The sequence below is a fragment of the Centroberyx affinis genome, unplaced genomic scaffold (genome assembly GCF_046629955.1).
Source record: "Centroberyx affinis isolate AG114_WGS23_722 - 3 ecotype Tasmania unplaced genomic scaffold, CSIRO-AGI_Caff_v1 ptg001532l_1, whole genome shotgun sequence".
Taxonomy (NCBI): Eukaryota; Metazoa; Chordata; class Actinopteri; order Beryciformes; family Berycidae; genus Centroberyx; species Centroberyx affinis.
Genome location: NW_027279991.1, coordinates 1 through 111,811, shown reverse-complemented (window position 1 = coordinate 111,811; position 111,811 = coordinate 1). Strand labels below are relative to the sequence as shown.

At 41.9% G+C, this 111,811-nt stretch overlaps 6 protein-coding genes across 6 annotated transcripts; 5 read left to right on the top strand and 1 right to left on the bottom strand.

Annotated features, from left to right (window-relative positions):
* Positions 1–1,857: 1,857 nt before the first annotated feature.
* On the bottom strand, positions 1,858–22,221 carry LOC139650696 (interferon-induced protein with tetratricopeptide repeats 5-like). Its single transcript, XM_071527441.1, has 10 exons — positions 22,075–22,221; positions 20,882–21,061; positions 14,891–15,080; positions 9,784–9,975; positions 9,373–9,600; positions 7,218–7,359; positions 3,583–3,703; positions 3,095–3,239; positions 2,903–2,950; positions 1,858–2,249 (listed from the first exon to the last, which is right to left on the bottom strand). Exons 1-10 carry the CDS (start codon positions 22,077–22,079, stop codon positions 2,052–2,054), a joined length of 1,449 nt encoding a protein of 482 aa, XP_071383542.1. The 5' UTR covers positions 22,080–22,221; the 3' UTR covers positions 1,858–2,051.
* Positions 22,222–23,858: 1,637 nt separating this feature from the next.
* Positions 23,859–38,352, top strand: LOC139650700 (interferon-induced protein with tetratricopeptide repeats 5-like). Its single transcript, XM_071527444.1, has 10 exons — positions 23,859–23,863; positions 25,525–25,704; positions 26,239–26,428; positions 27,592–27,783; positions 27,939–28,166; positions 29,251–29,392; positions 32,010–32,133; positions 32,379–32,520; positions 32,679–32,726; positions 36,304–38,352. Exons 1-10 carry the CDS (start codon positions 23,859–23,861, stop codon positions 36,499–36,501), a joined length of 1,449 nt encoding a protein of 482 aa, XP_071383545.1. The 3' UTR covers positions 36,502–38,352.
* Positions 38,353–41,092: 2,740 nt separating this feature from the next.
* On the top strand, positions 41,093–57,942 carry LOC139650695 (interferon-induced protein with tetratricopeptide repeats 5-like). Its single transcript, XM_071527440.1, has 11 exons — positions 41,093–41,230; positions 46,065–46,232; positions 48,635–48,824; positions 48,985–49,176; positions 49,455–49,682; positions 50,477–50,618; positions 50,952–51,002; positions 52,034–52,163; positions 52,402–52,543; positions 52,711–52,758; positions 55,926–57,942. Exons 1-11 carry the CDS (start codon positions 41,226–41,228, stop codon positions 56,121–56,123), a joined length of 1,494 nt encoding a protein of 497 aa, XP_071383541.1. The 5' UTR covers positions 41,093–41,225; the 3' UTR covers positions 56,124–57,942.
* A 3,078-nt stretch (positions 57,943–61,020) lies between these two features.
* LOC139650694 (interferon-induced protein with tetratricopeptide repeats 1-like) lies at positions 61,021–78,168 on the top strand. The gene is made up of 10 exons (XM_071527439.1): positions 61,021–61,283; positions 64,803–64,982; positions 66,015–66,204; positions 66,584–66,775; positions 67,394–67,630; positions 68,408–68,546; positions 74,998–75,121; positions 75,607–75,748; positions 76,435–76,482; positions 77,577–78,168. The coding sequence occupies exons 1-10, from the start codon at positions 61,279–61,281 to the stop codon at positions 77,772–77,774; spliced, it is 1,455 nt and encodes a 484-aa protein (XP_071383540.1). The 5' UTR covers positions 61,021–61,278; the 3' UTR covers positions 77,775–78,168.
* A 2,427-nt stretch (positions 78,169–80,595) lies between these two features.
* LOC139650699 (interferon-induced protein with tetratricopeptide repeats 5-like) lies at positions 80,596–95,546 on the top strand. Its single transcript, XM_071527443.1, has 10 exons — positions 80,596–80,601; positions 81,835–81,884; positions 83,327–83,491; positions 84,565–84,754; positions 85,375–85,566; positions 87,215–87,442; positions 91,667–91,808; positions 92,837–92,960; positions 93,122–93,263; positions 95,349–95,546. The coding sequence occupies exons 1-10, from the start codon at positions 80,596–80,598 to the stop codon at positions 95,544–95,546; spliced, it is 1,437 nt and encodes a 478-aa protein (XP_071383544.1).
* Positions 95,547–98,956: 3,410 nt separating this feature from the next.
* LOC139650698 (interferon-induced protein with tetratricopeptide repeats 5-like) lies at positions 98,957–110,104 on the top strand. The gene is made up of 9 exons (XM_071527442.1): positions 98,957–99,172; positions 101,065–101,244; positions 105,553–105,742; positions 107,060–107,251; positions 107,649–107,876; positions 108,755–108,896; positions 109,094–109,217; positions 109,599–109,737; positions 110,022–110,104. Exons 1-9 carry the CDS (start codon positions 99,168–99,170, stop codon positions 110,085–110,087), a joined length of 1,266 nt encoding a protein of 421 aa, XP_071383543.1. The 5' UTR covers positions 98,957–99,167; the 3' UTR covers positions 110,088–110,104.
* Positions 110,105–111,811: the final 1,707 nt, after the last annotated feature.

The following is a 111,811-nucleotide window of genomic DNA, read 5'->3' as shown; positions in this document are numbered from 1 at the left end:
GCCTCAGGAAGTGTGTTATGTTGTCCACCTGGAACATAGACACAGTACATATTTGAACATCAGTAATTACATGTAATACTGTAGTACTGTATTGAGACAAACTCAGGATTTGCTTGTCAATGTTAGCTTTATTCATTCAATAGTTGTGTAATCTAATAAGAACAGTCTGATCCAAATCAGCGTGTCTATCAATATCAAATATGTTTGTGATTGGGTTTGTGTAAGAGTACAAAGACAAGGAAAACATATACCCAGAAAAGATAGTTTAATCAAGAGATGCATTAATCAGGGTTCCCACGGGCGTTAAAAAAATAAAATAAGGCCTTAAAAGAAGCCCCACACTATATTTTTTAAAATATAGCCCCCAAATTCCTCAGTATGCTTCGGCTCTCTGGATCAACACTTCCATCCCGAGGAAAACCCTGGGATGGAGATCTGAAAGTTTAAAATGAAGGATTTCACCATGAGGCTCTAAGATCTCTAAGACCAGTCTTACCCCAAAACATGCCAATTTGGAGTCCTTGACTTTCACCAAACAAGACCTAGAAAGTCATTCAAAAGTCCTTGAAATTGAGTCCAAGTGAGTGGGGGAACCCCGAGTAATTGCAATTCTACCGCACATCAAATAAAAAAGTAGAACTAATATCTAAGACGATCTTAAACCATATACATATATTGCATATACAGTAAATATTTGTCAGGTTTCACCCCACATTAAGGGAAAATGTAGAGTCATTCATGAATATGTGATATAAAGAGTAAAGAGCATTCAGAATCATAGCTTGTTAAATATGTAATAGGTGTTAGTGTTCTCTGTTCTTGCTTCAACTGTACTTTACAATTAATTAAGATTATGAACCACAATAACTTTGAGTCATGCATCAGTACAAAAGTAGAAAGTGAAGTAGACAGAGTGTACAGCCATTATAAAGATTCAAAACCCTTTGAAACCAAATACAAAAACCTAATAGCAAATACCAAACAAGCCGAGCCTCTCGTCATTGCTGAGTTCCTTTCTAGAACTTTCCTGATCTATGAATGGAATGAAGCAAGTGATGATGTTTATTGATCAGCAAACAGGAACTATTTTAACAAAAATATTAAATTGAATCCCAAAGTTTTCTTTGTCCAATCGTTGTCCAGTGTTTGATATTATTGTAAAAGTGTTTAAATGTTTTATTAAAGCAACACCCGCAACATCATGGTGCCAATAACCTGCATGCAGCAGAACGTCCAGTATGTCACTGTCCTGAATTTCCTCAAGGGGATTAATAAAGTCTTATCTTATCTTATCTTATCTTATCTTACTGCTGAAAGGTTCCATATTATTTAGTTTTCATGATTTTGTTTTCAAATCTACTATGGCTGACAATCCTAATAATGTTCTTCATGATGTTTTGCTAGTAAATGTCGTTTAATTAAAAGTTGAACTAAATGAGTTAAACTGAATGAATGTGAAGACTGAGTCGTCACAATCCTGGCTCCTGATTGGCCGACAGCAGTGGCTCCTCTAATTCAAATGAGCTAAACCTGCTGAGTGGACGCTTTCCAGTTCAGATGCTGCAGACTGGACCCTGATTGGAAGGATTTCAGGAATTCTGTAGTGAGGGAGCCAATCAGGACAGAGTCCAGTTGTGATGCGTTTACTGGAGTTAGAAACTACCTGGAAATAAACACGGATTTTGGAAAATGCAGTAACTTTAAATTTGTATTTTTTTTTTTTTTGTGATTACACTTTTTTTTATTGCTTTTTCAACATTTGACCATACATTATAAATTTACAAACAATATTCAAATTTAAAGAAAAGAGAAAAAAAAGAAAAAAAAAGAAGATTCACATTCCTCTTGACAGTGTGTAACACAGGCTATCATACAACAATATTACATCTCATATTCATTCACTAAGCATAGACAATTAGACTTTAAATTTAACCAATCAAACAAAATAAAATTGTAACAATGTTTCCATTAATCATCTTGGATCGTATACGTATATGAATAGAGGGGAATTTGAATCCCTATAATATGTGATCTTTAAAGACGTTCTCAGGTCACTGCAGCTCCATGCGCAGCTCACACAGAGCAGACAGGTACTGGCCGTTGTTCAGGTCACAGGCCAGAGCTTTCTCATAGTACTCCACAGCTCTCCTCCGGTCTCCCTCGGCTCTGCAGACCAGACCCAGCAGGCCGAGCGCCTCGCTGTCGTCGGCGTCTTTCGAGAGACGAAGCTTTGCGATCTGCTTCAGCCTCTGGAGGAGAGAGGAGGAACAATATCTGAAGTTAAATTCCTGTTTATTGAAGATTAGATTAGATTAGATTAGATTAGCCTATATTACGTTACGTTACGTTACGTTACGTTATTAGCTTGGACCAGCAGCTAGTCAGTCTGTCAGTCTATGCTATGGCTAACTAGCTCAAAGCACAAAACTCCATCTAAAAAAATCCTCCAAATAAAGGCACCCGCACCCATGATGTCATGGCCACACGGCACGCACCCTAGACCGCTGAGCAACCAGGAAGCCCCCTCTTTCCTGATTGGCTGTATCTATTGATTCCTATTGATCTATTGACATGTGATAGGAGCAGGTTGAATTGTTTTGAGTAACCAGTAGGCTGTATTAGGCTTTTGTATTTGGTTTCATAGAGCCAAATACGTCATAGTTTTTCACAAATGATGTGCTTGTATCAGATTCAATTCAATTCAATTCAATTCAATAAACCTTTACACAGCTTTTAAACAAAACTTTAAACGATACAGTGAGAAACCTGTGGGGACATTGGGTCGTTGCAGCAGTAAACAGTAAAAGGACAGAGCAAAAAAAAAAGTGTAGAACATAAATTAGAGTAAATGGAGGTTTTTAACATGGCACAACTAACAGATATAAACATCCTGCATGCTGACCTGAGCACATTGCTTCCCGTCTGCCGTCTCCACTGTAAACAGCAGACCCTGTTGAATAGAACAGAACAGAGTAGAATAGAATATAATAAAGAAAAGGTATAAGGTATAAGTAATTTTGTGCTGTCAATCATTTTGCTAAACTTCTTCATACACATTATTCATGTATTAGCAAACACACACACACAGCCCTACCTTGGTGTAGTGTGCGATGGCCTGGTCTTCCTGTTTGGTGTGGTACTGGTGGAACTGACCGTAGCGCAGATAGACAAACTGACAAGCGCTGTCCTTATTCTCCTCTAATGCCATCACCAAGGCTTTCTGTAACAACTCCTCAGCTCTGGGGGGGGGGGGGGGGGGGGGGGGAAGAGAGAGAGAGAGAGAGAGAGAGAGAGAGAGAGAGAGAGAGAGAGAGAGAGAGAGAGAGAGAGAGAGAGAGAGAGAGAGAGAGAGAGAGAGAGAGAGAGAGAGAGAGAGAGAATATGAGTTCATACTCACTAATAGATGAATGACTGGATGGATGTTGTAATGGATAGACAGGTGGATGGATGTTTATAATAAAATGGTTGGTGCTCTAAAACTTGGTTAAAGGAGAGGACCAGACAGAAACAGCCAATAGGCAGACAGACAGACAGGCAGGCAGACAGGCAGGCAGACAGACAGACAGACAGACAGACAGGTACCTGCTCATATCCTTGTCCTCATACAGCAGTGCCAGGTCAGCCATAGCGTAGATGAAGGAAGGCTTTAACCTGACAGCTTCCTCCAGGTGATGAATACCAAGACGCCTCAACTGCTGCATCTCTAGTATAGAATAGTATAGGATAGTACCATAGTGATCCTAATAATAATAATAATAATAATAATAATAATAATAATGATAATAATAGTAACAACTTTATTTATATATCACTTTTCTTAACATGGTTTCAAAGTGCTTATACAATGACATGGAGACAATGTAAAATAACTGATAAAATAGGTAAAAATAAAATGAAAGATAAAATAAAGATATAAAAAGATATAAAAAATTTGAATGTAATAAATATGAATCATAGGCTTGTTTAAAAATGTGTTTTTAGTTTTAGTTGACGTTTAAATACAGGATAGTATAGTATATTATACTATAGTATAATACAGTGCAGTATAGTGCTATACAGGATAGTATAGTATAGTACAGAATATTGTGGTGTTGTCTATTATAGGAATCCACATAAAAAGGCAGTGGAAAAATCAGTTCCCAATGGGTCAGAGAAACATAAAGTAGAAAAAGTGGGAAAATGTATAACATACAAAACAGAAAGTTTATCTGCTACAAATACACAACCACTTCAAAGCAATAAATGAACACAAATATAGGCTTGGGTTCAGCTACTCAGTTGCAACGCGTTTCAAGCTTGGCACTCTTCCTCAGGCAGCAGCGTAGTCTATTACAGCACAGGATAGGACAGTACAATATTGTACTGTGTAATATAGTATGGTACAGGCTGGTATTGTCACAACCTCAGATGTCTCCTGTGCTCATCCTGACTTCACACCTGGCCCTGCGTCAGTTTCCCTTGACTCCCCCACCCCTGTCCCAGTGATCCACATGAGCTTTCCCAGTTATTTTATGTTATTAGTTAATTTACTAGCTGAGTATTTCAGTTGTGCTTGCTTGTTTGTTAGTCTAGACATATGGTCTGTATATACTGCCTCCTAAGTTCTTCAGTAAAGCCTTTGTTGATTTGTCAAGCCTGTCTCCTGCCTCGTGGCTCTGCATTTCGGTTCACCTACAGTACAGTACAGTACAGTACAGTACAGTACAGTACAGTATAGTATAGTATAATATAGTACAGTACAGGGGTTCACCTGGTAGAGTACGTTCCATTGAGGCTAAGTCCTAATTACAGCGGCATGGGTTTGAATCTGGCCCGATCCCTGTGCTGCGTGTCATCACTTATCTCTGCCATGTCACTATCCAATAAAGCTGAAATGCCCCCCCCCCTCCCCAATGAATAATCTAACAAGCAAAAATGTTAATCCTGATTATTTTGCTGAATATTGTGTGAAAAATAGTGAAATAGTGAACTCTGTGGTGATGGGACAGTTCAAATCACTGTGGGGAGTCCGGTTAGAACTCTGGGGTTATCATCAAGTAGGGGTTCCAATAACCAGGCCTTTTGCAGTAAAGGGTTCCTTTATTTATACTTGTAGGACAATTAACTTAAGATAGTTAAACCAGTGGTAGTGAAACTTGTGGTTTCTGTAAACAAACAGAATACAAAATATAGAATTAAGTATACAGACAATACGGTAAATATCAAATATACATCCTCTATAATAAACCTAGAATAAACCTAGAATGCTGGGCTAAGGTTAGGACTGTCTTAGGGGTAACCTACAGATATCTTCTGGCTACTCTTTACTTAGGTGCATGCTGTCTAGTTACTGTCCATGAGGCTAAAGCACGCCCCTTCACGTGTAAGGCACATGGGCATTAGTGCGCCTGCGCCAGTGGCAAAATAAGTCAATTTCCCCAAACCACATAAACATTACATATCTTAATACACTGCTCTCTGACAGAAAGGCGATCTAGACTGAGTAAACATCTTATATATGCCTAATGCAATATTCATGCCGTCTTACAATTACCACTTCAAACGGTAAACCGGCTGACATATAGATTACATTCTCTTAATGCTTAGTTACAGAACTACACGGTTAATGCCAAGGAAACGCAGGAAACTACTCACGGTTTTCATGGACGCACAAATCCCACCGTAACTAATGAACGCCAAACTGCGGTATTTAAACCATTTAACTAACAGTTATTGATGACTCGCAATTCCCCATAGCCGCGAGCTGGTCTACATCCTTGTAGTTCTACGTGCGAGATTTTGGAGGCACGTACCGTCTTAAAGGGACAGACGGCCTTTTTAACATTGTGATCACAATTATTAATCATGATTATGAGTGTCAGTTTCAGGAAACAAAATTATTTTATTGCACTTTTGCACCTTAACATTTATTTATTTTCAACTTTTCACTTTTTTCAGTGCAGTACATTCTAGCAACAGCTAGAATGTCTTGTTTTCACTGTTATTGTGTCCTTATTTACTAAATTCAAAACATTTAAGACCCTATAGACAACTTTTTTGCTTTAACTTATCATTATGAAGTAAATGTTGATTGCACAGTGTAATGTCTATAGAATAATGACACCATCAGCATTTAGATTGGTTCCTATAAGCCTCGCTTTCACTATGCAATTCTGTCTGCCACCGGGTACGATCTCCTGGGAGAATGAAGGCTCCATTTACGGCACAAAGGAAGTGAGTCATCCATTGTGCAACCAACAACAGGTTTTCCCTGGTAGCTATCGGTAGTGGTAGAGTTAGCCATGTTGCTAACGCTACTGCTAGCAGCCAGAAAACAAACCAGGAGCTACAAGGAAGCCAGGACCAGCCAGAAACAAACAAAAGAAAACAAACATCTAGCTAACTATGTTTGTTTCTGGCTGCTATTGCTAGCTAGCGTCGCTAGCATTCGCAACATTAGCCATGTTGTTAACGCTAGCTACGCTAGGTAACGCTAACGCTAACAGCCAGAAACAAACAAATTATCTATTCTCCGTTTGATAATCTAAACAAAGAACAGGTTTTCTTGTAGTGGCCTTTCTAAAATGAGCAGTGGTGAAAGTTACTATATTGTGTTTTGATCAAGGAGTTGATAAGCAGACAGATGGTTTGTTCTGTTGCACAGAGCTAGGCTCTAACAGAAAGAGATCCGGTTGTCTTTGCAACAGCAGCACAAACAACAACAATACCACTTGGAAACACTAGGGGGGGACAACGGGGGAAAGTTGAAAAGTTGTCTGTATCCACTTTAATAATTTCTACTTTATTACTTTGGATTCAGCTATAACCTGAGGACAAACTGCCCAGATCTGTGATCTAGTTTCAAACCAAAGTGTCTCCAGATGAGACGACGATCCACTTTTAGAAAATAAAACAACATTTTCAGGATTTTCCTCTCTTATGTCGGGACGATCCGTTCTTTTCCACAGATGCTCTATGTAAGGTTTCTCTACTGCTTCTCCATCTGAACTTGGGTTTGGTGGCATGTACTATACTAGTACAGTATAGTACAGTACTACATACTAAAGTATAATATAGTCTAGTACAGAACAGTACAGTACATTGTATATAGTAGTATATAGTATGGTATAATACCATGAAGTATATTATAGTGCAGTAGTGCAGTATAGTATAGTATAGTAGTAGTATAGTAGTAGTGTAGTAGGAGATCAATGGTGTGTGTGTGTGTGTGTGTGTACCTTGGTTGCAGTAGGGCTTTTTGTTGAACAGAGCCATCTTCTTGGTCTTATAGCAGAGAGCCAGCTGATGGTGGATGAAGGCCGACTGGCTGCTCCTCTGCAGCACTCGCTTCAGCAGATCAATAGACCGATCCACCTGACCCTGGAACAGTGACACACTTATTCTTTCATAAACATGTTATGGGATAATTTCTGCATTTTTTTATTTTGAGATTGTTCAGTAAAAACAAACCATCCCTCCATTTTCTACTATAGTTGCTTATCCAGGTTATGGTTGCGGGGCAACAGGACAGTAGAGCAGCCCAGATTACCTTTTCCCTAGCAACTCCCTCCAGCTCCTCCTGGGGGTTCTAAGGGTTCCCAGGGATGCTGGGAGGTGTAGTCCCACCAGTGTATCCTGGGTCTATATCTGGGTCTTCTCCCAGTCGGTTGTTGCCAATACACCTCCAAAGGGAAGCAACCGGGTGGCATCCTTACCAGGAGCCTGAACCTCCTCAACTGGCTCCTCTCATTGTGGAGGAGCAGCAGCTCAACACTGAGGTCCTTCTGGATCACTGAGCTCCTCACCCTGTCACTGAGGAGAAACCTCATGTCACCCTGACAGCTGGAGTCCACCGTGGGCGGCTGCATCGCGTTCCGGCTGTGACGCAGTATTGTTCTGTCCTCTGCACAGCTTCAAACCACACCGGGAGCGTTTTGTCTGGCCGATTTGTTTGACTTGCTGATCTGGTCATTTTCCCTTGATTTTTGTGCTTCTACCAGTAGGCTATGTAGTTAAATGGTTTCTTTTTTTGTCTGTTTTAATTGTGTTTATTGTTGTTATTTCCTACATTGTTGTGCTGTAGCCTACAGACAAAGTTAATACGGTTAAGTCCAATTATGAATGACATGGATCAAAGATTCGTGGCTGTGTTTTAGTTGTTAAAAATACATTCATCCTCATAATTATTTCGTATCTATATTTCACATACAGTGCCTGTTAGCAGGAGAACACTTGCATTTCTTCTCCTTTTCTCCTCGGTTATAACGTTGCTGATGTGACATCGGGAGTCTGCACAGGGTGTTTTATTTTGAAAATTGACCAGATGCTCTACCGTTCCTGTGTCTGACTTCCTGCCCAGCTCGATCTGCTCTGTGCAGCTTGACGCGGCTTCCGTCAAAAATAGACTAGGCGCGTATTTTTTGCGGAGCAGAGCGGAGAGCCGCCTCTGGGACGCTTCTGAAACGCGCTGCGGCGTCTGGTGGAATTACGAGCATTGTCTAGAGTGGCCACGATCAGCTCATAGAGCTGTGTGTCATCAGCATAACAGTGAAACTTGACATTGTATTTACGGATGATGTCACCAAGAGGGAGCATATAGATGGAGAATAAAATGGGACCCAGAATTGATCCCTGGGGGACACCATAGTGTATGTTCGTGGGGGATGAAACTGAGCTAGCCATAGACACAGAGAAACATCTATTAAATAGATAGGACCTAAACCAGTTTAAGGCCACATCAGTGATTCCCGCCCACCTCTCTAGTCTGTCAATGAGCATGTTATGATCAACTGTGTCGAAAGCAGCGCTGAGATAACACACTGACACACAGTATGATTATACTGTGTGTGTCGTGTTTTGAAAAACAACATTTATTTATTTATTTTTTCACCTTTATTTATTCAGGGGGAGTTTCACTGAGAGCAATGCTCTCTTTTTCAGGAACGCCCTGATCACATTCACACACACATTCACACCTGGAAGCTGACCAGTACAACCACAGTCTGATCTGCTGGCCACTGAGCAGCTCCACTGGAGCGGTTGGGGTTAAGGGCCTTGCTCAAGGGCACCTCAGTGGTGGTAATGAGGGAGGGGCAAACGCTGCTTTTTACTTTCCCCACCCAGATTTATCCTGCCAGTCCGGGGGATTGAACCGACAAGCTCGCTTCTCTAACCTTTACGCCACCACTGCCCAATCATAGTTTTCAAGACTGTTGTGTATGCAGTAGAGTGGGAGGGGCTGCCCGGTGTTACCGGACGGGCGGAGCAGGCGGCTAGCAAAGTTCTGGTTTCCACTAATAGGGATCATGACGGAAAACATGTTATTTGGGCCCAGGGTTCAAAATACCAAACTATTTTAATAAATACAGAGTCAGACAGACAGTTCAATGCTACCTGTTTGCGGAAATATCTGGCTATGTAGCGGGTGACATGAGGGCAGTCAGGACCGATCTCCAGCACTCTCTCCATCAGAGATTCAGCTTCTTGGTGTTTCTTGTAGGAGGAGAGCTTCAGAGCCAGCAGCGCCAGCAGAACGGCGTCATCAGGGTCGATCTCCACGGCTCGGCGAAGCTGCTTGATGGCTGGAGAATCCTCGGCTTCAAGAAGTGTTTCTGGATCAATCTGGAAATCAGACTTCAGTCAGCTTGCTGTGGAGAATCCCTGGACTAAACATCTACACTTCAACTTCCATGTCAGAGAAAATCTTTTGTTATTCAAATTGACCAAATCCTAAGCATTACATCTGACCAACTGATTGACTGACTGATTGATCAAATGACTTATCCATCAATTAACTGAATGTACCCATTCGGTGCGGTAGAGGGCGATAGCGTAGCCGGCGTTCCACTCTCTGTCGTCAGGCTGCAACTTCAAGGCTTTAAGGAAGCAGTTGATGGCTTTGGGGTAGTAGAGGATCGAAAACTTGAGGTAGGTCCAGGCCTTCTCTCCATACACCTCTGGATGGAGAACTGTAGGAGAACCGGTAGGGTACTTCACCTGGACAGATAGACGGAGGAGGGAGAGAGAAAGAGAGATTCCAAATGGTCTTTATTATCACCATTTAAAAGCATACACTATTCCACAGAAAGACCTTCCGTTTGATAAAAAGAGGATGTGAGGGATCGGCCAGAATTTGCTTAGCTTTATCCCTGTTTCAGACCACATATATCTCAGTCAATTGTGTCTGTGGCTGCCCTATAATGTCACTGGCCATGCTTACGATCCTTGCCAGTTTGCTCCTGTTCTTAACCCCAAGGTTGCCATACCAAGTTGAGATATTATAAGTCAAAACACTTACAGTGAGACTTCTATAGACCAACTCTAGAATGTTCCTGCTGTTCCAGCAAAACTATTTAAATTTCTCAAAAGATACAGACGCTGCATTGCCTTTTTAAAAATGTATACTGTGTTAGCTGAAAAGCTTAGAGTGTTATCCAGGAAAATACCTAAGTCTTTAAAGTTCTGTTATTTACACTTCTACCAACTGGACATTAATTTTAACCGGTTGGCTGGGGTGGAGCAGGCTACCGTTGCAGCTGATAACCAGCTCTTTGGTTTTATTAGTATTGATGACCAGTGCACTGTCTGAACACTAGCTGAACAGGTCACCATTAATAAATAAATGATTAAAATATAACATTTCCCTCTCAATATTACCCTCCTGCAGTAACCCAATCAGAGCCATATCATTGAGAATAGTATCGGTGGCAAGATGCACCCTTGGGGAGCACCTGTATTTAAAATAGTCTGCTCTGACAAAATGCCATTAACAGAGACTTTCTGTGAGGAAGGATATATAGTGAAATCTAGAGTGCAGTTCCAATCTGCTCCCGTTATGACAGTTTTATCCCTATCATACTGTTGTAGGGCCTGTCCCAAACGCTGAAAAAGCCCCATTCTGTCTCGTTCCTGGTTAGGCGCATAAACATTTATAAACAAAAATTTAAACTGGATCTCTGTCTGTTCCAAAAGGACCCAGCACTCCACAGTAGCCTCTACCTTGATCCCCAGTCCCGACTTAAACAGGATGGCTAGACCTGCACTTATTTTGGTGGGGCTTACTGACCCAGCCCTCAGTTTTTTCAGTTCTTATCTTGCCGATAGAACTTTCTCTGTTGAGATAGGAAATAGCGTTTCTTTTTCTGTTCCTTTTAAGTATGGTGTCCCTCAAGGATCAATCCTAGGCCCATTACCTTTCTCTATCATATGCTTCCTCTTGGCGATATCATCTGCAAATATAATATACATTTTCACTGTTATGCAGATACGCAGTTATATATTCCCCTAAATCCTAGTGATTCCACCAGTCTCAATATCCTTAATAACTGTCTTTCTGATGTTAAGTGCTGGATGTCTCAAAATGTCCTCCAACTCAATGACAGCAAATCAGAAATTGTTCTGTTTAGCCCTCAAATAGAATCCATCACAATAAACACGAAGGGCCCTATTTACACGATCCATGGCGCATGGTCTAAAGCGCATGGCGCAAGTGCATTCAGGGAGTCCAAATCCAAATTGCTAGTTAAACGACGCACAATGTGGGCGCAAAGTAAGGCGCAAGGCGCAAGGGGGTTGTACTGAGTCCCTTAATTAATCACTGGTGTGTTTTGGGCGTAACATGAACTCAACCAATCAGAATGTCATCTCCCATTCCCTTTAAGAGCCAGGTGTGCTTGCACCTTGGTGCATTGCTATTTAAATGGCAGATTCAGCAAGTTGGAGAAACGAACGGTTTTCTGCTGAGGAAATGGATCTGCTCATGCGCGGTGTGTGTGTGTGTGTGTGTGTGTGTGTGTGTGTGTGTGTGTGTGTGTGTGAGTGTGAGAGAGAGAGAGAGAGACATCTTACTATCTGAATAATGCGCTCTTTAAATAGCAGGAAAATGCTGCGGCAGACTTTAGACCAGGTTTTTGTTGGTCAATGGCGCAATTGCTTTCCACTGCCTCAAGATAGCAATGCGCCAACAATGCGCCTGACCACACCTAATTTTAAGACCAACACATCCATGGGCGCAAAGATGGCCGCAAGTACATTTGCTATTTAAACAACGTGGGCGCTGGGCGTGAAAATGACAACTGCGTCGGTCGGAAACTAGCAATGACACTTTTGCTGCGTTTGAGCTGGCTGTAAGATAGGGCCCGAAGCCTTCTATTGGTTTGTTCTGACTCTCTGGGTGCATTCCATTTGGCCAAAATGCGTCCTCTCCTCCGTCCTCGTCTCCTCGCTGACTCGGCATCCAAAAATGAGCCGCCATCATGAAGGACGTTCCAATTGGTCAAAAAACGCATGAAGGATCCTTCATGTCTCCTCGGGTGCATTGTATTGTGTCTCCTCCTCCGTCCTCGCGACCTCGTCTCCTCGCTGACCCGGCATCCAAAAATGAGCCGCCATCATTAAGGATGTTCCAGTTGGTTAAAAGACACATGAAGGATCCTTCAAGTCTCCTCGCCTCCGTCCTCCAATAAGGCGTGGTCGGAGGATACTCAGGTGTATCCTCGATGCGGAAATAATGAGTGAAGTCAATTAACTATTGGCACGTGCGGATATAAGCCCGCCTCCATACCATCAGAAAACGTGCGGACATTGGCAGAAAAAAAATCCACAGGTGTAAGTAGCTAACCTGACTTGCCAGATGATTCCGCGAATCCAGCTGCCTCGCAAGGTAAGTAAGTAGCACCAACTTGTTATATATTTTTCAAACAGAAATAGCAGAGGTTTTAAATGTTAGCCTAACATTTGTTAATGAAGGGGTATACTTAAATGTTCATATACTGACAGATCTGCTGTAGTTGTAGGATGTCAAACTTTTCCCAAATAGGCATCAGTAAATTATTTTAAGGCTCGAATGTGATATAGGGACAGAGGAGACGGCCAGCTGATCCTCCAGCGCATAGTGGGGTGAGTGGGGGGCAAGTAACGTGAATTTTATTTTATAGTTATTTATCATTAATATGAATGACATTCCATGATCTAATAAGCCTAAATGAAATCCGTTCATTAGGACATATAGAAATAGCCTATAAATGCACACATGCGTCTCTTTTACCATGCGCGTCTCTTTCTAACAGGACCTCAAGTCAGCAGCAACGGGCTCTGGGTCTGAGGATGGGGAGCAAACGGCTGCAGCCTGGCCCCGGTTCTCCCTCATGCATGAGGCTACCGGCGGGAGGCCGTCGGCGCTCCCTCCCGCTTTAACAGACTCATGTGGACCAGCAGCCGGAGTCAGCCGCTGTGCGCTCCCCATCCAGCCCCGATCCCAGTCCCCCTGACGAGCAACCGGGGCCATCAGATGCTGCTGCCCGCTCCCATGTGTGACCTCCGCGGCTTCCTCGGGTCCCCCGGCAGCCAAGAGGTGAAGAGCAGAGGGAGCTGCTGGGGTTTCTCTGGGAAGTGACCGAGGACGCACGGGCTGAGCAGCAGACGGAGCGATTTTCAACTATATTAGAGACAGTTTTATTTTATTTTTTTTAATGTCAAAAAATAAATAAAATTCAAATTTCTCTGCCTTTTAGGCGTAGCCTACCTCTGTTTCCATTCTCACCATATTCATAACCTTGGTCACGGTGCGTAATGACCGTTGCCATGACAGCACATATTTTCATCATAAAGGCCGGCATGTTTGTCTTTTGCTGGAATCACTTCTGTGTCTTCTCTGGATCACCAGCTGGTTTGCTGCGTTTGTTTGATGTGTCTCTCATTCAGTGTTCATCATGCTTATGAATTGTGTTTGTGTGTGTTGCCATGGAATTTCTCTTCTGGAGAATAAATTCTTACTAAACATTAACAGCATTTCCTTGTTTTAAATCGCACATTTTGCTCTTACAGCTAGATCTATGGTTATTTGGGAATTGTATTTATTTATTTAGGAATAAAAAGAAAGCACTTTGGTTCATTGCCAGTAAGTGTCAAACAGCCACATGATCGTTGTCTAATCCAAGTCGCATAAAGGATAAAAGTTGGACAATTTGTATCGCACCTTTCTTATCAGTGCTACAAGTGCTTCACAAAATTAAAATGTAGCATACAGCAGACAGAATAACACAAAAAAACTGAATAAAAACAGAAACGCTTTTTAGGCATTAGGGATTTTTTGTTCTACCTTTTTTGAGGTAGACAAGGCTCACTATAGGCTGGCATAATTTAGATGAATTAAACATTAATCTGAACTTTGTTAAACGTTTTTATGTGGATAAAACATGAGCCTTAGAATAATTTAGACAGCTGTCATCCTGTGTGGGAGGAGCCTCAACGCAGCGCTTCACAGGTCAGTTCAATACGGCGGTGTGAGGACGTTCCAATTGACAAGCCAGGTTCACTCGCCTCCTCGCATCTTCTCCTCGTTTCCTCCGTGACCTTTGACCGAGGAGTCGAGGAAGAGACGCGAGGCGAGGAGACGAGGAGAAATCGTTACCAAATGGAATGCACCCTCTGTTTTCTCCTCACTTCATTGTACCGAGTTGAGTGTTTTCATCTCAGCACTCCTTTACATTCCGCTGCTTCCTGTCAATCCTCCAGGAAATCCCTCAAAAACAAATCACCTTATAAACTTTACTGTTACATCCATGTCTTTTTAATTAGGGTGTCTTTGTTAGCTGGGACAACATTTCATTCCAAGCTTGGTTTGACACTGTAAAGTTTGGATTTAAAAAATGACAAAAATTTGTGAATATTAACAAAATGAATTACATACAGCATGCATTGCAAAATGATTGGGGGAAATGTAAACTAGACATACACAGAATAAATGGGCTTTAACCACCATTTTCCTAACACTGAAGGCCAGTGGATTTGGGGGTCTAAGAAAATGCCACCAAGCCATCAACTGAAGGGGATACACTTGTAACTAATATTTCTTGTTGTTTTGAAAATCTAACAACATTGTGTGCGTGTGTGTGTGTGTGTGTGTGTTTACCAGTATGTCCTCCACCCTGCGGCAGTATCTGTGTGATTGTGTGAAGTCTCCAGTGTGGTAGCTCAGCCAGGCCAGGTCTCCATACGTCACGATGAGCCGCAGCTCACTATCCTCACCAAAACACTGTCTGGTCTTCTCTTCTGATTGGCTAAGGAGAGACATCGCCTCCTCTGGTTTATCCTGATGATACCTGAAGACAGATGAGGATGGCAGATGTTGGTTGTGAAATGTTTAAATACCCCCCATTTGCTCTATTCCTATATTTTCTTTGATGTATCTTACTACTTTTTGTGGCTGCAACAACCCAGTTCCCTCATAGGGACAGAATTAAAGTTTCATCTTAGCTTACAAATTTCCCCTCAACATTAACCTTGCCAGTGTGCTCTTAAAGCCATTTTGCACTCTCAATTCTAACTTTAAAGGTGCTACGTGTTAGCCTGGTTCCAGACTCCTGAGAGTCTGGTGTTGCTCTATTCAAAGGCAATTTCTAGCTTGGAAAAATGATCAGGCCAATCAGCGCCTTTGTGTGCGGGACTAAAGTTTGAACCATTCGTGCAACGGTTTTTCACTGCTGTTTCGGCGGAATAATAGGCTATTTGTTGAAATCACCGCTTAACCAACATATTGTGCAAACATATTATTTTTGCAAAGACGATATTTTTGTCGAAAACAATCAACATTCTTGGTGAAGTTAGTAAATACGGCCAGCATCAGTGAGACTAAGGCGTCGTTCACACCAAACGTGAAGCGAACAAACATGAGTTTGCGCCGGGCGACGCGTATGATGTGAAAATTTGCGTGACGCTGTGTCGCGAAGGCCTATCGGTGTTGAGATTCTCCCAACGTCACTGAATCACAAAATGGAGGATAAGCTAATAGTAGCCATCTGTGGGCTCCTGGAGCTGTATGACACAAGTCCCCTGGCATACGGAGACCGTAACAAAAAGGAGGGAGCTTGGAGAAAAGTCAGCGAGGAAGTTGGACTACCTGGTAAGTTCTGAAAATATGTGTCTGTTACTTTATTCCAGCTATCGGTTGTACTTTACTATGAACCAAGTTAGCACAAGCATTAGCCAGGTAGCACAACCATTAGCACAGCTGGCTTTCCCGGCATAACGTTACTTGAATATTCGTGGGTTGTGAAAATCTGCTTCGCGTTTGGTGTGAACGCACCGTAAAAATAACATCAGTCACTAGTGACTGTTTCGGGGAAAATCAACAACCCCCACATACAGAAAACGGCATGGAGGGAATCTCAGACTGAATAATGGAGTGGTAATGAAATGACCATTCAGTCTGAATATCAGGCTAGCTACGTGTAGCATTTTAATATCAATTAATCATTAGCAATTTTTTTTTTTGCGACATTAGTACAATTATGGTAAACAGAAAATAGGCAGCCTCTACCGCATTTTGTAGTTGGTTGGAAATCTCCTTGTCACGGGGATGTGTGGTGAGGACCCAAACGCAGGACAGCGAGGCAGGTTGTGATCAAACCCCAAGACCGGGTGTTTAATTGAACAGATAGTGACACAGGAAATCCAAAAACAAGAGCTCTACACAAACCGACACAAACATAACACAAGTAACAGAACAATGAACCGACCAAGACTGACTGGGGAACGAGACTAATATACACATGGGGGGTGATTACAAATTAGACACAGCTGGGGCAGACAGGAAACAAGGTACACATAGAACTAAGAGAACTAGACAGGGAAACAGACAAAGAAATACAAAACATAGAAAGAAATACAAAACATAGACCAGCCAAAAAGTCACAACCATGACACTCCTAGATTGCTTTACAGCACAAAACAGGAAGAGGGCGCTGTTGTTCCAGAGCAAATGAAGTGAGTAACAATATCCTGTTTGTGACAAGAGCCTTCTACCACTGCACCAAGTTTTGGAAAAATTAGCAAGGCGGCTATGTCTAGACAGGAGGGGGTTATGTTCCATCTGTCTGTCTGCCTGTCTGTCTGTCTTCCTGTCTGTCTGTCTGTCTGTCTGTCTGTCTGTTAGCAGGATAACTCCAAGTTATGAACGGATTTGCATGAAACTTTGTGGAAAGTTTGGTCATGGGGCAAAGAAGAACTGATTAACCTTTCACACTGATTGGCCCAAAGGGGGCGTGGCTTCTCATAAAAAGGCATGTAACTTCCGTCCCATTGAGATGAAGATCGTTTTTTCAAGAGACAGAACAGTTGCAAGACATATACAAAAATAACAAACAAGCACAATCAATCACACGTTACAAACTCAGCATTCAGTGAACATACATGGACAATCCAATCCAATTCACCCTCACACCTACAGCATTTACATTTGTAATCTACTGTGTGTTACAGAATGTTTGTACTGATGCAGTAGGATAATGTTGTGTATATATATAGGAGATACATCCAGGGTTATTAGGATGTGTTTGGTTAGAGTGTTTTGCTCTAGTGATGACGGCTCTTTTACCCGGCAGCCTCCGTTTCGGTATGTGGGAATAAGTGACAGGCCTAAAAGAGAATTTGCTGCTCATAGAAAGAGAAAGAGCAGATAAAGCTCCCACTGCTGGTTCAGAGGAGGAATCAATTGGGATTGTATCAGCAGGTAATCTGTCAAATAAGTGGCCAGAGGAGATAAAATGATGATTAACATCTTCAGCCAAGTTTGTTTGTAATAGGACCGGTTTCACAGATAATCTGCGGTGGTAACCATACCTGCCAACACTCCCGATTTTCGCGGGAGTCTCCCTATTTTTAACCCTTTCTCCCGCTGTGCTCCCAATTGGTAATTTCTCCCGTTAATCTCCCGATTTCATAGTGATACAAATCAAATGGGTGTTTCTCAGTTTCTGTGTGGGATTTGTGTCGTGGAACCTGGCAACCCAGCCCAGAGGCAGAGGTGAGCGCGCTCAGACGAGCCGGCCTGACCTGCCTCACTCGTCACTGCGCTCGCTCAGGCCCTCCGCTCCGCTCAGTTTGGGCTGAAAATGGATGAAACAGATCCCAAGAAGAAGAAATATGCTTTCAAATGTCAGTCCACTTGGTGCGACACCTTCCCCTTTCTATCCGCGAGCCACATCAGCAAACTTGTAGATGTACTAGCTATTTACTCGCTATTTTGTATAAACCAAGTGACATAATCTTAAAATATCGACACTGACTGAATGCTTGCTTATCTGGTATAGAATATTTCTTAGTTACTGGAAAATGGAAATGGAAACTACCATGGTAAACCAACAAACTACTTTGGTAGGGCCCTATTTGATATTTTAAGTGCTTTTTTTACATTTGATACTGCATTTCATTCTGTTATTTCTAGATTGGATTATATAGGATATTAATCTCTGTGAGAGGTCACAAATGCAAGTATATTGTACAATAATGTACAATAAATTTACAAAACGCACCAGAAAATAGTTGTTAAAGGCAGATTTTAACCCCCCACCCCACCCCGACAATAGACAATCCATTAGTAAGAAAATCTCCCTCTTTTTCACAGCCTAATATTGGCAGGTATGGCGGTAACGAAGTTGAGAGATTGTTTTTTGTGATTTTACAGTTTTCCAGAAGGCAACTGTGTTTCCATTACAGTTTGACAGAGAGGACAGGTAGTAGTCAGATTTTGCTTTTCTAATTAGTCTAACACACTGGTTCCTGTGCTGCCTGCAGGTCTGCCAATCAGCCTGAGGATCTAGCGTTGGACCATGCTTTGTCTCAACAAATCACTTCTGATAGCTGAGGAGAGAACCAGGGGTTTGTTCTGTTTGTCCTATATGGAGCATGTCTATCTGCAATGTGAGTGAATATGTGAGAAAATGTATTAAGAGCTATGTCAGGGTCAGGAATGGAGCAAGTTCTTTCTATAGATGAGAGGTATAGATGCTCTGATACATACTATTGGACAGTGATCATTGATGTCCTGGGACAGAACCCCAGTGGCTGAGTATTTATGGGGTGTATTTGTCAGAATAATATCTATCAATGTGGAATTTGACGAATTCTTTAAATTAGGCCTTGGTTTAGAGATCAGCTGAGAGAGATTTAATTCATTCTTACAAGAGTTGTTAGAGAGCCAGTAAAGATTAAGATCACCCATGATAAGTACTTCATTGGAGGCGTAGGTTGACCACAGTTTACTAATGGCCACCAATGCCTCACTGTTAGCTGAGGGAAGATGATAAATGGCCATGATGGTCAGGTGGGAGTCACCTCCAAGACAGATGTCCAATACAACATAGTTATATCCTTTAGGTACTGAGGAAGAGGCACGTTTACATACAGAGAAATAGTTCTTTATAAGCACAATGTACAGTACCATTGTTATGCTGACGACACCCAGTTATATATCCTGTTACAACCCACTACTCATAGCAGCCCAACTTACCACCTGACATTCTGATATCAGTTGCTGGACTTCTCAAAATTTCCTCAAACTTAATGATGACAAAACGGATATTATTTTGTTTGCCACACCCAAGTCTTTCAGTCAGATAGCCTGCAATCTTGGAGCCCTTTCACAAACATTAAGCCAACTGCAAGAAATTTGGGTGTTTTATTTGATTCTGGCCTTTGTTTTGATGACCAGGTTAAGAAGGTTCTTCAATCGTGTTTCTTTCAACTTAAGTTAATTTTAAAAATTAGATCCTTCTTATCCTTTGAGGATTTACACAAGGTTGTCCATGCCTTTATTTTTTCTTGTTTAGATTTCTGTAATGCCCTCTACACAGGTATTATTAAGACTTACCTCTTTCATCTTCAATTGGTTCAAAATGCTGCTGCTAGGATTATTACTGGTTCAAGAAAACAAGATCATATAACTCCAATTCTGGCCTCCCTGCATTGGCTTCCCATTCATTTTCGCATTGATTTAAACATTTTACTGTTGACCTTCAAGGCTTTACATGACCAGGTCCCTAATTATATCAAAGATCTACTAACCCCTTATGTGCCTGGGCGGCCTCTAAGATCGGCTGATAGGCTTTCTGGTTATTCCCAGAGCCCGGCTGGTGACTAAGGCTATCGGGCTTTTGCAGTCCAGGCCCCAAACTCTGGAATGAGTTACCTGCTGAGATTAGAGCCCCGTTTCATTAGTCATTTAACCAGCCCTCCCTCACTTCCCCTCGGCACTTGGTAATACGTAGCACCATACGTAACGCGAGTGGCCACTTGCAGAGCGGGGGTGCAGGGTCCGAGGGGGAGCAGAATATTTGAAATGGAATGCACTTGCCCTTAAGCAGGCCTAATAATTAATAATAAGAATAAATAATAAAAATGACAAAGAACAATGAGTAATGAAATATTGCAGATGCGTTAATTTCATAAATATGTCTACATCCTCTAAATTTTGTTTGTTTACTTGCATTTATATTCATTGCCTGTTCATGTGCCGGAATTGACGGACGATCCCAATGCATCCTGGGAAATATGCGCTTGTGAAGTCTACATCGATGTTGACTCGCTCCCTCGGCCCTGAAGGGTCGATCTCAGAAAGTTCACTTGAGTTATCAGAGTAATGAAACGACACGTAAGTGCCGAGGGGAAGTCAACGAGGGCCGGTTGAAATGACTAATGAAACGGGGCTTCGGTTTGCTAAATCTGTCACTGCTTTTAAATCTCTTCTTAAAACATTCTTTTTTACAAAAGCTTTTATCTCTGTGTGAATTTTATTATTGTTTTTTTTTTTATTATTTCATTTTACACACACATATATTATTGTTTTATTGTAGCCTATTTTATTCTTTTGTGAAGCACTTTGTAACATTGTCAAGAAAAGTGCTATATAAATAAGGTTTATTATCATTATTATTATTATTATTATTATTATTATGTATATCCGGACTCCACCTCCTTTACTTTTCCTGTCACACCTGAAAGTTTTCTGGCTGCAGGCTTCGCTTCATTAATTAACTTAGCAAGCATTCTCTGTACAATAACATACATCTTTCTCCTAACTACTATACCTCGCCTAAAAAACTAATCTATCTGAAACATACTGTACCTGACATAAGCCAGGAAGCTGTAGGAGTTGATGATGGCACTCTGCTCTCCGAAACCCTTATCTATTTGTTCCTGCAGTCGTGTGCTGAGACCTTCCAGATCCAGGTCTTCCTTCTTCAGATCCCAGGTGAACCGACTCTCCAACCGCAGCAGCCTGGAGCGCAGAGCCTTGTCATCATCACTGAGAGAGAGAGAGAGAGAGAGAGAGAGAGAGGGAGAGAGAGAGAGAGACAGGGAGAGAGAGAGAGAAAAATTAAAGAAGAAAAGGAAAGGAGTGGATAGAGAAAGGGAGGGAGAGAAAGAAAGATGGGTGTGGTGGTAGAAAACAAAATAGATGGTTCAAACAGCTTTGAGAGAAAGAAAGCAGATCTGTAGAGAATGGCTGCTCTACTGATACAAACTTTAAAATCACCTTTAAGGGTCAGATCAATATTTCCCTGATATTCAGACTGAATGGCCATTTTGTTTCCACTCCATTATTCAGTCTGACATTGCATCCTCTTTATCCGTTTTCTGTGTGGGGGGGTTGTTGATTTCCCCCGAAACAGTCACTAGCGACTGACGTTATTTTTAGTCTCACTGATGCTGGAGGTATTATTTACTAACTTCACCTAGAATGTCGGCCGTTTTAGACAAAAATGTCATCTTTGCAGAGAGAACATGTTGGTTAAGGAGGTGAGTTCAACAAATATTCTTATGCCAAAACGCCAATCCCGCCCACAAAGGCTTTTGAAATCGCCGTTGAATGGAGCAACGACCAAATCTGAAGAATAGGCGGGTCGCGATTCAGGAGTCTGGAACCAGGCTCGATCAATATATCAGTTTGATGATATCGTTCTTTTATTAAATATCAGATATGGCCACAGCTACAGAAAAACAGGCAGGAAAACCTGATTTATGTATGTATTTATTTAATTGTAAAATTAGGCTGTGTTTTTGTAAATTAATTCTTAAAGGCAATAACATAAATCTGGGTTTCAGTGGAGAGTTTTAGTGTCCCGTGATGGTTTACATGGTTCAGAGGCCTTTCCACCCTAACAAGAAGAAAAGAGGAAACACTGAATACTTTAAAATATTGGATTGATAGGAATTATTTTACTTTTGCTGGGAGAATTTTATGAAATCCGTCTAAAATTTATCATAGGATTAATAAAGTTTGGTGTCCTATCAGCCGTTAAACAGAAGCAAACTTACCTCATTTTGAATTATTCACCGTTCAGGATCCGACCTGTTAAAAATTCTGATGCACAGTTTAGAGAAGCGAGAGCAACTATGATGAAGTCCACCGTTAGGCCACAGTCACGATGATGCTGCAGGTGCTTTTAACTGGGAGAACTGAAAGTGAAGTGCTGATATATTTTCTTGATAAACGAGAACCTGAACAGAAACTATGTGCAGACAACAGAGACAGAATGAAACTGATCTCGTATGATGCCTTCATGGTCACCTTGGTGAATTCAATGCTTTTTGTTGTGTTTGTGTGTTATAGTTTGGTTACCCGGCTGAGACAAAGCAGGGTCACACTGCAGCACGGTGGCAACTTGTGCTAAATAACTTATGCTGATAAAGCCCAATTACTTTTGTGTTGCGCCAAGTTACAGGTAACAGCCATCTAGCTAAGTGGACATATTTTGAAAGACATGAAACAGCACAATGATGAAATAAATGTATAGAATAGCAGCGTAATATAGTAATATATCATCATTACAGTGCGTGATATGTAGCAATATAGATTACATGTACAATGTGCAGCGGCAGGTTTATATATGATCTCAGGTGTAGTACACAGTAGCTTACATAACATGGTGCATCTTGACCTGCTGATACTAGCAATCAGGAAGCAACCTTCAGAATAAGTGCTTTTTACTTTTGATACTTATGTGCTTTTCAATACTAACACTTTGATATGAGAGTAGAATTTATAATAGTCATATTGTTATTCCTGCAGGGGTTTATAGTTTTGCTGTAATAGTATCTCTCTGAACTGTATCATAGGATTACTATAGTTCTTTTTCAGGATGTTTCGGTTGCATTTAAACAAAAACGAAAGTTAAGTCCAGTAGTCAAACATGTACAGAGGCTCCTGAAACAAACTGAACTCAATTCCTTCTGCAATTACCCAACATGGCCAGAGGGAGGCGCGCTCACCAAGACACTGCAGCAGGTTCATGAACTAAATTTACTAGAAGCCCACTCCCTGCAAATAAAGAGCGATGATATCTATAATATCTATATATATATATATATATATATATATATATATAGATATACACACACACTGTAAAATATACAGTACATAGTCTGTCTCCTGACTGAATGTTCTGTGTTTCATTCTGACAGTTTTCTGCTTAAATGTTTGAAATTAGTTTCTTAGTCAAATATAAATAGTGAAGTCGATCCTATGTATGAATTTCTTTCCAAAGCCTTTGTCTTTCCATCAAGGCAAATAATCTAAAATATAAGATAGTTTTGATTTGTTTAACACTTTTTTAGTTGCTGCATAATTCCATTTGTGTTATTTCATAGTTTTGAGTCTTTACTGTTATTCTAAATGTGGAAAATAATAAAATAAAGAAAAAATGTGGTGTGTCCAAACTTTTGACTGGTAGTGTAAATATGTAATGTAAACACATTCTACACATTTTAAAGAATAAGGCCGGTGTTTTTAATGCATTTCTTACCGTCATCAAATCCTATGAAAATAACAACATCAACAAAGTGTTTGCTCTCCTCCCGTTACTTTCTGACTTCCCACGTTCTGTTTTTAGCCGTCAACCCGGAAGTCATTGGCTCCAATTGTAAACTAAAAACCTTTAAAAGAAGCCCCACATGATTTTTTTTTAAATATAGCCCCCAGTGACTGTGCTGTTGGACTTCATTGTTGCTCTCGCTTCTCTTCGCTGCGCATCAGAAGTTTTTGGAGTCAGTCTTTTGTCTTCCAGCTCACAGGTCGGATCCTGAACGGTGAAGAATTCAAAATGAGGTGAGTTTGCTTCTGTTTGACAGCTGATATGAAAACAAACTAATCCTATCATCCATTTTAGAAGGATTCTATACAAACATCCTAGCAAGAGTAAAAAAAACAACAACAACAAAAAAAAAACAGATACCATAGGGGATCAAACAACTTAGTAGTCAGCCTATATATGCAATATGATATTTTTGTATTGAAGTTGCTGATGGCTGATACATACATACAGACATACATACATAGGCTACATACATACATACATGTATATATATATATATATATGTGTGTGGCAGGTGGCACTGAGTAGAAAAGGGGAGGTGCACCAATTAGCAGGGGGTAGATATAGGGCTACCTGCAGGAGGAACGCAGGTTGCAGCGGTTGGTTCAGGCCGGGGGAGTGAGGCAGGTGCACAGCTCAGTCCATGCTGGCCTGCAGGGAGGACAGGAGTGCAGGAACAACGGACCTGCTTCCCTTTGTTCGGGTGAAGGCGGCTGGTAGTCTGTTGGACATAGATCGATATACCAGAGCATCAGTGGTCCACTAGCTGCTCTTGCCGTTGGACTTTTTCGTTCGTTTCCAGTTTGTTTTGGGGGTTTCTTTTCCTGTCTAGTCCGCCCTGGCAAGTGTGCTGGTAGCGGGTAAAAATATATGGGTAGTGCCCATGGGGCGGACTAGTTTTCTTTTCCTTTTTTTGTTTTCGTTTGTATGTTTTGTTTTCTTCATCTGTTTACTTCCCCCACCAACAACTGTACTTAGCTTGACTCCCAGCCAGACGGTCAGGGCAGGCTTAAGAGGTGGCGTGGTTATTAATCGTTTGCCGTGAAATGAATCACGTGTGTAAACCCTGGAGTTGTTAACTAACCTAGCGTGCAAGACTTATTGCCTACGGTGTGCACTGGTGTGATGTGGTGGAACTCAGCCCTGCCCTGTTAGCGATAGCTGGGAATAACAGTGAGGAGGTTAAGGTGGGCGAACTTCATTTGTAAAGCCTGAACTTTTGCAAATAAAAAAGAATGTTTACTCTTTACCTCCGTGATTGTCATTCATTTTGCTAATGACTTGTAGCGGGTGTAACATATATATATATATATATAAATATATATAAAATATTCCTCCAGAGTTTTGTTCTTGTCAAGATGGAAAAGCCTCTGCAACATTTAGACCATGGAAAACTAAAATTCTCCACTGAAACCCAGATTGCCCTTAAGAATTAATTTACAAAAGCACATAATTGAACAATAGGTCTAAATTAATAAATAATTCAGGTTTTCCAGCCTGTTTTTTCTGTAGCTGTGGTCAGAGATGAACCAGCGGTTCAGAGGTGGATCATATCTGATGTTTAATAAAAGGACAAACTGGAATATTGATCTATCATTAAACTAATATATTGATCTGACCCTTAAAGGTGATTTTAAAGTTTGTATCAGTAGAGCAGCCATTCTCTACAGATCTGCTTTCTCTTTCTCTGTCTCTCAAACCGGTTTGAACCATCTATTTTGTTTTCTACCACCACCCCCATCTTTCTTTCTATACCTCTTTCTCTCTCCACCCTTTTACTTTAACACTTTACTTTTTATTCTTCCTCCTCCCTCCCCATCCTTTTCTCTCTTCCTCCCTCCCATTCTCTCCCTGCCCCCCCCCCCCCCCCCCCCCCCCTCTCTCTCTCTCTCAGTGATGATGACAAGGCTCTGCGCTCCAAGCTGCTGCAGTTGGAGAGTCGGTTCACCTGGGATCTGAAGAAGGAAGACCTGGATCTGGAAGGTCTCAGCACACAACTGCAGGAACAAATAGATCTGGGGTTTGGACAGCAGAGCGCTGTGGAGCACTCCTACAGCTTCCTGGCTTACATCAGGTTCAGTATATTTCAGATAGATTTGTTTTTTATCAGGCTACAGTGCTGTGGCGTAGAGGTCGGAGCTCAGCGCTCAGAGCTGAAGATCACATTCCCCATAAATCCTGTTGGTTCTTGTCGCAAACAGGATTTTGTTACTCGCTTCATTTGCTCTGGAAGAACAGCGCCCTCTCCCTGTTTTGTGCTGTAAAGAAATCCAGGGGATTTCCTGCCAAATTCGTCTGTAGTATGCAACAGGCTGGTTATCTTCTGTTTACCATAATTGTACTAATGTCTCAAAAAAACCTCACACATAAGTGTCAAACTTGAGAGTGCAAAATGGCTTTGAGAGCACACTGGCAAGGTAGATGTAGGGGGGAAATTTGTAAGCTAAGATGAAACTTGATTCACTCCCTATGAGGGAACTGGATCATTGCAGCTGTAAAAGTAATAAGGTACAATAAAGAAAATGTAGGATATAAATAAGAATAGAGCAAATAGAGTGTATTTAAACATTTCACAACCAATATCTGCCATCCTCATCTCTGTCTTCAGGTATCTTCAGGATAAACCAGAGGAGGCGATGTCTCTCCTCAGCCAATCAGAAGAGAAGACCAGAGAGTGTTTTGGTGAGGAGAGTGAGCGGCGGCTCATCGTGACGTATGGAGACCTGGCCTGGCTGAGCTACCACACTGGAGACTTCACACAATCAGACACATACTGCCTCAGGGTGGAGGACATACTGGTAAACACACACACACACACACACACACACACACACATACACATACAAACACAGAGTTTTAACACTAGAAAGGCCAAGACACTGTCAATTGATGGCTATTTTAAATTCTCAAATTGAAATCTCTCAACTTACAAAATGTCCTTCCATGACTTTTCCTAGACCCATTTTATGTACAAACTAAAGTTATTCGATTTTTATGGAGCCCCCCAGTTCCTGGTAAAAAACATTAATGATGTGGAAATCTGTACCCATGGATTAGTGATTAACAGATTAATAATCCATGCACTTGGATGTAGATTGTACGTCAAAGAGGGACACCACAGTGGTCCATACAGTTGCATATAACATTTATCGATGTATGTGTTAATGATATTCCGGTAACACTTTCTACAAAGGCCATGTCTATAATGCATTATAAGCACATTCATAACACGTTATAATGCTTTTATAAGGCAATATAAAACCTGTTAAGGTTTATAAAGTATTATAAGATGTGGGCACATGGTATTATGCCCACAATTTATAACCCCAATGCCAAAGTGACAACAATGTCTGAAAGAAGAATCTGAGACTCTAGAGACCTAGGGCCTTGTGGTGACAGACGAGGAACCACAGAAGAAGAGTCTGGATAGAGACTTAGGGCCTTGTGGTGGTGGCAGACGAGGAACCACAGAAGAAGAGTCTGGATAGAGACAGGGAGGGAGCGTAGACCTGAATGAGGGAGTTCAGGTCTACGCTTTGTAGGCGGACATCGAGGACTTGAACTTGATGCGGGCGGCAACTGGGAGCCAGAGGAGGGAGATGAACAGCGGAGTGACATGTGACACAGCTGTTCCTTGACTATATTCCCCTCTAGTGGACATACCCAGTATAACACTAGAAATACATTAATGTTACTGATTAAAAATATATATATATATATAATAAAATATCGATCAATATATGTATTTCATATTTAAATATTCAAATTGTAATTTTTGGTCAATGTCACAGCCCTAGTACTGACCTAAAAAAAACACACCAGGATTATTCCATGTCCCATGTTCTAAATGCTGTTTCAGAGAACTTTGAAAGGAGAGTTTTAGGGTCTCGTGGTCTAAATGCTCGCTCTCTCTCTCTCTCTCTCTCTCTCTCTCTCTCTCACTCTGTCTCTCTCTCTCCAGGTGAAGTACCCTACCGGTTCTCCTACAGTTCTCCACCCAGAGGTGTATGGAGAGAAGGCCTGGACGTTCCTCAAGTTCTCGATGCTCTACTACCCCAAAGCCATCAGCTGCTTCCTGAAAGCCTTGGAGCTGCAGCCTGACGACAGCGAGTGGAACACCGGCTACGCTATCGCCCTCTACCGCACTGAACCGGTACAGTCAGTTAATTGATCAATAAGTCAGTCAAATGTAATGCTTAGAATTTGGCTAGTTTGAATAATAACAAAACTTCTCTGACATGGAAGCTGAAGTGTAGATGTTTAGTCAAGGGATTCTCCACAGCGAGCTGATTGGAGTGTGATTTGCAGAGGGATCCAGAAACATCCCTGGAAGCTGAGGATTGTCCGGTCGTCCAGCAGCTTCGCCGAGCCTTGGAGATCGACCCTGATGACGCCGGTCTGCTGGCCCTGCTGGCTCTGAAGCTCTTCTTCTACCAGAAACATGAAGAAGCTGAATCTTTGGTGGAGAGAGCGCTGGAGATCGGTCCTGACTGCTCTAATGTCACCCGCTACGTAGCCAAATACCTCCGTATACAGGTAGCTTCGAACTGTCTGTCACATTCTGTATTTATTCTGTATTTATTTATTTATTTATTTATATAATAAGCAATGCAAGTTCAGGCAGGAAGGTGTAGGTGGCTGGCTTCAGCTGATTGGACTAACTCAGCAGCACATGTTTACAAGTGAACCAATCAACATACACACACCCTAATGTCAAACCTTTTTCATGACACACTGATCACATATGGGTGCTGACTGATTGAATGTGACGATTAAATACAAAGTAATTGGTTTAAAACACTATTTCTACGCATTTTCAAATCTCGCACTTTTATTTTGAAGGCTAAACGGCCAAACCGGAAGTCTTGTTTCTGCTTATTCGAGTTGGTCTTACCTATAGAGGCCGGGGTGCGTGCAAACGTGACGTATTTTGAAATAACAGCTAGAGTGGCAGTTTAAGCCAAATAATGGTGTGTAATGTCTTTTCAAGTCACTTCGGGATCACTTGGAGATTTGCATTATGCTGGACGAGCAGCATGGAGCCATTTTATGGTTATTTTCTGTAATTGTTTTCACTGTGAAGTCAAGTCAAGTCAAGTTAGGTCCCCAGCAACTTAAATTTTTTTAGAGAAGGCTTCTACACCGTTCTACTGTGGAGCTCAGGGCCCACCGTGGACTAACAAACTTCACCTGAGTTTCAACTGGCATGGGGGTGAGGAGATAATGACTGAATTTTCATTTTTGGGTGAACTATTCCCTTAAAGAGTAACTAAACCCCACCTAAATCTTTGGTGAAGCCTGACACCTAATGGTGAAAAGTAGGGTACTGAACTGGTCATCTGTTATTGGCTGGTCTCTGTGCCATGTGATGTCACCCTCTATAGAGTACAACAAGTGGTGACATCACCTGGCATAAAGACCAGCCAATAGGAGAAGGCCAGTTCAGTACCCTATTTTTCACCATTAGGGGTCAGGGTTCACCATAGATTTGGGTTTGGGGTTTAGTTACTCTTTAAGTATAACTTTGTTTTTTTCTGACCTAATGACGATCTGAATATCAAAACATACAGAAATTATCCTTTAACATGTTTCTGAAAGAATAAGTGTGTCATTGTTCCAGAATCAGGTGGATCGGTCTATTGATCTGCTGAAGCGAGTGCTGCAGAGGAGCAGCCAGTCGGCCTCCATCCACCATCAGCTGGCTCTCTGCTATAAGAAGAAGAAGATGGCTCTGTTCGACAGAAAGCCCTACTGCAACAAAGGTACATACATACATACACACACACACACACGCACACACACACACACACACACACACACACACACACACACACACACACACACACATGCACACAAACACAGAACAACCAAGTCAAAGAGCACAGCACTGGTCTCCTGCTACACTCATAAAAGCGATGTATAAGATAAAATAAGGACCCAAAAGAAGTAAAGAAAATAAATTCTACTTAAAGGCAATGTTAAAAAGAGGGGTTTTAAGTTGTCTTTTAAAAGTACTAAGTGTTTCCATAGCTCTAAGACTTTCTAGGAGAGTGTCCAGAGCCTTGGGCCATGAGAGCTGAAAGCTGCCTCCCAACTTTGGATCGAGTCCTGGGGTCCATTAACAGGTTGGAGTTACATGATCTGAGAGATCTGATGGGAACATACCTAGCAATCATGCCGTTAAGACAGTTGGGAGCATGTCCATGAATAGATTTAAAAGTCAATAAAATAATCTTAAAATCAATTCTAAAAGAAACCAATGAAAGGATTTAAGAACAGGAGTAATATGATCTCTCATTTTAGCGCGAGTCAGAATTCTGGCAGCAGCATTTTGAACTTGCTGTAGATTGGTAATAGATTTTATGGGCAGGCTGGACAGAAGTGCATTACAGTAGTCCAAAAAGGCAACTACTAAATTCCTCACATGATTTTTGGCCTTAAGAGACAGATAGAGATAGATAGAGAGACAGATTCTCTGAGCTTTGTTGCCAATTATAAAGACATCAGTTTTATCCTTATTTAGTTGTAGGAAGTTCTGAGACATCCACATATTAATGTCTTCTATGCAATTGATAAGGTTCATAGTAGGACTCTGTTCATCAGGTGCAGGTGACATATACATTTGGGTGTCATCCGCATACTGGTGGAAACCAGTGTTATATTTGTTAATTATATATCCCAGTGGCAGTATGTTCAGATTAAATAATAAAGGCCAAAGATCTGAGCCCTGTGGGACACCACAAGACATGCCAACATGGTTGGAGACAAAAGTGCCTAGTGCAACAAAATATTCACGATCACTTAGATAGGATTTAAACCACTCCAGGACTCTGCCAGATAGGCCAACCCAGTTCTGGAGCCGATCAAGTAAAATTGCATGTTAATTGTACCAAAGGCAGCAATAAGATCTAAAAGGACCAGAACAGAAAGTTTATTTGAGTCACAGTTTACTTTCCGGTCATTAACCACATTTAGCAGTGCTGTCTCAGTGCTATGGTAGACCCGGAAGCCTGATTAGAATGTCTCACAAAGACCATAACTATGTTTATTAAGATAATCATTCAGCTGTATGGATACTACTTCAATTATTTTACCAAGAAAAGGACGTTATTTGTGCACCTGCTTGTGTGGGGTCTACATAGAGTCGCACACTCTGATTGGTTGATCATGGGGGCGATCATAACGGCATCCATCTCTTCAAGCTCCAACTGCTCCAACACATGCCATTTTATTTTTTTAAAACACTGCCACCCTGTGTTCTGGATTTCAACCACATGCTACGCGCACATCAACGCTAAAGTATAAAAACTTGTATGTAAGTGCTGCCGTGTTCTTTCCATCTGCACTTTTTACATTACGTTTACATTACATTTGACTATAAAATGTGCTTAAGAGTAAAAACAAAACTTTCTGGCTGCTGCTCCCTTGAGAAAATTAAACCAAGCCAAACTCAAAACATATTTATCCTCACTGTCATATGACCAGACCTACCATAGCACATCTAGCTCAGGACGGACTCCATGAGCTGTTGGGAACCCTGTAAGGCTTCCTTCTGGTTACTGCATATTTATACTCATACTCTGTCTCTGTATGAGTGTGTACGTGTCTGAATATGTCTGAGTAAGTGTGTCGTGTTTGCACGGCTGTGTGTGTGTGTGTGTGTGTGGCTGTTTGTCTGTCTTTCCTCTTTCTCAGACACCGGTGCAGTGTTTCTACCTGGCAGTGGACGGGTGCTGCCCTAGCTCTTATGGTCATCAGTGCTGCCAAAGTCCCATTGCTGTTTCTACCTGGATGTGAATTGCGGGTGCTGCCCTTGTTTCTGTGGATATTAGTGCTGACCGTGGCCCCATCTCTCCGCCACATGTGGCCTCTCTCTGCCTTATCTGTTTTTCTTATGTCATTGTCCATGTTGCTGTCCATTCCGCTGTATGCCCATGCACATATTGCCCACTCAGCAGTCCTCGGTGGGGGATTCCTCTTTGACTCGGCCTGCCCAAGGTTTCTTCCCTTCTTTTTCCTAATAAGTTTTCTTGGAATTTCCTTGTATGCTTCGAGGGTCTCAGGCTGGTGGTGCCGGTAGGTTAGGCTGTGTAGGATAGGTAGGCTGTATGTCAAGCTATAATTTGATTGTGTGTATTGTGCTTTGTTCTGCCTTATGTTTGTCCTATATCATTCTGTTCTATGGTTGATTGTTGATCAGTTAGATCTAGTTAGGCTCTACCATACTATACTGTACTGTATTGTACTGTACTATACTATACCACCCTGAAGTATACTATATTAGACAGTACAATATTGTACTGTCCTATTCTGTACTCTACTATACTATACTGTACAATACTATGCTGTACAATACTATACTATACTATACTATGCTAGAGATGCAGCAGTGGAGGCGCCTGTGTATTCAGCACCTGGAGGAAGCTGTCAGGTTAAAGCCTTCCTTCCTCTTCGCCATGGCTGAACTGGCACTGCTGTATGCAGAGGACAATTATATGAGCAGGTACCTGTCTGTCTGTCTGTCTGTCTGTCTGTCTGTCTGTCTGTCTGTCTGTCTGTCTGTCTGTCTGCCTGCCTGTCTGTCTGTTCCTTTCCTTTAGCAAAACTTTAGAGCACCGATGACAGTCTGCCCTTTAGCCTTATTATTAAAGCATCCATCCATTTGTCTGACTGCCTTTCCATCCATCTATTTTGTTTCTATCCATTAGTGTGTATGAATTCATGAACTCGTCCTCTCTCTCTTTCAAGAGCTAAGGAGTTGTTCCAGGAGGCCTTGGTGATGTCATCAGAGAAGGACAACGGCATGCGTCAGTTTGTCCATCTGCGCTACGGTCAGTTCCACCAGTACCACACCAAACAGGAAGACCAGGCCATCACACACTACACCAAGGTAGGGCTGTGTGTGTGTGAGTGTGAGTGTGTTTCCTAATACATGAATAATGTGTGTGAAGAAGCACTTTCCAATTTTTTGAAAAATGATTGATAGCATAGAATTACTTTGGAGTTATCCCTTTACTTTATTCTACTCTGTTCTGTTCTATTCAACAGGGTCTGCTGTTTACAGTGGAGACGAGAGACGGGAAGCAATGTGCTCAGGTCAGCATGCAGGATGTTTATATCTGTTAGTTGTGCCATGTTAAAAAGCCCCATTTACTCTAATTTACATTCTATACTTTGTTTTTGCTCTGTCCTTTTACTGTTTACTGCTGCAACGACCCAATGTCCCCACAGGCTTTTCACTGTATCATTTAAAGTTTTGTTTAAAGGCTGTGTAAAGGTTTATTGAATTGAATCTAATCTAATGTGATACAAGCACATAATTTGTGATAAACTATGATCTATTTGGCACTATGAAACCAAATACAAATACATAAATACATACATAAAACAATGCAACCTGCTCCTTTCACATATCAATAGATCACTATAGGGATCAATAGATGCAGATATTGAAAATCAGCCTTCCTCCCTGATTGCTCAGTGATGTACGGCGTGTGCCATGTGGCCACGACATCCTGGGTTCCAATCTGGCCCAGGATCTTTATTGCATGTCATCTGACTCTCTCTCCGTCTTTCCTGTCTATCTTCTCTTTCTAACCCTAAATAATAATAAATGCAAAAATATAATAATAAATGCCACAACAATAAAATCGTAGGAGGGAGGTGCTTCAATGACAACAGCAAACTCTCAAGTCCACTGAACCATCACACATCTCAATGTGGTTTTAGAATCAACAGATATTAATGATCAAAAAACAACCAATCAGGAAAGGGGGAAGGGCTTAAATGAAATCATCAATGAACAAGAATATTTCTGCTGACTTCAATGAGCCCTACTCAGATACTCATTCCTGAGTCTGACGAGCCATCACTGTTGTCAGTGCAACTTTGGGATCAATAGATACTAGTCCAGACCCGGGGATGCGCGTGCCACAACTCCGCACAGACTTGCCAAAAATGTATATAGACAGCGTAAATTTGGGAAAATGGAAAAATCTTCTTCATCAGTCCCTGCTATGCCAATGCTCAATGCCCATGTGCAGTTTCAGATTGATTGGCCAACCCATTGAGGAGCAAAATGGATGCAGACAGACAGAGTTTTCCTAATTTTATAGCAGGATAGACGATATAAAAACAGTAGGAAAAGGGGAGGGGCTAAAATTACATCTAATCAATACAAAGCTCGAGTGCGATCCAGCTGCAGCCTTGCAGAACGTGCCCCAGGCAAATTCCTGTTGTCAAAACTATATATTCCTGTGCTTTTATTTTGAAGGCGACATTGTTCTGAACCGGAAGTTAGTTTGATGCTAAAACTAGCATAAAAATGAACAACAAATATCAAGTGAAACCGCTGTTATAACAGCATTGTTTCAACAACATGAAGTGAAACTATTCCATGTTTTTTAAGAAATAAAAAAAATAAGCACAGCCACTTTAATTTCCGCCCAGCCGGAAACCGGCGTTTGCCCCTAGTTTAATACATCCATGGTTTGCCCAGCCAGGGACACGTTCTGCAAGGCTGCAGCTGGATAGTATTGCAAAACTCTGTCAACAAGCCATCACTCATGCCAATGCAACTTTGAGATCAACAGATATTAAAGATTAAATATCTCAATGTGACTTGCGAATCAATAGATAGAGATGATCAAATTAAAGCCAGTCAGAGGGGTGTAAATTACATCACCAAGCAATAGCACACTCGAGTCCAATGAGCTCACACATCTCAGTGTGACTTCAGGATCAATACAGCCAATCAGGAAAGAGGGAGGGGCTCATATGACAAAAGCAGCTGATAGGAAACTCTCTCCCGAGTCTGATAATCTATCACTCATGTGAGTTTGGGATCAATAGATCTATACTGAACAAAAATATAAATGCAACACTTTTGTTTTTGCTCCCATTTTTCATGAGTTGAAATAAAAGATCTAAGACTTTTTCTATGCACACAAAAGGCTTATTTCTCTCAAAGTCTGTTCACAAATTTGTTTAAATCCATGTTAATGAGCACTTCTCCTTTGCCAAGATAATCCATCCACCTGACAGGTGTGGCATATCAAGATGCTGATTAAACAGCTGATTATTGCACAGGTGTACTCTACTCTAAAATGTGCAGTTTTATCTTGAAAAAAGACATTTATTAGGCTCTGAACTATGGATCTCACATGACTAGGGCTACAGATTTGCATTTTTTGAAAACCAGTCAGTATCTGATGTGAGCACCATTTGTCTCATGCAGTGTGACACATCTCCTTCACATAGAGTTGATCAGATTGTTGATTGTGGGCTGTGGAGAGTTGGTCCACTCCTCTTCAATGGCTGAGCCAAGCTGCTGGATATCAGCAGGAAGTGGAACAGGCTGTCGTACACACAGATCCAGAGCGTCCCAAACATGCTCAGTGGGTCACATGTCTGGTGAGTAAGAGGCCGTGAAGAGCTGGGATGTTTTCAGCTTCCAGGAATCGTGTTCAGATCCTTGCAACACGGGGCCGAGCGTCATCATGCTGCAACATGAGGTGACGGCGGTGGATGAATGGAACGCCAACGGCCTCAGGATCTCGTCACGGTATCTCTGTGCATTCAAACTGCCATCAATAAAATGCACCTGTGTTCGTTCGTAACCCCACCGCCACCATGGGGCGCTCTGGTCACAACACTGACCTCAGCAAACCGCTCGCCCACACGACGCCATACACGGCGTCTGCCATCTGCCCGGTGCGGTGAAAACCGGGATTCATCTGTGAAGAGAACACTTCTCCAAAGCGCCAGACGCCATCGAAGACGAGCGTTTGCCCGCTCAAGTCGGTCAAGACCCCGGTGAGGAAGACGAGCACGCAGATGAGCTTCTCTGAGACGCTTTCTGACAGTTTGTGCAGAAATTCTTTGTTGCATCAGCTGTCCGGGTGGCCGGTCTCAGACGATCTCACAGGTGAAGAAGCCGGACGTGGAGGTCCTGGGCCGGCCTGGTTACACCTGGTCTGTCATTGTGAAGCCGGTCGGATGTGCTGCCAAATTCTCGGAAACGACATTGGAGACGGCTTATGGTGTGAAATGAGCATTCAATTCACGGGCAACAGCTCTGGTGACGTTCCTGCAGTCAGCATGCAGACTGCACGCTGCCTCAAAACTTGCGACATCTGTGGCTTTGTGTTGTGTGATCAAACTGCACATGTTAGAGCAGCCTTTTATTGTGAGCAGCCCAAGGCTCACCTGTGCAATGATCAGCTGTTTAATCAGCATCTTGATCTGCCACACCTGTCAGGTGGATGGATTATCTTGGCAAAGGAGAAGTGCTCACTAACATGGAACAAAATTTGAGAGAAATAAGCCTTTTGTGTGCATAGAAAAAGTCTTAGATCTTTTATTTCAACTCATGTAAAATGGGAGCAAAAACAAAAGTGTTGCGTTTATATTTTTGTTCAGTGGTAGATGATGAAAACTAACACAATTTTTTTTTCACGACCGACTGACGGACCGGCTAGTTGCTGGTCGAAGCTAACATAAATAATATAGTGTAATGTAATGTAATCTCATCTAATCTAATATAAAATAATACAATCCAATATAATCTAGGCTAAAGTAATGTAATATAATCTGATCTAATCTAGGATAATCTAATCTAATCTTCAATAAACAGGAATTTAACTTCAGATATTGTTCCTCCTCTCTCCTCCAGAGGCTGAAGCAGATCGCAGAGCGTCGAGTCTGGAGAGACGACAACGACAGCGAGGCCCTCGGCCTGCTGGGTCTGGTCTGCAGAGCCGAGGGAGACCAGAGGAGAGCTGTGGAGTACTATGAGAAAGCTCTGGCCTGTGACCTGAACAACGGCCAGTACATGTCTGCTCTGTGTGAGCTGCGCATGGAGCTGCAGTGACCTGAGAACGTCTTTAAAGATCACATATTATAGGGATTCAAATTCCCCTCTATTCATATACGTATACGATCCAAGATGATTAACGGAAACATTGTTACAATTTTATTTTGTTTGATTGGTTAAATTTAAAGTCTAATTGTCTATGCTTAGTGAATGAATATGAGATGTAATATTGTTGTATGATAGCCTGTGTTACACACTGTCAAGAGGAATGTGAATCTTCTTTTTTTTCCTTTTTTTTCTCTTTTCTTTAAATTTGAATATTGTTTGTAAATTTATAATGTATGGTCAAATGTTGAAAAAGCAATAAAAAAAAGTGTAATCACAAAAAAAAAAAAAATACAAATTTAAAGTTACTGCATTTTCCAAAATCCGTGTTTATTTCCAGGTAGTTTCTAACTCCAGTAAACGCATCACAACTGGACTCTGTCCTGATTGGCTCCCTCACTACAGAATTCCTGAAATCCTTCCAATCAGGGTCCAGTCTGCAGCATCTGAACTGGAAAGCGTCCACTCAGCAGGTTTAGCTCATTTGAATTAGAGGAGCCACTGCTGTCGGCCAATCAGGAGCCAGGATTGTGACGACTCAGTCTTCACATTCATTCAGTTTAACTCATTTAGTTCAACTTTTAATTAAACGACATTTACTAGCAAAACATCATGAAGACATTATTAGGATTGTCAGCCATAGTAGATTTGAAAACTAAATAATATGGAACCTTTCAGCAGTAAGATAAGATAAGATAAGATAAGATAAGATCAGATAAGACCAGATAAGATAAGATAAGATCAGATAAGATAAGATAAGATAAGACTTTATTAATCCCCTTGAGGAAATTCAGGACAGTGACATACTGGACGTTCTGCTGCATGCAGGTTATTGGCACCATGATGTTGCGGGTGTTGCTTTAATAAAACATTTAAACACTTTTACAATAATATCAAACACTGGACAACGATTGGACAAAGAAAACTTTGGGATTCAATTTAATATTTTTGTTAAAATAGTTCCTGTTTGCTGATCAATAAACATCATCACTTGCTTCATTCCATTCATAGATCAGGAAAGTTCTAGAAAGGAACTCAGCAATGACGAGAGGCTCGGCTTGTTTGGTATTTGGTATTAGGTTTTTGTATTTGGTTTCAAAGGGTTTTGAATCTTTATAATGGCTGTACACTCTGTCTACTTCACTTTCTACTTTTGTACTGATGCATGACTCAAAGTTATTGTGGTTCATAATCTTAATTAATTGTAAAGTACAGTTGAAGCAAGAACAGAGAACACTAACACCTATTACATATTTAACAAGCTATGATTCTGAATGCTCTTTACTCTTTATATCACATATTCATGAATGACTCTACGTTTTCCCTTAATGTGGCGGTGAAACCTGACAAATATTTACTGTATATGCAATATATGTATATGGTTTAAGATTGTCTTAGATATTAGTTCTACTTTTTTATTTGATGTGCGGTAGAATTGCAATTACTCGGGGTTCCCCCACTCACTTGGACTCAGTTTCAAGGACTTTTGAATGACTTTCTAGGTCTTGTTTGGTGAAAGTCAAGGACTCCAAATTGGCATGTTTTGGGGTAAGACTGGTCTTAGAGATCTTAGAGCCTCATGGTGAAATCCTTCATTTTAAACTTTCAGATCTCCATCCCAGGGTTTTCCTCGGGATGGAAGTGTTGATCCAGAGAGCCGAAGCATACTGAGAAATTTGGGGGCTATATTTAAAAAAAAATAGTGTGGGGCTTCTTTTAAGGCCTTATTTTATTTTTTTAACGCCCGTGGGAACCCTGATTAATGCATCTCTTGATTAAACTATCTTTTCTGGGTATATGTTTTCCTTGTCTTTGTACTCTTACACAAACTCAATCACAAACATATTTGATATTGATAGACACGCTGATTTGGATCAGACTGTTCTTATTAGATTACACAACTATTGAATGAATAAAGCTAACATTGACAAGGAAATCCTGAGTTTGTCTCAATACAGTACTACAGTATTACATGTAATTACTGATGTTCAAATACGTACTGTGTCTATGTTCCAGGTGGACAACATAACACACTTCCTGAGGCCGAGTATTCTCAAAACAATGGCAGAAAATATCACATGACAAAGCACTTCAACTTCACAGTAACTAAATCACAGGCCGGTCATAAAGTGGTTTTACAGTTTGATCTCCAATCCCCTACCAGCCAGCTGAGTCTCATGATGGAGGAACACTGTAGAACTGTGTGTTAGTGAATAAAGTGTAAATGTGTGTGAAGCAGCTGTCAGCAGAGAGCAGCTGAGTCAGCTTGTTGTGGTGTGGCTGTAGATCCATTCAGTAACGTTCTCAGTAAAAGTGAATAGTGTGATAAGGTGGATTTGTTTCCAAATGCAGGTTACTGTGACACAGTAAACTGTCTTGTCTGGTGTTGCTTTTCCAAATGGTAGCCAACAGATTTCTCATTTTGGAACAAAAATGATATTGATGAACATTGGTATCAGCCTTCAAAAACCCATATTGGTGGAACCCTACCCCCTACCCATCTTTGAAAATCAGAGTCAGAAACTTTTATTCGCTAAGTACAATGTACAAGGAATTTGTCTTGGTGCAGGTGTCAACATAAAGACAAATAATAAGAAAAATGTAAAAAAAAAAAAAAAAAAAATGCAAGTATATATTAGGGGGGTGTGAGGATTCTGGCCTGGGGAAGAAGCTGGTCAGGTGATGATTAGTCCGAGTCTTAAGAGATGTGAGAAAAATGTACCATTGTCACGGCCCCCTAAACATATTAAGGCTCGACTGGAGACCGGAACATATGGAAGGACGCCAAGACCACTGAGTAACGAAACATCAAGGTTTTTTTTATTTTCGAAGAAAAAAAAAAAACATACTCAAAGTAAGAAAAAAACAAGACAAAAGGGGTTGGAGATCCCAGCCAAACAGAACAAAAGATGGGGAAGATACTGGGCCAATGGGCCATGCGAACCCAGCTCCCCCACTAAACTACCAAAAGAGAGAGTAACCTAAACTGTACCAAAATAACACCCGATAACTGTACTACCGGAGATCTCCAACCCAAACTAAAATAACAAACTAAAATAACAAACTCATGCTATAAAAAGAAGTCAAACAAAAAAACAAGGCAGGGGAAAAAAAGAACCCCAAACCACAAAGCTGCAGGCTGTCGGGCGATTGGCCGCCACTGCTTCTCAGGTCCCCCTTTTATTCTGCAACTTAATTGGCTTCAGGTGTTCCAGCTAAATTAGAGAACAGGTAGAGGAGAGAGCACCACAGAGAGAGAGAGAGAGACAAGGAGAGAACAAAACACACCCACAAGCACTGTGCAATAAAGCACATGCAAGGCCACACGTAACAACCATAACATGTCAAGTTGTGCCAAGAGAAATTTTTGTTTTTTGCAAATGGTATGTAGACAGATTTCTCACTTGGGACAAAATAGTATATTTTTGAAATAGTATATATTATTATTATTATATTTAAGTATAGTACAGCTGCAGTTGCTCAACAAGCTGACTGGTGTGGTTCAACATATAATTTGACTCAAAACAAAAAATAGATAAAAACGTTGTGCTCTGTAACTTATTTTACATTTTCAGCTCTGATACAGAATGAAGGTTTTGGGCAGAAGCACAAATACAGTTTTCTGTAGCAGTTTTCCAGTAGTTACACACCAATTCATGTTTGGAAGAATTTTATGGTCATCGTTTGTCCTTTTTGAGTTAGTTTGATCCAGAGTTTGAGAAGCTCTGCTCTAAAGAACCAGTTCCCACTCACTTCAGCTGTTTTGGAGAAGGCTGACATGGAGCAGCTAGCTCACTTGCTGTGTGTTCTGTGGAGAAACAATCTTCATGGTGTTTGGACTGATATGAGAGTGAGTGAATAATGTCCAAAATGTAATTTTTTCCTCCTTTAACCTGCTGCAGTATCTTCTGTCTCCTTCTCTTGTGCGAGGGAGTGTTTGGTGACACTGACAGACTGCTGGGCGAGTTCAGGCCTGACTGTGATTTCACTTTTGTTTTTCTTTAAATGCACCAATACATCCTTATGAAAAAGAACTACTAATCCTATGATACATTTTAGAAAGATACTATACAAATATCACAGCTAAACTATAATCCTGTATAGGAATACTATATGGAAAGTACAGTAAAAATACCATAAAGCAAAGTAAAGTCACAATAAACTGACTGTAGAGTCTACAGGTGTATAAGGAAACAAACCTAAATGTTAATGTAATGCTGCCTTCAGGTGCTGTGAGCTTCACATGAACAACCTAACACAGAGGTAAATATGACTGGAACACATTATAATGAATAAACAAAATAATAAAGATATATTTTCTCCTGTTTATTCTGCTGCTGCAGCACAAAGTCGCTCTGTGTCGCCTGATATGCAAAACAAACCAACTGATAAAAAAGAACAGTGTGACCTGTTCTCCAGCGATAAGCATCAGGCACCAACATGTTTCAGGAGACAATGACTTCTCTGTAACAAATCACTTTCACTTTTAATTCACCCGTCTGTTGACTGCACAGAGTTTCTATTCAGTTTCCACTGAGTTTCTGAAGGGTGATGTTGTGCTGACAGACCAGGCTGTTTCATTTGCAGTTCTCCCAGTTATCATCATCATCATCACCACCATCATCATCATCATCATCCAACTAACAGGTCGGATCCTGAAAGGTGAATAATTCAAAATGAGGTAAGTTTACTTTTTTTTTCTGGTCAATTTTACACAATATCAACTAATACAGTTATGAAAGTGATTTAAATAATACTAAAGCATCAAGAATAAAACAAAATAAACATTATATTATTATATTAAGATTATATTGTCTGACCGGAAAAAAAAAAGGTGTAGGCTGAAGCCTAAGCTTATTGTGCCTACCCTTAATACTTAACAAAACATTATCCTTGCTCTACCAAAAATAGCTGTGAAACAAAACAAACAAAAAAATAAATTATAAAAATAAATATATAGATAAGTAAATTTACTAAAGAAACACAACATCATAATACAGAAACAGATAAACAAAACAAAGACAGTTCATAATTGTCATTCATTTCTCAGTGTTGGTCACAGCTTTTGTATCGTTCAGCCGTGTTGGCTGATAGGAAAACAAACTACAGTAATATGATACATGTTGGATCCCAGCAAAAGTATAATATTCGGGTAACACTTTGCAGTCACTAGTTAATGCTTAATTATGTAGTTAATTAATCATTGAATAACCATTAATGGATATTAGTTGGCTACTCACTACCTCTTAGTCAGTATTAAGTATTGTGATAAGTGATTAATGATTTAATTAAGTCTTATTAAGACTTATTTAATGAAGCAAGTAAAACGTGTTAACTGACTAATCATTTATTTTAATTTATCACTATGTCACAGTTTATGTATCCATTACCTCTCTGTTAGCCACTGGTAATTATAATGCTAATGAATTATGTATGTATGCTCATTTAAAGCAGTAACATGGGAACATACCAGTAGTTACATGTTAGTTCTGTTAGTTTCACTAATCTTCTGTCCCTTCGGGGAAGAAGGGAGGGGCCGACTGAGCAGAGAGAAGAGAGAGAGAGAGAGAGAGAGAGAGAGAGAGAGAGAGAGAGAGAGACAGAGAGAGAGAGAGAGAGAGAGAGAGAGAGAGAGAGAGATGCCTCCACCCCTCGCGAACAGAGCGTCAGATGAACCAATCAGACAGCAGTATTTTGGAGAAAAACGTAACAAAATGGAAAGGAATCCCTCCAAAAAACAAAAAGGTGGGGCAGAGAAATTGAGGAAAAAAACATAAAGGCCCGTGAAGCTAAAACTGCAAAATGCGCAAAAATGAGGGGTTGGTCAGGGTCAGCCAGAGTGTGCCTTGTCCCAGAAACAGACACACAGATGTGTGAAAATGACATCCTTCTTCATGCTGGATATTATGGAGCAGAATAGAATACAACTTGTGTTACTTTTGGTAGGGAATGTCCTCCTACCCATGTGGGTAATATTAATGTAAGGGATTTGGGTCTGTCATTGATTATGAAGAGTTATCAATTTTCATAAGGTGGCACAAATGATAAGAGAAATATTCCTACAATGTCTAAAAATCTGTCTCATATCAGTCTCATAAAGTTAACTATCAGTTGGAAATATCAACTAACAATTGAATAATTATTATTGATATTTCAATATTAATTGATCATCTTCATCTTCATTTTTTCACAATCAGATTTCATCCTCATGGTAAAGTGTAATTAACAGAAATGACATAAAACTAGATGACATACATCCACCAACACTATGCAACTGTCAATATATGCCAGTTCCACATATCAAATATATAGGCTACAATAAGTATATACTTATTGTATATACTGTATATTCTTTCTTCTTTGTATCAGATATTTGATATTTAAATTCTAATTGTAAAGCTTGATTGCAATTTACAATTTACAATTTCACATTTGGCAGACGCTTTTATCCAAAGCGACTTACACATGAGATTTGCATACAACACAAGCAAGTTTCTAGATAGGAGAGAACAACGAGAGTAAGAGCTATAGAGCTAAGTTCTGATTGCTGCTTGTTTGTCTGTCTCTATGCTTCTATATTGCACTGCACCAACTTCACAAGTCACATTCCTAGTATGTGAAAATGTACCTGGCCAAAATAAACCTGATTCTGATTCTGAAATGTTTTTCTTCATAATGTAAAGTGTTACCTATTTTCCTATCAATCCCTCCCTATTATATGAATACTATATGATGGGAATATTATAGTGGTACCACAGGAGATCGAAATGCCATTAGGTACTGTAAGGTCCCTTTAGACTCACTATTGATTGACCCAGGGCTTCATCCTCAGGTGGGGTTAGGGTCTGAAGATAATATTTAGAACGGGTCAAATAGGCTACACACACAACTCTCCTTCCACCCTCTTTTCCTCCCTCACTCTCTCCTCTCATCCTTTTCTCCCTTTCTCTCCTTTATTGGAATGACTGTTGAAAACAATGTTGCCAAAACAATGACGTATATGAAACAATCAATGTAAATCAAAGCAGGAAGTTGATCAACATTTAAGCAAAACCTAAATAGATCCTAAATCCTTGTATCTGTTTTTTTGTCAGTAACTGGACAGTGGATTGTTTCTCTCTCTCAATTCAATTCAATTCAATTCAATTCAATGTGCTAACTTGTTGTGAAAGTTCACAGACAATATTGCCAAAGCATCAAGATGAATATCAGTCTAGGTGTGTGTGTGTGTGTGTGTGTGTGTGTGTGTGTGTGTGTGTGTGTGTGTGTGTGAGAGAGAGAGAGAGTCAGTGCCTGGACAGAGGAACTGGGTTGCTGTGTGTTCAGCTCCTGAACCAATATCAAATATGTGGGATTTCAAGATATTGAGAGATTAAGATTATGTTAAGAAAAAAAAAGAAAAAGAAAATAAATACATGATTAAATAAATAAATAAAATAAAATAAAAGTGTATTGGTCACTCACTGTTCCTCAGGTTGTGGCAAGTTTCTCCAAACTGACCTCAGGTCTGCTGTGTTTCCCTCTGCTAGTAGAAGTCGCAGCTTTGACTGATCATCAAGCTCTGAAGTGGAGACTTGGAGCTGAACTTGTTAAAGTAGATTTCTCTGGCTGATTTGAATTTTTCACATTTTAGGAGGAAGTGCATCTCCGTCTCGACCTCACCTGTCCAACAGTGACCACATGTTCTGTTGTCTTTTGGTTGCCATGGTTTCTTATGTCTTCCTGTTTCGATTGCCAATTGGTTTCACTGAGCCTGTACCTGGTCTACTCTACTTCTAATCTACTTTGGCTTTTAGTTTCTTTTTTCCAGTGTTCCAAATAGGTTTCTCTGCATTGTTTAATAATTTGGTTTACTCTGATCGGTGTTGGTAAAGCAGTGTTGGTGTGAGCCTGGTCCGGGTGTGGCTGAGGGGGGGCGGTTAGTCTCAGCACCAGCTGACACAGCGGACTCTTTTCTGGGTTCAGCTGTTGGGTTCGGAGGGCTTTAGAGTGGAGGCTGTCTGGGGAACTGAATTTGAGGTGATTTAAAAATTTTAGCGCTCTCTTTTGAATGTTAATTGTTAATGGATAACGGCCTAACTCTGATCTGCATGCGTTTGTTGGTGTTTTTCTCTGTGTGTGTAGGATGTGTCTGCAAAGTTCAGCAGTTTGTCCAGCTGGTGAAGCTGTGATGACTGAGCGGACCCCAGACTTCACTACCATACAGCGCAATGGGCTGGATCACACATCAAATATTTTAAGCCAGATTTTAATTGGAATTTGGATATTATAAAATTTCATTTTGATTGCATGTAGAGCTCTTCGAGCTTTTTCTTTTAGTGCGTTCACTGCCAGGCTGAAGCTGCCTGAGGCTGTTATTGTAAGGCCGAGGTAGGTGGAGCTCATGGTGTGTGGTATGATGGTGTTTCCTAAGGTGAACTGGTGTCTGTTTTCCTGACATCTGGCCTTTTTTTGGAACACCATGATATTGGTCTTTTTCAGATTGACTGCCAGGGCCCGGCTCTGGCAGTAGCGGTCCAGCAGGTCCAGTTGCTGCTGTAGTCCCTGTTTTGTGGGAGACAGCAGAACTAGATCATCTGCATAGAGCAGGAATTTGATTTCTTTGTCCAGAAGAGAGAGGCCCGGGGCGGCGCTTAGGTCCAGCTGCTCTGCAAGTTCATTTCTGTAGATGTTGAACAGCGTTGGACTCAGGCTGCAGCCCTGGCGGACTCCTCTCCCCTGGGCAAAGGACTCAGTGTGTTTGTCTCCAATCTTCACACTGTATCTACTTGTCATATACATACATTTAATAAGGTTGTAGACTTTTCCACCTATACCGCATTGAAGAAGTCGGTAATATAGGCCTTCATGCCAAATCGAATCGAAGGCTTTTTTAAAATCAATAAAGTAAGCAAATGTTTTACCATTTTTTGTTTGGTGTACATGTTTTTCAATGAGTGTGTGAAGTGTGAAAATATGGACGGTGGTACGATGTTTGGGGAGAAAGCCAATTCGATTTTTACTAATGATGTTCAAGGAGATTTGAGATTTGAGATTTGAGATTCTACTATTTATAATGCTGCAGAATAGCTTTCCCAGACAACTGCTGACACAGATTCCCCGGTAGTTGTTGGGGTCCAGTTTGTCCCCACTCTTAAAGATGGGGGAGATGAGGCCCTGGCACCAGATGTCAGGAAAACATCCTGAACTCAGTATAATATTGAACAGTTTGAGCACTGCATCCTGCATGTTGGGGCTGCAGTTTTGGAGCATTTCATTTTTTATGTTGTCTGGACCACAAGCTTTTTTTGGTTGGAGACATTTTGTCTTTCTTGACAATTCTTCCTAAGTGATTGGAAAGTCGAGGGGGTTTTGGTTGTTTTTTATGGTTGATTCAAATTTTTTAAGTTTTTCTTTTACAAGAAAAACTCAGACCCACAGAAAAACTCCTCTCTCTCTCTCTCTCTCTCTCTCTCTCTCTCTCTCTCTCTCTCTCTCTCTCTCTCCCTCTCCCTCTCTCTCTGTGACACTTGCAGTGATCTGCGCTCCAGGCTGCTGCGGTTGGAGAGTCGGTTCACCTGGGATCTGAAGAAGGAAGACTTGGATCTTAAAGACCTCAGCATAGTACTCCAGGAACAAATAGATCTGGGGCTGGGACAGCGAGGTGCCGTTGCTCACTCTTACAGCTACCTGGCTTATGTCAGGTACAGTGCGTTTCAAATAGATTTGTTTTTTTCATACAGGAATATACTGAGGAGCAGGAGGCAGTGTATTATTGAGGGGGAAAAGGTGGTATGTTACCCAGGAGAAGGTGGTATATTATTGTGGAGGAGGTGAGATATTACTGAGGAGGAAGAGGTGTATGACAGAGGAGAGTCACAGAGTTAATTAATCCTGTGGGTTGTGAATTTTTCATGAAAGTTTCATAAACTATGGGTTGTTAATTAATCAATCGCGTTGATAACTATAGGTCTTTAATTAATCCATGGTATCTTAAACTATAAATTGTTAAATTACTTCATCCATTGTTTTTATAAACTATGGGCTGTAAATTTTATTAATTCTGTTGTTTCTTAAAATACAGGCCATTATAAGTTTCACAAATGCAATTGTCACCATACAGATGATTATGTCCTCAACAATGTTAATTTAATTCCAGCAACCCCTTTGTGAGGGTAAATCAAAGGACACCGACACATGGCAATGGAATTACGATGACAAGTACGGAATGTGTTTGCGGCAAGGTGTGTAAGAACCCGTGTGGCCTGAAGATCCACCAGGCCAAAATGAAATGCGTGCAGACGGTGCAAGTGCCACAGCGCTCAGGAACTACCCCTGGTGAGACGCAAGAGGAGCCAGGCCCAGAGTCACCCCACAGTGCCCGCAACATCCAGGTGACGCAAGCCCCAGACCCACGCAGAGCGACAGAACATCGTCGGGTCAAGTGGCCCCAAGCTAACAAGGAGAAGGAGTGGCTCCAGTTCAACGAAGATGCCGATTCCATCTTGGAAGCAACAGCCAAGGGTGAAGCTGATCGACGCCTCCAGACAATGACCACCATCATCGTCAGCCTAACAGCTGAGAGGTTGGGGCTGGAGGAGAAGAGAACAGCTAAACTCCCCTACACCATGAACAACAGAGAGAGTAAGATCCACCAGTTCAGGCAGGAGCTGAAGAGCTTGAGGCAGCGGTTGAAGGAGGTGAGGGAGGAGGAGAGGGAACCTCTCACAGAGCTGCGCAGCATCCTCCACAAGAAGCTCACGACCTCGAGGAGGGCCGAGTGGCATAGGAGGCGGAGAAAGGAGAGGGCCAGGAAGTGAACTGCCTTTCTAGCGAACCCATTTGGGTTTACAAAACAGCTGCCAGCTCACCTGCTTCAAAGCTGGGATCGACCACCACCTCAGAGACACCTGCAGTGATGAATCCAGGGAGCAAGAGCTGGGCCACTGTAAGTCCTTCATTAATCCACCTGCACCAACTCTGGACTTTGACAGGAAGGAGCCCGGCTGGAGGGAGGTCCAGGAGGTGGTTAAGAAGGCAAGAGCAAGCTCAGCCCCAGGACCGAGTGGGGTACCTTACAAGGTATACAAGAACTGCCCAAGGTTACTCCACAGGCTCTGGAGGATCCTGAAGGTGATCTGGAGGAGGGGCACGGTAGCTCATCAGTGGAGGTATGCGGAAGGGGTGTGGATTCCAAAGCAAGAAGAGTCGAAGAACATTGATCAGTTCAGAACCATCTCGCTACTCAGTGTTGAGAGGAAGATATTCTTCAGCATTGTTGCCAGGCCCCTGACAGACTACCTCCTGAGGAACTGCTACATTGATACTTCGGTCCAGAAAGGAGGGATCCCAAAGGTTCCGGGGTGTCTGGGGCACACAGGCATGGTCACACAGCTGATCAGGTCCTGAAGGCCATAGCGGACACAATCTGCAGTGGGATTAGCCATTGCAAGCGCCTCCGTCCAGTGAAGAAGACCATCACTTTCGTCAGGGCTGGAGAGAAGCTAACATGAGCTGCCACGACCACCTCCTCTGGCCTGCTAGCAATGGCACAAGACTTGGAGCTGAAAGTGGACCTGGGGAAGCAACTGAATTTCCCAGAAACTGTTGCCACAACAACGCTAAGGCCAGACATGGTGCTCATCTCGGAAGCCTCCAAGCAGGTCATTCTCTTGGAACTCACCGTTCCCTGGGAGGACCACATTGAGGAGGCCAACAAGAGAAAGAGGGCAAAGTACGCTGAGCTAGTGTAAGAATGCACAAGCAATGGGTGGCAAGTGAGGTGCGAGCCCATTGAGGCATTGAGGTGGGATGCAGAGGGTTCGCAGGCCAGTCTCTCTGCAGGGCCTACAACATGCTGGGCATAGGTCGTTTGTGTGCCTTCCTCAATCTGCAGGTCCTCCTCCAGAGGCAGGAGTTTGAGGGTTCTGCGCATTATCTCAGCTGTTCCTAGGATATACTGATGTTAAAATAATAGGTACCACCCTTAAAGTGACCGAAGTGACAGAATTGAGAAGGCAAAATGGCTTTGAGGGCACTTAAGAGCGATAAGATAAGATGAAACTAATTGACAACCAACATCTGCCATCCTCATCTCTGTCTTCAGGTATCTTCAGGATAAACCGGAGGAGGCGATGTCTCTTCTCAGCCAATCAGAAGAGAAGACCAGAGAGTGTTTTGGTGAGGAGAGTGAGCTGCGGCTCATCGTGATGAATGGAGACCTGGCCTGGCTGAGCTACCAAACTGGAGACTTCACACAATCAGACACATACTGCCTCAGGGTGGAGGACATACTGGTAAACAAACACACACACAGAGTTTTGAGGAGAATGAGGAGAATATGTGTAATGTAGGGTTACAGCCCATTAATGTGTCTACATCTAGATTACATTTTGCAGTCCATCCTGTATATAATTTGATTAACACTTAACTCTTTCTCTCCTTCCCTCCCTCCAGGTGAAGTACCCTACCAGTTCTCCTACAGTTCTCCACCCAGAGGTGTATGGAGAGAAGGCCTGGACGTTCCTCAAGTTCTCGAAGCTCTACTATCCCAAAGCCAAAGACTGTTTTCTCAAAGCCTTGGAGCTGCAGCCTGACAACAGCCAGTGGAACGCCGGCTACGCTATCGCCCTCTACCGCACTGAACCGGTACATTCAGTTAAATTAAATTGATCTATCGATCAATCAGAGTGATGACATTGAAAGGAATACCAGTTATGCTATATCTCTTGACTGCACCAAACTGGTACATTCAGTAAATATATTGATCAGTCATTTGATCAATGAGTCAACCAATCAGTCAGTCAAATGTATTGCTTAGGATTTAGCCAGTTTGAATAATGAAATAAAACATTTTCTCTGACAGCAGCTGAAGTATAGATGTCCAGGGATTCTCCACAGCAAGCTCATTGCATTTTGATTTGCAGAGGGATCTAGAAACATCTCTGGAAGCTGAGGAGTTGCCGGTCATCAAGCAGCTTCGCCGAGCGTTGGAGATCAACCCTGATGATGCCGTTCTGCTGGCGCTGCTGGCTCTGAATCTCTCCTTATACCAGAAACATGAAGAAGCTGAACCTCTGGCAGAGAAAGTGCTGGAGATTGACCCTGATAACCCTCAAGTGACCCGCTACATTGCCAAATATCTCCGCCAACAGGTAGCCTCAAACTGTCTGACTCTGTATTTATTCATGTAGCTATGTAGTTGATGATTTCATCGTTGTGGGGGAGGGGAACAATGGATCAAACTATGTCCATCCATCACGCATGATATCTGAGACACCACTCAACACATTTTGACAACTCTATCTTACAAAAATTAAAAAAGTACAAAATTAAAACAAATCATGATACTTCATAAAGGATAGCAGTATAAAGAATTCCCAAGCATTAGTAAATTGTGGCCACAACATAGATCTCTTTTCCAAGAGTTAAAAAAAACCCATCTCACCCCCGGGGCTTCGTAGTATTCCTCTTCTTTTCTTCATTCCAAACCTCAGCTATGGTCACACGCTCTGGGTATAGACCAAAAGAATAAGTTCACAGTAAAAAGCCGCAGAAATGAGGTTTCTCCTCAGGGTGAGAAGCTCAGTGATCCAGGAGGACCTCGGTGTTGAGCCGCTGCTCCTCCACATTGAGAGGAGCCAGTTGAGGAGGTTCAGGCTCCTGGTAAGGATGCCACCCAGGAGCTTCCCTTTGGAGGTGTATTGGACATGGCGGACTGGGAGAAGACAGACTCAGGGCAGACCCAGGACATGCTGGAGGGACTACATCTCCCAGCATGCCTGGGAGCGTGAGAGAATCTCCCAGAAGGAGCTGGAGGAAGTTGCTGGGGAAACCACTGTGACCCTGGCCAGTATAAATGGCTAGAATATGGATGGAAGGATAGAATGCTCTGAATATCACTTGAAAAAAAGATGTTTATGAAATAATAAGCATGTTACTGTTCCAGGGTCAGGTGGATCGGTCTATTGATCTGCTGAAGCGAGTGCTGCAGAGGAGCAGCCAGTCGGCCTTCATCCACCATCAGCTGGCTGTCTGCTATAGGTTTAAGAGGAACAATCTTTACAGCAAAAAGCCAAACTGCAAACAAGGTACCCACACACCTACACACACACACACACACACACACACACACATACATGTCAGCTGTCAATGAGCACAACGCTGGCCTCCTGCTACACTACACTATAATGTACTATATTACTATACTATACTATGCTATACTATGCTATACTATACTGCACTATACTGTACAATTAACATTAACCCAAATGTCCAAATATTTATGAAGGACCCTCTCTGTAACAGTACTATCTAAAACATAAATATAGAAACTAGTTAATCTTCTTAGCTCTAGAAAACAACATCCAATTTGTCTTAACAGCATTCAACACCAGCTTGACATTAATTAGTTGACTTTGCAGAGCAACAAAGTTCCCGGGCCGGATCCGACCCCAGGACGTCGCAGCAACATGGTACGTTTCTTAGCCCAACCAGTCACCAGGACGCCTCCGCACATGAACTACTTGTTCCACTTGAATTGATTTACTGAACATTTTCTTAATGTATTACACTGGAAATAAGCTGCACTTTTTAGCACTGTAGGACTTGCCGGAAAATATGATTCCACAAGATTTGTAGGCGAGTTTGTCATTAAAGTTGGGGAGAAATGGAGAAATTAGCAAGAATTTGAAAGTATACAACAAGACTGAGTTATGTGCATGCATGATTGACAGGTAGGGGCTAGACGACTCCTTGCAGAGCGCTGTCCAGATTGGTTGTTAGGCGACTGGATTAGACTGGATTTTTTCTCAGAGCATTTGATTTATTGATGGCTGTCAGGATGTAGAGAATTTCACCAATTACCAAAATGGTTATAAAGAAAATTGCCTACCCCAGCTTTAAGTGACCCAAAGGTTGGTGGTTTAGCCTCTCAAGATCCTCCAGCATCCACTTGCCTTCTACAACTGACCAGGTTGTTATGGTCATGTCATCCATAAAGGCACATGTAGGAGGCTGTTGTTCTTTGGACCTCATCATTGGTCCTTGGCTTGGTCTCTGCAGATTTCACAAGGAGGTGGATTGCTGCTGCCAACAAGATGACAAAGATTGTGCAACCTGTCACAATCCCCACCTCCAGTCTGCCATTCCATTGTCTAACTGTCCACTACGAACCTCATCTTGAATCCATCAAAGCAGTCTTTCAGGAGTTCTTGAATCTTGCCAGGCACATGATACTTCCCCAGAGTGGTGGTGACCAGCTGGTGTGGGATAGAGCCACAAGCTTTGGTCAGATCCAGCCACAGGACTGCTAAATCTTCTTTGTGATCTTTTGCCTCTCTGATGATCTGGGTTAGGGCGCTAGTATGTTCCAGGCAACTCCAGGGATATCGTTCAATAAATCGATTCATAGCTGTGTGATTGGGAATAGATAATAGTATATAGCGATTTTATGTTTCCATGATTAATACTCAGGCAATTTGTTGATATTGAAGTGTTTTCCCAGAGCTAGAGATACAGCAGTGGCGGGATCTGATGCGTCAGCACCTGGAGGAAACCGTCAGGTTAAAGCCTTCCTTCGTCTACGCCATGGCTGACCTGGCACTGCTGTATGCAGAGGACAAGAATATGAGCAGGTACCTGTCTGTCTGTCTGTCTGTCTGTCTGTCTGTCTGTCTGTCTGTCTGTCTGTGTGTTTGTGTGTTTGTGTGTTTGTGTGTATACACACTACACTAGATTTCTGTCTTTCTGGTCCCCTCCTTTAGCACCGATGACTGTCTTTTAGTCTGTTGATTATTAAAACATCTATCCATCCATCCATCCATCTATCCATTAGTGTGTATGAATTAATGAATTCATCTTGTCTCTCTCTAGGGCTGAGGAGTTGTTCCAGAAAGTCTTGGTGGCGTTACCAGAGGAGTCGGCCAGCATTCGTCAGTTTATCCATCTGTGCTACGGTCAGTTCCACCAGTACCACACCACACAGGAAGACCTGGCCATCACACACTACACCAAGGTATGGCTGTGTGTGTGTGTGTGTATGTGTGTATATGTGTGTGTTTGCTAATACATGAATAATGTGTGTGAAGAAGAACTTTACAAAATGTTGCACAAAGCACAAAGTCATTCTGCAGTTATCCCTTTACTTTATTCTATTCTGCTCTGCTCTATTCTATTCAACAGGGTCTGCTGTTAACACAGAAGACTCCGGATGGAAAGCAATGTGCTAAGGTCAGCATCAGACAGTTTTTTAGACCTGTTGATACATTTGTGCTTAGCATGTTCTAGTGTTGTAAGACAAACATTTTAGCATAAGCATATTTCAATAACATAAACAGCATTTTTGTTTAATTTTTTTTTTTTAAATATGATTTTGGTCTAATTTTCAGCAGTGGATACACTTGCTTTATTTAGATCCCAAAGCATCTGTAAAAACGAATGATCGAATTTCAAGACCATTTACTCTACACCGAGGTACAAAACAAGGTCCAGCATCAGCACTATTATTTAATCTTATAATTGAACCGCAAGCTATTTAACTGATGTTGAATCATCACTCACTCATCTGAATCAGATTATTGCAAGTTTTGGTAAATTTTCTGGATATAAAGTAAACTGGTCAAAATCAGAATTAATGCCACTAAATAAACTTTGTAGTGTTAATCGCATACAAAATACTAAAATAAAATGGAAGGGAACAGAAATCACTTACTTAAGACTGAGGATTACACCTAAAATATATCAAACGCGTGATATTAATCTTACCCAAATTATGAACAAAATAAACAGCAATATAGTAAGATGGTGAAATTTGCCAATATCATTATGGGGTAGAGTTAATGCAGCTAAAATGACAATACCAGTGTATTACCCAGTGTAAATTATATTTTAAGAATGTTACCACTTATTATTTCAAAGAATTTGTTTGACTGTCTACATAAAACAATTTGTAAGTTTATATGGCATGGAAAAAAGGCAAGATGTTCATACTTAAGACTGTCTATCGGAAAGGTAGACTCCAATTACCTAACTCTTATCATTACCACTCGGCATTTGGTTGCCACCAAATACAACACTGGTTTTGATCCATCAGTACAAAATAAAGACTGGGTGCAAATAGAAAGGATTATCATAGAGAATTTGAATATAGGATTAAAAAGCTGATATTTTATGAACTCATATCCGAAAGAAATTGAGCATAGCCGTATTGAAATATCTTCTGAAATATTGAAACTATGTAAAAAAAAAAAACTTTGGGCATTAACCCAATTTCCTCAGGAAACCAACCATTGTGGAATAATCCTAACAAGTCCAGACCCGGGGATGCACGCACCACAACTCTCTGCAGACTCGCCAAAAATGCGCATCAACAGCGTAAATTTGGGAAAATGGAAAAATCAGCTTCGTCAGGCCCTGCCTATGCCAATGCTCAATGCCCATGTGCAGTTTCAGATTGATTGGCCAAACCATTGAAGAGCAAAATGAGTTTTCCTCATTTTATAGTAGGATATAACAGTAAATAAAAAAACAATAAACTGGATTAAATGGAAAGAAAAAGGGATTACCAAAGTCCATCATCTCCTAACCAAGAGCTGTTTTAAGACTTTTAATGATCTTATTACAGAAAAGGTTATACCACAATCTGAATATTTAAATTATATTACACTAAAGTATGTTATTAATGAGAATGTACTTATAGATAAAGTAAGATAAAGTGAAAAAATATCAATAACAGAGTTTTATCAATTGTTTAATTAAACGGCTGATAAAATATTTACAAATTGTGCCTTGAAATGGACTAGAGATCTTAATAAGCAAGAGGATGAAATCTCATGGATTGAAATTTGGAAAAATGCAAAGTACCCCTTTTGACAAAAAACAAACTCTTGAAAACCTTGTACAGTACTCCATCACTTCTGTCCGAAATGGGGCTGCGAGAAAACAGCGAATGTGTAAAATGCATTTAAAATGCAATTAGTGAAGGATCATTACTACATTTGTTATGGGAATGTACAGAAATTACCGGAAACCAGAAACCTTCAATAAAATAGATATACCTTTAAACCCTCAAACTTGCATTCTTGGGGACCTGTATAATTACAATAAATTGCCATGTAAAAACCTATTTTCCTCTCAATATGCATGGTTACAAAAAAGATAATTATGAATAAATGGATTGACTCAAACATAACAACTTATAAAGAATGGATTAATCAAGCTATTGATATGTTTAATATGGAAAAAATTGCTTCAGCCTTACAGGGTAAACAAGATTTTACTGAAACTATACATACATATATACATATATATATATATATATATATATATACACACACACACAATATAGGCTATACATATCACGGATGTATAAATTAAATATTCAAACCTCAACTGGAGTTCGATTGTCGACAGCAGTGAGCAGTGATTTCTTTCCATACTGCATTTTTCCGACTTCCTTTGATGCCACTTTTCAGGCTGCCAAACAGAACTAATTGGTTCAATTGGACTTGAAGAAGACTTGAGAAGTTTCTCTTCTTGGACGTATTACGCCTCTCCATGTGGTAAACTCTGGGGGCGTGGCCTCTAAACCGAGAATATTTAGGGGCGTGATATTTAAATGACGATTGTTTTCAGCCTCCACATTTATCAACGCCCGATCATTCTCACGCTGTGATCGGAGAGATACAAACGTTTCATGAATCACACGTGAACCCTGTCCTGAGATGATTTCTGCGCTCGGATCTGCACTGGTTTCTACGTTAGATTGATAAATGAGGGCCTGTGTCCAGACCCAAATGCAAACACAGGTAGGCCAAGCAGGTAGTCAAGAGCCAGAAGTACAGTCAGCAACAGGCAATCATAAAGGCAAACGGGTTAGTCCGATCCAAAACGGCAGGTAGGCAAGGGAATCGCTAACGTTAAATGTGGCAGGCAATAGATTACAGACAGGCAAGAACGCTAAGACTACTCAGACGATCTGACAAGAACTACAGAGAAACACAGACTATATACTGTATATCACACTGAGACTAACGAGAGAATGGGAAACAGCTGGCTGGGCGGGAAGGAGTCTAGGTGCTGATAGGCTGGCAGCAGGCAGGTGAAAGTGGGACAAAGTCACAGGACTAGTTGGCTGATGGCAGACAGGTGTGCTGGTGCAAAAGGAGGAAAACCAGCTGGAAAGGCAGGAACTACAGGGCCTGGGGAGAAACAAAGAGAACACCCAGACAAGACTAGGGAGGGATGGAGGTAGAGGGAGATGGAGAGGCAGATGCAGGCGTAGCCATGACAGGCAGCTGTAAGACCTGGCGACCACATAGATGTTTCCTCCCTGATCTTATCTAATCTACAATAAACAGGAATTAACCTTCAGATATTGTTCCTCCCCTCTACTCCAGAAACTGAAGCAGATCGCAGAGCGTCGTCTCTCGAGAGACGACAATGATGGCGAGGCCTACGGCCTGCTGGGCCTGGTCGCCAAAGAAGAGGGCGACCGGAGGACAGCTGTGTTATGCTATGAGCAAGCTCTGCAGTGTGACCCGGACAAGGACCAGTACCTGTCTGCTCTGTGTGAGCTGAGCATGGAGCTGCAGTGACCTGAGATGATGTTTAAAGATCACATATCATCTGTGTTGGTTGGTCAGTAAAGGCCACTAGGGTCAAACCCCAACTTATCATTCATGTAAAAACTTTTTACCAAGTAGATCATATGCAAGAAACCAGGATCTGAGCATTTGTGTTTTTTTAAGACATTACAGTGCAGTAGTATACGCAGACTGTACTTTACAAATCTTTTTCTAATTTCACATGTAAATGAGGGTTAAGGGTTAACAAAGACTGTTCTCCTCTTTCTGTCTATTTTTTTTTTACACTGGGCATACTTTGCATTAAGCTCCTCAAGTCGATATTGTTTCAATAAATCTTTTTTATTTCTTAGTACATATTGCCATTGTTTTGTCTTTTTCTTTTACTGTTAGGCTTTGGCTGAAATGGGATATGTGTGGTGGTGTGTGTAACCCTAACCCATAATTTGCATACTATTCAATCCTTTAGAAGATTGTTAATTATAATAAATGAAGCTGATACACCTTGACTTTTCTTCTCAACTGGCAGCAAAGACCTGTGACATGCTTAAATTAAATATAATAATCCTTTCCCCAAAGCAACTTCAGTTTCGTAGTGAAAAGTTTAAAAGCGTGTGCCGGACTGGTGTGGCATTCGATTCCACTTCCTCTAACGTATCTGATTGGTGAACACACCTTGAACACACCTAGTCTAATCAGTTGTGTTTAAATCACCGTAGGGAAGGTAACAAGTATGTTTTCCAGAGAGGGGGAACATGACATTTGTAGCTTCAGACACCCAAAACCTGAAACAATTAATTTGGACCCGTCCCAGTAATTTTACAATTCTGGACCCAAGATCCACTCAGGTCTGAGTCGGGCCCTCAGGTTTTCAGGTGAATGGGTCTATGCAAAGACCTCTATTTCAGCCTCAGAAAACGCATCACAACTGGACTCGGTCCTGATTGGCTCCCTCACTTAAGAATGACTGAAATCCGTCCAATCAGGTAAGTTTGCATTTGAACTGAAAAGTCTCCACTCCATTAGAGAAGCCACTGCTGATCCAATTCAGTTTTTAACTAAACTACATTTATTTTCAAAACATCTGGAATAACATTATTCTGATTCTGAGCAGTAACATACTGGATGTTGGGCTACATTGTGGGTATTGGTGCCGGTGTGCTGCAGGTGTTGCTTTAATACAATATTTACAACACCTTTACAATAGTATCAACCAACTGAACAAAGATACAGGCTTTGGGTTTTAATTTAATAATTTTGTTTCAGCCCTCCTTCATAAAAAATAGTTCCCATTTACAAACTCAGTAAAAGTGAATAGTGTGATAAGGTGGATTTGTTTCCAAATGTAGGTTACTGTGACACAGTAAACTGTCTTGTCTGGTGTTGCTTTTCCAAATGGTAGCCAACAGATTTCTCATTTTGGAACAAAAATGATATTGATGAACATTGGTATCAGCCTTTAAAACCCATATTGGTGGAACCCTACTCCCATCCCATCTTTGAAAAATGAACCATAACATGTCATGAAGTTGTGCCGAGAAAAGTTTTTGTTTTTTACAAATGTGACAGATTTCTCACTTGGGACAAAATAGTATATTTTAAAGTAGTATATAAAGTATAGTACAGCTGCAGTTGCTCAACCAAAGCTAACTATGAATGGGACTGGTGTGGTTCAACATATAATTTGACTCGAAACAAAAAATATTTATATAAATTGATTGACTGTTAATTAATTGTTAATTTGCTGACATATCAATTGTATATTTAAGTTTGATTACTGTTATTTGAATTTGTTGACTTTGCTTTTGTACTTTTGTATTTCATGCCAATAAAGCACCTTGAATTGAATTGAAAAATTGAATTGATCTCTTAATTATGAGAAACGGAAGTCATAATTAAGAGGAACCATCTCCGATTTTTTTTTTTTTTTTTTTTTACACCTTAAGGGACGCCGCATTTAAGATTTAGGATTATTTTGGAGTAGGATTTCCATAGACTAAACTACATTAATGAAAGTCATGGCTTTATTTGGCAAAGGAATACTTAATTCTGCTCTACCTTTCATAAGATAAAAGGCTGAATATTGTGAGAATAAGAATGGTGTGCAGAATGCAGAGCATGACACAAAGGGAATTAAAAGTTCAACCAAATCAAGCATAAACAAAGGGTTTCACTGACTCAATTAACTATGAATGCCTGCTGTAAATCAGAATGGAAATCCAAGCTCTGTCCATTAAAAGCTTCTATAAACAGTCTGGCCGCTCCGGGCCGTCCTGTCCCAGGTCCTGTCCCAGGTCCTGTCCCAGGTCCGGACTCCCTCAGGGGTTCTGTGCTATTTTCGTGGCTTTTGTTGGCGAAGGCGCGCGCCCACACACACAGATGCTCCAAAACCACATAAACCCTCTTTATGTATGTTGTGCATGTCTCTGTCACTTTGATATAAATTCTTCAACCAGTGGACATGTTTTGCACATCAAAAATACGATTTGAACGTGGTTAAGGTAATAACACCAGTACGGGGAGTCTGTACTGCAAGAGCTTACCGATGGACCTTCCGTGTCAGTTGATGAAGTCCCTGCAGCCGCCTGACGGTGGCAGGACAGGTAGTGCGCTCCGTCTGCAGCGCTGCGCATTTTCAAAGCTGCACATTACGCATGCGCCTCAGCCAATGTGGGATTAAATCTTGCGCAACAAGCACCAGGCTCTCACAAAAAAAAAGGTACACGACCTTCTGTGTTTTTGTGCACACTAATCTGACTGTAACTGGGTATAACTCGGTATGTGGACAGCTTCCAGGTTTATACAGTGCAAAACACCAAGATACAGGAGCATGAAGCAGAAGCGTGGCTGTAATTGTTTGGGTTAAATTAGTAACGGGGCGGGGGAGGGGCGCCCCGGTGGCTCACTGAGTAGAGCTCGTACCATAAGGCTCAGTCGCTCCTGCAGCGATGCGGACTTGAATCCGGCCCGTGGTCATTTGCTGCATGTCCTCCCCTCTCTCTCTCTTCCGTACCTCCCTGTCTCTCTCTCTCACTATATCTGTCCCAAAAAGCATAAAAAACCCCCAAAATAAATCTTTAAAAAAAAAAACCTATTGACGAGGGAGGAAATAGGCTAGGTTATTATTTATTCATTTATTTTTAGCAAAAAAAAACGAAGATTTCCACAGTTATCTCTGAATAATCTGAACAAGGACTTCAGTCATGTAAACAGCATTATTATGGGGAGTTGTCAGTTTTAAACAGTATCGGAAGTAGTCGCTTTATTGTGCGCAGGTAAACGCAGCCAAATATCCAGTAAGGCCTGGATCATTTAGTGGCACCGGCAGATGCGACACACTGTGGAACTTCCGCTGGCATGTCAACTGACAGCGGCACCTTGACGGCACCTACAGCGGCACCACTGCACCTGCCTCTGCCCCCTGCCCCCTGCCCTCTGCCCCCTGTCCTCTGCCCCCTGCCCCCTGCCCTCTGCCCCCTGCCCGCTGTCCCCTGCCCCCTGCCCCCTGTCCCCTGCCCTCTGCCCCCTGCCCCCTGCTGTGTGCCATTGTTCGTCTGTTCTACAGCTGCACAATAATAAATAAAATACAGCTAGGCTGCAGACTATGTGCATTTTAAAAAATAAATACAAATAAAAGGACTAGCGTACATGACCAAGAAAGGGAAGCTACAAAACTTCCAGAATTTGAACTAACTTCAAGCTACAAAAGCTTTCATTTGGTTGTCTTTAATATAAAAAAATATATATTTTTGTAAATAAAGCTTATAGGTGGAATCACAACATAGCAATGAGAATCAAACGTTTGATTTTATTCAAAATGTTTTCATTGTTCTTCCTTTACCCCCCCCCCCCCCCCCCCCCCCCTCTTTCCACAGCGCCGCCGCCGCAGCGGACAGGCAGCGGAAAGCCGCGAGCTGCTGAACGGCACGCGCCTCGGCAGCTGCTGCTGCCGCTCGATGCGACTTTATTTCAGACACATAGGTCCATATCAGCAAGGAAAGACAAATATAAAAATATATAAAGTAAACTACGAGGACAAGACAGCACAGAAACAAGATCACGGCAGTTCACACGTCCACAAGTGATTAAGACACAGACAGACATTTGTTCCAATGTTTCCAGAAACAAGAGGAACACTTTGTGTCACTTTGTGTCACTTTGTGTCACTTTGTGTCACTTTGTGTCGGCTTGGAAGGTGGGGACATTGCTAGTCACAAACATGACTTGCACTCTTATGTTTTTATTTCTTATTTTTTGTTTGCCTTGTGTGATGGTTTTATTTATAAAACTGTAATATATAGTATTATATTATGTTCTGTTCTTTTATATAATTTTATATGTTTTATTTATATACAAGCCTATATGACTATACCTGCATTTGTTTATATCAGTTAGACTTTCTCTACCTCCATTCTCTCTAGTTTTTATATTTTGTTTTACATTTGTTATGTTTACAGTGTTTTTCTTTGTGTTTTATGTTGTATTGTTATTTCTGTTAAGTAAATAAAAATAAATAAATAAAAAAAAACATGACTTGCACTTGTCCATCTTGGAGCTTAAGCAAGATTCTGAATGCGTCATTAAACGCCACCTGAAGCTTTCTCATTTTTGCTTTACTGTAACTGCACAGCAGGTGGGCTGTAGAGTAAATGCAGTCGCTCAATTTAATCAAGTACAACAAACTATAGGCAACCGAAAAATAATGGAAACACGTTTTATTGTCCTACAAAGTTAGTTGAAACTGCACGTGTGGTTATTGTGTGAATCATTGTCTTTCAAAATAAACAGTCGGTGCGCATCATTACCACGGAAACCATGGTGACGGGCTTTTTATCTCCGGAAACGTGAGGAGACCGCGAACCTCTCTGTAAAATATCGGTTTCCATTTCGCCTGTCTGTTGTCTGTCTGTTGTCTGCACGGAGTTTCTATTCAGTTTCTACTGAGTCTCTGCAGGATGATGTTGTGCTGACGGACCAGACAGTTTATCAAGACATACAACACTTCACTTTTGTTTCCAGTTATCATCATCATCATCATCATCATCATCATCGTGACTGTAGCCCCAGTTAGACTTCATCTCGCTTCTCTCCACTGTGCATCAGAAGTTTTTTGAGGATCTGAAGTTTTTTACAGATTTTTCGGATCCTGAACGGTGAATAATTCAAAATGAGGTGAGTTTGCTTCCGTTTATCAGCTGATAGGAAAACAAACGACAGTAATCCTGTGATAGATTTTAGAAGGGCAGCTACTCATCTCCCACCTCATTACACAGGAAGCCACACTCTGCCCCCCCTCTTCCTCCACACACACGCACATACACACACACACACACACACACACACACATACACACACACACTCCACACTGCACACCCACAGACATTTACCCACTGTCTGCATGCAGAATTTTTGCACGAACATTTTGTCACTTCTCTGTATATTGCACATAGTGTTCTTTGGATATTTATCATTATTATTATTATTATTATTATTATTATTATTATATATTACTATTTTATCTCTACTTTTTTAATACCTTGTGTGATAAATGGCATTCAGAGTGGAAGGCAAAGGAAGAATTTCATTGTAGGTGAAACTTGTTTTTTGCTTATGACAATAAACGCTTTGACTTATTTGACTTACTATACAGTTATCACAGTAAAAGTATAATATTCCGGTAACATTTTACAATTAGGCTACTAGTTCATGTTTAATTATGTTGTTAACTAATCACTGAATATGATTTACTCACTACCTCTTAGTCAATATTACTATGCTGATTAAGGACTTATTAATGAATCAAGAACGACATGTTAACTGGCTAATCATTTATTTAAATTTATCACTGTGTCACAGTTTATGTATTCATTACCTCCCTGTCAGCCACTGGTAATTATAATGCTAATGAATTATGTATGCATGCTCATTTAAAGCAGTAACATGGGAACACACCAGTAGTTACATGTTAGTTGTGTTAGTTTCATTTCTTCCTGTTGCCGACCTGCTCATCTTCTCATCCTCCATCTTGTGCGATGTTCAGCCTTCCTCATCATGCCAACAGCTGTCTCTATGTTTTAACCATTCATCATCAATAATAAAACATATTCTAAATTAGTCCATGTACAAAATAAACAGGCTTAGCATACATACATTTTGTAAACATTTGTAAAACTTTTTTGGAGAGTTAAATTGTCTTTTGGAAAAAATAGTCTCAGTTCTTTTTTCATCCATTTTAAGGTAACAAAGTTAAGGTAAAACAAACTTTTCTTTGAGACAGACCATTATCTGTGGCACTAAATTATCACTTGGGGGGGGGGGGGGGGTCATCTGGTTTTATCCTCTTGGTAAAGTACTCACATAAAACTAGATGGCACTCAGTAGAGTTAATTATTATTAGTTAAGTATGCAATTGTGAGTATATTCCAGTTCCACACATTAGATTTTCACCAAAAGTTAATAATTTCTTCCATGCCACGTTACCAACTTGTTTCACATTTTCCTGACTGGGCCTGAATGGGACATCAGATCTGCCTGTTCACATTCTACACACTTTAATCATTTTATCTGATTATCTCAACACCACATGACCAATCAGCTCTCTATCTGCTGTTGTTATTTTACTTTTTCTCTTTTTGTAGTTATTACTGCATTTGGACTTTGTATTTTGGCTCTTTGTAACTGTGTTTTGCTGCTTATTATGATTGTGATTATTGTTATTATCATTATTATATCTGTTAAGGTTCCATTAGTGCTGCCCTTCTACCACTTGACCAAGGTTTGGTTCTGTCTAAACGAGCTCTCCAGTGCCTCTCTGTTGTTTGATTGGGCCAATAATGGAGGGTTTGTCTCTCCTCCTGTCTGCTGATAGGCTCCCACAGTTTGATGGTGTCACGTGAATCAGTTTGTACGTTATGTACATTTTTATGAGAAGCCACGCCCACCGCCTGTCACAACTTCAGCCAGTTCCAGCTCCAACTCACGATCCTGTCCTGTCCAGCTTTCTCTCATTTCCCTTTGCCCCTCTTCAGTCTGTCTTGTGTGTCGTGTTTAGTTCCAGGCCCTGTCGTTCCAGTCTCGTCCACCAGGTTCCCCTGTCTCCTGCCATTACACGCCTGTCTTCTATCTGTAATCAGCCCTGCCTTCCCGCGGTGCACCAGCTGCCACTCATCTTTCATTAGCTCAGGGTGTTGCATGAATCCGTTCAGAAGGTATACACGTTTTTATGAGAAGCCACGCCCCCTTTGGCCAGTCGGTGTGAAAAGTGAATCAGTTCTTCCTTGCTCCATGACCAAACTTTCCACAAAGTTTCATGCAGATTCATTCATAACTTTGGAGTTACACTGCTAAGAAACTTGGAACAGGGCAAAAACAAAACCCCTGAGGTTACCTCTCACCTTTAACATCTCCTGTGCTCCTTTGAGAACTTTGACAGCTTCCTCTGTAGAGACTGACTTTAGAGCATCATCTACGTAGAAATCTCTTCCAATGAACTGTCGCATAGCGCTTCCTCCTCTCATGCAGCTCGCCTAAGCCCGTAGATAGCCACCGCTGGCGATGGGTGATTTCTGAAAAAGTGCACTCTCATTATATAGTCAACAACCTCCTTGCTCAGGTCCTTGTCACGGAGCCAAAGGAAGCAGAACACATCCCTGCAGTCCTCACACACCAGAAAACAATGACACATTTGGTGGCTGTCAGCTCTTTCCTGAACCTCATCAGGACGCCCCCAGTTGGTACGGTGGTTCAGTGGTTAGCACTGTCACCTCACAGCAAGAAGGTCTTGGGTTCCTCTTAAGAGTCCAAAGACATTCAGGTCAGGTGAATTGGAGACTCTTAATTTGCCACAAGTGTGAATGTGAGAGTTACTGTAATTGACATAGTATGGTATATGACCTATATGTGTGTAAGCCATTTTGAGACATGCTTGTGATAACTGGCTATATAAACAGAGAGCAGCAGGTCTTCGAGGGAGACGTCATCACATTGGGCACTTGAGGAAAACACAGATTTGCTCCGGCTTCTGCGAATGATACACTCCAAATGACGGCAGATACCAGGACTCCCCGTCCTCCTGTAGGGGAGGGGCCAACTCTGCATGATGGCTGTCAAGTATCTCTAGAATGAAGTCAGTGAAGTGGACTGTCATCTCTGGACACTTCTTGAGGGTTTGGCACAGCACCCTCAGGCGACTCATGGCGTATGCTGTGTTGTTGGGTAAGATGATGCGCGGATCAATCCAAAACATGCGGGTCCCACGGCTTTATCCGAATCCGAAGGTGGGGCAGGTTAGGGTCGACCGGAGGTAATATTGAGGACGGGTCGGGCGGGTGTGGTTCGAATACGCTACGCACACAACTTCCATTTATCTCTCCTTCCACCCCCTTATCCCTCCCTCTCTTTCCTCTCATCCGTTTCTCCCTTTCCCTCCCTCTCTCTTTTCAATTCAATTTTTCAATTTAACGAACTTTATTGGCATGAATGTTGAAAACATTTTTTCCAAAACAATGAAGTATATGAAACAATCAATGTAAATCACAGCAGTGAGATGATCAACATTTAAGTAGAACCTTTAATAGATCCCAAATCCTTGTATCGGTGTATGTGTTTTTGTTAGTAACTGACAGTGGACTGCTCTCCTCTCTCTCTCTCTCTCTCTCTCTCTCTCTCTCTCTCTCTCTCTCTCTCTCTCAGTGACACTTGCAGTGATCTGCACTCCAGGCTGCTGCCGTTGGAGAGTCGGTTCACCTGGGATCTGAAGAAGGAAGACCTGGATCTGGAAGGTCTTAGCACAGGACTCCAGGAACAAATAGATCTGGGGCTGGGACAGCGGGGCGCCGTTGCTCACTACTACAGCTACCTGGCTTATGTCAGGTACAGTGAGTTTCAGATAGATTTGTTTTTTCATACAGGAATATACTGAGGAGCAGGAGGTGGTGTATTATTGAGGAGGAAAAGGTGGTATGTTACTCAGGAGAAGGTGGTAAATTATTGTGGAGGAGGTGAGATATTACTGAGGAGGAAGAGGTGTATGACAGAGGAGAGTCACAGTGTTAATTAATCCATTGTTTTGCAAACTATGGGTTGGAATTTTATTAATGAACTATTTCTGAAACTATGGGTTGGTAATCATGTTGTTAAACTTAAACTATGAGTCTTTAATTCATCCATTGTGTCTTAAACTAGAAATTGTTAAATACAATGCTGACAGCTCACTGTACTTTTCCACATCAGGGATTAACTTTATATCTTCCTTCTTTTTCACTTTCTCTCTTTCTTCACAAACTCCCTCATATCAAAGCGGTCACGTTTATTTGTTTTCTCAGCAAGAGTCGTGACTTGTGATCAGGCAATAAATAGGAAAGCCTAGGGGACCTAGATATCTCTCTCTCCCTCCCTCTCTCTCTGTCTCTTTAAATAATGACATATAGGCCTAAATAAATTAAGTAGCCTGTAAATAAACAAAACATGTATCCTTGTTTACTTTTGTAAGCCCCCTGTAATTCAATAACAGACACAATTTTCAAAAGGCAAGTGATACTTCAAAACCAGATAGTGGTGGTCGGAGCATTCAGGGCTCCAACAGATTCTATGAACAACATCTGGGATCTCCATCCAGAGGAGTACAGTCCTTGGAACAGCTGGTCTGGGTACCCATGTGGGTGGTTTGTGTATCTTCCTCAGTCTCGGGTCCTCCACCAGAGGCCTGGAAGTTTGAGGGTTCTGCGCAGGATCTTAGCTGTTCCTGCAATATACTGATGTTAAAATTATACACATAGCACCTTTAAAGTGACCAAAGTGACAGACTTGAGAATGCAAAATGGCTTTGAGGGCACATAAGAGTAAGATAAGATAAGTTGAAACTAATCTGCAACCAACATCTGCCATCCTCATCTCTGTCTTCAGGTATCTTCAGGATAAACCAGAGGAGGCGATGTCTCTCCTCAGCCAATCAGAAGAGAAGACCAGAGAGTGTTTTGGTGAGGAGAGTGAGCGGCGGCTCATCGTGACGTATGGAGACCTGGCCTGGCTGAGCTACCACACTGGAGACTTCACACAATCAGACACATACTGCCTCAGGGTGGAGGACATACTGGTAAACACACACACACACACACACACACACACACACACACACACAGTTTTGAGGAGAATGAGGAGAATCCGTTCGGCTGTAACTCTAAAAGTTCGGGGTCATTTAGGGTTACAGCCCATTTACTTGTGTCTACATCTAGATTACCCCATCCCTCTCAATCTTTAAGAAAAGGCTAAAGACCCTGCTCTTTAGCGAACATCTTCTCACCTGATGGACTGTGTAATCCAAAAAAAGAAAAATCTTTACCTGCCTCTATGCCTGCCTCTAGGGTTGCTTTGGATAAAAGCGTCTGCCAAATGGGAAATTGTAATTTTGCAATCCATGCTGTATGGATTTGATTTTTAAACTTTTAACTCTTTCTCTACCTCCCTCCCTCCAGGTGAAGTACCCTACCGGTTCCTCCACAGTTCTCCACCCAGAGGTGTATGGAGAGAAGGCCTGGACCTTCCTCAGGTTCTTTAGACTCTACTACCACAAAGCCATCGACTGCTTCCTCAAAGCCTTGGAGCTGCAGCCTGACGACCGCGAGTGGAACGCCGGCTACGCTATCGCCCTCTACCGCACTGTACCGGTACAGTCAGTTAATTGATCGATCAGTTTATGAATCAGTTAATCAGTCTGTCAACCAATTCACCAATGTGATGACATTAAAAAGAATATCGGATATAGAATAGATACAGGTGTGTTTCCTCACAAAAGGCTACATTGTAGCTGGGTGCTGGACTTCAGTGATTCACTGTGGGTAGTTCTGGTTCACTGCACTGCCCCTGGCAGGTGTAACACAAATGTATACAGCATGTATAAAAGGTGTTGTGGCTTGATATTATCTTGATGCTCTGATGAAGGTGTAATACCGAAACACGTTAGCAGTCATGGGCAAAAAATAAATTGGTTGAAAATGAGATGCTGTCTTTTTTCATGTTTTTTCATTATAATATTGAAAGGAATATCACCTATGCTATAGCCCCTGACTGTACCAAACAGGTACATTCAATTAATTGATCGATCAGTCACTTGATCAATCTATCAGTCAATCAGTCATTCAAATGCAATGTTAAGATTTGGTCAGTTTGAAATAAAAACACAAAAAAATAATAATTAAAAGAAGGTTTCTCTGACATGGAAGTTGAAGTATAGATGTGTAGTCCAGGGATTCTCTACAGCAAGCTGACTGAAGTCTGATTTCCAGATTGATAAAGAAACATCTCTGGAAGCTGAGGAGTCCCCGGTCGTCAAGCAGCTTCGCCGAGCCTTGGAGATCAACCCTGATGACGCCGTTCTGCTGGCGCTGCTGGCTCTGAATCTCTCCTTCTACCCGCAAGAAGAGAACAACAAAGAAGCTGAACCTCTGGCAGAGAAAGCACTGGAGATCAGTCCTGACTGCCCTCAAGTGACCCGCTACATTGCCAAATATCTCCGCCAACAGGTAGCCTCAAACTGTCTGTCTGACTCTGTATTTATTCATGTAGTTATGTAGTTGATGATTTCATCTTTGTGGGGGAGGGGAACAATGGATTCAGACTCTGTCCATCCATCCATCATATCTCACACCAATCAACACATTTTGACAAACTCTATCAGTACAAAATCATGATACTTTGTAAAGGATAGCAGGATAAAGAATTTCCACAAATTAGTAAATTGTGGCCACAACATTCCCATGACACAGATCTCTCACTTTTCTTTGGTCCAACCCTCAGCTATGGTCACAAGCTCAGGGTAGAGGCCAAAGAGTAAGTTGCACAGTTACAAGCCTCAGTAATTAGGTTTCTCCTCAAGGTGACAGGGTGAGGAGCTCAGTGATCCAGAAACTGCTGCTCCTCCACACTGAGAGGAGCGAGTTGAGGAGGTTCAGCCTCCTGGTAAGGATGCCACCGAGGTGCTTCCCTTTGGTATTGTATTGGACATGGCCGACTGGGAGAAGATCCCAAGATAGACCCAGGACATTGGGGGGACTGGGGGGACCACATCTCCTAGCATGCCTGGGAACACCCCAGAATGAGCTGGAGGAAGTTACTGGGGAACCACCACCTTGACCCTGGCCAGTATGAGCGGCTTCAAAATGGATAGATGGCTGGATGGATAGACTAAAGTATAATTTCTGTTTGTTTCTGACCCAAGAAGGCTCTCAATATCACTTGAAAAGAATGCAGAAATGATCCTTTATCATGTTTATGAAATACTAAGTATGTTACTGTTCCAGGGTCAGGTGGATCGGTCTATTATACTGCTGAAGCGAGTGCTGCAGAGGAGCAGCCAGTCGGCCTTTATCCATAATCAGCTGGCTCTCTGCTATAAGAAGAAGAGGAACGCTCTGTTCAGAATGCCCTACCGCAACCAAGGTACGCACACTTACATACTTGTGACGACAACACCCACTCTGTCTACTGGCCCTGCCTTCCTTGTGTTTTTCCCCATTCAGGAGTGGGGCTGGTGGACAGAGCTGGGTGGATCGTTAGCTGGATTTGTTGACAGGACTTGAAAGGGCTGCTTCTTCTTGCTGGCTCCCTTCAGTGCGTTTCACCAACTGGCCCCTCAGCAACCTCGGTACCTGGGAAGCACTTTAAGAGGAAACAGGAAAAAAAAGTTCAAGTTCAAGTTCATTTATTTATATAGCCCTTTATCACAAGCATGTCTCAGAGGACTTTACAGAGAATGTGTCTCGCTATCTAGCTATGTCTAGCAATCTACCTATTCTACAGCCTAACCTACCCAACACCCCCAGCCTTAGACCCTAATGCACACAAGGTAAAACTCCCAAGAAAAACCTTAGTGTGAAAACTTGGAAGAAACCTTGGGCAGGCTGAGGCAAATAGGGATCCCCCCCCCCCCGGGACGGCTTAACGTGCAATAGATGCCGGGCAAAACATTGACAGACATGGGCAACAATAATGACAGGAGAAAACAGAGAGAGTCAAAAACAAACAGAGGCAGCATGCGGCGATGAGAAGGGGGTGAGGTCAGTGCAAAAAATTCAGTAAGACGAGGGCAGCAGTCGTAATTCAGCGTCCAGGTGGGAACAGCAGCAGGGAAGAGCAGGGCGGCACTGACGACGAAGAGCCAGGGCAGCACCCGTCACTGCCAGGTAGGACACTGACCTGGAGTCAGAGAAGAGGAGAGAGAGGAAGCTGCATACACACACACAACACACCCAGACACACACACACGTACAGAGGAAGGGGAGAAAACAGCTGCACACAGAACACACAGGGTCAGAGACACGATAGGTGGGAGCAGCATCAGGGATGGGACTGAGGCCGGCACTGACGACCATCAGAGCTGGGGCAGTACCTGTCTGTTGACAGCTAGAAGATTATATGGGAATCTGAGAAAGGGAGGAGAAAACCAGCCACACACACACACACACACACACACACACAGAGCTGTGCAGAGCAGCACAAAACCCAGACACATTTGGGCACAGAAACACTCGTACAGACATCAGATAGAAAGTGATTAGACACAGTGTAACCAGGAGGCAGCCCTATGCTATGTTCCCAACGGCAAATTCCTATATAAATACTGTCTAGGCTAGGGTAAGAGAATAGACTGTGTCGAACCCAAGCCAACGGTGCTAAGATAGGTCGTATGATTGCGAGAATAAATAGGTTTTGAGTCTAGATTTGAAGATTTCGACAGAATTAGCTTCCCTGACTGTAAGAGGTAGCTGGTTCCAGAGACAGGAGCTTGGTAGGAGAACGCTCTACTGCCTTCCTACTGCCTGAGTTTTTCTTGATTCTAGGGACAGTCAGGTAGCCAGCGTCCTGTGATCAGAGGCACGAGGGGGAATATAAGGGATGATGAGGTCGGAAAGATATGATGGTGCAAGCCCATGTAACGATTTATAAGCTAACAGAAGCACCTTAAAGTCAGATCTGGCTTGAATTGGGAGCCAGTGAAGGGAGTTTAGGATTGGAGTAATGTGGTCAAATTTTCTAGTTCTGGTTAGTATTCTGGCGGCAGCATTTTGCACAAGTTGTAGTTTTTTAATACTGCAGTTAGGTAGGCCAGAGAGTAAGACATTACAATAATAGAGTCTTGATGAAACAAAAGCATGTATTAAGGTTTCAGCATCCGCCGTATTTAGCAGGGAGCGAATTTTCGAGATATTGCGAAGGTGAAAAAATGCTATCTTAGTGATTTCCTTAATGTGAGCATCGAATGAGAGAGCTGCGTCAAAATTAACGCCAAGGTTTCTAACTGTGGGACTCTGGGTAATTAAGCAATCTGCAACAAGAGGCAGTTGGGTTTTTGGGCCAACAACTAGCATCTCAGTTTTGTTGGCAGTTAGTCGCAAGAAGTTTTGAGACATCCAATTTGTGACAGTGATTAGGCATAATTCTAGGTTTGCAAGTTGTGAATGGTCGTCAGGTCTAATTGGTATGTAAATTTGAGTATCGTCCGCCTAACAGTGAAATTTAATACCATAGCTGCGGAAAATTTCACCAAGAGGTAGCATGAAAATGGAGAAAAGCAGAGGCCCCAGCACAGAGCCCTGCGGTATGCCAAAGTTCACTTTAGAGTATTCAGATATAGAATTTTAATGTGAGACAGAATGCGTTCTATCAGATAGGTAGGAATTTAGCCAGGAAAGCGCAGTCGCAGATGCCCACGTAGCTCGCTAAGCGGTTTAGGAGAATGTTATGATCGACTGTATCGAATGCCACACTCAAATCAAGTAAGATAAGAACAGAAGAAGAGTTGGAATCTGAGGCGAGGAGTAGGTCATTTACCACTTTAGTGAGAGCAGTCTCAGTGCTATGGAGAGACCTAAAGGCAGATTGAGAAGGTTCGAAAAGACTATTGCATGAGAGGTAGTCAGTTAGTTGGGTAGAAACTATTCTTTCCAAGACTTTAGAGAGGAAGGGGAGATCGGAGATTGGTCTAGAGTTATTAAAAACATCAGGATCGAGGTTAGATTTTTTGAGCAGAGGTTTAATTACGGCTGATTTGAAGGAGGAGGGCACAATGCCAGAGGAGAGAGAGGTGTTAATGATGTTGAGTAGGGAGGGGCCTAATATCGGGAGAAGTTCCTCAGATAAGCTGGTTGTGGCTTTAGAGGAAGTACTAATTTAGAGAAGGTGTCTAAGGAGACAGGGTCTCTATGGCACCTAATGCACGATTAAAAAAAATGCTGGGAGAGCAGGCGGGACAAAGAAGCAGGACAACACTTTCAACAGAATGAACATTAAGTCAGAAGCGCATGGGAAAGCGCATCCGCCGTGATGTTCTCAGAGCCCTTTACACGTTTAACATCAAATGAAAAGGCACCACTGCATCAAACTCTGGTTAGGATTCTGCAGCAAGTGAAGGAAAGTGAGGGGATTGGGGTCAGTGTAGACCACTAGGGGGGCCATTCCCCCTCCCACATAGACTTTGAAGTTTTTGAGTGCCCAAATCAAAGCCAGGATCAAAGCCAAGGTCAGGGCCAGTTTTTTCATTCGGCCCTGGGATCTCTGCAATTTTGCCTGTGCCATTTTGTTTGCCTCATACAGCATTGTCTAAAATCATTCACATACGCAATCATATTGGTGGGAGACTCAGCCATTTTCCAATCATCTTTTAAGACTGTGAGTAGACCCCGTAAAGTATGACCAAACACTAGGTCATTTGGACTGAAACCAGTACTTTCTAGAGTGACCTCTCTAACGATCCACCCAGCTCTGTCCACCAGCCCCACTCCTGAACAGCGAAAAACACAAGGAAGGTAGGGCCAGTAGACAGAGTGGGTGGGGTCGTCACATACTATACTGCACTATACCACACTATCCTGTACTATACTATACTATACTATACTATACTATACTATATTAGGGCTGCACAATTAATTGTACAATTTACTTTACTTACATACAGCTGGATGGATTAGCTGCTTCCTGGCTCATTCTTAGGGGAGTCCCTTCTTTATCAGATGTTTCAGCACTATCACAACATCTTCTGCAAGGTGCGCAAGTCGGGGTGATCAAGCCCAACCTGAGTCAGGTGGCTGTTCCACTGCTCCTCCGTGTTCAGCCAGAGCCATTGTGACACCCTCTCCTGCCCTACTGTTCTGCAGAACTTGGGTTGTGTTGTGTGGTGTTGGGGGTCTCCGAGCGGTTGTCTTCACTCCTGACAAACTGGATGTGCCTTGGTCCTCCCTGGATTTTCATGCATTTACATGTCCACATGACCAAATGTCCGCCCACATCATCCTTCTTCCTTTGGCTCCTTTCCACCACATCCACTTCCCTTGCTGTCTCATGCCAACTGCTTTTGCCAGCTTCCCCTCCTCCACCATGTGCCGGATTTCTGCCTGCACCATCTCTCCTCTCTTGGTTTGGCCTTTCCCCAGTTTAGCCATGGGATGCAGCCAAATCCTGTAGCCTGGACTCTGCCTCTTTGACTACTGTTGCGGCTGACCATTTCTGTCTAGTGCAGATTTCTGTTCCAGCTGTTCTTATTCCTTGCAGGAGTAGCACATGCCTCTCCTTGGTCACCTGGAAATCTTCGGTTAGTCCCCTTAGTGGCTGTAGTTTGGTCCCTGAGCTGTAGAGATTAATGCTGTTAATGCACTTAAGTACTCCTAACCATTCTCAGGTACCCACTGATGTTCCTCTCCGTAGCTTCAACTAGGGGTGTAACAATACACTCAGCTCACGGTTCGGTACAATACATGGTACAGGCTTCACAGTTCGATACAATGACGATATTTTTAACAAAGTTTAAATGGAAACAAATGACTGTAGAAGATTCTTTGCTTATTGTTTAGACATAAAATGTCAAAAAAACAAAATTTTTAACTTGAAGTTTAACCTATTCCTACAGTTTATTGTATAATGGTTTCTTTCTTTGTTATATATTTTTCAGTGCAAAAAGCAAATAATGGAATCTGTTGAATAAAATAAATTACAATAAAATGTCTAAACAAGGATGTCCTCTTTATAATTTGTGCCAATGTCTGAACATGGTTGATCTAACATTCTCCAAACACCTTAGTTGGCCATGCAGGCCACAAAACTTAAACTTAAATTAAAACAACAAATATGTTCAGACAAACAAATATGTTTATTTTATTTTTTTTTTGAAGAAAATTAGCATGTCAACATTTTCGGGCAGCAGCTGACACCTTTGACACACACTGCCAGAATTTGGTAGTGACAACCGAATTTATGAATAAGAATGAATTTGCATCTGTCTGGTCACACTGGAGCAGAGAGGAGTAAATTACCACTGTGTCTGTACGGATAATCTCTGTAACCATAGTAATGTTTACTTCAAACCAATATGGCGGCTACCACTGCCTGTGTTTTCAGTTTACTCGACACCACTATCTTAATAAACCACCACAGACAGCGGCGTCATATTCTCTTTTTCCACCGCATGGACTTGATACTTTCAACCGCAACATTTGGGCCGGGTCGAGACCGCAGAACTGGTAGGAACAACCGTTTAATATCTATGGGAACAACCGCAATGTTGAGGAAACAGACTGGATAGAAAATTTAAGAATGTCTCACAACATTTACCTCCGTCTCTTCCAAAATAAAACGTATAAAACGTAATGGGTGTATTTCGATTTCCTGTTGCACGCTACACACCTGGCTCATCCGGGTCTCGAGTGAACGTCGGTGAACGTTGGTGTCAATGATGTCATAACGCCAGTCAGGCAAACCAAACTAGTAGGATCTAGGATTGCTGATTCCGCCCTCTGGTGTTTAAAGTATGTAAATGAAAACAAAGAGTAGTCTACATTTTGGTGGCGCAGCTAATTGATAAGCTGTAGGCTACTTGATATCGCGGACCATTTTTCACCTCCACGATGCCCATCGTCACGTTTTTGGATCACGAAATATCGTCCCGGGTTAGGTTTTTCTGAGAGTGTTAGTATTTATTCTCCACCAACTCTGAACCTTGTGTTGTTGTCCACCCTACTTTCTGGACTAGGCTCTTGGACTTGCTTAGCTTGAAGGTCATCCTTTCCCATGTGGTTAACCTCTCAAGATCCTCCAGCATCCACTTGCTTTGGACAACTGACCAGGTTGTTATGGTCATGTCATCCATAAAGGCAGGCCTACCTCCAGTCTGCCATTCCATTGTCTAACTGTCCAATACGAACCTCATCTTGAATCCATCAAAGCGGTCTTCCTCAGAGTGGTGGTGACTAGCTGGTGTGGGATAGAGCCGTAACCGTTGGACAGATCTAGCCACAGGACTGCTAAATCTCCTTTGTGATTTTTTGCCTCTCTGATGACCTGGGTGAGGGTGCTAGTATGTTCCAGGCACCCCGATATTCCTGGTATTCCACCTTATTTTTTACTGCTGTATCATTGTACTGATTCCTCATCATGCACTGAGTCTTCCTGCACGCAATAACAGCCGTGAATGTCTTCCCTGACACATTTAGGAGAGACATGGTGCAGAACTGTGACAGGTCCTTAGACTCTTCTTCCTTAGGGTTGAAATATACCTCTGTGAAACACCCATCCAGGTGTTTCAGAAAACTTTTCCTGGCCAGCTCCCTCCTTCTGGTGGTTCTCTGCTTCCTGCAGACTGCCCACCTGTTTCCTCAGTGGATCTGTGAGCTCAGCCAGGCCTTCACTTGCCTTGTGATATCGCTTCATCACCTGCCAAGATCTCATCTTATGGCTTTGATCCTCTGCTCCCTCCTGCTTGGTTGTTTGACTGCAGGAGTTGCCTTTTGGTGTGGTATGTACTGTGCTATACTATATACTATACTATGCTATATATTACTGCACTATACTGTACTATAGGATACTATATTATGCTATATATTACTGCACTATACTATGCTAGAGATATGGCAGTGGACGGGTCTGATGCGTCAGCACCTGAAGGAAGCCGTCAGGTTAAAGCCTTCCTTCGTCTATGCCATGGCTGAGCTGGCACTGCTGTGTGCAGAGGACAACAATATGAGCAGGTACCTGTCTGTCTGTCTGTCTGTCTATATTTTGTGAATATACACACTACACTAAGTCAGTGGTTCTCAACGTGGGGTCCGGGGACCACCAGGGGTCCTTGAGGGAATTCCAGGGGGTCCCCAGCAAATTGATGAATTGTTACAGTTCATTATTTTGTCATTTTAGAATGACTATTTTGATCATAGTTTCATTGTTATCTCTCTATCTACAGTACAGATAGTCATAGTCAAATCTCATCAAATGGGGGTCTGTGGCCCTAATGTGGACTAAATTAGGGGTCCTTGATATGAAAAAGGTTGAGAACCACTGCACTAAGTTTCTGTCTTTCTGGTCCTGTCCTTTAGCCAAGGGTTTTAGAGCACCAATGACTGTCTTTTAGTTAATTAAAACATCCATCCGTCTGTCTGTCCGTCTCATCCATTCCACCATCCATCTATCCATAAGTGTGTATGAATTTATAAATTTGTCCTCTGGCTCTCTCCAGAGCTGAGGAATTGTTCCAGAAAGTCTTGGCAATGTCATCAGATGACAAGGCCAGCATTCGTCAGTTTGTCCATCTGTGCTACGGTCAGTTCAACCAGTACCACGCCAGAAAGGAAGACCTGGCCATCACACACTACACCAAGGTAGGCCTGTGTGTGTGTGTGTGTGTGTGTGTGTGTGTGTGTGTGTGTGTGTGTGAGAGAGAGTGTGTTTGCTGATACATGAATAATGTGTGTGAAGGAGCACTTTCCAAAACGTTACAAAGTGATTAGGTACGGGATGATATATTGAAATTCAATATATCGCGATACAAAAATGTGACAATACGTATCATGGGTCAGGAACATGAATGGTGATATCAGCTCCATGTTATTCTGCTGTCAGGAACATGAATGGTGATATCAGCTCCATGTAATTCTGCTGGCAGGAACATGAATGGTGATATCAGCTCCATGTTATTCTGCTGTCAGGAACATGAATGGTGATATCAGCTCCATGTTATTCTGCTGTAGTAATCACTAATGAGACTCTTGACCATCACAGTTTCACAAGCTCTCCATCCAAATTATATTATTTGCACTGATATTTTTAAATTGTTGTTTACATTCTAGCAAGCCAATGCCATCACAAGAAAGATAAACATAATTCTGCGCAGTCAGACTTTTTTATTGCATCGTACTGTGGTTGTATTGATTTGTGAACCCGATATCAAATCATCTCGTGAGATAAGCAGGTCGTACCATCCTTAGAAATGATTGATAGCACAAAATCATTCTGGAGTTATCTCTTTACTTTATTCTGTTTTATTCTGCTCTATTCTATTCAACAGGGTCTGCAGTTAACACAGAAGACTTGGGATTGGAGGCAGTGTGCTGAGGTCAGCATCAGTCTTTCAGACCTGTTGATGCATTTGTACTTAACATGTTCTAGTGTTGTAAGATGAACATTTGAGCACATCACCCACCCATCCTCCCTCCCCACTCAATCCTGTGAAAACCCCCATCCCACCCTGAAGTAAAAATAACATAAACAAATATTGCATATATATGTATATAAAAACATAAATGACAAAATTCATAGTAGAGATCTATAAATTAGACAGTTCTGTTGTCCTCTCAATAGCTTGTGACCATCAATTCAAAGTTTGTGGTCCAGCTCTATTGGCTACTGACCACTGAAATTTCCTTATATAACAAAAAAGTTAGTCCTGTGAGATTTTATTCCATTTCACACATGCCGCCTGTTCCATACATTTAATGATTCAGGTCTCATGTGTGAAAAGGAGCAAGTGTCAAAATGCTGGTTAATCATTTCCCCCAATTTCCCTGCTCAAGAATTTGTAACATTACTATTGCAGTTACAGTTATTACAGTTGCTGTTAACATTACTGTTAAGGACAGGCAGCAGTACAGTTAACATGTTACAGACAACATGTAACAAAATTACAGACAATAAAAGTTCAAATCACAAGAGTGAATATAAGAATCACAATCTGAAGCAACAATAGCTAAAAATAAGCAAGTCAATATCAAGTCCAGGAGCAAACAGACTAGCTATCAAAACATCTACAACCTGACGTGTCTCCCTCCAATTCCTCCAACAAGCTTCAACAAGCACCTAAGACCAGTTCCCCAAGGTTTAAATCATTTTGCAACAAATTTCAAGCAGAGGGAGCAGCATACTTTAAAGGTCCTGTTCCCAGTTCAGTACAGGCTTTGGGGACAGATAGCAGACTGGGAGCGCAGACAGTGTCTTCCAACACTTTTCTGGTGGATATAAGTGCACAACTAGCATGGAAGCAAAGCAAGAATTTCCTTATAAACAAAGTGATTAAGTCTACAGTTGGACAATGCAGGCCAACAAACCCAAGGGAAGGGATACAGGGAACAAGGGTGAGTTGGTTTCTAATCTAATCTAATCTCCAATAAACAGGAATTGACCTTCAGATATTGTTCCTCCCCTCTACTCCAGAAACTGAAGCAGATCGCAGAGCGTCGTCTCTCGAGAAACGACAATGATGGCGAGGCCTACGGCCTGCTGGGGCGGGTCGCCAGAGCCGAGGGCACCCTGAGGAGAGCTGTGGGATACTATGAGAAAGCTCTGGAGCGTGACCCAAACAACGACCAGTACCTGTCTGCTGTCTTTGAGCTGTGCATGGAGCTGCAGTGACCTGAGAACACATTTAAAGATCATGTATTATCTGTGTTGGTTGGTCAGTAGAGGGCGCTAGGGCCCTGCCCAACCATATCATAAAAACGTCTATCTATCATAAAACTATCATAAAAAAAACAAAAAAAAAAAACAAATACAAAAATATTTTCAGAAATATTTTAATCAGCTTTTTACAAGTAGATCATATGCTAGAAACCAGCCACGATGTAAGGATTTTTTTTTATAAGATATTACAATGCAGTAGTATATACACACTGTACTTTACAAATCTTTTTTTTTATTATTTCTCATATAAATGAAGCTACACAAAGACTGTGTGTTCTTCTTTCTTTTTATTGTTTACACTGGGCATACTTTGCATTAAGCTCCTCAGGTCAATACTGTTTCAATAAAATGCTTTTATTTTTTCATACATATTGGCATTGTTTTGTCTTCTTTTAATGTTAGGCTTTGGTTGCAAGTGGAATATGTGTGTGTGTGTTTGTGTGTTTAACCATTTATATGGGACAACTATGACTTTCCCGGTCCAAGTCTAGGCTATATTCTGATGACAGACCATGCATCAAAGTTAGTTAGAAGTAGAAGATAGCTCTCATCTTGTCTTTTAAGTAGTAAAAAGGTCGATCCATGCATGTCTCCATGATCTGTTTGGTTGTTCCCATGGTGTTAAACATTCTCAACTGGCAGCAAAGACCTGTGACACGCTTAAGTTAAACATAATAGTGCTTTCCCCAAAGCAACTTCAAGAAATGTTTAAAAGCGTGTGCCAGACTGGTGTGGCATTTGATTCCACTTCCTCCTTCCTCGAACGTATCTGACTGGTTTAAATGATGACAACATCAACACACCTAGGCTATTCAGTTGTGTTTAAATCACTGTAGGCAAGGTAACAATGTTTTCTAGAGAGGGGCAATGTGACATCTGTAGCTTCAGACACCCAAGACCCGAAACAATCAATTTGGACCCGTCCCAGTAATTTTACAATTCTGGACCCGAGATCCACTCAGGTCTGAGTCGGGCCCTCGGGTTTTTGGGTGAACTCCAGAAAACGCATCATAACCAATCAGGTCAGTTTGCAGCATTTGAACTGGAAAGTCTCCACTCAGCAGGTTTACCTCATTTAGCTTAGAGGAGCTGCTGCTGATCCAATTCAGCTTTTAACTAAACTACATTTATTTGCAAAACATCTTAAATAACATTATTCTGGGTGGTGGTGGTGGCTTCTATTAAGGGGATGGAGTCACCTGGGTTTAACCAGGTCTCTGTGACAAAAAACAACTGAAGATCATTGGAGGAAATAATGTCTTGACAGATAAATGACTTAAAGACTAAATAAAGGATTCCGTTGCCCCCTCTAAAGAACAGAGAAGAAAAGAAACAGAAGAAAAAAGACAAACTCCAAGTCTCCTACAACATTTTCATTCAAAGATCTTTTAGTTAAATATTAGATGTTAGTTAAGGACGCAAGAGCAAAATACGTGCTTTACTGACCTCTTTACTGTTGATCACACAATCCTTATTGACCAGGTGCGGCAGAAACTCATTCTCCACCCCTGCCTATACTCCTTGGGGCGTTCCTCAGGGCTCCATCTTGGGCCCCCTTCTGTTTTCTCTTTACATGTTTCCACTAGGTAAAATTATTCAGAAATACAACATATGCTTTCATTGTTATGCCGATGATTCACAGCTGTACCTCCCACTCAAACCTGATAACCAGGCTGAGCTACACACACTGTTGGAATGCCTAGAGGACATTGAATCCTGGAAGGCACAGAACTTCCTCCAATTAAATGAAAATAAGACTGAGGTTTAATTGTTTGCCCCCCTGCCTCCACTAATACCATTACCCAGAGCCTGGATCAGTTATCCAGGTATGTTAAACCACACGCCAAAAACCTAGGGGTGATACTTGATGGCGCTTTGAATTTTGAAAAACAGATCAGCTCAGTTCTAAAATCTAGCTTCTTCCAACTTTGGGTTATTTCCAAAATCAGGCCCTTTCTGTCCTTCTCAGACCTGGAGAAATTAATTCACGCATTAATATCCTCCCGACTCGACTATTGTAACTCTATTTTGGCATCAATCAGTCTTCCATCTCCCACTTACAACTTGTACAGAACACTGCGACTAGATTGCTGTCTAGATGTAAAAAAAAAAAGAGTCCACATCACACCGATCCTGGCTTCACTACACCGGCTCCCTGTCCAATTCTGAATTCAATTCAAAACACCACTGTTAGGCCCCTTAGGTCCACTGGTCTGCTACCCATTCCACACTCTGGACTACAGAAATCTGGCACCAGGGCCTTTTCTGTAGCAGCTCCAAAACTGTGGAATAGTCTCCCAGAAAATAATTTGATCTGCTGATTCAGTTGACGCTTTTAAAAGCCGTCTTAAAACATACTTTTACTCGCTAGCTTTTTGTTCAGATTGATCAGGTGTCTGTGGATGTATACTCATGGCTGTGTGTGTATGTGTGTGTGTGTGTGTGTGTGTGTGTGTGTTGCCGTGCACGTGTACTTATTTTATGGTTTTTGTGCTCTTTTGTGTTGTTTTTTTTTCTGCTTGTCCTGTTTTATTCCTTGCATTTTTATTCTTGTTTTGTTTTAACCAGCACTTTGGTACAAACCTGTTTTGTTTTTTAAAGCGCTATATAAATAAACTTGAACTTGAACTTGAACTTGAAGTGTTCAACAATATCAACCGCAGACTTTCGAGAATTTTTCCGAATGCAGCGTCTTCGTTCCTTACAATGTGCTCCACAACTAGTTTCTGCAGATTTGTGGATTGAGATCATTTGTGGCGAGAAACCTCTAGACATGCTGGTCTGAAGTATGAGGTGAATCTGGTCCCACGTCTTCACTTGGAATCTCTGAATCAGTTGGGATAACCGAGTTACTGAACCGGGAAATCGCTTCTTCAAGCTTCAAAGTCTTTGCCACTCAGTTTGTCTCGTTGTGTGGTAGGTTTGGGTGGCTGTATGACTGACTGCAGGTGTGTGCTGCTGAGTTAGCGATTTCCACAATAGAAGTTAGAAGTTAGTTTGTACTAGTTCAAGGCAAGGCAAGTTTATTTATATCGCACATTTCAGCAACAAGGCAATTCAAAGTGCTTTACATAAAACATTAAAAGCATCGAGACAAAATGAAAAGGATAAAATTCAAATAAAAGACCAAGAAAAATAAAGTTCATTAAAGAGCTAAGAGAATAAAAACCCAAAAGAAAATAGGCTAAAATAGAATAGGACAGGTGTAAAAATACAAGAATAAATGTTACAGTGCATTGTGAGAGATGAATAGTTATGTGATGTCATAATAACTAACTAATAGCTAACAGAAAAGTCTTCGGCCTTCATTTAAGTTCAAGGACTTGAGTTTGAGTTAAGCCTGTCACTATTTCTGGTCTCTGGTGTCTAACTATATTGTTTATCAGCAACCACTCCTGGCTGGCTCAAGACATATTGGTTATAAACAGTACTACAGTATTTCACGTAATTACTGGTGTTCAAATACATGCTATGTCTGTGATATTCTCAAACACCAGCTGAAACACCTCATGAAAAAGGACTTCAACTTGAAATGAACTAAATCACAGTCATACTGTGCTGTATTATACATTGATTTATTTTAAAATGGAACAGTTCATTTCTATATCACTGTATATCCTTTTTGGAAAAAGTCTATTTCAGAGGATCCAGTCTGTAAAGGTGGCATGTTGTATCTTTTTATTAAGTTAGATTGTTTTTTTCAAGGCCACCTAGGGGCAGACGGATGTATCTCAGATGGATACGATGCAGTTTACAGATTGAAATTTGACACAAAAGCCTTTGACAACTTCAATCCAAGTAATATTGGTATCAAGAAGACATATTGGTTGAATCCCATCACAGCCCATCTTTGAAAAATGTACCATAATGTCATAAATTTGTGCTAGGAATCACTTTGTTCAACCAAATCTACAAATGTTTCTATTAAGTTTCTTAAGGATGATGTTGACCTGACCGGCGCTTTAAGAATAAAATATATCAACCCTTCACTTTCAGTTTGTAATACGCCCAGTCATCATCATCATCCTCCTCATCCTCCTCATCCTCCTCATCCTCCTCATCGTGACTGTGTGGCTGGACTTCATTGTTGCCCTCGCTTCTCTCCGCTGTGCATCAGCAGGAAGTTTTTTAATGTCGGATCCTGAACGGTGAATAATTCAAAATGAGGTGAGTTTGCTTCTGTTTGATGGCTGATATGAAAACAAACTATAGGAATCCTATGGTAAATTTTAGAAGGATACTATACAAATATCTCAGTAAAAGGTAGTCCTATAATAATAATAATCATCATATCAGTCCCTATTATAGTATCTGAATATTATATAATATTGTAATAATATTATAATGATACCAGGAGATCAAAATACTAAAAACACTTTTTGAGTACCATAGACACACTATAGGTCACTAAAGGAATATTATAAAGATTTTTGGTGAGTGACAGTGTTGCCGTCCCATCTTGAAAAGAAAATATGAGATAGATAGATAGATAGATAGATAGATAGATAGATAGATAGATAGATAGATAATTTATACAACATAAAGTACAGTAGCCTATATATTATTTGGAGAGTAAAGGTCTGTATATCCACTTGTCAACATATTCAGCCTTCTGCCTACATAATTGTATAACAACACATAGGCTATGACAATATATATAACTTTCCAAGTGATTTAGAGCGTGTGTGTGTGTGTGTGTGGCTGTGTGTGCCTATACGATGCGATTTTTTTGTACTGAAGATGCCAACAGCCGAAATTTGACCATTTTCACGGCCAAATTCCCAGGAATCAGTGTTTCCCGCAGAATTGTATTCTCAGGGTGTTCAGCCCCTGAAACAGCATTTAGACCACCAGGGGACACTAAAACACTGAAACCTGGACTAATGATAAGGAAACTCTGGGATGTATTATGAAGAATTATTTTACACAGAACATTAAATGAATAAATATGTGTAAAGAATATCAAATGTCACTGTAGGTTTTCCAGATTGTTTTTCTGTAGCTGTGGTCAGAGAGGAGCCTCCATCACATCAGATGATATTGGATATTTAATAAAAGACCAATATTGACTTCAGATATCAGTTTATCTACTAAGGTGATTTTAAAGTTTGTATCCTCTACAGATCTGCTTTCTCTTTCTTTCAAATCTCCTCCCAGTGAGTCTCTCTCTCTCTTCCATCTCTTTTGTTTCCTCTTTTCTAGCACCACTCTTTCTCTCCCCCCTTCACTCTCGCTCTCTCTTCCCTTACTCTCTCTCCCTTTCTCTTCCTCCCTCCCTTCTTCTCTTCTCTTCCTAACAACTTCCCTTTCTCTTTCCCTTTCTCCTTGTCATTTTCTCCCTTTCCCTCCCTCTCTCTTTCTCCTTTTCTCTTTCTCCCTCTATATCTCTGCCTCCCTCCCCTTCTTTCCTCATCTCTCTCTCTCTCCCTCTCTCTCTCTCTCTCCCTCTCTCTCCCTCTCTCTCTCTGTCTATGTCTATGTCTCTCTCCCAGTGATGCTGACAGGACTCTGCGCTCCAGGCTGCTGCAGTTGGAGAGTCGGTTCACCTGGGATCTGAAGAGGGAAGACCTGGATCTGGAAGGTCTCAGCACACGACTGCAGGAACAGATAGAGGGTTTGGGGCAGCAGGGCGCCGTCACTCACTCCTACAGCTTCCTGGCTTACGTCAGGTACGTTTCAAATAGATTTGTTTTTTTAGTAGAGTGCTATGGTGTAGAGGTCGGAGCTCAGCGAATAAGATATATTGGTATATTACTGACAAGGAAGAGTTTATATATTATTAACAAGGAAGTGGTATAATATTGAGGAAGAGGTGGTATATTATTCATTAGGGCATCAAAGTGGGTGGTAGAAGGGGGAAGACAGCAGGGAGTGGTATGACTACAGCTCCTTGTACAAAAAAAGTTGCTGAATAAATTGAATGATAACCCTAACTGGGCTACAATGAGTTACACATAGTAAGTCAAGGAGCATGTCCATTGTTAAGGGGAGGCTAGCAGGCAAAATGATTTACATGGATGAGGAAGCGATACCAACAGTTCTAGAGAAGCCTGTCAAAAGCCTAGGAAGGTGGTCTGATACAAATCTGAGTGTCAGACAGCAGGTTCAGGAGATACTGCAGCAGCTAGTTGGAGGTATTCAGGACATAGAGAGAGATCAAGGTTACCAGGCAAGCTAAAGTGGTGGTGTTTGCAGATTGCCTCGGCTAATATGGCCCCTGACAGTATATAAGATACCATCATGAAAGGTGGAGAAGTTAGAGCGGCTGGTGAGTTCATGGCTTGGAGTTCTTAGTAGTGTAGCTTTGTATGGAAAATTAATTCTGGAACTACTTATATCTAGCCTAGCAGAGGAGTTTAAATGTGCAAAGGTAAGACTGGAGTTGACACTGACTGAATCTAAGGATCCAACAGTCAGGAGAGCAGCACCCAAGAGAAGCAGTGCAACAAGGGCGGGGGGGCTTAGGGCAGGTGCAACAAGGGCAGGGGGGGCTTAGGCCTGGGGATAGGGCAACCGTTATCAAGTAAGGCAACTTCACCAGGGAAGAGAAAAATTGTTGTAGATCAAATACATCGACAGGAGGAGTCAGTAAGGTCTGCCAAGGTAGTGTCCCAGGCAAAGTAGGGCCGGGTTGATGTTAACACTTTAATGGGCAGGTCGTATTTACAGAACATCCAATGAACGCAGCACATTCACATTGAAACGTTTCACAGCCGTCTGTCATCCTCATCTCTGTCTCCAGGTATCTTCAGAAAAGACCAGAGGAGGCGATGTCTCTCCTCAGCCAATCAGAAGCAAATACCAGAGAGGTTTTAGGTGAGGAGAGTGAGCTGCGGCTCATCGTGACGTATGGAGACCTGGCCTGGCTGAGCTACCACACTGGAGACTTCACACAATCACACACATACTGCCGCAGGGTGGAGGACATACTGGTACACACACACACACACACACACACACACACACACACTTGGCCTTTCTAATAGTAGAAAGGCCAAGCCACTGTCTACTTCTAGTTTACATTTCCCTCAATTATTTTGTAATTCATGCGGCATGAAATTAGACTTTTCAACATTTACTCATTTTCAATGTTTTTAAAATCCAAACATACCTATCTTGAAATTAACTGCTATACCAGCTAACAAAGATGGGCAGTTTGACATGTTTTTGAGGGATTATTTCCTGAAGGAGACTTTTCTTCCTGTGGGTGTCAGTTGATTGACAGGAAGCAGAGCGGAACGTTACGCAGCGCTGAGATGAAAATACTCAACTCAGCTCAATGAAATAAGGAGAAAACAAAGCTTGGCTTCATGTTTCTTGTGATGGATTCTCTTGTTCTGTTCTCCACTTAATGGGTCACATGGGCCACAGGGAGTCAGACTGCAGACTCTCAACCAGGAGACCAGAGTTCGATCCCTGGCGGGGCTGTTAGGCTCTGAGTCTTGTTCATATCAGCAACTATAATAACAGAAGTAATACCAGGAGTATTGTATTAAGGATCCAACAGTATTGGTTTCAAAGGAGTTTAGGCCTCCTCCTCCTCTCTCTCCAGGTGAAGTACCCTACCGGTTCCTCCACGGTTCTCCACCCAGAGGTGTATGGAGAGAAGGCCTGGACTTTCTTCAAGTTCTCGATGCTCTACTATCCCAAAGCCATCAGCTGCTTCCTGAAAGCCTTGGAGCTGCAGCCTGACGACAGCGAGTGGAACACCGGCTACGCTATCGCCCTCTACCGCACTGAACCGGTACATTCAGTAAACTGATTGATCAGTCAATCAATCAATCAGCCGGATGACAGTAAGCGGAATGGCGGCTATGCTACAGCCCTCTACCACACCAAACCGGCACATTCAGTTAACTGATCAATCAGTCATTCAATCAATCAATCATTCTGTCAGTGTGATGACAGCGACTGGAATGCTGGCTATGCTGTATCTCTTGACTACACCAAACTGGTACATTCAGTAAATTGATTGATCAGTCATTTGGCCAATCAGTCAGTCAAATGTATTGCTTAGGATTTGGCCAGTTTGAATAATAAAATGAAACATTTTCTCTGACAGGAAAGTTGAAGTGTAGATGTTAGGGACGGGACGATATATCGTAGTACAATAATTTGCGACGATGTACATCGTGGCCTATAACGATGTGCATCGGACTTACTGTAATCTGCTGCCTCTGCCCCTCCTTCTCATTCTCCACCCATTACACAGTTTGACCAGCAGAGGGAGAAATAAGAGGATATTTGAGTAAAGTTTGGTGGTGAGAGGAGTGGCAGCGTTCTGTCACAGGAGCTCTACAGCGACCAAACAGACCGCTGCAGCTGCCACAGCACAAACTCAGTATGGATGTTCTGGATCGATATCTCCAGCAGCAACAGTTACAGCAGCTGATAAGCCCAGACATCCCATCAAATGCGAGAGACTGCGGTTACATGATCCATATTTTTTCATTCTGAATGAAATCGTTCTGATTGCAGATTCCCCCTCAAGTGTTTACATGAACGCTAAATAAGATCGTATGGTGTGCGCTTACATGCTCCACAGTATGTAATCTGAATAAATGTTTCTGACGTGCGCAAAATAGCCTACAGAATCTAACATGGGTTTACATTTTTAAGAGATGGACCTGCGTCGGGCGCTTGGCATCGTTATTGCTTTACTGTTCTTTCTGATGAAGCAACAGCTTTATCAGAACATACAACCCCAAAAGTGTCAGAAACAGACGTTTTGTTCTGCACCCGCAATGATTGGGTACACTTGTAATTGTCACCAGCGCATGCGGAAACTGGCCTGGTTAGGCGGAGTCAGCCTACGTCAAGCCCAAGCGCCCCGGTGTTAATAACAAGTGCAGCCTGTTCCAACAAAAGAAAATGATTGGAATGAGTGTGTAATTTACAAAGTTTTATCCATTGACCGGATTATGAAAGGGTTATACCTACGGAAGAGGATTAGGGCCACATGTAAAAAATGTATTTTAACTCTGAGTTTAAACTCATAATTCTGAGATAAAAGTCATAATTCTGAGTTTAAAGTCAGAATTCTCAGGAAAAAGTCAGAATTCTGAGATTCTGAGTTTAAAGTCAGAGTTCTGACAGAATTCTGACTTTTTTCACAGAATTCTTATTTGCATTTTATTCTGATTGGGCTGCTATTCTTCTTTACCAATGCTAACATTGCTAAAAAGATTTATAGTTTTGTCAAATAATGGCAATGTTGTACATTCATACTTTGTATTCATCTAACTTTTGTCACATCGAATCGTGGCTGAATCGAATCGTGTACCCCACATTGTGAATCAAATTGAATCGTGAGGTTACCACATCGTCCCATCCCTAGTAGATGTGTAGTCCAGGGATTCTCCACAGCAAACTGACTGGAGTCTTATTTGCAGAGGCGACCAGAAACATTTCTTGAAGCTGAGGAATCTCCAGCCATCAAGCAGCTTCGCCGAGCCTTGGAGATCGACCCTGTCAACGGCGTTCTGCTGGCGCTGCTGGCTCTGAAGCTCTCCTTCTACCAGAAACACCAAGAGGCTGAAGCTCTGATGGAGAGAGCGCTGGAGATCGGTCCTGACTGCCCACATGTCACCCGCTACGTAGGCATATACCTTCGCCAACAGGTAGCCTCGAACTGTCTGTCTGACTCTGTATTTATTGGTGAAGTTATATAGTTGATGGTTTCATTGTTGTGGAGGAGGAGAGACAATGGATTAGACTTGGTCCATCCATCCATCACATGATATCTGGGATATCACTTGTCGCATTTTGATGAAATCTACGTATCTATCTTCTGTCTATCGATTTAGCTATTTAGCCGAGTCAAAGGCTTTGATTAAATCAGCAATAGCACAAAATTAACAAATATATTCTACATCATAATCTATGACAAATCAAATGTACTTATGAGAAAATAAACCATTTACCAATTATACTCTCAAAATCAAATAAAAACTTTATTTTAGCACAGTTCATACATTAAATGCAATTCAAAGTGCTTAATATAAATCAAAATAAAAACGCATGTGGCCTATAAGGATAGATGCTGAATGACCCAAGGAATCCAGTGGAAAAGGATTCTACGACCTACAGTTCAGACGTTATAGGCCAAAACGTAAATTTGCTTGTTATAGCGCCACCATGAGGCCAATTGATGTGGATTCCGTTGCCTGAGTAGCGGCTGAGACTTTGGACCTATCTGCCAAGTTTGGTTGCTGTAGCTCTTACGGTTTCTGAGATCCAGATACTTACAAAAACAATAGGGTTCCAGCACCTGTGGTGCTTGGACCCCTAATAAACTAAGGAATGTGATTTGTGTATTTAGAAAAGACTTACAACTGTGTTCCCTGAGGCTTCCTGTAGGAGGCGCTGTGGCAGTATGGGGTGTCGAGTCGCAGCTGTGAGCCCTTCAGTCCCTGTCCACTCAGACTGAGAGCTGGGCTTGTGTTGTTGTTAGCAGCATCCAACAAGGATCCTTTCCTGTTTGTGATCTTCATGGACAGGAGATCAAGGAGGAGCCGAGGTCTGGAGAGAGTCCAGTTAAGTGACATTGGGGAGGATTTCTGTTATTTCAATCAATCAATCAATCAATCAATTTATTTAAGTGCAGAATCACCGTGAAGCATGGTCCCAATACATTTTACAATTAAAAGAATACATAGGACAAAACATGTTGTTTGCAGATGATGTTGTCCTTTCGACGTCATCAGACTGATGTGACTGGAGGGTTTTGAGATGAGGATCAACACCTCCAAGTCAGAGGTCATGGTTCTCTTCTGGAAAAAGGTGGTTTGTCCCAACCAGATAGGCAACTGCCCAAAGTGGAGGATCAGGTATCTTGGGGTTTTCTGCACCAGTGGGGTTAAGAAGGCCTGGGAGATTGGCCACTGATTAGCTGCAGCAGCTGCAGAAATGTGGACATTCTATCAGATGTGGTGGTGTAGACAGAGCTGATCCACAAGGCAGTGCTCTAGATTTACCAGTCAATATTCATGAGCTCTGTTTAGAGACCGAAATAATGAGTTCAGACACAAGTGGTTGAAGTGAGGTTTCTCCTCAGGGTGAAGGAGGGAAAGGAGTTCAGTGATCCAGGAGGACCTCGGTATTGCTGCTCCTCCCCGTTGAGAGGAGCCAGTCGAGGAGGTTCAGGCTCCTGGTCAGGATGCCACCCAGGTGCTTCCCTTTGGAGGTGTATTGGCAACAATCGACTGGGAGAAGACCCCAAGATAGACCCAGGATAACCTCCCAACATGCCTGGGAACGCTTGGAACCCCCAGGAGGAGCTGGAGGGAGTTGCTGGGGAAATCTGGGCTGCTCGACTGTCCTGTTGCCACCACATCTGTAACCTGGATAAGCAGCTACAGAAGAAAATGGATGTGGATGGATGGAAGGACTAAAGTATATTTAGGGGTCCTAGCACTACGGGTGTTGGAACCCTATTGTATTTGCTGGAATTCTTTCTTCTTTCTTCTTTTTCTCAGCTCAGAAACTGTAAGTCCTACAGCAACCACATTTGGCAGGTGGGCTCCTATAGCCCTCCACTACTCAAGACAAGTCAGTCCACGCATATTGGCCAGGTGGTGGCGCTATAAAAAGCAACTTTACATTTTGGCCAATGACTGCTGAACCGTTTATCATAGAGACAATTCTTGCGTCCCTAAATTCTTTTGAAGCTACTGAGTCCAACCCATATATCACTTTCAATGTCCGCCATATTGGATTTTCTACCATTTAAAAAAAAATTTAAATCTGTTTTTGCTACTCCTCCTAGGCCGTTCATCTTATTCACATGACACTTGGCGTGGACCATCTTGGGATCTTCCTCCATAAAAGTTGTATACAGATAGTTAATCGGCAAAATGGTTTGGCTTTTATGAACCAATGAATATTTAACGAAACATACAAACATACAAACATACAAACTCATTGACCATTCATCTAATCAAACCAGAATTTGAAACACATGGTGAGGAGTGTTGCTTGAGCATGCCCAGAAAAGCATTTTGAGCTCTACCTTTAGTGGGTACTACAAATGCAAAACATTTATATCTCATAATTGGCCACATACCTTTTTATGAAATTTTGTTGACATGCGCTAGGATCATTTCCAAGTCGACTTATGAAATTTGGTCATGGTTGATGAAAGTAGTCGTTTGCTTATTACATATAACCAAATAACCAAAACTCCATAGATATTAAAGTCAAAACTTCAGAAATTGGTAAAGAAAAAGCTGTATGTCCGAGAGAGTTGAAATTTTCAGGACATGTCGGCTGAAGTGAGATTAATCTTTCGTACACTGGTACCTACCCCCGATTCTGAGGTCGCCCCCTCTGTTTATAGCAAAAACTGACTGTAATCCCACAGCGTTGTCCTCCTAAACCATGATTTTTGAATGATTGAATGACCATGATTGTCGTACCGTAATTAGTAAACAGACAAACAAATTGCAATGATATCTTGAAAACTGAGCAAACTGTAGATGGAAATGTCCAGCTGCAAATACTTTGATAAATTGACAGTGTGATATGTTCAAGATAGTTTGATCAATCTTCATCAAACTAAAGACAAATGATGTCCGGACTCTCAAGATGATGTCTGTAAAGCTATGTGTAAATTGATTGATGGAGGGCACTAATACAGTTAGTTTAGAATATTCTTTCTGAGGCTTTAAACATAGGTGGGACTGTCACAAAACTTGTCCCTTTGTTTTGTGTTGCTACTCTGGCACACCGAGGTGGAAGTTGTGAGTGGTTAAGCTCAGATCTTTAGATCACAAGATTGTGACTTCAAATCCCAACCTGTTGTCAGTAAGTCACGAATAACCAACTCACAAAAAAGAGGAAATACAGTCAGGATGATGTGTAAGGGGTCATTTTGTGATCATAAATTTCATGAACGAGTAAATCAACATTAAATCACATATTGCAGAAAACTCTCTAAGCTCTCAAAGAGTTTAAACTGTAAAGCAGTTCTGGCCACACCCCAATCAGTGATGTCAAAGTATGTTTGCCGTCATCGATTGGGTTGTGGCCAGAAGTGCAACATGCTTTACAGTTTCAACCCATAGAGAGCAGTGCAGCAGCAATTTTGTAGCCCATGTGTATGTTTAATATTGATTTCTTTGTTAATGGACAGCGCTATAAAGTTGCATGTGGTTTAACAGAAAAGGGTTCAAGGACCCCAGAAAGCTTGTCAGATGGCAAAATTGGCAAAATTGGGTCTGTAAAGCTTGCCTGCAAGAAGTCAAAATGCCATCAAGATTTGATAAACAGGTTTTCTGATGGAACGCCTCGGGACTGGCACCCACACAGTGTAGTTCCAGTCCCAACGGGGCTGTATGTGGTTAAGTAGTTAGTTCTGTCAGTCATAGGCTGCAGTACCACAACACGTCTCCCCCACAGTAGGAGACTGGCTCAGCAGGTAAACCATCAGCTTCTCATGTGGAAGATTGTGGGTTCAAATCTAGGTTGTCTTTTCTGAAGCCATGAAGTACCAAGAACAAGGGCTATATTTTCCAATAGAAGTTTGGCCATTGTGAATAACTTGAACAATGTTCCATGAACAATATGGTTGCAATTAAATGATGAAATTGACAAGTCACGGGTTAACACAGAATTAGCCATAACTAAACAAGTGCGTGTCCAATCTTCATGAAACCTGTCTGTGTGACTTGTCTGTCTACCTTCCATAATGTTTTGTCTGTCTGTCTTTTCAAAGTCTGCTTTGCCCCTGCAATCGCCATTTGCGGCTATATTTAGCTTGTTTTTTCTGACCTAAGAACAGTTTGACTATCAAAAAATGCAGAAATTATCCTTTAACTTGTTTATTAAGTGTGTCACTGTTCCAGGCTCAGGTGGATCGGTCTATTGATCTGCTGCAGCGAGCGCTGCAGAGGAGCAGCCAGTCGGCCTTCATCCACCATCAGCTGGCTCTCGGCTATAAGAAGAAGAAGATGGCTCTGCTCAACAGGAAGCCCTACTGCAACCAAGGTACACACCCAGGGTTCTGCACAGTATCTTAGCTGCTCCAAGGACTCCACTCCTCTGGATGGAGATCTCAGATGTTGTTCCTGGGATCTGTTGGAGCCCGGAATGCTCCGACCACCACTGGGACCACTTCTGCCTTCACTTTCCACATCCTCTAGTTCCTCATTCAGCCTCTGGTATTTCTCCAGCTTCTCATATTCCTTCTTCTTAATCACTTGGGACTGCTTCACCCATCACCACTGCTGTTTTCTGTTCCTCGTCCATGATCACGATGTCCGGTTGGTTGGCCAGTGCTTGTTTATCTGTCTGGATCTGGAAGTCCCACAGGATCTTAGCTCTGTCATTCTCAACCAGGCTTTGTGTGTCTCCCATCTGGACTCAGGAGGGTCCAGCTCAGACTCGGTGCAGATGTTCCTGAACACGATCCCCATGACTTGGTTGTGCCGCTCAGTGTATTCTGTTCTCGCCTGCATCTTATGTGCTGGACTGTCTCTGAGGCATCTTTGCCCAGTTTGCACCTCAGGTCCTATGTGCCCTGCTCTTGTCCATGACTGGTTTATTATATATAATACCATTTATATTATAATATAGTATGTAGTACTGTACTATACTGTACCAGAGATTTCGATCTCAATGAGACTCACCTGGTTAAATAAAGGATAAATAAATAAATAAAAAACTAGTATAGTACATGCCACCAAACCCAAGTTCAGATGGAGAAGCAGTAGAGAAACCTTACATAGAGCATCTGTGGAAAAGAACGGATCGTCCCGACATAAGAGAGGAAAATCCTGAAAATGTTGTTTTATTTTCTAAAAGTGGATCATCGTCTCATCTGGAGACACTTTGGTTTGAAACTAGATCACAAATCTGGGCAGTTTGTCCTCAGGTTATAGCTGAATCCAAAGTAATAAAGCAGGAATTATTTATAATTTGAATTATTTATACTATATACTGTACTGTACTATTCTGTATTGTACTATACATTACTGTACTATACTATAGTAATATGCTGTTCTGTACTGTACTAGAGATGCAGCGGTGGAGGCGTCTGGCTATTCATCACCTGGAGGAAGCTGTCAGGTTAAAGCCTTCCTTCCTCTTCGCCATGGCTGAACTGGCACTGCTGTATGCAGAGGACAAGGATATGAGCAGGTACCTGCCTGTCTGTCTGTCTGTCTGTCTGCCTGTCTGTCTGTCTGCCTGTCTGTCTGTGTCTCTCTCTGTCTGTCTGCCTGTCTGCCTGTCTGCCTGTCTGCCTGTCTGTCTGTTCATCTGTTCATGAACTCGTCCTCTCTCTCTCTGTCTCTTTCCAGAGCTCAGGAGTTGTTCCAGGAGGCCTTGGTGATGTCATCAGAGAGGGACGTTTACATTCGTCAGTTTATCCATCTGCGCTACGGTCAGTTCCACCAGTACCACACCAACCAGGAAGACCAGGCCATCACACACTACACCAAGGTAGGGCTGTGTGTGTGTGTGTGTGTGTGTGTGTGTGTGTGTTTGCTAATACATGAGAAATGTGTGTGAAAAAAGCACTCTAAAATGTTGCAAAATGATTCATAGCACAAATCATTACAGTTGTCCCTTTACTTTATTCTATTCTATTCTATTCTATTCAACAGGCTCTGCTGTTTACAGTGGAGACACCGGAGGGGAAACAATGTGCTAAGGTCCGCATTTTAAAAAACAACAACAAAAAAGAGGTTTAAATAACAGGTTTAACATGTTCTAGTATTATTTGGTTGGAACATAGACATACTGTGTCTATGTTCCAACACAACAGAACCAATGGTTATGTTGGTAAGCACAGTTCTATGAATAAAGGTAAGCCTAATTTAACCTAATTTAGTCCACATTAGAGCCACGGACCCCATTTGATGAGATTTTCTCAGACCCAAATCTGAGAATATTTTTATTGTTAGATATGATTTTGTCCAGAGAGATAACAGTCAAACTATGATCAAAATAATATTTTTTCTACATTCTCTAATTGTCTTAACTTACTGTAAATTAAATAATGGTGAAGTGTAAAGACTTCAATTTGCTGGGGACCCCCTGGAACCCCCTCAAGGACCTCTTTTGGTCCCCAGACCCCACATTGAGAACCACTGATCTAGGAGACAGATTAGGAAAGTAGCCACCACTACCGAGGGACTTGTGGTTAGGCCTGGGCGATATATCAATATTATATCGATATCGTGATATGAGACTAGATATCGTCTTAGATTTTGGATATGGTAATATGGTGATATGGCATAAGTGTGTTTTCCTGGTTTTAAAGGCTGCATTACAGTAAAGTGATGTCATTTCCTGAACTTACCAGACTGTTCTAGCTGTTCTATTATTTGCCTTTACCCACTTAGTCATTATATCCACATTACTGATGATTATTTATCAAAAATCTCATTGTGTAAATATTTTGTGAAAGCACCAATAGTCATCCCTACAATATTGTCAATATCGATATCGAGGTATTTGGTCAAAAATATTGTGATATTTGATTTTGTCCATATGGCCCAGCCCTACTTACAACTGAACATTTAGCCCACTGTGTAGAAAATACCGAGATATATATCATGTATCGCCATTCAGCCTAAAAATACCGAGATATAATTTCTGGTCCATATCACCCAGCCCTACTTGTGGTCACCAGGTATAAAGCTGCAGGTCAGAGTGAATTCTGTTTAGCTGACTGAAGGCCAGGGAATCCCCCAGGTGCCCACGCCAAGCCATGTGTTAAAACTTTAATCAGAGAACCTACCTAACTATTGATTCTATTTCATCTATGTCAGCACACCACTGTATGGGTCAACAGATCATACTGCAGTTCATAAACACCCAGGGTTAGGGTTAGGGTTAGGGTTAGCTAACCCTAACCCTATTAACCACACCACAAGGTCTCGATTTCCCGGTCGAGCTCTGAGTAATGACCACAGGAATGAGACGGTGGATACAGGGTCAGGGTCTGAGAGGACCTCAGCATCGCTCCTCCTCCACATTGGGACGAGCCAGTTGAGGTGGTTTGGGCACCTGGGAAGGATCCCCAAGATAGTTAGAGTTCAACAGAGTAATTGCAGTGTGTATGAATGAATGCTTAAACCTGTTACTCTTTCTCCTGGGGAGAGCATGGACCTTCTGAAGGCAATCAGTCTGCTTAACGGCTGCAAATTTTAACTGATGTGATACTCCACTTCAATATGCTTGTATAGTTGTATTTATTGTGTCTTTTATTTTTGTCACTTCTTATTTTTAATGTATATATGTGTGTATGTGGTACTCGTAACTTTGTGAACCTGGCTGCAAGACAAATTTCCCTTCGGGGACAATAGAAGCATTGAATTGAACTGAATTGAATGGCGAGAGCCTGATGGTAGCAATTTTAAATTAGTCACCAATGCCATCTAATCTAATCTAATCTAATCTAATCTAATCTAATCTAATATAATATAATATAATATAATATAATATAATATAATATAATATAATATAATATTTAATAAACAGGAATTAACCTTCAGATATTGTTCCTCCTCTCTCCTCCAGAAGCTGAAGCAGATCGCAGAGCGGCGGGTCTGGACAGACAGGGGGGACAGCGAGGCTCTGGGCCTGCTGGGTCTGGTCTGCAGAGCCGAGGGGGACCGGAGGAGAGCTGTGGAGTACTATGAGAAAGCTCTGGAGCGAGACCTGAACAAGGACCAGTACCTGTCTGCTCTGTGTGAGCTGCGCATGGAGCTGCAGTGACCTGAGAACACAGAAGATCACATATTACAGGGATTCAAATTTCCCTACATGATAGTTCCCTTTTGCTAAGCAATAACCATCCTCGCTTGCTTCATTTCATCCTGCATGAGATGAAATTGGGGGATGGACTATGGATTAGCCGTGTGTCACTCACAATATCTCGGACAACACTGATGTTGCTGACTCTTTGGGGAATGATGCGTGTCATTTCTCCATTTCGGCTTTTTCAAAATTACACTGATTGGCCAAAGGGGGGCACTACAACGTTTAATTGTCTGTACATCATACACGATATCTCGGATATCTCGCATCATTCCCTTAAGTTTTGTGAAAATTACAATTACAATTTTCACTCAACTTAAGGGAATGATGCATCTCATTGCTCCATCATGGTGTTTTTAAAATTGCACTGATTGGCCCAAAAGGAGCGCTACAATGTTTGTTTACTTTTTGCCCAAATTTGGGAGAATGATCATTCCACAGTGATGATGGATACACTGTCTATCAATTACTTTTTTTAATCTTTCTGAATCTTTCTGGCTATCAATATGATAATTAATGATAATGATTAAGTAGCACAGTATTAATTATTACTTTACTACTATTGCACCAATGCATGTCTAGAAGTAATTTGGATTATAATCAGAATTAATAATCTAAGATTAAAGTACTACTGTAGCATGAACAGCAAACATTAACAGCTATGAGAGACTCAGCTTATGACTTTACTGCTCTTTACTGTTTATATCTGACTCTACTTTCACCCTGGATGTGAACCTGACATATAGACTGTTTACTCTATTTGCTTTATGCTGTTCTGTAATATTAGTTAGACCTCATTAACATGCAACAGAATCAGAGTCTGTGTGTCTCGGGACGTCCTGGTGTGTCAGTTGGTTGAGGTCCATGTAACTGCACCATCCTGGACTTGGATCCTGCCTGAGACCTTTGTCTCATGTCGTCTCCTTTCTCTTTCCTGTCTCACTCTGCTGTCCTCTGTCCTGTAAAGCAGAAATGCCATAAAATACTCACACCATTAAAATGCCATAAAAATAAATGCATCTTCTATGCGTCTCAGTCAAGCTTTAGAATAAATACAGTCTAAAGATTGTAATTGGTGGGTTTTTTGTGTATTACCCATATTTTTTCCTCGCCTTTGTACACAAAACCAAACACAAACATATTGATAGATAGAATATACTGATAGACACACTGCTTAGATTGGCCTGTTAGATTACACAGCTATTGAATGAGTAAAGCCAAAATAGAAAATGATAAGCAATGATAAGCACCGCTGTATAGGTCATGTACATTTCCACATAAAATAATATGAACTAAAAGCTTACGTTGCATTTATCAAACCTTCAGAAGCATCTGTTTTCAATAGTAATCACATGCGGATGAATCCCAGCCTCAAGGGACCTTCATTATTATGAATTAACATAATTGCACCATATCAGAAATGCCGTATAACATAAAGGAGAACACCCACATACATAATCTTCTAGACTGAAATGACATCGAAGAAAGTGAAAAAGAAGAAATTCTAAATTAATAGCAGAATATACATTGATCAGTCTTTCATAGTTTAAAATATTGCATTCTTTATGACTTTCTCTACATAATGATTTGAGACGAACTTAGGAACACGTTCAAAGCAGCACATTCTGTCCGGGACAGGGGAATGAGCGGAAGGAGCTGGAGCCAGGCCAAGGGGAAGACCGCAGAGAGGTGTTTTCTGTCGCCCTGTGAATGTAGATATGAAAATACGCATTGTAGAAGTCCACTGTGGTGTCGCATCCATTATGGACAGAGGATGTGACAGGCGGAGCATCCAAAAAGGCAGGTTTCTTGAAAACCTGCCTTTTTTTTTAGACTTAGGATAGGTCGGGAGACCCCGTCCTTCTTGGGCACCAGGAAATAAGTTGAATAAAACCTCTGTCTGGCTGTTACTGCCCCCTCTCCCAAAAGAGCCAGGACCTCTGAGGAAAGGGCCTGGGAGCCTGCACCGTCTTTTAGCAAGATGGGAACAATATCCCCAGAATGGTGGGGTTTGGTCCTGAACTGTATAGCCTGTACCCTGACTCCAGGGTGCTGAGCACCCATGGGCACCATGTACACTGGCACCAGTGACAGAGGTGCTGAGCTGTAAAATGTGACACCGGAGGCTGTCGACCTTTAGCGAAGGGACCGGCCGCCGGGCGCCTGAGTGTCGGGGGCGAAGCTGCCTCTGGTCTGCCGAGGCGGCGGGCCGGAGGAGCTGGTCGAGGGACGCTGGAGGGCCACCGGGCGCCCGGAGCGTGTCAAACCAGACCGAGGATCACCAGCAATATGAATATCAACAGAACTGCGTGCTGTGGACACAGTTGGAGATAAAATAGAACATACATTTCCAAAGGTGGAGTAACACTAGCAGAAACACCGCATGAAGAAGCATTTCAGCTTTGAAGGAACTGAATCACAGGCCAGTCACACAGCGGCTTTTTCACATAGCCAAGATCTCTCATTTTGCATCATAAGTCTGGCTGGGCGGCCGGTGGCTCGACCGCAGAGAGAAGTCCTAATCCAGCGGCATGCATTCGAATTCAAATTCGAATTCGTCCCCTTTGCTGCATGTCTTCCCTCTCTCTGCCCTGCCTGTCTCTACTGTCCTGTTGAATAAAGGCAAAAAGACACTAAAAAAAAAAAAAAAAAAATCTTTGATGGGAAAAGCCACATCAACCAAATCAAACGTTAGCCTACTTAGGACGGTTTGACTTTACAGTTGATCATAAAACAAAATTGAGACAAACAAAATGGTGACATTGATTTTTTTATATATACAATGGAAGAGTTAATTTATATTGCACTGTATATCCTTTTTGGGGGGGAAAAAACATTACATGGAGAATCCAGTCCTTTTTTTTCTTCTTCTTTATGTTTTCCTCTGTGATAAATCACCATTGTCGGGCTGGACTTCACCACCAGATGCGGTACGGCTCCGGCACGGAAGCTGTGCGTGTCCCGGGACAGACTCGCACCCATGTGGATCAGCGCTGCAATGTCCACCGGGTGCGGATGCGTTGCGGTAGCGGCACGGAAGCCGTCTGGAACCCGCACGGCAGTTTCTGCCACTCCGCTATTTTTCAGCATCTGGTCTATTTTTGCCGGATCCGCTTGCGTCTGACAAGCGTGAAAATGCATTTATTGACTTGCGGGTGACGCATACGACTCAATCAAACGCGTGCGGTGTACACTGCCTTCTGTTCCGGAGCCGTTCTACTTCCGTGCTGAATCTGGTGGGCATTGGGCTTAACACTCTGTACGAGGAGACCGTGAACGCATCATAAGACTTTTCTGTAACAGATCAGTTTCAGTTTCGTTTCGTCTGTCTGAGTTTCTATTCTGTATTTATTGAGTTTCTAAAGGATGATGCTGACCTGACAAGCCAGTTTATGAAGAAAACATATCAGCACTTTCGGTTTGCAGTTCTTCATCATCATCATCATCATCATCATCGTGGCTATGCTGTACGTTGGACTTCACTGTTGCTCTCGCTTCTCTTCGCTGTGCATCAGGATCTGAGAACAAGTTTCTATTTTCCAGCTAACAGGTCGGATCCTGAACGACGAATAATTCAAAATGAGGTGAGTTTGCTTCTGTTTGACAGCTGATATGAAAACAAACTACAGCAATCCTATGATCCATTTTAGAAGGATTCTATACAAACATCCCAGCAAAAGTAAAATATTCCTATCAGCCCCTCTTATACGAATATTTCATGATTGTATTATTATAGTGATACCATAGGAATAGCATTATATAGTGTAGTGACAGACTCACTGTTGAGTACCATAAACACACTATGTGTTACTATAGGGATATTATAGAGGTTTTTGGGAGGGACGGTGTTGGCTTCCAACTTCTTAGAGGAAAGGACACATTATATAACTTTTCAAAATGATTCACAGGTTTATGTGTGTGTGTGTGTGTGTGTGTGTGTGTGTGTGTGTGTGCACGCATCTGGGATACATTACTGCCTTTAAATGAAATAAAAAATAGGCTAAAAATGAATATTTATTTTATACAGAATTGAACAATTAAATACAAAAATCAGGTTTCCCAGCCTGTTGTTCTGTAGCTGTGGTCAGACAGGAACCAGCATCATATCAGAGGTGGATCATATCTGATGTTTAATAAAAGGAGAATATCATCAAACTTATGTATTGGGGGATTTAAAAGTTTCTACAGATCTGCTCTCTCTTTCTCTCTAAGCTCCTCCCAGTGACTCTCTCTCTTCCAAGTGTTTTTTTGTCTTTTCTACCGCCACTCCTATCTTTCTGTCTATCTCTTTCTTTCTTTCCTTTCTTTCTCTCCCTTTAAATCTCACCTTCTCTCTTTTTCTTTTTCTCCCTCTCTCCCTCTCTCTCTCTTCCAGCCTTCTTTCCCCTATTCTCTCTCTCTTGCTCTCTCCTTCCCCATCCCCCACTCTCCTCTCGTCCTATTCTCTCTTTCCCTACCTCACTCTTTGCAATTAAAAATTTCAATCTAACGAACTTTATTGGAATGAAGTATATGAAACAATCAATGTAAATCAAATAAGTAAGTTAATCCACACTAATACAGAACCTTAAATAAATCCTAAATCCTTGTATCACTATGTGTTTTTCTCAGTAACTGGACAGTGGACTTTCTCCCGCTCTCTGTCTCTCTCTCTCTGCCCCCCCCCCCCCCCCCCCCCCCCCCCCCATTTTTTCACATGAATGTCCTTTCTGTGGAAGGGTGGAAACTATTTTTCATTGTTTTTTAGAGTGTGGAAGGATTGAGGATTTATTTAGTACTGTAGAGACCTTGTTTTTGTTTTTCAAAGAGAAATGGTCTAAAGTTGTTTTTGTACTGGGGGCTGGTTACAGGAAATCTAATGCTGCTAAGTGACAAATGTTACATTTTCTTTTAGGTGAAGTGAAAATGGCATTATATCTTACAAGAAGAAACAGAATTAAAACGGAAGTGTTTCAGGATTTGGTCAGTGTGTTTGTCTCACTGAGGGTTTGGATAGATTTTAGATTTCATGAAGAAATTAAAGGTTTGGATTCTTTTGTTCAGCAGTGGTGTTACAGTGATGTCGTCTGTTCAGTGGAGGATGAGGAGTTAGTGTTTGGTGTCGTTTTTAAGTGAAAGTGCCTGGAGCAATTAAAAAAAAAAAAATGTTGTTTGTTTTTTTTGCTGTAAGATTGAATTTGTACTTTACAATTATACATGTGTGTTTAGTACGATGAGGTATTGATCATGAATTGTTTATTGTACAATATATATATACTGTATATTTTGTTGAGACAACAAAGTGCTTATGCCTCTTGTCAGGCCATCATTGTAAATAAGAACATGTTCTTAATTGATTTCGCCTGGTTAAATAAAGGTTAAATAAAATAAAAAAAAGTTCTTACTAACACTGTAAAATAAAGACAAAATATTTTTTTCAAAATTAAAAAAATTCTCTCCTTCTCTCTCTCTCCCTCTCTCTCTCTCTCTCTCCCAGTGATGCTGGCAGTGATCTGCGCTCCAGGCTGCTGCAGTTGGAGAGTCGGTTCACCTGGGATCTGAAGCGGGAACACATGGATCTGGAAGGCCTCAGCACACGGCTCCAGGACCATATGGATCTGGGGTTCGGACAGCGGGGCGCTGTGGAGCGCTCCTACAGCTTCCTGGCTTACGTCAGGTACAGTACGTTTCTAATCGTTTTTAGTGCAGGACTATGGTGCAGAGATGGGAGATCGTCGAATAAGATTTATTACCGAGGAGGAAGAGGTGGCATATTATTGAGAAGGATGTGGTGTATTACTGAGGAAGTGGTATATTACTAACGAGGAGGTGGTAAAATATTATTTAGGAGGAGGAGGTATAATGAGGAGGAATATTATTGAGAAAGAGGTGTTTACTTGCACAGATGTGACCTAATTTTTATTGTTACCATACAGATGATTATGTCCTCAATATAATTAATTGAATTCCAGCAGTCACTTTGTGAGGGTAAGTTGTTAAATACTAAAGAATTTTAAAAAGGTGCTACATGTATCATGATTAACCATCAATCCATCAAAAGCCCAGCCAAACCACTAGATTGTTGTCAAGTGGGATGGAATTACAACATTCACATCCCTCTATCTTGGACATATCCCTGACAGGTTAAGTAAAGATGATGCCTACCTCCTAAAGATCTTGCTGGTAGCAAGTAAAAAGGCCATTACACAATATTGGCTTCAGAGAAACTGCCCTACTGCTGGCCTCTTTGTCAATATTGTTAAACACCTACATCTTCCAGAACAGATGACCTACTCCATACGGCTCCAAAAAGAACTGGGAGAAAAACGGTTTATTTAGATAATGAGACAGATCTTTCATAATTATCGTATGTATCATGTGCGATATTTTATTTTATTATTAGCGATATTTTTTGCTTTTTGCTTGCTGTCCTTATAATGTGAAAAATGTTCATAAATAAAAAGTTTTTAAAAAAAAAAAAGGAAGTGGGATGGAATTGCTGGAGGGAGTGGAAGACTTCCTGAGTTAACTAGAGTTTGAGAGAACAGGAGAACCTCCAAGAACTGCCTCCCAAGTTGGCCAGTCATTGGGAAGGGCCCTGCACAGTCATAGAGAAGTTGGCAGATGTTCTCTGGGTGAGGCTGAGGACCCCTAACAGGACTTTTGTGCTACACAGGTACCAGCTTGTACCCTTCCAACCATTGGAGGGTCAGGAGCAAGGGCGCAATGATGACCCCAACCTCTCCTGACTCCATGCCAGCACTCATGACCTCGCATGACTCAATCAATGAGGTCGTCCTTGGACGAGCCCTCCAGCGGAGTTTCCAGTCATCTCGATCCATGCATCTGGCTAGCTCGCCAGTACTTTCCGCTCCTGCATCTTTCTTTAGTGTGTCCACGTACGTTGGTGTGGGACGCCCTCGTGATCAATGCCCGTGTGTTGGCTCCCACAGCACCAGCTTGCTGGCTGGGAGCTCCCAGTGTCTCTGGTGGTGACCGGCTAGCCTCATTCTCCTGGATGCTATCTTCTCACTCAACCTTGGTAACCCCCCATACAGAGACTTGTTGGTAACATGCTCGTTTTGGTCGATGTTTAGTACAGCTCGCAGCATTCTGGTGTAGCACCCATCCAGGGACTTCTGCAGGGTGGGCTTCAGGGTCCAGCATTCACAGCCATATAGGAGAACGGACTCTACTGTTGCAGAGAAGAAGCTGAGCTTGATATGTCGGGGGAGGTTGGAGTTCCACACACTGACCATGCCGTTCAGAGCCTTCCATGCGAGCGCCTTCCTCACTTTAAGGTCTTGCTCTGACGAGTTGACCCATGAGCCCTGAAGTCATTGACTTCTTTTAGAGCAGTGCCTCCTGTTGTCGTTAGAGGTGGATGGTCCGGGAGGATGTTGTAGGTGATAACCTCGGTTTTCTTGGCATTTAGCCTGAGGCCAACCTTGGCACACTCTGTCTCCACTCTGGTCAAGAGCTCCTGTGCCTGCTCCACATGGTCAGATAGCAGGCTGATGTCATAGTCTAGGTCCATTAGGACTACAGCAAGGAGTCGTCTAGACCTCCTAGGTGTAATAGTGAGGCCGAGTTCCTGCTCCCGTCCACTGATGTCTTGCCTAAGTGCATAGTCCAGGACTATAATGAAGAGGAAGGGAGCGAGGGTGTCCCCTTGCAACACCCCCGCCAGGATGTCAAACTCCTCGCTGTTGCCGCCTGGGGTCACCACCTTGGCTCTTGTACCCGTTTACATGGTCCCTATGGCCTGGAGTAGGTTGGGAGGGACACCGTAAGAGTATCTTCATCATCACGCCTCTGTGTATCGAGTCAAATGCCTTTTTGAAATCGATAAAACACAGCACCGCTGTCAGGTTGTTCTTTTTCACCTCTTCGATGATCCTCCTTAAGGCCAAGATCTGGGCTACGGTGGTTCTTCCCTCTCGAAAGCCATTTTGGTCCTCTCTCAAGTTGGGGTCGATGGCGCACCGTATCCGGATTGACTGACTGATTAATCAAGTGACGGTTTAGTATCATGCGGTTGTACATCTTTGCAATGATACATGTCAGACTGATGCCGCGGCAGTTGTCTGGTTTCGAGAGATCTCCAGATTTAGGCACTGGGATGATGTTAGAGAGAGACCACATATCAGGCTTGTTGTTTATCATCAGAGCAAGGTTGCAAATCTCCAGGATGATGTCATCAAGATGGCAATTCTTAAAGACCTCTGGGGGAATACCGTCCGGCCCCGCACTTTTCCCCTGCTTCAGAGTGGATTTCACTCTGGCAAACTCCCTGACTGTAAATGGACAATCATCAATATTGAGATTTGTACGGACTGCAGGTATCTCATCCTCAGCTCCATCCACTGTCAGGTGTGTGCCTAGGAGATTCCGGAAGTGAGTGAACCAGGAGGTCACCCTCTCTTCCAGGCTGCTGCCTGCAACCTGTCCGTCCTTTGACCTTTTGTGCCCACACATCTCACTTATGACCCTCCATGACTCCCCATACTGTTGTTCGTCCTGAGCTGCCTCCACTCTCCACACCCTCCCCATCAGCTCCTCCCCCTTGATCTTGTCATACATATTGAAGAGAAGCTGTTTGGCCTCATTCAATACCTCACGATTCTCTGTAATCCGCTCGTGATCGAAGCTTTGGTGTGCATCCTCCACTTTTTCACGCACCACCACGACCTCCGGATGCTTGGCCCTCTGGGAGATTCTGATCTTCTCCATCACCGGCACACACATCCTAGTCGCCTCCACATTCGCAGTGACAAACCGCCCGTACTTTGCATTAGGCTCCTCCTCGCCTCCTCTTGTCCACTTGATGAACTTGAACTGGCTCCTTAATCAAAAGGCTCTGTGTGAGTCTTCTATTATGGCCAAACTGCAACAATACTTATGTCTCAAAATGAATGTGCTAGTGATTTATTGAAGACATTGAGAGTGCAAAAAGGCTTTAGGAGCTCATAGGAACTGTTGACGTAGGGGGGGAATTTGTAAGCCCTCAAAATAAGATGAAACAAGCAAATAGTAAACATGTTGTCCCCCATTAGTGATGTAGTTCCACCCTTGGGTCAGTCAGCGATTGCTGAGTGTACTTGAAATATGAGTGAAATTGTATAAGCATTTTTGTATGGGACAATGAAAGGACAGATTAACCATATATTTCTGTTGCCTACTCTCCTCAGAATTAGGCTTACAAGTTATATCTTGAAATGTAGTAACTGTAATTGTCCTGTTTTTACTCAATACAGTACAAAATATAAGAACTCCAGTATGCAATAAATACAATCCGTACATTACACAATGTAAACTACAATACAATTCATAATACAATATACAATATAACATACAACACCAGGAGCGTGAGTGTTATGAATAATATAAATGCTAAATGATAAGTGATATATGGTATTGCACAGTAGGTAAGTGGTAATATGATATAAGTAGTCAACACTGAGGCACAGTGGCAGTGCAGTGATGATGCAATAACAGAACAACAGTCCAACAACTGGACAATAACTACAGTGTCTTGTGGTTAGAGGTTTGACTCTCACTTCAACACATCAACCCAGTCTGATGTCTCCAAGTGTGTAGCGTGTGTAGACTATTATGTTACCTATGATAACTTTAACTGGATTGCTTTACCACTGAGTCCCCATTCATTGTCCCCCACATTGTATGATAACTTTAACTGTATGACCTGCTTTACCACTGAGTCCCCATTCATTGTCAATGCCCCTAGCGGCACAAAGTCAGCGTTACAGTGTGACTAACGAATGAACGAACTAACGGACGGAGACCGATCCATAGTCCCCCCTTTGGTGGGGGACAACTGATTCTGTCCCTATGGGGAAACTGGGTCATCGCAGCCGCAAAACGTAATGGGATACAACAAAGACAATATAGGATTTAAATAAGAGCCAGTGGGGGGCATTTAAACATTTCACAACCAACATCTGCCATTCTCATCTATCTTCAGGTATCATCAGGATAGACCAAAGGAGGCGGCATCTCTTCTCAGCCAATCAGAAGAGAAGACCAGAGAGTGTTTTGGTGAGGAGAGTGAGCGGCGGCTCATCGTGATCTATGGAGACCTGGCCTGGCTGAGCTACCACACTGGAGACTTCACACAATCAGACAAATACTGGCGCAAGGTGGAGGACATACTGGTAAACACACACATACACTGTGGCAGTTTTTCAATGTTTTATGGTCTAAATGCTCTTTAAGAGAATTTTGTTGTTATTGGTTTCAATAGAGAGTTTAACTTTCCTTCACAGCTGAGCGACCAGGGAAACTCTGCCGATGTGTGGACGCTCAACAAGCTTCTTGCCACAGCTGAACTTTTCATGGCTTTTTCATTGCTATCAGATCTTCGTTCCCTACTGATGTGATTTTGTTTAATGAACAATAGATCAAAATGAAGGAGAAGTTGATTCCAGCCATTCAGAGTTAACTTATATGAAGTCTGCAGGAATAAACATCTTGCTTGAATCAATGCTTAAGGAATATTTGCCTCCATCGTTGGGATTAGTGGGAAGTTCTGAAGTAATTTTATTGTTTTTGTCTGTTTGTTTTTGATTAATGCTACCTAATTAGCGCGTGCTAGCTATGTTAACTTGTTAAAATGATATAATGTTATGAAAGGCAGTGGTGGAAGAAGTATTCAGATCTTTGGCTTAAGTAAAAGTAGCAATGCCACAGTGTAAAAATACTTTGTTACAAGTAAAAGTCCTGCATTCAAAATCTTACTTAAGTCAAAGTACAAAAGTATTAGCATCAAAATATACTTAAAGTAGCAAAAGTAAAAGTAGTCATTATGCAGAATGGCCCATTTCAGAATCATATATATCATGTTATTGGACTATAATTATTGATTCATTAATGGGTTCATCACTTTAATGTTGCAGCTGGTAAAGGTGGGGCTAATTTTAATTACTTTATATACTGCTGGGTAGCTTAACCTATAAAAATATATCATAATTTATTAGTTGATTTATAATTTGTATTAAAGAGTAACTAAACCCCAAATCCAAATCTGTGGTGACACCTAATGGTGAAAAGTAGGGTACTGCACTACTCATCTGCTATTGGCTGGTGTTTGTGCCAGATGATGCCACCTTCCATAGAGTACAACAGGTGGTGACATCACCTGGCACAAAGACCAGCCAATAGCAGATGAGCAGTGCAGTACCCTACTTTTCACCATTAGGTGTCAGGCTTCACCACAGATTTTGGTGGGGTTTGGTTACTCTTTAAGTAAATGTACTTAGTTACATTCCACCACTGATGAAAGGCAATACCAAAGCACCAAAAGATGCATGATTTGCCTGTTCAAAACTCTGTACCTGCAGACCTACATAGTTGCAATCGGACCACTCTGACCCAGGGCCATAATTGGTCAGAATAGACCAACCAAGTTGCTCACAGTGTGAACACAATTAGTGTCTCTTGATCTAAATGTGCTCTTTGTCCTCTCTCTCCAGGAGAAGTACCCTACCGGCTCTCCTACAGTTCTCCACCCAGAGGTGTATGGAGAGAAGGCCTTCACGTTCCTGAAGTTCTCGAAGCACTACTATCCCAAAGCCATCGATTGCTTCCTCAAAGCCTTGGAGCTGCAGCCTGACGACAGCCAGTGGAACGCCGGCTACGCTATCGCCCTCTACCGCACTGAACCGGTACCTTCAATAAACTGATTGATCATTCAATCAATTCATTCAATCAATCAGCCAATCTACTCCTAATGGGATGCCGGCTATGGTATAGCTTCTTACCACACTGAACTGGTACATTCAATTAATCTATTGATCAATGAGTCAATCAGTTAATCAATCAGTAAATGTGATGACAGTGAATGGAATGCTGGCTATGCTATAGCCCTTGACTGCGCCAACTGGTAGATTCAGTAAAGTGATTGATCAGTCACTTGATTAATCAGTCAGTCAATCAAATGTAAATGTAATGCTTAGGATTTGGCCAGTTTGAATTAAAAGATTTTCTCTGACGGGGAAGTTGAAGTGTAGATGTGTAGTCCAGGGATTCTCCACAGCAAGCTGACTGGAGTCTGATTTGCAGATTGATCCAGAAACATCTCTGAAAGCTGAGGATTGTCCGGTCGTCAAGCAGCTTCGCCGAGCCTCGGAGATCAACCCTGCCGACGGCGTCATGCTGGCCCTGCTGGCTCTGAAGCTCTCCTTCTACCAGAAACATGAAGAGGCTGAATCTTTGATGGAGAGAGCGCTGGAGATCGGTCCTGCCTGCCCTCATGTCACCCGCTATGCAGCCAAATACCTCCGAGAACAGGTAGCCTCCAACTGTCTGACTAGTTATGTAGTTGATGATTTCATAGTTATCTGAGAGATATCTGAGACACCACTCATCCCATTTTAAAGAAATGAAAAGGGGATACGGTGACGCTTTCTATGACTAAATCAGTAACATATTTTAAGTAAAAGACAGTAAAATTAAAATAAATCATGATACTTAGTAAAGGATAGCAGGATATCCATCATCATATTACACATCATAGTTTATGACCAATGAATTTTACTAAAATATGTAATTTATGTATTTGGAGAATACTTACGACTGTGTTTCCTGACGTGTCCTGTGGGAGGCGCTGTGGGAGCATGGGGTGCCAGGGCCACGGCCATGAGCCATTTGTTTCTCCTCAGGGTGACATGAGGTTTCTCCTCGGGGTGACATGAGGTTTCTCCTAGGGGTGACATGAGGTTTCTCCTCGGGGTGAAATGAGGTTTCTCCTCGGGGTGAAATGAGACTTCTCCTCGGGGTGAAATGAGGTTTCTCCTTGGGGTGATAGGGTGAGGAACTCAACATTCGGGGAGGATCTCCACAGTGAGAGGAGCCAGTTGAGGAGATTCAGGCACCTTGTAAGGACAACACCCCACCTCCCTTTGGAGGTGTATTCGGCACGGCGGAGGAGACCCCAGGACAGCCCCAGGACATGCTGAAGGGACTACATCTCCCAGCATGCCTAGGAGCACCTAGGGTTGCTGGGCAAAAGGATGTCTGGGTTGCGATGCTGCATTGTTGCCACCCTGACCATATAAGTGGCTAGAAAATGGATGCATGGATGGAACAAAATCTGAATATCACTTCAAAAGAATGTAGAAATGATCCTTTAACAAGTTTATGAAAGAATAAGTGTGTCACTGTTCCAGGATCAGGTGGATCGGTCTATTGATCTGCTGAAGCGAGCGCTGCACAGGAGCAGCCAGTCGGCCTTCATCCACCATCAGCTGGCTCTCTGCTATAAGAAGAAGAAGATCGCTCTGGTCAACAAAAAGCCCTACAACAACAAAGGTACACACACAAACACACACACACACACACACACACACACACACACACACACACAGACCATAGACAGAACAAACATGTCAACAAACACAACACTGGTCTCCTGCTACACTACACTATTGTATACCACACTATACTATACTATACTATACTGTACTGTACTGTACTATACTGTACTATATTATACTATACTATACTAGAGATACAGCGGTGGAGGCGCCTGTGTATTCATCACCTGAAGGAAGCTGTCAGGTTAAAGCCTTCCTTCCTCTTCGCCATGGGTGAACTGGCACTGATGTATGCAGAGGACAAGGATATGAGCAGGTACCTGCCTGTCTGTCTGTCTGCCTGTCTGCCTGTCTGTCTGTCTGCCTGTCTGTCTGTCTGTCTGTCTGTCTGTCTGTCTGTCTGTCTGTCTGCCTGTCTGTCTGTCTGTCTGTCTGTCTGCCTGCCTGTCTGTCTGTCTGCCTGCCTGTCTGCCTGTCTGCCTGTCTGTCTGTCTGTCTGTCTATCTGTCTGTCTGTGTGTGTATACACAACAACGCTAAGTTTGTCTTTCTGGTCCTGTCCTTTAGCCAGGGGTTTCAGAGCACTGATGACTGCCTGTCTTTCAGCGTGTTTATTGTTAAAACATCCATCCATACATCTTCCATCCATTCGTTAGTGTGTATGAATTCATGAATTTGTCCTCTCTCTTTCTCTCCAGAGCTGAGGAGATGTTCCAGGCCTTGGAGATGTCATCAGAGAAGGATGAAAGCAATCGTCCGTTTGTCCATCTGTACTACGGTCAGTTCCACCAGTACCACACCAAGAAGGAAGACCTGGCCATCACACACTACACCAAGGTAGGCTCGGTGTGTTTGTGCACGTTTGGTAATACATGAGTCGCCCTTCATCACAGCCTGTCTCCAAGGACTTTACAGAGAGCGAGTCTTCCTAACTGATCAACGATCAATCACAAAACAAAATGAAGCAATACAGTATGCAGCAACATAGAACACAAGGAAACAAAACAAAGCATAAGACACAAAATAAGAAGAATAAGCATTTTCCAAAATGTTGCCAAGTGATTGACAGAACATAATTGTTGAGTTATCCCTTTACTTTACTCTGCTGTTCTCCTCACCAGGGTCTGCTGTTAACACCGGAGGCGTCAGAGGGGAAGCGATGTGCTACAGTAAGCATCAGGCACTAGAAATGGTGAAATGGTGAAATGGTGACATGGTGACATGGTGACATGGTGACATGGAAGTGTTGTTTCTATGCCTCCATGCCGGTGACAGCCTGGCCGTCCGTCCGTCTGTTCGTCTCATTCTCATGAACTGGATATCTCAGGAACGCCTTGAGGGAATTTCTTCAAATTTGACACAAACGTCCACTTGGACTCAAGGATGAACTGAGTAGAATTTGGAGGTCAAAGCTCAAAGGTCAAGGTCACTGTAACCTCACAAAAAAGTTTTTGGCCATAACTCAAGAATTCATACGGTAATTATGACAAAATGTCTAATAGGATAAAATGATGAAGTGATGACATTTTATATCCAAAAGTTCAAAGGTCAACTTCACTGTGACATCATAATGTTTTGTTTACCACTGTAGCTGAGAAAACGATCTTGGGTCATTCTACAAAAACGGTGGAAGTGCTGTCACTTACTTTTGCAGACACCAAAATCCTTTAAGTTGACCTAATAATCACATTAATTATATATGTTCAATAAATAAAGACTGTCCTTGCAATGAGAAAACAAAGTTTATTGGTGGAGGCACACAACCGCGAGCCGGTTATTTCTAGTTTTGTTTGATTTTAGCTCATGGGGGAGAGAGAGAGAGAGAGAGAGAGAGAGGGGAAGCAAGAGGGAGGCACTCTTCAATTCACTAATAATAAAAGTAAACTTTATTTCTGATAGAAAATATGTTTAAAGACCATTTTACCAATTCGACGTCCTGTCTGGAACAACTTCACCTTAACAAGTTCATCCTCATCCTTTTTTCTACAAGCTGGATTTTTATTGTAGCGCGAGTAAACAGGTTTACATAATGTCACTAAATCATACAGTAATGTGGAAATAAGAATAATGCTCATATGGGATCATAACAACAAGTCCTCCAACCCATATGACCTCACAGGTGGTTTGTTCCTCTCCTCTGATACGACCCACAGGAGCGTTTCCAACCTGATCTCACTAAAATACGTGAAATGAACTCGACCTCGACCAATTTGAAAACGTTCCTCCGCCACAAATTTAATTACGTCCCAAAGGTTGGTTAATGCTTAAATTTAGGCAAGTAAAACAAGTTTGGTTAAGGTTATGGTAAAGTTTAGGCAAATAAAACACCTTGGGTTATGGTTATGGTTAGGCAACTAAAACAACTTGGTTAAGGTTAGGAAAATGGTTTGGTCATGGTTAAATAAAAAAAAATTAAAATGTGACTCACGGTTTTTTGTCCTTTGGAAACGCTGGGACCCCGGTCACCGCCCATCCACCATCCAGACCACAACACCCTGACTTTCCACCGTGCTGTTTCAATGTTGAGAGAGAAACCTGACAGAGAAACTTGACTCAGGTGACGTGGACGCAGACCAACGCAGCACATTGTCATTATTTACACGACCACTAGAGGTCACTTAACTTTAAAACATAACTATAGGTTGTAATAAACTGCTTGTAAAAACGACCTATGGGGTCGTTTTTTCGGGGAGGACAGTCTGGATCATAAATTAGACCTACTGTACTCATGTGCTCACAGTATATAGCGGTGCATAACGATACACGGTCTAATTTGGCGCAGATAACAATAATAAAGTCTCATCAAATCTAATCTAATCTAATCTGGTCTAATCTAGCCAAATATAATATAGTATAATCTAATTCAATCTGATCTAGTCTTATCCAGTGTATTCTAATATCATCTAATCTA

Coding starts and splice junctions, on each gene's coding strand:
- LOC139650698 (XM_071527442.1), top strand. Junction 105,743..107,059: donor GCAAGGTGGAGGACATACTG/GTAAACACACAC, acceptor CTCTCTCTCCAG/GAGAAGTACCCTACCGGCTC. Junction 107,252..107,648: donor CCCTCTACCGCACTGAACCG/GTACCTTCAATA, acceptor TCTGATTTGCAG/ATTGATCCAGAAACATCTCT.
- LOC139650694 (XM_071527439.1), top strand. Junction 66,776..67,393: donor CCCTCTACCGCACTGTACCG/GTACAGTCAGTT, acceptor TCTGATTTCCAG/ATTGATAAAGAAACATCTCT. Junction 75,122..75,606: donor GAGGACAACAATATGAGCAG/GTACCTGTCTGT, acceptor GGCTCTCTCCAG/AGCTGAGGAATTGTTCCAGA.
- LOC139650699 (XM_071527443.1), top strand. Junction 83,492..84,564: donor AGCTTCCTGGCTTACGTCAG/GTACGTTTCAAA, acceptor CTCTGTCTCCAG/GTATCTTCAGAAAAGACCAG. Junction 91,809..92,836: donor GAAGCCCTACTGCAACCAAG/GTACACACCCAG, acceptor GTACTGTACTAG/AGATGCAGCGGTGGAGGCGT.
- LOC139650696 (XM_071527441.1), bottom strand. Junction 15,081..20,881: donor AGCTTCCTGGCTTATGTCAG/GTACAGTATGTT, acceptor ATCTGTCTTCAG/GTATCATCAGGATAAACCAG. Junction 3,240..3,582: donor GAGGACAAGGATATGAGCAG/GTACCTGTCTGT, acceptor CCCCCCCCCCAG/AGCTGAGGAGTTGTTACAGA.
- LOC139650700 (XM_071527444.1), top strand. Junction 29,393..32,009: donor AAAGCCCTACTGCAACAAAG/GTACATACATAC, acceptor ATACTATGCTAG/AGATGCAGCAGTGGAGGCGC. Junction 32,134..32,378: donor GAGGACAATTATATGAGCAG/GTACCTGTCTGT, acceptor CTCTCTTTCAAG/AGCTAAGGAGTTGTTCCAGG.
- LOC139650695 (XM_071527440.1), top strand. Junction 48,825..48,984: donor TCAGGGTGGAGGACATACTG/GTAAACAAACAC, acceptor CCCTCCCTCCAG/GTGAAGTACCCTACCAGTTC. Junction 52,544..52,710: donor CCATCACACACTACACCAAG/GTATGGCTGTGT, acceptor TCTATTCAACAG/GGTCTGCTGTTAACACAGAA.